The sequence below is a fragment of the Mastacembelus armatus genome, chromosome 12, assembly GCF_900324485.2.
Source record: "Mastacembelus armatus chromosome 12, fMasArm1.2, whole genome shotgun sequence".
In the NCBI taxonomy this organism is placed as follows: domain Eukaryota; kingdom Metazoa; phylum Chordata; class Actinopteri; order Synbranchiformes; family Mastacembelidae; genus Mastacembelus; species Mastacembelus armatus.
In genome coordinates this window covers 8,490,785-8,634,963 of record NC_046644.1, presented here as the reverse complement: position 1 = coordinate 8,634,963, position 144,179 = coordinate 8,490,785, and the positions used below count along the sequence as shown (strand labels likewise).

General features: G+C 38.9%; 5 protein-coding genes and 1 pseudogene across 8 annotated transcripts in view; 3 read left to right on the top strand and 3 right to left on the bottom strand.

Annotated features, from left to right (window-relative positions):
- The first annotated feature begins 59,812 nt into the window (after positions 1-59,812).
- On the top strand, positions 59,813-113,920 carry epha5 (EPH receptor A5). 2 transcript variants are annotated; one of them, XM_026297268.1, is made up of 19 exons: positions 59,813-59,906; positions 64,911-64,975; positions 71,741-72,461; positions 85,555-85,710; positions 85,898-86,236; positions 92,502-92,626; positions 93,545-93,634; positions 93,824-93,893; positions 94,084-94,186; positions 96,945-97,012; positions 97,890-98,015; positions 98,862-99,047; positions 99,541-99,602; positions 102,011-102,078; positions 102,174-102,315; positions 103,486-103,635; positions 106,640-106,833; positions 108,095-108,259; positions 109,004-113,920. In XM_026297268.1, the coding sequence occupies exons 1-19, from the start codon at positions 59,813-59,815 to the stop codon at positions 109,113-109,115; spliced, it is 3,036 nt and encodes a 1,011-aa protein (XP_026153053.1). In that variant the 3' UTR covers positions 109,116-113,920. The 2 variants fall into 2 exon arrangements, with proteins under 2 accessions (XP_026153053.1, XP_033181364.1); XM_033325473.1 differs by lacking the exons at positions 59,813-59,906; positions 109,004-113,920 and adding an exon at positions 108,557-108,926 and having other exon boundaries at positions 64,917-64,975.
- A 15,064-nt stretch (positions 113,921-128,984) lies between these two features.
- On the top strand, positions 128,985-129,956 carry LOC113124886 (heat shock protein 30-like). The gene has a single exon (XM_026298042.1). It carries the CDS (start codon positions 129,211-129,213, stop codon positions 129,829-129,831), a length of 621 nt encoding a protein of 206 aa, XP_026153827.1. The 5' UTR covers positions 128,985-129,210; the 3' UTR covers positions 129,832-129,956.
- Positions 129,957-131,660: 1,704 nt separating this feature from the next.
- LOC113124885 (heat shock protein 30-like) lies at positions 131,661-132,495 on the bottom strand (annotated as a pseudogene).
- Positions 132,496-134,809: 2,314 nt separating this feature from the next.
- On the bottom strand, positions 134,810-135,644 carry LOC113124887 (heat shock protein 30-like). The gene has a single exon (XM_026298043.1). The coding sequence runs from the start codon at positions 135,555-135,557 to the stop codon at positions 134,937-134,939; it is 621 nt and encodes a 206-aa protein (XP_026153828.1). The 5' UTR covers positions 135,558-135,644; the 3' UTR covers positions 134,810-134,936.
- Positions 135,645-137,611: 1,967 nt separating this feature from the next.
- LOC113124884 (N-acetyllactosaminide beta-1,3-N-acetylglucosaminyltransferase 2) lies at positions 137,612-140,027 on the bottom strand. The gene is made up of 2 exons (XM_026298041.2): positions 139,770-140,027; positions 137,612-139,175 (listed from the first exon to the last, which is right to left on the bottom strand). Exon 2 carries the CDS (start codon positions 139,170-139,172, stop codon positions 137,829-137,831), a length of 1,344 nt encoding a protein of 447 aa, XP_026153826.1. The 5' UTR covers positions 139,173-139,175; positions 139,770-140,027; the 3' UTR covers positions 137,612-137,828.
- A 793-nt stretch (positions 140,028-140,820) lies between these two features.
- The window catches only part of smad2 (SMAD family member 2), a 16,422-nt gene continuing 13,063 nt past the window's right edge, over positions 140,821-144,179 (top strand). For all 3 annotated transcript variants that reach the window (XR_003295026.1, XM_026297017.1, XM_026297016.2), the window contains exons 1-2: positions 140,821-140,989; positions 143,216-143,745. Coding sequence is in view for 2 of the 3 variants with exons in the window: in XM_026297017.1 (XP_026152802.1) it covers positions 143,489-143,745 (257 nt within the window). In the remaining variant the exon portion in view is untranslated. The remainder of the gene's footprint in view (positions 140,990-143,215; positions 143,746-144,179) is intronic.

Below are 144,179 nucleotides of genomic sequence, written 5' to 3'. Positions count from 1 at the left end.
TTATTTTATGAGTGGGACTTGATTGTAAATTGGATCTGTGACTACAGTGAATCACTTAGTAGCATTCTTGGTGGCTTTTGATGAGGTCAAGCAGAGGTTACCTTCAGCAGTACAGATGCAAAATGAGTGGAACTTGAATAAAGACATGGAGCAGCTTGTGACATGACTATATTTTCTGTAGGTGTGATAGACCGTCGATCAGTTGAGGATGTGCCCTGTCTCTCTTGCACAATGTGAGCTGGAATTGGCCCCACTGTGACCCTCTACAGGACAAGTGGTACAGATGGATGGATGCTTGAAGTATTTTCTGTTGCAATATTTATTGTAGCCCATGGCCATGCTGGATACTGTACTTACAAATGCTGACTAAGACTGAATGTAATGGGTGTCAGTGTAAATAGCCGTCAGTCTGCTTATTTTTTGGGGGCCCAAGGATGCTGTGATGCCATTAATACCAGTATTATATGAATATACTGTAAACAAATAGGGATATGTTTTAGTTTTTCCAGTCAGATTTGTCAGTGCATTGTTCAGTCCGTCAGGCTCTCCTCACTTTCACTCCTTATTTGTCCAATGTGACATCAGTGGCACAGTTTGTATCCAAAGTTCAGAGCCAGGGAATTATCTGAGAAGTTTTATCATTTTATTTTGTTGTGATTATCACATCAAACACTTTTCTAGTTGCATAACATGGGGTCTGGTGGATAGCAGAAATTAATTAGTCTTTATGTTTGTTCTCACAAGACTTACAGCACAGGTGTCAGTTTGTTGGGTAACATTTGTGAGGTATTAATTAACTTTCATTCAGTTGCAGTAGTTTGTTGTAGGCTGCAACCAAGTTTGAATGAACAGCATCTTGCTTCCTTTGCTGCACCGTGTGCTGAAAGATTAGAAGTGTGAAGGTTCACTGCCTTTACCCTGAAGAGTGATGCAAACATCAGGGCCAACCACAGGGTGACTTGTGTATGTTTCAGCACCATACAAAGAGATGTGGATAGAGAGATGTGCTATGATTGAAATCATTCATGAAAAGACTTAATACCATACTTTGATATAGGGCAGAAAACTGAAAACAATTTCACACACCAAATGGGTTTTAGTTTTTCAGAGCCCTGCACATTGGTTTAGTTTGAATGTTTGAGAAGAGACAGGTGTTTTTCTCTTTATAGTAAGATTCTGCACATTTTCTAGAATTTTGTCTAAACCCATCAGGAAAAGTCAGTGTTTGTTGAATTTGAATGTTTACCGCATGCTGCTCTTTCTTTGACCAATGTCTCCATATCCTATTGCTTTAGTTGTCATTGTTGTTTACTGTGTATTGTTTCCTACTGCATAGGTACTAAATACGTAAGAAGTGTTATTAAAAGGCAGTGTCCAGGAGAGTGTACTCTGATACTGCAGACTTTTTATTCAAGCCTGCATCATCATCAAACTGACATCTCACTTGGTTCAAGAGAACTGAGCAACACTCAAGAGGGGATCAAAAAGTCAGTTGTGCCATTTCATATTTTAGCACTCCTGTTGATAGAGCACACAGGGCAGCATTAGCTGAGCTACCCATGTTTCCCCAAAGCTTTCCTGTCTGACACAAGTGATTTTTGCTTTTCACTATCTTATGAGAGGCTTTGCTTTTAACTTGAATCAGCTACGTTTCTTCGAGAGTATGTGTGAGAGCATTCATTTGGTGGTCCTCAATGATACATCTGTTTAACATGGTTGATGCACAATCATTTACAAAGAAAAGTGAAGAAGCACAATAACATACTAAATAAAGTAAACATGTCACAATGATGTGAAAGCTGATAGCATCCAGCTGGTCATGATTATTCAGCTGCATTTCCCATCCCCTCCCCTGGATCCCGAGCAACACTGAGGGCCAGAGGATAACACGGGCAACAAAGAGCCTGAGCCTTAACAAACAGCTGGTTTATTCTCTGTAATGTAACTGTTTATTTAACAGATGATAGTTTGAAAATAGAGATGGGATGGGAATTTGTCTTTAACAGGATGGAACATTTTGTTTTGCTGGCCAAAAATCAAGCAGCTAGTTGTTTCATTTATGCATTGTGCTATTTTAGTATTGGACTGGGATATACATAAACAAACACACACACACACACATCTCGGTGTAGTTGTGAGGACACTTGTGGACATAATACATTTCCTAGACCCTTAACCCAACCCTAATCATAACAACTAAATACCTAGCATTAACACTAACCCTGACCTAACCCTAATTCTAACCCCAAACCTAAAACCTTCAAAAAACATTTGAAGTTGTGAAGACGGGCCAAAATGTCCTGACAAGGCCAAAATGTCCACACAGGAATGGTAATGGAGTAAACACACAACCATAGAAAGATGTGTACACACACACTAATATCATAAAATATATTTTATGGGCCTCAGAAATTCTTGCCATGTACATTGCTAGGCAGCATGCAGTTAAACAGGCATTCACAGGTTGTGTTTTTCCTGTTTAGGAATGAATAGAGTCTAATTAAAACAAGCTCTACTTCTCTCCGCTCCCCTCCCACTCTCTGTCACAGACACATTTACATGCATTGCTTGCTGTGTGTCTTTTCTTTTCACTCTCCTACCTGAGATTTCTCCTCAACTCTTTATTTTTGTGGTCAGTCTTCCCTGCAGCTGTTTCTCAGATCTGCAGGATACAGTAAGTTTGTTTGGATGTGAAGGATCATGCAAATGAAGTGAAATGTTGAAAAAGCAGGGTATCTTGATTTCTTCATGTTAAGTCTAGATATGTATTTTCCTGCTGTGACACACTAACATAATGGAACATGCAGCATCAGAAGACAAAGAAAAAATATAGAGTAATTTAGATTATCTGATTTGCACATACTGATGAGAAAAAAGGCTGGATCAGTTGGAGCCGTTTCCAGACAGAATTTTGAGTAAATCCATGCTCAAGCAAAGTCAACCCTAAAATCCTCACTGCACACATGAAATAAGCCATGTCTGAATGAGACCAGATCAACCATGTCTATCACAAGACCTGCATAACGCACCCTAAATCAAGCAGTAAGTGATTATATTGTTTGAATGAATCCTTTAAGACCTCAAAGTTATTTCCACTTCCATGATGCTGATGCCAGGCAAATTTTCACAGGACTCACACTAAAGTGGTTGCACTCATCACTTGGTTTACTGGTGTGTACAGATCTAAAGATTTCTTCAACCTTTTAGTTGTACTACAATTGATGAAAATGAATACAATGCTGTAATTGTTGCAGGATTTTTCCCATTTTTTTATGCTCTGGGCCAAGATTTAACCATTATCTTAAAGCGTTTTTTTGAAATATTCACTTGGGCTGGCTGAATAAATAGTTTAAGATAACATTTAGATTGCATGCACCCTGGAAGGGCAGCTCTGCAAGTTAATGCACTGAATTTACTGTGTAAGATTAGAAAGAGAAAATCTCCTCTGTGCTTTCAATATACAACCAATCAATTCATTAATGTCAGCTTCTTTTGGTTCTGATTAGAAGAAATAAAAATAAATAGAATTTAAACATGTTTTTTTTTGTTTCTTCAATGTGGAAATCTAATAAGATCACAGGCCTACTGCGACAGATTTATGATTTTTTGTGAGGACTTCACAATTAAAGTATAGGCTGTTTTGCTGTTATGTTACTTAGAATTGATTAAAGTTGTGCGAGGATGGTCTTTTAAACTGTTTATGCTAAACACACACACACATATACACATAAAGATACTGCAAGTCAGCTTCTATGATTATTCTAAGTAAGGGGCCCGCACAAATACATATAAATACAGAAAAACACACTCAGTAATAGTCTGGCCTGTTCCCCTCAAATCTATATATTAGATATATACCTTGCTGATGGCCGTCATTCTTTTTCAGCAGACTCTTGCAATAATTTGTCCACAATGAAGCCCTTGCCCTCTGGCATTAAAAATCCCACAGATAGCAGTCTGCATCCCCAGCCGAGCCCATCATATTAGGGCTTAACGCAGGTTCAAAAGGAGTCCAGAGAGGAGGGAGAAATACTGAGCCAAACCGCTGAGACAGGAGATTCAATATGTGATCATACCTTTCGCATTTTCTGGTTCTTTTTGCGTCATTGGTGAAATCTGTACAATTCTTGCACAAAGCAGATACTATCACCTGGTTCATTTTCCTCTTTTTCCTTTAATTGTTAATGGCCAGCAACCTGTGCACTGCACTTGTTTTTGCTTTTAATTCTGTTGTTCTGTTGTTGTTGTTCTGTGAAGGGACAGAAGAGGGACAGATTTTGTACACACACACACACACATATATATATATATATATATATATATATATATATATATATATATATATATATATATATATATATATTTATATATGTGTGTGTGTACAAAATCTATATATATATATATATATATATATATATATATATATATATATATATATGGTGTTGACAGCTACTTCTTTTCACCTGACAGAGTGGCACTTCCCTCGTAGGATGCGACGTACATAAAGGCTTGAGCTATCGCCCCAGGTCCTGTCACTTTCCCCATGCTTGCTCCAGCAAAACAGTTGGAGTCGCTAGTGCAGTGACAAAAACAGGATTTTTCACCAGTTTCCCACCTCTCATCTCTGCAACTTACATTTAAAATAGGCTTTTAGGCATTTAATAGAATTTAACGTAACGTTTACATTCCTTTATGCTCTTGTGGATGTACTGTAACACCCCCCCCCCCCAACCGTTGTCCATGACCTCCTAGGGGGATCACAGATTGGCTGCTATTCACAGGGCTCCATCCCAAAACATCTCTAATTGTGAAACTAGAGACATGGCAAAGTCTTTGATAAAACAAACTTTCTAATATTAATTTGCATCTTTCCCGGTTTCATGAACTAAATTCATTGTATACTTCCCTGCCTGTCATGTGTTGTGTACTCTGAGCATTGCAGTCAACATCTTCCTGTTAAAGTTTGAACCTTGCAATGACAATTTAGTGGACTAAGTTGTATAGAGCCCACAGCTGCATGGATTTCTGTGTGTGTGTGTCTGTGTCTGTGTGTGTGTCTGTGTCTGTCTGTGACTGTGTTAAAGTGAGGGAGCAGGGAGGGATTGGAAAGGGTCACTCTTGGTGATAACTGTAATCACAAATAGACTTTGATGGGTGAAATCTCATTAGTGTTAATACCTGATAACATTAATCTGGTTTATGCACATCCTTCATGGCGTCTTCTCAATTAGAGGCATGCACACAGACACATACTGGTACATTAAATGTATGTGTGCCACTTTTAATCATTCCATAACAACGTAATAATGTTTGCTAACATTATTACCATATTGAAATTGAAAGAACTTACTGCAGAATGTGCAACAGTGCACAGCATCCTAGTATTTTTTTTTGCTTTTTAATGAATAATAATACATACACTCAAACAGAATGCATCGCTCAGAAAGCCAGCTTGGATTGGGAGAACTACAAATTTATGATTCTTCCACCTCATATCTGACTATATGCAAACTTAGCTTTTATTTGATAGGAATATGTCTGACTTCCATCGGGATTCCTGAATACATGCATTGCTAAAAACTACAATAAATTTTCCTCTACTCATCAGCCCAGCTGTCTTTCAAGGCTGTGTTTCAATGGAAGATGTAAGCTTGTTGGACAGTTATTATACATGAAGAAATTTGGAGAGCAACGACTAGCACAAAAAGCTTCTTCCTTTCTCTTCAGTTTGTGGCGTATTTGTTTCTTTTCTCAGGGTATACTGTCAACTGCAGTCACAAAAAGCAGATTTATTTCATTGTCACATCTTTTTTTTTATTCTCATGGGGCTGCTTATTGTCTCTTGTGCCGTTTTCATTTGTTTCTTGTTATCTCTTTGCTATGTAGCACACACAGGAACTCCCACAGAGGCACATGATGTTACACCAGTTTCAGAAGGTTAAATCACAGATTTTCAACTGATAATTAGAATGTGACATGACAACTCTGGGTACAAATACACATGGTGCTGTGTGCCTGCTCTTGTGCTGCTATGATCAGTGTCTCAGTGCTGTCTGATAGGCCAGCTTTTCCAGCCACCGGTAGAACTTCCCAGAGTCAGCTACTTCAGCTGTTCGTCCGTGGTACAGTACATCCCATGAACGGCCTTATCATGCCATGGCACTTCTTCTGGTTGGTCTTTGGTCCATGTGCATTGCTGGTCTGAGATATTTTCTCACCTTGTCTGTGGATATTCCTTGACAGTTTTCATCCAGGACAGTGGCCTTGACTCTCACCAGGCCCCACCCACCCTCTTTCCAGCTGGTGTACAGTCTCTGGGTGGAAGCCTCTGTGCATTTTGAGCAGTAATGAATGGAACACCGACCTTCCCTACTTGTGCTTTCAAAAACTCACCTTAGTGACATCAATTTAATCTAGATGCTTCTTTTTCTTACATTGTGCTTTGTGTTCAACAAAATATTGATTTTTATGTCATTAAGCATTAATGTACTATATTTAAAAATAGGGAGTTGGCTCCCACTAAACTTTTGCACTTCCATTAAGGGACAAACAAGTTAAAGGTAGCAGAGGCTCCAACAAGCTTAAAAACGACACTTCCCCTAATTCATGTCAACTGAGGTATTCATTTCATCTTCGGTGCCCTCATCTCTCTAACTTCATAACTCCTGCATATATTATGTCAGAAAGCTGCTTAAATGTCTTCATTTAAGATGGTGAGACAGGAGCAAAATCTTTGGAACATGTTGCTTTAATAACAAAATGATATTAAATGAACAAGAATCTGTAGAAATGAAGAATATGAATGGATGTTGTAAGGAAGAGTAACGAACATGAACAGCAGACTTAGTACATGCTGAGATGTTAATAGAAGTTTAATCATACTGGACGTATTAGAAACAGTTTCCTGAGTTAATCTTTAAAAGTACAGAAAGGAAAAGCTTTTTCATGTTTATTTAAAAAAACTGTTATATATTAATTTAACAACGTGGCTGCTTACTAAATTGATTTGGTAAGGCAGAGCAGCTATCAGCCAGCTAATGTTCCCACTGGTTGTTCTTGGCTTTTGGTTAAATTCCCAGAGGATCAATTGACAATTCTCCCCTGTCTCCTTCCAATCGGTTTCATGGCAGTGGATTAAAGGAGGAAAAACAAGTCTGAACTCTAGACAGTCCCACAACTGCTTTAAACATAGCAAAGATTTTCTTTCTTTCCCCCTCCGTCTCCTGCTTTTAATTCAGGTCAGTTATTTCTTTTTCTGTTCTCTCCTAGATTTAAATCCGTGAAACAGCAGGCGACACCACAGCACAGCAGGACTTTGTATTTTTAATATCTTGTCTATTGCAATGAGGATTTTGGAGAAAAGTTCAACTTTGGTGCATTCATTCATTTGCAGCGTTACAGTCTGGTGTGTGACAGAAAAATGTGTGTGTGTGATCATGTCAGTGTCAGCATTGAGCTCTGTGATGCAGCTCTATACAGGATAGAGCATGTTTGAAGACATCTAAAAATTGAGTTCAATTGGGACTTTAATTTTTAGATGCATGTTATTGGACTGTACTGTTTGTATACATGGCTTTATTGAATCTCATTCACAAATAGATGTGAGTTTGACAAATCAAGATTTTTTTAAGGATACTGAACAGATTAGTATTTGAATGTAGAGTGGCAGTAGACAGCATATTTACAGTTTAGTCTTTTAATGTCTTCATTAATATTAGTACTAATAATAGAAAACTGAACTGCAGATTGGCCTTTAACATGATGTCAGTCTATTTTCAGTACATTGATTCTTTTATATTTGGCGTTGCACTAATCATTAAAGTGTGTTGATCTTTACAATCAATGTGTGCATTGTGCACACATGCTTTGTCATTCTCTTTATTTAATAAAGAATATAGGAAGAGAAGACAATTGGAGGAGTAATTTGGAAATATTTGAAATGGAAAATAAAATGCAGAAAATGAAATGCCTCACTTCAGCTAGGAGATAACGTACAAACACTGATATTTTGGAAAGTTGCTGACCGGAGAGGCTGCAGACCCAGAATACATTATTTAAAATTTAAATAACGGGAAAAAATAATTCCACTCTGAACCACAAATTGCAACTAGCTGCTCCACAGTTTCTACGATCACATCACTACATTTTTCAACTTTAGGCTGACAGGTCTTTGTTATTTTATTATTGGTTAAAGTGTTAAAGAAGGAAATGTTAAGCCTGTAGTTAAATCAGTGGTTATGAAGTTCTTTGTCTGATGTTCTGATTAAAATAATCTCCTTGAGGAAAGTTAGGGCCCTTTCACACCTTAGTTTATTTCCTCTGGTCCAAAGAATGCAATGAGTTTGTAAACTTTTGTAAATTTTTCCCTTGGTTCAGTTTCACTCTGAGAAAATCAAAGCCCACCAGGTCAAACAGTGCTCTCTGGTTACTGGTCAGATGTGTCTGATACAGGAACAACAAATGTAAACATGGAAGACATACAGGTTGGTCATCACCATCATCACGACTCCATGTTTTTCTGTGATTCATCCTGCAGCATATTTTGGGTGTACAAACAAAAGAAATTAAAATCCACCCATAATCCAATGATTCTGGTTTGGTATCATTTTTCACCAGGAGGACCACACCAGAGTTTGCCAGGTAATTTGGAACAGGACCCAATTTTCCTGGTGGGTCTCAGTGTGGTTGTTTTCATCCAAACCTGGGTACGATTAATGTGCCCACACCAGAAGAAATTAACCACACCAAGAAGGAAAACAAACTAGAGTTTGCTTTAAATTGACTAAAACCTGTCGGTATGAAAAGCATTCTTAGAGGCTACACTATACATCAACAAGCCATCACCTGTATGATGAGAGTCAATAAAAATGAAATCCAAATGGCAAATACCTAACTTAATGCAGTTGGCCTCATAGTTATAGGAACAAGTGACCAGAATCATAATGAGACTTACATACCAGTACAGTATACGCCACATGTACAGCAATTTACCATTTGCCCTTTCTTTGGCTAGATCAACATAAGAAAGGCACATGGATCATCTGAAGAGTATGGCTGCCTTCCTTGTATAATTGTCTTTTATTTAGAAGCCCATAATACTGAAGTGTATGTGTGTGTGTGTCTGATAAGTGGGTATAAATCTGAGTTATATGTCTGTGCTGACACAGCACAATGGCTGCCAACCCACCAGCATATGATGACGCACACATATACATACATGCGCGTGCACCCACACACACACACGCACACACACACTGGTGATCCATCCTATTCAGTCAGTGTACCACTATACCGCCCTTTTAAGCTAATTGGTTTTACAGCGGTGATGTGAGCGAAGCTCATTACAGGCCGTCTGACACAGTCACTTCTGGAAACATGCCTCTCTGCTCTGTAGATATGAAGCTGCAAAAGAAAAAGACAAATAATAAAAAAAAAGAATAAAAAATAAGATTGCATAGGTATTTTTAAGACAACTTCATTTATCACGCCTTCAATCTGAAACTTTAAAGAAAAGACAAGTGTTTGTTCTTTGTTTTAAATTACATGCCACTCAAAAATGAATTATTAGGAAACTGAAGTATGGTATTATATTAAATTTTCATTTTAAATTAAATGTTACTTACACAATAAACTGTGTTTGACCCACTTCTACCACCAGTCAGTGATTAATTACAGTGAAGCTGTGTAACTTCACCATTCACCAAAATAAGTTTTGTTGATTTATGTTTACACAATGTTTAAACATGGAGTATCTTCTTCATCAGTGTCTGGTTTGTGCAGTACCCATCATAGCAGTAAGTAAGGCAAGGCAAATTTATTTGTATAGCACCATTTATACACTACGCAACTCAAAGTGCTTTACAAGACATATAATTACATTAAAAGCATGGAAAAGAGCATTTAAAAACAAAGACATTTCAAATAAAATAAATTTAAATCAAATAAAGTAAATTAAAATAAGACATAAAAGCACATTAAGAAAACAAAGATGAACAATTATTTGAAGGCAGCAGTAAACAACAGTGTTTTCAGTCCTGATTTGAATGAGCTGACAGTTTGAGCAGACCTCAGGTGTTCAGGAAGTTTGTTCCACAAGTGAGGAGCATAGTAACTGAATGCTGCTTCACTTTGTTTGGTTGTGTCTGGTTCTGGTTCTGGGAACACACAGTAGACCTGTCCCAGATGACCTGAGGGTTCTGGAAACCTCATAGGGAACTAATACATCTTGAATATATTTTGGTCCACAACCATTTAGTGCTTTATAAACTAGCAGTAAGATTTTAAAATCTATCCTTTGACTAACGGGAAGCCAGTGTAGTGATCTGAGAACTGGTGTGATATAAGTAGTAATTATAAGTTTTACAGAAGTATGTATGTAGTAGTAATAATAATAATAATAATACCATAGTGTTTTTTTTTTTAAATAAAAAAGAAAATAAAACTTGATGACTGACAAAACTAAACAGCTACTTCAGCATTCACAGTCCTGCAAAATAATGATTCTGCTACAGGCTGTCAGTCTGAGGTTATTTTTTTGGCATCTTATAGTTCTCTATGTCAGGATAATTTCTTTTTTGTTTTTTTACTGACAATAAATTTACCTGTAAGCATCCTGTCTTCAGCCGAGGCCTCCGACAAAGATCAAGTCTTTCAGTGTGATAGATTTCCATTGATTTTCTGATTATTGCCTTCATTACATCATGCTTTGCAGAGAACTGAAGAAGAATTGCTTTTTTCCATATGAACTACACTTATTTTTTGAATTTCAGTGTCTCATTTATTCTCTTTCTGTCCTCCATTTTCATTTCACCTAATCTGATCTTTGAAGTCTCATCTTTTATACACTTGTTTTCTCAACTCTTTCCATCTTTTCCTGTTCTAGCCTTCTTTTTACTCTTTTACCCTCAGCCCTCACTTTGCGGTCCTGTTTTTCTCTTCTTCCTCCTGTTACCTATAAAGGAAGCTTCTCTTCACAGTGCAGCGTCTACCCTTTTAGCCTCCCAAGTGTGGTGGTGCAGTGGCAGGTAACCTTTTTTTTAAATCCCCAAATCAACCATTTTGTCATGATCTTCCTAAAAGTTCAATTACTGGAAAATTCATTAGCTGATTTTCATAAAATGGTGTGAAATTTCAGAAACTAAAATTCAGTTTCCCTAAAGGTGGAGAAAATAAAACTCCTTTTGTCCTTCTCTGTCTCCTCTCCTATCTGTCCTCTCATGTCCTATTTGTTCTCCTTGACATATCTTGTTTGCTTTTTTCTTTATTCTTTATCCTGTTTCTACACTCAGCACTTTCATCACCCTTGTCGACTTTCCTTCCTTTCCTCTGTTCTGCATGTCGTTCCTCATTCTCTCTACCGCCAACTTCATTATGATTCATGTAAAAGCATTTTCCCCTACCCATTTATCCCCACTGTGTCCTCCTTTCACTGTGTCACTAGTCTTCCAATTGGTATATGCATTAAGTGTCGAGGTTGATGTCATTATTAAGGTTAGACCTTTCTAACTGTCACTATTCTCACACATACAGCAGTCTATGTAGAGAAAAGCTGATAGGCTCACTGTGTATGACAATATGTCAATATTGCCAACAACTTTATGCAAAATTGGGTTAAACAGGAGTTGCATGTTAAAACATTTATTTTTAGCAAAAGCAGCCAGGGTTACTGTATATACAACAACAAACTGAAGAAATCATATCTGCTTTTTAGCTATGTCTTTATGAACATAAGCCAATCACTTCGGTCCAGACTGAAATATCTGAACAACTATTGGATCATTGCAGTTTTCTACATGCATTCATGCTGACTTCCTCCTCTAGCTCCGCCAGGAGGTTTATATTTTTGTTTTTAGAGATATTTTTACTAGTTGACTTGCTGTGGAATTTGGCACAGATATCTATGGACTTTTGTCGATCCTCTGCCTTCTATACCTGTTAAACATAAGTATATTAGCATAGTCAATGTGCATATGTTCCCATGCCTTTAGCACTAGTGACTCATGATTTTTTTCAGATTAACACAAAGCATTAAAAGAATGTGGGTGTTGATGCATTGTTTATGTGCATGATGTCAGTCTTTTAAATAAACAGCAGAATACCAAAAAGGCTCCGTCCTACGCTAATTCTGTCGGGTCCTTTGTTCTAATAACTCTCAGCTCTGATAGTATTAGTGACCTTTCTATACAAGAACAGGTTAATAATATTATAGCCTTTGTTTATAATTAGCGTAGCCGTGGCTGTGAAAGGGCTGTATTGACAGAAAGCTGAAACAAAACTCGATGAGAGAAGTGTCATTAGACTGGGCATGGACGCATGTGCTTTCTGTCGGCTTACATTTGCATTTGAGTGCGTGTGGGTGTTTTCTTGCTGTTTTGTCTTCTGTGTCTGAGTGTGGATATGTGGGCTGAGGGAAGGGTCATTAGATACTACAGTATTTTTCATCTGTCACACAGTCATCAGTTCGATCCCAGCTTAATCACATAATGGCTTAAAAGGCTGGCAGAGTTAGAGGGAGAGAGAGTGTGTGTGTCAGAGAGCTGTGTGCTTAATTGCCCTAAGAGTAAGACATTAACATAGTATCACTGCCATATCTGGATCACAGATATACTTAGTATTCAAACAGCCTCACCAGAAAATTAGTTTTCTGTATTCACAATGATTCCTTTTCAAAGTAACACACTAGATTTTTTATTAGCATTTTATCTAACTTATATGAAAATACCAGCCTTATTTACATTGAAGAAAATATAGTAAAATCACCCAATTCATGGAAAGTTTTTGCATATAGAGTCAAAGTTGTAATTTCCAGTCTGGCCAATTATTTCAGTTTCAGGGAAGATTTAATGTCTATGGAAGGTTATATTTAGATAGACATGTCCTATAAGATCCTTTGTGTCCCAGTATAAACCTAATGGGAACAAATTAAACTGGGATTCATAATAAGGGCTATACTGTTAGTGTGCGATACTACAGAGGTCTTATATATTAATTTAGAAGTAAGAAGAAGAAGAAGAAGTTTGCTCTTGGTTACATTGTAGTGTAATGACAGTTTCTACTGGAAATACATTGCTAATTATAAAGCACAAGAAAATATGTACACAGTTAAACAAGGGTGTTTTGTGAATTGCCCTTAATTAACTCCAAGACCAAATCTTGATTGGAAAGCAGTATGACAATACAGATAACAATTAATAACTTATCATTTCCTGATGAAGGGTTTCAAGGTTGGATTTGTTTAGGGGGAGGTGATAAAATGATAACCAAACTGCTTATCAGTAGAACCTCTGAGTTATAGTGCACTATGCTGCCTTCATTAATAACACAGGTATCCTTTTAGATACCCATGGGTCACTTCAAACGTAATTATTTTAGTAGAGTGCATAGTTCCTTCCCACCATGCTGTTGTCTACAGAGAGCAAGCCTTGTGTCTTCTTTGTCAAGTTCTCTGAGGCTAGTTAAATGCTCTCCCGTCCAACTTTAAAGTTATTTACACAGTATTTTAAGAAATTATTCATATCCCTTAATGTTTTCCAAACTTCCCTGTGTTGTAGATATCATTTTAGGTGGATAAAACAGCAATAAACCTACACTCAATAACCCACAAACAGAACATGGTTTTAGAAATCTTTGCAGGTTCATTAAAAAAAAAATCATATCTTAATTAAGGCCTTGTGTCCTGATAGGTTGTGTTAATTTTCCCTGAGATGTTTGTAAAACTTCCCTAGAGTCACCAAAGTTTATTTATTAGAAAGGCATACAAATCTCTATAATGTCCCACAATTCACACGCATGTAAGGACAAGAATCAAAGAACTCTCTGTAGACCTCCATGATAAAATTGTGGTAAGGCATAGATCAAGGTGGCTTCAGGACAAATCTCCAACTGTCTTTGTGTGCCTCAGGCACTTCCCATCCAAAGTTCTAGAGAATCTGCCAGGAAGAATGGGATAAATCGCCCAAATCCAGGTGTGCAAAGCTTTAAGAGACTTACCCAAGAATAACTAGAAGCTTCAAGAGGCTTCTAAAAACACTGAATTAAGGGTCTGAGTACTTTTGCAAGTGAAAGTTTTAAATTTTAGATTTTTAATAAATCTGCAAAAATTTTCTGTGTGTGGACTGATGGGTAGAAATGGCATTTACCCATGTAAAATTAAATTTACATCACAATGTTCAAAAAACAAAGAGGTCTGAATACTTTTCGAAGCCATTGCATATATTGTACTGGATGGAAATTACTGAGTCAGCCCACAGGCATTGATAACTGTCTCAAGTGGTAATGAATGTACAGCCACTAACTGAACTGATTACCTCCAAACCCTCCTCCCCCACATAATTAAACATCTCTTATAATAAAAATCATCTTTATTCAAAATTCTGATCCTTTTATTAACTTGTGCCATTGTAGTTCAAAATGGTGAGAGGTGACATCACTAACAAAGTTACATCTGCAAATGAACCATTCTGAGGTAGATCTTTAATGATTGAGATTAGGAAAACTTAAACTGATATCTTTGACATTAAATTGGCTAAATATCCAACACCCACGTTAAGAGGATTCTTCTGACATTGCCTGACACTAAGCAGCATCTCCTCCACTTAGCACTGAAATGTGGCTTTGTCTCTTCAAACCAGGCTAGAATATTGCCATTGTGTACACTGTGCAAAAGCCTTTTCTCACACATGCTAAATGAAAATAAAAGTCAAGAACCCTGAAAATTCATTTGAAATCTGAAAACAGCAATAATTTGTTTGATGAGTCAGTAAATACTCATCTAAAGTTTCTGGTTCACAACTGGGTGACAACAAAGCAAAAACTGTTTTATTTGAAGGTTGGTGATGCAGACTTAAGGTTTTAGAAATGAGGATGTGTCCCTGCACAGATATTACACAATTTATAATTTACACGTGCTAATGCATTTTCTTTTTCAACATCTCAGGAGAAACCAAACTGGAATCAAACTTTCACTGAGTCTCTCTGCGGCAACGTGCTGCGTGCTTTAAAGTGAAAAGTTTGCAACATCTGTCTTAAATCATCTCATCTTAAATCATTTTCACTCTGTGTATGCACCACCCAATAAAGCCGAAATGTCATAAAAGTACCTCTTTCTTTTTAAAGAGAAAGTCCTATGACACTAAAGTTGATCTGATCTGATGTGAAGTTCATGAATTTGTCACAACAGTGCGGACAGTGCACACTTTATATATCAGTCAGTGTCATATCCATACTGAGGCCATGGATTCTTCAGGCTTCATATGGGTGTATATGTTTGCATGTACTGATTATATAATTTCTATATTCTTTTGCAGAATGTAGCTGTTAATATCTTTAGTGAGTATTTTACTCTAGATTTTCTAAAATCCTGACTACAGCCCTGTAAACATACTAGGTGCATGGATGGATTACTGAACAGACCTACCTGGCACTGGCACTGGCACTGGGGCCCAAGGGGGTCAGGGGACTTCTAGATCAGAGAATTGTGGAGGGACTATTAACCATTCTGTTTGAAAGTCAAACAAACGATTGCAAAAACATAGTTGCACATCTCTATAAAAAGACTAAAAAGTAACACAAAACACCACCAAAATGGAAAAAAAAAACAACTGCAGAAATACGAAAAAAGATTAAGTGAAACACAAAACAAAATACAAAGATATGTAAATTGAGTAAAAGCTGACAAAAGACAGTCACAAAACGACCACAGAAAAAAAAACAAACTGATTACAAGACAATATGTGAGTTTTATTCTGAGGAGTACAGGAGAGGGGGTGGTCTATTACATGTCTGAGCCCAGGGGCCCATTGTTTCCTCATTCATCCATGACAAGGTGCATGCAGATGAATGTGTGTGATCGGGACAGATGATGCAGATTCCTCTCTTAACACCTGTCTTGTCCAAGGACAGTCTGTTCTCACCAAATCAATGTTTTCAATCAGGTCATTAAAATTTCCCCATCAGCAGCATTATAATCAATAATTCTTCTTTCCCCTATGAGGTGTTTATGCACACACTAACCCACACTTTCACGCAAATACACTCACATACTGTTTATTTAGTTTATTGAATCCTGTCTTTTCCTGCCCTTCCACGTCCCCCTATGTCTTCTCTAATCCATATAATTCCTTCTGTGTGTTTATTGCGATTATTCATCTCATTTATTTCCTGTGACACACACAGGCATTTGTCTTCATTCGTGTTAGAATATCCTCTAAGAATGAACTGATTAAGATTGATGATAAAAGATAATTACTCAATATTGCTCCGGTTTTCATTAAGTCTATTAAGTGTGGACACCATGAAATTCAATTCACTGGATAAATATATCTGAGCTATTATTAGCATGGCCAGATCTCCCATCAGGGAGTCCCTGGTGTGCACCCAGTCAGTGGACCCTTGTAATTTAGAAGAGTAAATGAATAATTTTATTAGTGTAAAATATAAATAAACAAATGGCTCAAAGGATTTTTTCTTTTTTACATCGAGCCAGGGTCAGTTTTTTGTACCCTAAGAAATCCTCATGAAAAAGGCTGCAAAATATTTATCCACTTACAGTTTGTTTGTTAAAGGTAATGCATGGCTGGGACCTTTTGACAATACCTAGGGTCCCTTTATGCCTTAATCCAGTGTTTAGATATTAATCCTAGTGTAGACACATGGGGGGAAATAAGGTTAATTAAAGAACTAAATAAAAGAGGATGCAATAATCATTTAAGATAATGATTTGACACTGGAGCAACAGTAAATGTTGAGATATATGTTACACCAACATTATGGACCACATACATGCTTTTTAAATGATATAACAATATACAGTTACAGTAACACAGTAAAATTTTGCATTTTATGTTTTTGTGACAATTGTGGAGTTGAATTACTTATGTCTTATGCATCTGGGGCATCACACAGCTATGGGCATGATAATACTTTATGGTTTTTTCAGATAAGCGTGTGTACAGGTGTTCTGTGACTTCCTCAAGGTGCCTTCACTAGGTCTGTCAAATGTGGATTTAGTACTGTGAAAGGCACACACACTGATGTTCCAGCTGAAAAGTTATACAGCTGCATATTGCCAAATTCATAAAAGATAGAATTATAACCAGCCAGCTAATGGAATAATCATGAGAATCAGTTTTCGGGCATGACCCTTACATTGGTTTTTAAATGGATGAACACTGGCCCATCTGGAAACAGTGAAATGCCTCACTGAGAGCGTTTGCAGCCCTCTAGATTACCGTTATATCAGATTCTATGAACATTACAGCTCTGGTTGTGCATAATTTATCACTGGTGACTACTAAATACTGTGAACACATTGATATCAAATGAATTTGCATGCATTTATTCATATTATATTAATTTCATTGAAAGTCATGGCTACAATTTATACATCAGACATTAGATAAACTGGCTTTAGTGTCATCTCACGAAAATACCATATGCTACACTTCTGACAGTAAATAGAAAAACAAAGACACATCCCCATGTACCGTGCCTCATGGTACAGTATTTTGCATAAAGGTATGCAGCATGTTTCTCGGTCAGTAGGCACAGACATTTTACTATGACAGGATGAAAAGCAGAGGTATAACCAATCACATCAATCAGGCATGCATTTCATTAAAGCTTTCCTATTTCACGGCTCAGCCGTTGTGCATGCTGGCTTACTGGACTTAGACAGTAAAACAGAACAGAGACATGGTTATTGTTATAAGTTAATCTGTGTTAGTTAAAATTTATGCTGAGAAAAAGATCTAGACAGGCAAGCAAAGAAGGCAGGTAGAAGGATTTGGGAAATAATTGCAGGTGATGAGCAGCTGGGTAAAGCAGGTGACTGGCTCTTTTAGAGTCCATGAAGCTTGTGCCAAATCTGTGGCTACTCCACAAATTAGATTGTGTATCCCGAGCGGGGCCTCATTTATAAATGTTACTTAAGCACGAAATAGGGCTTGAAGCATGTCATCTCCCATGGAGAAGTCTGGATTTCTAAAACAAACTTGATTATGCTAACCTGTATGGAAATTGACTCATGCTTACAAAATTTTAGAGACAGATAATAAAGCAGTGACTTAAAGGCACATTTATATCGGTCCTTATCATGGGTACTTTTTTGCTTCAAAACAATAATCATAAATCCACAATGTGGTAAACATTAATGCAGCTGTGTTGCATTCTGTTTGTAAGATACTAATTATACCCTCAATACCTCTTGTTTTTAGAACAGACAATCCAATTCAGTTCTTAAACTCTGACATCTGTAATTCATTATTCACCTATTATTAAATAATTTTACTTCCTGATGCTGCTTTGTTACCATATTCCTAAACCATAAGAGTTCAGAGAAGAGGGTCGGGCCATACGATGCTCAGACTCGCTCTCAGTGTGCTGCAGAGAGCACCACAGTGTGGCCTAAATGCAGACGATGATGTCAGGATGTGTCAGGTGGCGGATTCCGGAAAGTCTGACATGCTTATTCACGGTATTAATATCCAGATTTATTTTTCATCTCAGCCACATTAAGTGATGACGTCATCATCCAGATACATATTCTGCCATCTCCTTTCACCTCACCCCACACCTCTACACTTCCACTCACCGTCAGGTGTGAAGATGAGAGAAACATTTTGGAATTAAATACAGTGTTTGTTGTTTTTTTTTAATATATATACTGATATTGTGATTTCATTAGCATATACTAGTCAATATGGATTGTGTCTAAATGAGAGGGACTCAAGTAGAACGGTGAGGTTACAGGAAGTAGAGGTGAAGAAGGTGGAGGATTTTATGTACCTAGGGTCAACAGTCCAGTGCAACGGAGAGTGTGGAAAAGAAGTGAAGAGACGTGTGCAAGCAGGTTGGAACGGGTGGAGGAAAGCGTCAGGTGTGATGTGTGACAAAAGAGTGTCAGCAAGAATGAAAGGAAAGGTGGACAAGACAGTGGTGAGACCAGCAATGTTGTCTGGTTTAGAGACAGTGACACTGAGAAAAAGACAGGAGGCAGAGCTGGAGGTAGCAGAGCTGAAGATGTTGAGGTTCTCTCTGGGAGTGATGAGGATGGATAGGATCAGGAATGAGGACATCAGAGGGACAGCTCATGTTAGATGGTTTGGAGAAAAAGCCAGAGAAGCCAGATTGAGATGGTTTGGACATGTTCAGAGGAGGGACAGTGAATACATTGGTAAAAGGATGCTGAGGTTAGAGCTGCCAGGAAGGAGGCCTAGAGGAAGACCAAAGAGGAGGTTCTTGGATGTAGTGAAGGAGGACATGAGGATAGTTGGTGTGTGTGAGGAGGATACAGAGGATAGGGTTAAATGGAGGCAGATGATTCACTGTGGTGACCCCTGAAGGGAGCAGATGAAAGGAAAAGAAGAAGATGCTAGTATATGGATGTTTAATAAACACCAAGCAGTGAGCTTTGGGCGTCTGCCCACCAGTCTCTGGTGGTGTTTTTGGTGGAATTTGCAGGTGTGTTTTGTGCATGTGCAAATTTTACTCTGCATCCTGCACACAGTTTCATAACTGAGACCATTGGTCCTGTTATTTTCCTGACCTTTTTTGTGAATTGTCCTTACCCATTTTTGGACATTTCCTCCTGTTGTTTTCCCCCATGGACTGATTGCTGGTTGGATTGTGCTACTAACCTTCTGACTCTTCACCACTGTTCTCTGCTCAGTTTTGCTTTGTTTGCCTGGACTCACAGGAAGCTTTCTTTCTCTTGTGTTGTTTACTGAACTGTTTGATTCTACCTGCCAGGCTGTCTTTCGCCACAGTCGTGGGTTAGCCTACTGCCTAGGATGCACTGTTTCTGTCTTCTAAACAACACTGCATTTAGCAGCTATATATTTTTTTAAAACTAAACAGACCCTGACAGCCCATTATGATGTATTCTGACTACAAATACACACATACTGAATAGTGCAGCCTGTGAATAAGTAAGAAAGTAATTAGATGGTCTAAAGGCAAAGGAAATGGACTACCTGTTGCCATGACATGTTTGAGATTGAAGCTGTCTACCAGCTAACAAATACCAGTAATTTATTTGACAATTCTGCAATTTTGCACTGTTTCTTGCTGATATGGTGTGGAGTATTTAGTGTGGAGTTAGATGCAAAAATCACTAAAATTCTTAAAACAGTTATCTCTCAGAGAATCCAAAATGTCCTTAATTGTGAGATTATTTATAGTTGAGTTTTACTGACACATTTATCAATTACACTGTAATTAGGTAAACTGAAAGTGACTCTTTTAAATGAGAAGATGTGCAGGACACATTTGTGTGTGACGAGGTTGTACAATGTTTGTGTTGAGTCATGCCAGACTGTGCACTGCAGTGCAATCTACTTAAGTATGTTGTCTGTGTGTGGATATCTTGGATGTGTGTGTGTGTGTTTCTCTCTGTGTGTGTGTGTCTATGCATATATAAATGTGTGTTGTTTACCAGTCTGAAAGTGCTTAACATGACTGACAAATGACAAATCACTGACAATCCCAAGACAAGAAAAGAGCGACAGTGAACCGATGTTGAGAGGTTGTGTAAAGACTGGGATGTGGAGGCAAACGAAAACAGCAAGGAAGGAATTGAAAATGAGGGTCAGAGAGGCTAAAGACAGCTCAGAAAAATACTGTTATCCACTGAGGAAGATGAATGTAATCTGGCAGGTGTACAGGATCAAGCAGATGTTCATGTTCTACCAGAGTGTTTCAAGTCTGAAGTCTCACCTCCCTGTGCTGATCTGAAACTCAGATTCCCTCTGGTCAACTGTTTATATCAACCCAAAGGCAAAAACATATTGAGAAAAACAGACAGAGTCAAACGAAGGTAAGGGTATAAAGAGCAGATTCACAGAGGAATGGGAGGGACATGGTGACTGGAGGTGGGAAGAAAGGTGGCTATGGTGTATGGGGAGACAGAAAGAGGTCAACAGAAGAGGGGAGAGGCAGATGGAAAAACCTGCAGAAAAGAGGGCTGGAGTAAGGGAGGATGGCATATTGGAAAAAGGAGGGAGGATAGTAACAGAATGAGAAAAGGTTGGGACAAAAGGGGGAAACACATTCCAGCAGAAAGGAAGGGGGGGGGGGGGGGGAGTAAAGGACTCATCCCAGAGGAAATAAAAGCCAGAAGAAAATCCTCATCTCACATTTACCACTGATGCTGTATTTCCCTCTCTCCTTTTCTCCCTCTCTATTTTCCCTTACACACACTCACACACACACTCACACACACACAAACACAGATAATAAACACGTGAACCAGACTGTAGATAATTGCCTCATGGGAGAAAAAGAAACTCTGGTGCTGGATTGACAGGTGGACTGGTGTGCAGAGCAACAAAATGAGGAATGATTTGAACACCAATACAATACAACCACAAGCATAGTCACACATGTATATAAAAGCCTATCATATATATATATATATATATATATATATATATATATATATATATATATATATATATATATATATATATTTATGAACTCGCAGTCAGTAACACAAACCACTTAGTGATGTTTGTACTGTACACTGCATAAAAATGCAAAAACACAAACACTTGAAGCATAGTGGACATAATTGTCCCTTATGGGAGACACACAGATGGAGTGGATGGGTTGGTGTGCAGGCTTGGAGAATAAGATAAAATGAATAATTTTACACACACACACAAACAGCTAAATGACAAAATGAATGAATGTCGACAGGCTAGCAAGCAACCTCATGTCAGCATGAATAGATGTACACATTTGGCCATGCAAGCACAAATATACACATATGCAGAACAGCAGATATGAACAGAAATACACTGGTTTAGTCATTGGGTTCTCAGTATGTATGTGGAGACACAGTTTGTTAATGTCTAAAAATTTAAAAAAGCCGTGTGAGCACACATACATTTCACACGTGTACTTTGGTTTATGTAAATGAACTTGATGCTAACACACCAAATTTATGCTCCATGTTAATTCGACATTATCCTATCTCTGGGGCAGCCTCAGCAGTCTGAATGAAAAAGTACCCACTCCACATCTGATATTAGCGTGCCATGTGACCAGGAAGGTCTGTAACCTCAGTGCAAATATGATGAGGTTTAAACACTGACATCAGATAATAACATTGCCAACCTGGGCATGGTCAAAGTAAGTGTGAGGAATAACATTATCCTGTAGTAGCAAAGTCCTAATTGTAATACTCAAATGTATGCCCTTGAGCAAAACAGCAAATTAATTTAAAATGAAATTCTGAACATATGATCATAAATGCATTTATTGGGTCGAATTATCAAGCTGCCACATAAAAAATTGCCTAAAATTTAGGCCCTAAATGTTTTACATGGAGAGAGGCCATATCTGGTTCTTCTGCTGATGTGGCTTAATTTTGCAGACTGTCTCTGCATGCCTACCTGTGTATTTGAATAGTTCTATAAATGTTTAAGTTTTAGAGTTTTGGAGCTGGTTCACATTATGGTTCTCGATTTAGAAAAACAGTTCAAATAGTTGTTAGTTAATTCTCAGGTGGTTAAACAAACTGATCAAAAGGAGAAATCAGTAAAGAGTTCAAAAAAAAGTTCAATGCCAGTGTGAACACATCTGAAGGGTCATCGGGGAGATTTCTTGTGACAGAACATCAGACTGAAGCTGACATTATTATGTAATAGAAAAAAAAATAGTGTGGGGTGGGGGAGGGCAGGGAATGGATGAAATATTCGTCATCACAAACAACTTCAGAAAGTCACTGATGCACAGCAAAAGAGACACAAAGAATGCGGGAGAGGAAAAATCATCAGAGACAGAATGAAACTGACAGACGTAAACAGGGAAACACAGACAGAAAGAGAAAACCAAAACAGGAGAGGGACGCAGAAACATAAAAAAGCATGAGAGCAATAAATAGAGAATGACAGAGAAATAAAGGAAGAAAGATGAGCTGTTAAATACCAGTAGCTAAGTTACTGTCTGAAACTTATTTAATACTGTAACTGAAATATCTTTTTGTTTACTTAGAAAAGTAATCATTTGGATTTTAGAGCGGAAAAGCATCTGAGTTTTTTTTGTCACTTTGATACGACGATTTGGTGGAAATTTGTCTCGTGTATCCTACTGAACTGTGATTAGATTGGTAGAGAAGAATGGCTGTGACCTTCTCTAAATTAAATGTAGTGTGGCTAACTATAATTAATATGTAGGATGCTTCATCTTTGCAGCAAAGGCTGTGTTAGCTTTCTGACAAAGACCGGCAGATGAAAATGAGTCAATCTGGGCTAGCTCAGGCACACTTACATTTTTATTAATACTGAACATGTCTCACTGTTTCTGAATAAAAAGAATAACTAGAAAATAGTGGTGAATAAAAACAAAGTAAAACGCACATTTGTTAATGTTATAATCAAATTATGAACGTACAGATACACACGCTAAGATGAGGAAAAAACATAAAGGTCAATGTAGGTTGAGTTGAGCACTGAAATCATACAGCGTGTGTTGGGCTTTCCGTTGCTCATTGTCAGGATCTCCCCCTGCTGACCAGAATTCCTGATCTGAGACTGAAACATTTCTTTAGTCATTCTGTCCAGAACAGACACCAATTTCTTTGAATGTCATTCTCACATTTACCACAGTTCCTACAACATAATAGGAGAATCTCAACTGTCATAGCAAAACATGATCCAATGGCCTGGAGACAGATAGAAACACACCTGAGCCCCCGCACTGCTGCTGCTGCTACAGGAAAATGTCACTTTTCAATGTTCATATCTGTATGTGTTTTTTTTTTTTTTTTTTACCACCCTTATACTGTACCTCAAATAGCATCATTTAAGTTTTTTTATGACGTGATTTATTCAGATACTTTAACTTAAATGGGCATGGGAAAATGATGATGATTATCATATTGCTGTTGGCGAAGCTGCCTGAGATGCATGCTAAAATACTGTGGTGATGCGATGCTTGCCAGCCTGAGAAAAGAAAATGATTCAGTATATATGAAGCTTATCCCTCTTTTAGTTAAAGGTCATAGACTGAAATTCTAAATATGTGAATTAATTGTGGATGTGTCACAGCCTTTCATGTGGTCTCTGATATGCACAGGTTAGTCCTGTGGTTGGAGACAAGGAAATAAATAAATAAATAAATAAATAACATTTTCTATTCTTCATCAGTGGATGGGTTTTACTGAGTTGTCATGGAGACAGCTCAGTTACCACTTGCTCAGGTAATGACAGCTAGGCAAACTGTAGCTCCTGAAGACCAGAAAAGGTGATGGAAACCTAGTAAAAAGATGTAAATGGACCTTGAGTAAGGTTTTTCATCATCATTTTGTTTTTCATCATTCTACCGTGCCTTCAGTTTACAAATGAATAAACGTATTCAGATCCCAGAACATGTCTTTAAATGAATAAAGTCCAATATATAGCAAGATAATAATAAAATAGTTTCAAATGATATATAAAAATGGGTGGTAAATGAAAAGCACTGGGGAATTACAGAGAGAGGTGGAATCACAGTGCCAGTGAAAAATAACTGACCACTGGCCGGTACAAAGGTAAACAGCTGGAGACGATGTTCAAACTCTTACACACACACACACACACATACACACTCACACACACTTTTTGCAGCATAGCACATACAGACACATTCATGAAGTTGACACTACTTGATATTCCCCTGGGCTACAGTTAATTCTCACTGCAGGACGTGTCATCACCTCCCTGAGACACTTATTTTTCTGCTTTCACATCTCAAGTGTAAATCCACATTAATTACTGTAATATGATTTCACTTACAGTCAAGCACGTGCATATTCTGTACACTGACATATGTGACTCATAGTTAAATAGACTGCCAGACTCCTTCAAATGCACAAACTAAACCCAATTCACCTTGATCTCTCAGCACTCAGAAGCACAGCAGTTTTAGTGTTTGGCAATCTGAAATATTGAAACTGTTAACTAAGCTGACATCTTTTTTTTTAGATGCTCAGTAGTTGTTGAGACAGTAGCTGATTAAATATTAATATGTCAACAAAAATATGATTAGTAGGAGTTGCTCAAAACTCTGCACATGCATACAAGTATTTGTATTCAAGTAGTGTAGGTGTGTGTATGTGTGTGTACAAGGGGCATAAGCCCTTTCAGCTCCTTCTACCCACCTCTCTTCTTTATCTGCTTCCCACTGTTGCACTCGGTCTCTGTAAATATTCATTACAGTTCTTTGTAACACTTAGTTCAGCTCTCATTCCCTTCCTGGCTACACCCCAAACTCTGGTTCATGTACATGCTGATGAAGTCGAATTCATTTCCAGAAAGCTTTGATTCACAGTTTGGTGTCCTGTTGAAATATTTCTGTATTCCAAAGACTTTAGCAGTAAGAGTGGAAGTCAAGTCCGGTTATATATTAATCTTTTGTTTTTCTTTTTTTTTTCCGTGATCCTTTGAGTGTGATCCATTTGAACACATGCAGTCCCCTCAGTGTCTACTATTCAAAAGGTTTTTCTGAGTTATTGATCAAACTCACACTAAGCATGTTTACTTCAGGCTTTGTTAGTTGTCTCTGTCACCCTCTGCAAACCCATGCCTCTGGTTGAAATACCACTTCTTGCTTAGCTGGAGAGATTACCAACACAGCTTCTGGAGGGTCCATAAAACAATCAAATACGATAAATAAATGCACGCACACATGTTCTGTATTCAGAACTCCATTATTTCAGTTAGCAAGGACTAAAATAATACCATTTACAGATTCAGATATTCTGTTTCAGGTGGGTGTACAAATATTTGGCCTGTGCTGTAGCTTCTTGAAACTGTAAGCAACAGCCTCATACTGTCATTATAGTTCTGCTGCCTTTTCTGTAGAAATACCCACTGGTTGATCTAGAAATTTTTGCATGGGATGGGGGCAAAGGGGTTGCAAAATGTTTTGGTAGGGTTGCATAAGAAGGTGGTACACGTGAGTCCTTATACAAGTCCCCCCCACTGTTAATACTAATAATTTATTGCTGTTAATACATCAGCATCTGTGGCTTTTACTGTCTTTTAATATGCTTTTAGAAAGAAAGCAATGTATTGTGTATCATGACTGGGGTGTCAATGGCACTTTCAGTCATCAGTGTGCTATGGCTTTGGTTACTGACAGTGTCGGTATAGTCAGTTCGTTTTAGGAGGGATGAAAGATCGTCTGTGCTTGTACTGAACAGCTTACTACAGCTGGCTTGTTAACATTAGCCACTGGCAAGCTTACATTAGAAATCTCCTGAGTGTTCACAGTTCAAGGGTATGTGAACCCTGCATCTACATGAGCTGTAAGCTAGCTGTTGTGTAAGTACCTCCAACCCATAGATGAATTGTTCGTAAAACCACAGTGTTTCACCTTCTATTTTCACACATGATCACAAAATATGCTGAAGTTGTTTAAAGGCAACTTTCTGGGAGCTGTGTTGTGTAACATAAGTACCGCAATGATTAATGTAACTACTGTACCTTCTCCTGTTGAGTCATTAGTAATTCTAGTCATTTTTTAAGCAATGTATGAGTAAGTGAATGAAGAAATATTTTGTTTTACTTATTTTGATGCATGATCAGGAGCACATTTTGTCTTTGACCATCTTTTTGTTAAATAGAGAATATTATCAGATGCATTTTGCAGAGCTATCATTCCTGACTGTGACCTTCAGTGATAAGAGCATAAAGTGAAAACTGGATTAAACTAATATGCTTGCAACTTTAAGCTTGTACTTTGCAACAAAACCAGTGTGCAGTAAACCAAAAATGCAGAACCTTAGGAAGTACCCTAAGTAGGAAGCTGAGCAGAAGATGCAATGGGATTCTGGGTGGTTTTGTAATATGTCAGGGATGATTGATTAAACATGGAAAATGAAGCTTGAGAATAATTGATTCTTGTAATGAAATGAGTAATGTCATCAAAATCTCTCCATTACATGACATAATGTCTCCTTGACCTGTAAGACCTGAGACTGAGTGAGAAAGGCAGCCAAAATGAGCAAGGCGGCATATAAGATTAAAGAGTAAACACATTTCCTTTTCTAAATGAGATATTTGTATCTGTAATTTGTAACCTTCTTTACACTGTAATGGACCAAGTAAAAATATTTATACTTTAAAACAGGCTCCACTTTTAGTTGCTAATATAACACTAATAAAATCCTTGTTGAATACTAACATTTCAAGCAAGATCTTCCAGAAATGATGCCATTTTGGAGCTGAATCCTTTGAAATGCATGAATAAATATTATATTATAATAGTGAATAACTGCCATCTGTGTAACAATTGTTACACTGATTTAGCTGTTAGTAGTTTGGCTTCTGCAGCTATAACCAGTTGGAGACTGATAGACCCAGCATGCTGGTTAATGAGAATTGACTTCTCACTAAAGAAATTGTTTCTCTGGCGTGGCTGTATTTTAGTTAGATTGCAGCCTTGTATCTCTAAGAGAGTCTTTGTAAATGTGTCATTCTGTGTATGCTCTAGTTAGAACTCAGGATCTTTAAAATACTGCTGCCAAATGAATTGCAGCATCTTTTCCTATGAGTATCAAAATTGACTGAAATGTAAAAGTTATATTTACAGGTGACAGAGGTGACCTTTTGCTTCATTACCTGTTCCTATCTGACTGACCATCATAATCCTTTACATGTGAAACCCCCAACAATAAATCCATCCAGGGCTTCCCGCTCCAATGCATGTAAATACACTATTTGCTTTTGGACATGCTGTGTAATTAAAATCAAATGTATCATTTTGTTGCCAAACAAGCACAGTTACTCTGAAAGACTGACATAAATGGATGGAAGCAGTGAATTCTTCATGGGGACTGGTTATATCAATAATGACTTAGCCGGGGCTAGTCCTTGAAGTCCTTGATGGAAACCAGGTCAATATTTGGTTTGTCCTGCATCATTAATAAACTGACTAATTCTGACATCTAGTGGTGAATTTAGCAGTTACATATAGTCAGCTGCATTTTGAAGGTGGTTTCTCAGTATATTAATATGTTGAATGGATAAAAACATCTTAATACAGAATAAATAATTTGATGAATGATGGGAACATGCAGGTATGTCATATATAGGAAATGAGATTTAGGACAAAGACCTAAAAAAGTTCTGAAAGTCTCTGTGACAATGACAATGACAAAGACAATGATTATATTGTTCAGAAGTTCTGATTATATAGTATCTCACGGTTTAAAAACAAATATGAACACCTGTCTATTCCATTTCAGTGTCATAAGTTCACAAGATAATTGTCACAATTATCACAGTATCACAAGATAATTAGGCATTTTTATCTTTTGTTATATGTCTGCTACACCACGCAAGTAAAATACTTTAGTTATAACATTATATTACACTACTGCATGCATTTGTATGTGCTTTCATGCTCTTGTACAGACTATCCTTTTTGTTTGGTTGTCGTCAATATGTTGTGTAATAAGTTTCAGTGACACTGTGTCAACTACAAGCCTAAATCCTCTAAACCGAATTTCCTATATTGAACTTTCCATCTGACAAAATGACAACGCATCAACACGACCATTGCATCTTTATTTTATCATATGGCACAGCAGTAATACAGTTACTTCTATAAAACTATCTGTGCCAGAAGGGGGAGCTATTTGCATATACTTTAGTAACCTGCACAAAAGCACCTTCTGCTTCAAGAGGTGGCACATTAATTGTATGACACATAATGTAAACATTTATGGTACAAAAATCAGTTTCACTAATGAGTCATTGTTAGACTTCAGACCAGCTAATCTAGAGTTGGCACTATAATGTTTAGACATTCAGAGTTTCAAAAAGAGACGACATCTAAATCACATGCTGGTCTGTCTCCTGCCCCACACTATGAACACCTATGGCTGTCAGCCTTCCTGCTGTCACATTGCTCAGCAGTCACTGACCTATTAGATTATTATATATTATATTATATTATATTATATTATATTACAATACTGCAATATACTGTATATTTTGGGTATAGGAGATGGTTTAAATCACATTTCTTATATGTGAAGTTCACATCACACTTAAGAAAAGTGTTGGTGTGACCCATTCCACTGCCAACACTGTCAGTCCTCCTTGGCAGTATTAGCTCCATTCAGGCATGGCCAGTAATGCAGTTCAAGGGGAAGAGAGTTTGAATAATTGGTCGTTTCTTTGTTTCATTTCTGAGAAAGTAAATCTAACTTAAAGAGAGATTTTGAATGGATTTCTTTACTAATATTACACTTTCTTGCATTATATTCCTAATTAATTTGACTTGTCTATCCCACCTTATTAGCCTTTAACCCTAGTATAATGTACATCGGATTAAAGAGACATATATGACACATATATCCAACACCCTAGACAGACCATTTCATTGCCATGAATCTCACTGGAGTGGGCTAATTAATGGATCTAATTAGTATTTTATGGTTAAAAGCAGGTCAGTGTTAGAGCTTCTGAGCAACTGGAATGGACAATGATCAGCACTGTTAATGTTCCCAAGAGATATTTTTGTATGGCTTGTGGTATATTATAGTGGTTATAAAATGATTCAATTATATTGAAATCCTTTACTATGAATTAAACATATTACCAAACCACAAGGCTCTACTGTATGTGAAGTCTAATAGGTTGTAAAGTCATTTTTATCATCTTTCAGGATATGAATTTGATGACCATGTTGGTCAACCTTTTATTTGGAACAGTTTGTCTGGATATCTCCCTTTTCCCTTTTCTTCTTCTGCTTTCTGAGATATATTACCAAAGTCTTTACTACAAATTATATATGATATAATTAATTTAATGATATTTTAATAAATGCTGCCTCACAGCAAGAAGTCATGTCTATCAGCCAGCCTTTCTGTGTGGACTTTGCATGTTCTCCCTGTGCTTGTGTGGGTTTTCTCCAGGTACTCTGGTTTCCTCCCACAGTCCAAAAACATGTATGTCAGGTTGATTGGTGACTCTAAATTGCCCATAGGAGTGAGTGTGAGTGTGTGAGGTTGTTTGTCTCTATGTGGCCCTGTGATGGACTGGTGACCTGTCCAGGGTGTACCCCTGCCTTTCACCCAAAGAGAGCTGGGATAGGCTCCAGCAGGTCCCTGTGACCCTGGTTAAGGAATAAGTGGGTACAGAAAATGGATGGATGGATGGATATTTTAATATGGTTCTACGTGTCCATAGTTTAAATTGGTGGTATTACAGTGATGGCATCTTTAAAATTATGCTGTTGCACCTGTAAGAATGGGAGGGCTTATATTTTGATTTGTTTTTTATTAGTACAGTGAGTTTGGCTACATCAGATCTAATGCAAAGTTGGGCAGACGTCTTAAACTCTAACTGTGCAGGCAGGGAAACAACCAATAGGGACTTCATTTACATTTCTTTGAAGACATGTTACATAATGTCTGCTTACTTTGGCATACACGTGCAGTCCTATCTACAATATGTCTGATTTTTTTTTTAAATTAAGGACTCTCACCACCTTTTAGTCTCAGATATTTGACTCTTGGGATGTGCATTGATTCAATGTTTGTGTGCATCTGTGTGAGTGTGGACGTGCTTATGGTTTCAAGTGACGATTAAAAGGCCTCCATCTGGAAGAATGACATATGAACCAGGGTGGTTCTCATTGTGGGTCTCTCTGATACATATGATTTAACAGACCAATTGTTACCCAATAACTGAGTGTCTTACACACATAAATGTATTGCAAACTGACAATCAACGGACAACCATAGGAATCTGTACCTGTTTCTCTCCTTTACAACAGTGATAATGTGGGCACACATGTTAAAGGAAGAAAAAGAAAACAGGGCATTCATTATGAGCCTTGAGACATAGGATATGGAACTGAGACATAGCTCTGGAGACTGGAATGCATGATAAGTGAAGAAAACCTGTTATAATATCTACCTATTAATATAACTTGGATATGATATGTTCCTACCTGTTCATCTGTCCAACAACCCTGAGGGGTTAGAAGATAATTATGCCTTTACTGATGGACAATGTGATTGGGAGTTTGGGATCACACGATGGATGAAAGAATAGGAAGAGAGGCACAGAAAAAGAAATTCAACCCTTTGGGTATCAGGACATTAATGACAACTGAGGTCATTCAGAGCCAAAATATCACTTTAATATAACATATTCTACCTGGACATTAATGCACTAATCAGACGATGGTCTCATCATCAGTTGATGAGCCCGTCAGTCTGAACTCTTAATAGAGTTGACCCAGAAATTATAAAATCTTTGTAGAATACCCTTAACAGTGGATGAACAAACTTTTCTTGAAACTAGTTTTCAGACATGTAGTTTCCCAGTTCTTTGCGTTGTGTAATATAATACACTTTTATTTTCTAGTATTTATTCAGTTTATTCAAGTCTTGAGATCACGGTCTCTGTTTCAAGAGACCGAGAAACACTGAAGTCAGGAATGTCATTCATTCATAAAATGCAACCAGCAATAAAACAGACAAATATCCAGAAAAAACAAATTCAGTATCAGGCCCATGAATCATACACATCATCAGATAATACTTTAAAATTGCCAAGCAAAATTAACTTGAGGGAAGATTGCAGATTTGATGAAAAAGTACATATTGCATTCTAGTTAAAGATACCATGTACATATGGGATATCTATGGATAAGTTAAAATTTAAATGTGAGATGTAATTACTGTAAACATGTGACACATTGTTAGTGCCTTAAGATATACTGTAGCATACCTCACTAGGTATGCAAACAATTTTAGAAATCATCCTCTGATCACCATAAAAATACACAAAATAAATATCATTTCAGGTACAAAACCCATTGAACATAACAAAATTCCAAACCAAGCAACAGAACAACACCATTGGTAGCTGTCGATGTAGACTTCTGTACAGCAATTAAAGTATCAGCATTTGGAGATTTAATGATGTGCAAAACAGATTGTGGACTTTTATTTTCATTGCTTTCATTTTTTTCCAAGGTCAGGATCTTGTAGGAACATGTAATATTTGGCTCTGTCCACAATATCATGATCTGCAGACTTGGATTAGGCCTCATTAGCAGGTTTCATTTGTCACCGTGACAACCACATCCAAATGTGATATCATCAGTCATTATTTCCCAAGTTTTGCTGTTGTCTAGGAAACACCTGTCAGGTCATTGTGGAATGATGGCATTGTGTATAGAGACAAAAGACCCAAGATGAAACATGACATCAATTATGCACATTCTTAATTCAATGTTATCAAAAGTGACACAAACATCTATACATTTTTTAACAATTTGAGAATAAATCCAGAAAATAGCATATGCTTTAATGTTTTGTGAAAGGAATTGGTGACAGTTCAGAAACACAGCTCCATGTTAATGTTCAACATCTGAAACATCTTTATCCTAACCAACCAGGGAAAATGTATTGATTTGCAGATTTTTTTTTTTTTTTTTTTGTAGATTACAACACAAATAGTTTTCAAACACAAGAAAATGGTTTTATTTCATTATCTTGGCCTAACGAGCTTCTCTGGCTGAGACATACACTAATCATTTTGTGACAGTATATAGTGATTTTCTAGCAAGAAAACAAATGAGAAGTAATTACACATGTGGCCTCTTCAGTCTTCTATAGATAGAAACAAAGAACGAACAAATGCAAACAGCCAATAAATGCAACATTGTGAATGAGCATCTGCTATGGTGAATACAGGCATATTTAATGAACATTGATCAGTGTCCAGAAGCAATTAACATGTTCCCAGAGAGAGACGAAGAGCATTTCAAAGGAAAAGAAAAGGAGGGCTCATAGCCATTTGCCAAACCCACAGAAGGAGACAACACTCACCTGAGACCCAGCATACTGTGAGGGAAATTCACAGTTCACACTCTTCTCAGATGATAGGAAATGAGGAAATGAGGGTGGAGAGACAGAGGAAGTTAGAGGATGAAACAAAAAGCTGATAGAGAGACAGGGAGAGGGACAACAGAAGGATGAAACAAAGGGAGGAGAAAACATCTCCAGATGGCGGGGCATACGGTGAGATGTGGAGCAGACAAAGCTGGCAAGCTGATGTGACTTGGAGAGGAATAACGGGAGAGGGATTTTGCCTGTGTGTATGTGTGAGTGTAGGTGTGACGGTCTTTGATCACTCCTCAGAGAGTCATATTTCCAGATTTCCCTAAACATTAATGAAGAGCTCCACTCAAAATGAAAATCATCGATAGTGGCAACACACTGCCACTGAAATACTGCTTACAAATCTTACAAATCTGTATATTACCTTGTATACTGTTTAATATTGAAATCTAAGTAAATTTTCTGTATATGTGTTGTATCCTGTAGAGGGCAATGGAACACTACACACCACACAGTTTATTTAACCACAACAGTTCTCTCACCAAGGGAAAAAACTTCAACATATTGTATAGGAATCAGTTTCTCCCTTGTCCTTCTTTATTCATCAAACTGTTGTTCTTGATCTCTCTCTGGGGTATATTTACCAGCTTGGTCCAACTGCCTGCTGTACTGTAAAAACAAAACCTTTAATCGATCTAACACTGATTGAGCTCCTGGCTAATTAATAATGGATCAGGTTGGCTCATGCGCTTTGCTTTGGTTTGCCCAATTGGAAAAGGATCTTAGAGTTTGTACTACTTGTACTTCAACATTAGGGAAGACAAATAGTACCCAGGTACAAACAAGTTTAAGGGCTGTTGTGTTGGTGAAACTAACATCTGAAAATAAACAGTAGTCTATATTTATCAATTGTTAGTGCTGGTCTTGTTGGGGTTGAAGGTACAACAGTTGGTGTAGCTACCACTTGGCTCTTTAATAGATGTTATGGCTCTGTCCTCTGTAATCAATACATCAGAATAGGTGCCACAGATTGGGTTTTAATTTACCCATTTAAAAAACATCTTCATACATGGCCGACAAAAATAACTCTCATCTGTGAAGCTTTTTCTGTTAATTCTGTGGACTGTTTTGTCTCACTTCTCCATAATGACACTCTTCAGGTGTAAAAAAAAAAGCTGTCTGTATTAATCTAAAAGTAGAATAAAGCTGAGACAAAAGGTCAAGTGATGTCAAAGAGGTTAGGAAGTGATGGGACTGAAGTCAATTATTGATAACCCAAGTGCGTTGATATGAATACATATACCCCAGAGTCTCTGAGAAGCAGCTTCTTTATCAGGTATATGGACAGGGAAGAGAGAATAGCTGTTTTTCATTGTTCTATTGTTTTCTGTCAGTGTGTCTGTGGGATAGCTGTATGTGTTATTCTCATAAAAATATAGATGCTTTTTGTATTGTATATGTAATTTGACTTTGGCAGTAATGCTACTTCAACATTCACGCCGCTGAAGCTTATTCATATTTGATGGGCTTTGATACTGTTATTGAACGACACCGTGAGAATGAAAATGAGCCTGGGAATGACATAAAGCCTCAGAATTACCAATTTTCCAACCTCTGTCCTTTCCAGTAATTCAGCTTGGAATTCATATAAATGCTGTTAAGATTCTGAGCAACTGTGCAACTGATGTAGATCTAATATCTTCTGACAAACCCAGGTGGTTTCACACCTGTCTCTGCAAGCATAACAGGTTTCATTATCATGCAGTGTAATACATTTGAATAAACAACACATTTTAATAGCAGTCTTAATAGCAGGTTAAACAAGCCCAAAATGCAAATGGAAAAAGATGATATGGTTGAGTTCTGATAGTTTACATGATATTCAGAATTACAAATATTATAACTGAGACTATAAAAGTTTTGAGTATAAAATAGTTTTCACAGTCACAAAATTGAACTGTATGATGCCAAGCTGCACAGCTGTGAGCGTCATGCAAACCATGCAATAACATTTAGGAATCATGGAGAAGATTGCTATGTGAACAAAGACGCTGGCCAGAAAGTTCGCAGGTGTGCTTGTGTCTTTCTGTTGAATTCATAAGACATCTGGCATCCCTGAACCCCCTGCCCTCTATTCCAACAAACACACACACAGACACACACACACACACCAAGACCTGAATAATGAGGTGTCATGTCTCCCTCACACTCCGGGACCTCCATTCATGCCTCATCCATTCACGTCACCTTCCAAATCCATCTCCCATGCTGTAATAGTCCTGTGTTACACACTTTCTCTCCCCATCGCAAACACACACAGTATCATGAGGGAGGTCAGGTCATGGTGCTAAGAGATGAGCCTTCTATTGAGAATAATTACATCTGAGAACTGGCTGTTCCCTGGTCTCTTCAGTATAAACAGCTCCTATTGGTCAGGTTGGCTCATGTCTGGCCTACCAGCTGCCCTGTTTGTCTCATGTGGCCAAGGCAATTATTATGATTAATGGTGATATTATTTATCATAGCAGATAATTTGACAACAGAGCTGCTTTGCTACAATGGCTGCCATTGTTGAGGTTCTCATCATTTGTCTTATCTGCATCTGTGTCTTGCATTCTTATGAAAATGACCATGAACATGGCGGCGAATTGAGGATAATTTCATTTTGATTTCTTTTCAATGGGCTCATGGAAACATTTCATAGTTTGGTGCTTATTCATTTATTCATTTTATTTAGGTAACACCTGTTTTTGTTTAGTGCTGTCTTTACAGATTACGACCTAGAAGCACTGTACAAGTAGTTCTCATACAAAAATACCATTGACTATTTTGATATATATAAAACGATCCTCAGCCATTACATCTTTAAAATACCAAGTGACAGACAAGAGACCAACCGCCACCAACCGCTCTGCTGACTGGGCTACAGCACTTTTGCATACAGGTGGAAAGATTTAAGGTTCTGGCATGCAGTTCACAGCTTGGTGCATTCAGTGGCAAATCAAAAAAAAAAAAAAATCTACAATCACGGCAAATAAGACTAAGACTACTCTTATTGTGTAATAAGTTTTGTTGTTTTACTGTCTGACAGGGAGTACTGTAGTAAAATAAATGTTTATTTATATGGATGTACGTTTCATTTTAACTGTCACATACTGTGTCATCAGTTCTTGTGCAAATGTGTAAATCATCTAATGACTTCAGCTAAAGGTATAATTTATACAAACTGTGCATAAGATAAAAGCTTATTCAAAACCGGTGCCATCTACTTCCAGAATGTTTTAGTTATACCGGTTATTTATTTCTACAGACCAAGTATCTACCTCATTAAAGGATTGTCATCAAAACCAAGCTACAAAACTGCTTTGAATTGCTTCTCACAGCGACCTCCGTTAAATATTCAGAATATTCAACATCAAAAATGCACAAAGCACAAATAATATATCAAAAATATGTCAACACTGTGCACGGAGACATTGGAAAGTCTTAGTGTTCTTCCATCAAGGATTAGAAAAGTTTTTCAATTTCTTTCTGAACATCAAAAACATTCTGTGTTTGTTAAAAGTTTGTCCCACTCACTAATGACCATGAAATAATCCTTGTGTGTCTGTCTCTGTGTGTTTTTAGCGCCATTAATAACAGCTCTCTGACTGAGTAGATTAAGGTGACAAGGACACATGTGCACACATACATGCATCAACACACACACATGAGGTGTCTTCGCCTTCCCCATCCTTAACCCCAAATACCTACTGGCTGCCTCTTGCTGATTACAACACTGCTGAAAAAGAAAGCTTTCAACCACCGTGTGTGTGTGTGTGTGTGTGTGTGTGTGTGTGTGTGTGCGTGTGTGCGTGCGTGTGTGCGTGCGTGCGTGCGTGCGTGTGTGTGTGCGTGTGTGTGTGTGTGAGTGAGTTCACGTGAGTGCATGTGTGTAGATGTGTCTGAAATGAGCAGGTACAGCGAACATTAATGAGTGGATACAGGGGTCTAATCTAATGAATTCATATTTTCTCCCATCCCTTTCCCTTTTTATCTGCTCCACAGATATTGGGAACAGACAAAGAGAGAAAGGGAGAAAGTGGTGATATATTAAAGCAGGAAAAGAATGAGGATGGACGCACGGAAATGTGAAGCGCAGATAGACAGAAGATGGTAGCAAGCACAGACGGTTAAAGAAAGGAATTGGGGTGGGATAATTTATTCAGCCAATATGTAAATAGTGTGAAGTATAATGCTATTAGCTGTGATTATATTAGGCAACTATTTCAGGAGAGAATCTGCACCCAGCTGCTAGCACAGATGTGAGAGGAGAGGATGTTGAGGAGATGACAGATTTATGTAACTTTCCAAATGATTTATTAAAATGAGATAAGCCATTTACAGTATGTATCAGTATGAATGTTATTTATTGTGTCCATACTCATACAGAACAATTGAGTGTCTGTGTGTGTGCATCTGTTTAAAGTGAAGATTCTTTCTCCTATAGGTAATTGCGTGTGTTTTCATCCATGAATATTTATTTCTTGTGTATCTATGCCTCGTGCTTTCTATAACAGCATCACTGTAACATTATGTGTTGATACAAAAGTCTGCAAATCCAGCATTAATGTGTGAGAGAGGTTGTGTGTGTAATGTGTGTGTGTGTGTGTGTGTGTGTGTGTGTGTGTGTGTGTGTGTGTGTGTGTGTGTGTGTGTGTGTGTGTGTGAACCTTCGCCATATCTTCCTAGCCCCCTTCCCCCCCTCTGTTCCTGGGTTGAGGTATCCTTGTTCTCTGTATTGTGATGTTTTTATCTGTGTGTGATTGCTACAGTTCCCCTCAGCCAAAACACACAGCTCTCTGAAGGCACACACAGTGCCAGCTTTAGCCGCCCTCTGAGGAGTATACTTCAATAAAATATGAGCCCCGGCATACACACAGCCTAACAAACACTAATGCCAGCTCACACATGAACACACACACTGAGGCCTGCCTCAGCCTGTGCATTTACACTGCTGTGAACATCAACACTAAGTGGAATTTTGCACGCAAACATGGCGGCCACGGGAGTTACCTCAGGCCAGCAGCTCTGTCGTCGTTCTCTGTTCTCTGTCTATCGTCACTGAAGCTGATTTTGACTGAGGAGTGTGTTTAATTATTGAGCCACATTTGTCCAATTAAATTCTGGCCTGATATTTCAAGACCTTTCTCTCCTACCCTGACAATGAAGACGACTGAGGAAGAGTGACATGTGTAAGACAGAGAAGGAGAGAGTGGCTCCCTCATGGGAATGTGTGTGTGTGTGTGTGTGTGTGTGTGTGTGTGTGTGTGTGTTAGGCTAGCGTGGGAACTGTTGTGCACTGGGCTTGTTTGTTGGTGCATCAAGCGATAGCAACAAACTCCATGTGAAAGTTCTTTAGGCTGAAAGATTTTAAGTGGCCATTAAGATGAGACACATCACATACACACACACACACACACACACACACACCCACACACAGTGCACGTACACATACAGTATACTGGAGCTACTGACCAAGGCTTGTAGATGCAACTGGACCATTTGAACGTAGAAAGAAGAAAAACATAAAATGTGTTCAGTTAGATTGTGCCACTGTGTCATTAAGCTCAACAACAAAAATGCTGTCATTATTCTCAAAGTATATATTATGTCTTTTTCCCATTTCCTTGCAAATAATACCTTCGCACCATGCTTTAACCCTCCACTTGCTGTCTCAGCTGCCAAAGGTGGAAATTCAGCCAACTGTTCCTTAAAATGCCCATTTACTTCATCTGCAGCTTTGTCCATTTAAACCAGAAATTAACTATAAGATTGAACCACATTGGAACAGGCCACGCCAAAACTGGGCCCCTGAGAATAATTTCCAAGTGTCACCAGATGTTTTTGCCTTGTGCTCCTTCCTATTGTCACGCATTTGGTTTATTTTTATGAAGGGACCTGCCTCAGAAGTCCTAGAAAATGAAATTTTGAGGAGCCCGGAGAGAGTGACAAGAGGTTTCTTGACAAAAACACCATGAATCACAGAAAAAGTACAGGGCCATCAGGTTTTACTTTCATCACAAGTTCCTAAATGCTGGTTGTATGTAGTCATTTTTTTCAGGAGTGCACCCCGCTTGCAAGGCACACCCTCCTCATCTATGCACGTCCCAACAGCAAATGCAGTGACAATGACATGAACTCTCATTGTTGGCATACATGATTGAGTCAGTAGTGTTGCTGCTCAGAATGTATGAGCATGTTTTTTCCTTCTCTCTCTCCCTCTCTCTCTCTCTCTCTCTTTCTCTCTCTCTCTCTCTCTGTCTCTCTCTATATATATATATATATATATATATATGTATGTATAGTTCACATCCACCTTGAACCACATAAATGTTTTGCCTTATTTAAGTTTTGAAGCTCTGTGCCCCGTAACAGTTCTGTCAAACTTTGCTAATTAGTATTGACAATGAGAATTGGATTTATATTAATGAGTATGTTATCACGTTAGATCCAGACTGCTGGGGTATTTCATGGTCTGGCTGGGGGGACATCAAGCGTGGATTGACGTCTGCAGACCTTTCTAGGCTTAGATGCTCACACACAGATGAAGCCAGAGCCAGAGTACAGATACACTTTGCGGAACATTATTTAAATTTTGTCGGACCCTGGACATTGTAAATTCAATGTAAATCATTGTAGAAGATGGTTGGTTTTTACACCACTACATATGCAACCGTCACTCTATTCTCACAGCTCTCTCTCCTTCAGACACCCTCTTGTTACACTTTTCAATTCATTCTCTTCCTCTTTTCCTGCTGTACAATATGACCATCTTCTTTTTTTTTCTTTAGTTTCTTCCTTTCTTTTTCTTTCTTTCTTTCTTACCTCTCTGTGAAGGGACAGAAGTGCTCATTAAAGTTATTCTTTATCATTTAATGAAGCCATCGGATTAGAAATGATGCACTGACCAGCAAACGGGGAGAAGTAAGGTGGGCATAGGTAGGAGAGAAAGGAAATCAGCTGTGCACCAAATGAACATGTGCTTCATCTATACTAAGACGCCTACTCTAAATAGCTTGTCAAAAATTCCTTAAGTTGTTTTGTTGCTCCATGGATCCAAAGGCTATAATTAAATACAACACTTTCATTCAGTTTAGTGCTTCCAACTTGTACAGTATACTTTTGTTTTGTAATGAGTACAAGAGAAGATGTACAAAAGATGCAAATCTTCTGAATTTCCTCAGCTCTCACCCAGGAACATCAGCTGCATCACACTGTTTTATCAGAATCATTATCACAAATTTTACATTTAACTCTGCATTATTTGGGTCTGTATGAGTTATGATAGCAGAATATTTTTGTCACATTTTATGATTTTTTTTTTTTCTAGAGTGAACAAAACCTTTACTGAGTGTCTTTAACGCTCCAGTGAACTGCATGATTAACACCGTTCATGTCTTTTCCTTTGCCAAAAGTGCTCAAAAAAAGGCACACTTCAGAAAATATATTGGCGTATCCTTTGTTTCACCTTTTTAATATTTCAGTTTGTTCTCCAACACTGAATTGTGGAATGTCAGCTCAAACTAAAAGTTAAGCACGAGAAAATGACACACATCCTGACTCTCCCGCTGCTTCTAATGAGGTTGTGGTGAAATAAGTTTTTATTTTCAGTTTGAGAAAGAGCAGGAATAAGCTTTGTCTGATATCGATCCTTGAGGGGATAGAAACATCAATGAGGTGGTGGTGCTTTTAAATGTGGATGCAGGCTCTGCTGCTGTCCTCCTGACTCCAGCCAAGGAGAATGTAGTGTGTGAGGGTAGCTGTGTCAATATTGAGATATCTTAACTTAAAGAGACAAGAAAGCAGACAGGCTCATCTCTCTCTCTCTCCTTGTTCTTCTGTCTCTCTATTGTTGTCATGGTCTTTTTTGTTTTTTCACTTTTACCTCTTTCTCCTTGCCCTTATCACTACTACCCTTTCCCTTTCTTCCATTCTGTGCCTTAGCCAGTGCCTCTTTCCTTTTCTTAACTATCTTCTTGTCTCTCTTTCTGACTTGTCTGTGTCTGCCTCATTTAACTCTGTCATGATGGACACATGTGCTTTCCTTTTTCCTGGCCATTTATATCTTTGCCCTCTGTTCTGTTGTTCTTGTTCTTATATAGAGGAAAGTTGAATGTCATCATAAAAATTCCAAAATAATATTTTTATCAGCCAACATCAGCAACATCTAAACAGCCTGTTGCCCAAAATCAAGGAAGCAGTGAAGCAAAAGGGACTGAAAATAGCCGACTGTCTAGTAAGGAATTATTATCTCAGAGCAGAGTTATATAAAAAGATAATTCATTCAGTTTGGGTGAATTGATTATTAGAAACACACTGAAATGATTGTCAGGACACACTGTTCTCACAGTTTAAGGCATTGTGGATGGGAAAATAGGTTCTATCATGAAATTATTTCAATAAGTAAATAGGAATAAAACCAGAAAATGGAAGAATGTTAAAATGGATTATGGAGATATGAAGTACCTTAAGAACAGCTAAACTCCCTCGCCTACATTTGAATAATGTAAATATGCACCACCATAGGTAAGGCTGGTTGAGGCCAAATTGGTAACTGATGATTATTAACAGATTTATTCATCAGAATATATTTAATTATCATCTTGATAATGGCACAGTCCATTCCCACAAAGTGAGAGATGGACACAACGGCTTGTATTTTTATATATGTAGACAGGAGGCTATAATTATTCAACCTTTTCCCATCCAGTTTAACTTAGCTGTGGTGTACTCTGCGTCACCTTGGACCCTGAGGATTTTGACATTCACGTTCCACTGAACTCTGTCTCTATGGCTCACCTTTTCATGTCATGCCCTTTGTGAAGAGCTGCAAGCTACAACTAATTCAGCCTATTATCTTGAATTTTATAAGTGTCCATTAATGTAATTCTGTCATTGATTAGGAAACACCTCTTTGGTATTTGGTAGAGCAGACTCTGATACGATACATAAATATCAAATGCAGATTCAGATTGCATTGCCTACAGAAATACAGGATGAAGAAAATTATTCTATAAGGGGCTGTTTTGAAACTGCAGTTGCAAAGATCCTTGGATCTGCCGGAAGGCAAGAGCTGGGGTGCCTGTGTTGTCTGCAAGATTAGCAACACAGTGAATGAGAGAAGGGTCCAGGACAGATCATGTTCTTTTGTAGTCTTTTTTTTTTTTTGTGCCATTAATGGATTGAACTGTGCTACCTTCTACTTTGCCTGCTTTACCTATGTGAGACTGTGCTTATTAGTCACAGGTTAGCTTTGTGACATTGTTCTAATAAAGTCTAATGTGATGTCTGTAATGTCACGTTATGTCACTGACACTCACTGCAGCTTTACAAATAGGAAAATTAGTAATATCCTGGGCAAAGGGTCAAAACTCATTTGCTGACTATTCCAGCAGGGTGCTTTCTCACTCTGTACCAAAAGACGACTGCAGAACCAGCAACAATATTGTTTTTATCTTAACAAAAATGGCACCAGAAGCTACAGTATACATTGCAGATCCTTGCTACATCTTGTGTGATTAGTGGAAATATAGGGATTATGTGCATTAAATTCTTATTTTGAACTATAATGTATACAAAAGCAGTATTAGTTTAAGATGCCAGTGTATGACCTTTTAAAAATGTTCTATCTTTGCCCTCTTTTACATCTTTCCATTTTTCATTTCTTTCACCCTCTTTTAATTTCTCCCTGTGTTCCCCTCTCTAGTCTTATCCCTGACCCTCCTTTTCTCCACCCTTTCTGTTTCTCCTCTTTACTCTCCCTCATTCTTTCCTGCTCTCCCTCTCACCCCCCTTGAGTCCCCCCACTCCCTCTACTGTCTCTTCCCACCCTATAGGGAAAGAGACTCAGTAGAATTACCATCCTCTTGATCTATAATTACCACACAAGTCTCTGTACCCCTGGCTGTCTTTTTCCTTGCCAGCCTTTTCTCAGTGTACACAGATAGATCATCACTTAAGTATTTATTTTCTTATAACAGCCTCATCCTGTTTGTGTAAGGAATGTGAGGACCTGCACGAGGTTCACCTGAGGAAGTTGAATAGATGACAAATGCATGATGGGATGACCTATAAATTGAAAATATCATGTCTAATGTAATGTTGTTGAACAGGTGAAACACTAGATACAAATAAGTTCTGAAAAGGCGGATGAGTGCTTAAACTTTAAGCAGGTAATCAAGAATAGCAAGTCACTTAAGTACATATTTCATTGGAATGCATTTATATAATGCTTTTATCCAAAGCTTTACAATTGACCTTTTACTCATCCATTTGCACAGTGATTGCAGGAAGCTATGCAAGGTGTTAGCCTAACCATTAGGAGCAATTTGGGGTCCAGGGTTTTGTTCAAGGACATCTTGACATGTGGCCAGGAGAAGCCAGGGAACAAACCTTCAACCCTGTAATTAATGGATGACCTTTTCTACCTGCTGAGCATCAGCTGCACCGCTAGTAGTTCTCTGAAATTTTCATGTAGAGGACAACACAAGAATGTTGATGACTTTTCATAGCCAGACACTGATAATAACCAAGTCAAAGGAGTTGCAAAAAGTGCAGAATATGACCTGTCCTCTAGACCACTTCCACTTATTGTCTGTTGGTGATTTTTGGAAGACTTACAGACTGTTTGTAGCTAAATAATTCGGGTGAAATGTGTAAGATTGTAGCTATGATGGTGAGGGAAGACAGGTTTGATCTTTTTGGTGACAGATGTGTGACTTTTATTTTCCTTTACAAGTGATTTTGGAAAGCTGCAGGCAAGAAACTCATATAATTTGTATTATGAACTCAGTATAGCAGTGACCCCATATATATATATATATATATATATATATACCTTTGAACCACAGTGGCCTCCTGTTCTTAACTAACCTTGTCATTTGATAAAATGAGTGAGTCAGTTGTTTAACTATGATGAAATTAATAAAGCAGTAGATGAAGCATTGAGGGTAAACACAGTTTGTAACCTACACTTCTATTCTCCTCAACATCTATTATTCATCGACCAAGATGATTCTTTTATGAGGCAAGCTAGTTGCACATAATTCATAACGCAGACTGTGGAAACTAGGACAGAGTGAGATATGGGCAGAGAGGGGGAGAACGGGAAGAGGAGGAGGAAGAATCAGAGAGCTAAGCGAGAAAGAGGGTGACGAAAAGGATGAAGATAGAGAGAGTGTCAGGGTGAGGTGGTGAGAGAGAAGACGAGGCAATTGGATTTGGGTTTACAGTAATGTAATTGAATGAGGGTGAACGTGCTGCAGTCTGTTTAAGTTCATTGCAGTGAGAAAAAGATGGAAATTGGGAGATTAAAGGCACTAGAAGGGAAAGTGGACAGAGATGGTAAAAAATATAGGAGAGAAGGAGCAAGAGAGATTTGATAAGAGATGAGAGATGAGAGAGAGAGATCTCAAAACTGGGAGGAGGGTTATGTCTAGCCGATGTGACGGATATCTCTGGTGGTGGGTGGTGAGGGGAGTCTGAGATAAAGAATTAAATTTATCAATAATCCTTTGTTTTACCAAAGTAAAAGGTTTGTTCAATATTAACTGTGCTTACTGTGGGAGAAAAATGCTTTCATTTAACATTTTCCCCAGAATATGCATGTACAATAAGGCGGATACAACTGGCAAATGTAACAATATCTAAAGTTTAAATATGTATTTGGTAGGAAACAATTTACTCCCTTGTGCCTGTGCTGCCAAAACCTGAGAGAATGAGATGTAAATGAAGAAAGAGACAATTGTAGTGCTCTGTTTCAAAAGGTGAAACATGGAGACAAAAGATTGGACCACTTCATTTTGGTCTTGAGCTTAGAGCAAAAAGATTAAAATTCAAACATAATTCTGTAGCTTTGTGTGTGTGTGTGTGTGTGTTTGAGATAGAGAGAAAGATGACAGAGAGAGTGTGCACTTTCTCCCCTGCTATATAGCTCTGGGCCATGTACATTGCAGAAAGTCACAACCTCAAAGTGCAGTACATGGTCTGAATGCCAATGACTTTTTGACTGAGATAGAGCATTTATGAATGTGCATGTGGGTATGTGTGTGGATGGGAGGCTGGGTGGGTGTAAGTGTATGGGAGACAGTATTCCTTTGGGAGCTGAGAAGAGAAAAAATAGATTGCTGAATTGTGACAGTGACACACTACCCTGTTACACAAACACACGCTGCAACCACCCGTGGAAGAGGTGCAAGTGTAGGACTGGACAAGGTGACCACAAATAGAGTTGGAACCAAACAAAGCATCTTGGCATCAACTTCCATATAGCGATGCCAATTTACTGTGCACACTGTGTTTTTTTTTAAAAAAAAAAAAAAAAGAAAGAAACTGATGGAGAATTTTCAAATTTTTAAAGTATGCACCATGGTGAGGTGTAAGACAAAAATCGTGCTCAAAATCCATGTTACAAAATCTTGCTTAACAGAACTTCAATGGAAAAGGGACTTAATTAAGTAAAACTGACTCAGAGGTGTATGCATACTAATACATGTTGTGGTGAATGGCACTTTTATCCCTGAATGCGGTGCACATGCTTGCATGGGAACAGAATATTGTTGCAAAAATGACTTTACTGAAAATTATATTTCCCTTTATGAACATTAACTAATTATGGCACTTTGACAGCCAACAGCTTATCACCTGCCTGTTTAAAATATAAGGTGCAATTATTGTGAAAAGTGGCTGCAAAATTAACACGTAAAATTTGTGCTGCTAACTATCCTACTAGCTCCATGGTGCCGTTTTCTACCCGACGATTACCGATCAAAAATAATGCAATTTTTGCCATATGTATTATGGACAAAAGACTGTCACATGTAGGCCCAATGTGTCCACTTAGGACTTCACTACAGTGTTTCTGTACCTACACAGACAAAGATATTAAGCAATAACAAAGTCATTACATCATTGGATATTTTTTTCTTACATTACATCATCTAGTTTGTGTTTCTCATCTCACTAAGATTTGCTTTGTAAGAGTCCAGGACAAATCTCATGAGTGCATTTTTTGTGGTTTGCAAAAGCTTCCTGATTGATCGGTTTATATTTCAGTTTTATTCTCTTCCTATCTATTTCTAATTTTCCATAAATGTGTGTGTTTGTGTCCATCTCTATGCTATTGATTCTATGCTGTCTTGTATTTTGTATGACTGCATATGCACGCATATGCTTAATATAGCAAATTCTGTACTGTCAATGCAGCTACAACTTTTTTTTTATTTGAACAGTTTTTTTCACTGTAACTATATTTTAAAATGATATGTGTGTCTGAGACAGTGAAGCACTTAGGGAAAGAGCGCTGTCTTTGTTGCTCATATTACAGTGTAAGTTACATGTAATAGTCTTCAAAGTAAGCAGTTCTCAGACTGTCTGATGGCTCCTCTGAATGCTTATGCTATTATAGCACTGAAAACAAGAATCACTGCGATCAATAAACCTACTATAATATTTGATGCATACAGTATTTGATGCATACAGTAAATTATAACAGAAATACATTATATGGATTTTAACATGAAACAATTTTGCAGTAATCGTGCATTTTATTTTGAAGTTTAGTTTCCATAATTGGAGCGAGGGCGTTTGTCTGAAGGGTGATGTCTGTTGGTGTGTTGTCTATTTACTATTAAAATGTGATGAGCCCATTTTTTTTTAGTAGTTCTATGTATTTTCAAACTATCTTGCCAACAGCATCACCCTACAGATACAGTGTTTTACTTGTAAGCAAAGCAGTGGGGGTCACAAATTGTCAGATAGGACACATACCGAGACAGAGGGCACCCAGGGTCATAGAGGTAAAACTCCAACCTTCACTTTATTTCTCTGATGTCATTTTACGAGCGCTGTTTCTTTCTTCCTTCACTTAAAACCTTTGGATTTGCACTCAGCTGAAACATTAGAGGATACTCTGGCTACCAGCACAGCCATTTCAAATCAATAGCAGGAGACAGTGCCCCTTTAACGATCAATGGCACTAAATGGAAAGATTTTGGTGGGGTCTACTTTTAAGATGAGCTTTAAACCCACCCTTTTGTTGTGCTTTTTTTAAAATTCTGTCGAAAATCGGAATTAGAACTCTCATTGTTTGAGGTTGTGCACATACATTATACATTACATTATATAACACTTTTGTGGCAGTACATCTTGTTAGCTCTTCAGATTTTGGGACAGAAATGTAGTTCTACTACATTTTCTATGATCAATACAAATGAACTTGAAATGTGACTTACAGTAATTACATGGGTTGTAAAATACAGTTGGCCACTCTCCAAGCTCCACTGAGGGTCTAACCCCAGCAGGGCATGTCTTGCACTTAATAGACAGTGAGAAAACAGCTTTAATGTAATATGCTACACTGTGGGGGGAGTTTTTCCACAAACCTTCATCAGTTTAATTTGAATAGATTTATCATTGCATTAATGCATTTACACTTGGACAGCAGAAAAAAGTGCTTGGGGAAATGACATAGACTAACACACAGTCCAGTTGCAGTGCACCTCTGCATGTACTACTTATCTCTGATACATACTGGACTGCTTGAACCAACAGAAAACGTGGATGTGCAAAACCATTAGGTAAAAGACAAAACAGCGTGAGAGATGAATGATTATTTACTTATTCTTCTTCATTATATGCAATCAATATGTCAAAATATACATGTTTCACGGATGGATTTATTGCTTATCTTTAGAGTCAAAACATAGCAAAAAAAATAATCTAGCTTTAAAAATGTAGCTACCTCTTCACATCGCTGCAAAGCTTCCTTGAATAATGACATCACTCTTATTTTATGCCTGCAGCTATTTAGTGATGGTTTAGAATTCCTCTGACAGGTTAGAGTCTCTGCTTGCTGCATTATCTCTCTCGCTTCTCTCTCGTTCTTCTCTTTCTCTCTGTTGCCAATCCTTTTTCTTTCCCTGATCCCTGTGTAGAAGTAGGTTCAAAACCCCCTTGGAGAAAATGTCATGTAGCATTTCAAATAATGACTCAGCCTTCAGAAGAAACTCTCTGTCTCTCCATGTGCTGTGAAGCCTGTGCACGTGTCTCTAAGTGTATGCTAATGTATGTGTGTGTCTAAGCACAATAATTGTAATAACTTGTTTCCTGTATCAGCCTGTTTGCAATTTGAAGCACAGACTGTGCCAAGTGCCCTGAGGACGTGTGTGTGTGCGTGTGTATGCGTGTGTGTGTGTGTGTGTGTGTGTGTGTGACCCTGGTGGCTCTTTGTTTATATTGAGGTCAACTGATATCACACTTCCTGTGCACCAGTACTCCCTGTCTGCCAGTGTGTGTATGTTTGTGTGTTTGTGTGCATATTGCCATAGGTGGTGTGATGAGTGCACATTCACAGAACCCTTAATAAAGCTGTCACCAAAACCGGTGACTTTCTTTCTTCCTCTCTCCATCTTTCTCGCACGACTTCACTGTTTAATTCCTTTATCTCTTCTTTCCTCTGAAATGAGTCACAAATCTGTTCCCTTCTTTGCACATCCCTCTCATCAGCACCCGTGGCCTCTGATGCATTTTTCTTCTCCATCTTTTCTTTTTTTTTTTTTTATCTATTTTGACCCCATAATTATCTTCCCTTCTTTCCCCTTTTCCTAATTTTCCCACTCATCCCTTGTGTCCTTCTTTCCACCCACTTCTCTTCTTTTTGGCCTGTAATCTCACTCCCTCACTTTTGTCTAATCCATCTCATTCCTTCCTCTCCCCATCATCTTCTGCTATACATCTTTCATTTTTGAGGTTTTTCTTTTTCATTCTTACACTTCCTCTTTCTCTTCATTCTCCCATTCTCTTGCCATATCCCCCTTTTTCTAGTACTTTCTCTCCTTCTGTTTGACTGTCTCTCCCCCTCTCCTCCCTCTAGGAATGGAGGGATTATGGAGATGAGAATGTGTATTGTTAGGGACAGAGCCTGTCTGTGATCCTTTGGTTAAAAAAAAAAGGTCTCAGTGCCCCCAAATAGAGAGGATAAATAGGATGTGAATGTCAGACACATAAAAGTACACATACTGTATCAACTATTATGCTGCTGTACACACAAGTAAATGAGCACTTCAATTTAATACACATACACAAAATACATACATATGCACCAAGACAGAACATGCACGGACCTCATATGCATAATTAGTCATTGGAATCTACACTAAAATGTATATTTTGGAAGTGCAAACACCCACACGCAAGCACAGAAACACCTAACAAAGCTGTCACAGTGACTCAACCAACTCAGTGTGGCAACCACCAGGGGGTATCTTTTTCTGTCTCTCACTGCATTTACTCCTTTGAAGTTTTTAATTTCCCTCGGCTAATATTTGCTGTGTTGTGTATTCTGTATGTGAGAAAGATAGAAAGGGCGGTGGAGATGCAGTGAAATTGAATGTTGTGGGATCCACTTTGTTACAATTAGAGCCTTATGTTGTGTTTTATAATACAATGAAATGTCAGTTGTGGGTTGGTTGTGTATATAATAGTAAGAAGCTCATGAAAATAGTTGTATTGTCTAAGATAAAAAAAAATAATAATAAAAACTTTTTTTTTTTTGTAAAATATGCCAAAAAGTTGGATAAATGCCACTTTCACATTTTGGTTGCATTTCTTTAAGGTATGTACAGTATGTACAATGAAGTATGTTTGTATGTCTACATTATATTTTACAACGGGCCAAGCTAGATGATGGTTTAAAATAGTAATTAAAGTTCCCTTACCTTCCAGCACCTCTGTGTGCTACAGGAAGAACACAGAGGAATGTTTATTACATGAGTGAGTGGCTTTATGATGAATTTTTAGATGCAGTGCAGAGCATATTTGTCACTCAATCAGATGATTCAAGCTGTTATGTGAACTGTTGATGAGGCATTTAATGCTCTTCTCTTCTTCTCAAAAAGTGGAAAGGTAATACAAAATTCAATTTTGCAGTGGTTTACATATAAAGGTCTATGATGGAGTGCTTGACACGCTCAGAGTGTTTTTTGTCACCTCTCCAGTGTAGGCTCCAGTACAATCCAACATGAACCCTGAACTAAAATAAGTGGGCCCATCCATGCGCCCTCTTTTTAAACCACTTATCCTGTTCAGGACACAGCCACACAAAGATGACCAATATATACGCACAAGGACTCACTGTGTTTTTGTCCCTCTGGTTTCTCTTGTTTTTGTTTTTTAATAAGAAAATATCATCGGATAAATTGAAAGGCAACCTCATCAACCACCTCTTTAATACCAGCATTAGTCAGATAGAGAGCTGAAATCCCTTAAGGGGTTATGTATAAGCCGAGAGAGGAATGCACACTCTTGTAGGTTTGAAAGTTTATTCTTTTGTACTTGATTCCAGCCTTTATGCATGTCTGATACTGTTAATATTTCAAATAGTATACCAGCTGCACTGAGCCACATCATTGCAGATAGTAGGATGACAAAACCTCTGTTACCTTTCCAAAAAGCAAATGTGGGTCAATAAGCTCTAATTTTTTGAGATCAAAAACATAACTTTGACACGTTTGATTTTCTCTTCATGTAACAGTACAAACAATTAAGTTGCCATGTAAGCCCTACCTGAAATCACTGGTTTCAGCGTTTTTGGCAACACTGTCTCCAGATAGATGAAAGAAGCATAGCACCATAAGGTCTTTTTATGTCCCTTTTCATTGCTTTCCTATATGTCTGGCTGCAATCTGTTCTCCCAGCAGCACTGCAGTGTCACCAGCTGTGCCACTGCTCCCCTGACAGGTAAATGATGAGGCCTGATGAGACCAAATAGTGCTGTAACATCAGCTTTTTAAGTAAAAATTTGTGTTGCATCCCAAGTAGATGCATTTAACATAAAATATGGGCAACATAATGTGTTATGACACATGGTAAACAGACAACATCTGAAAAATAAAAATCACTACCATGTTGACCTTCAGGGAGCCATGACTATTCAAAGCAGTGGGTTCCATTGTTTTTCACTGAGCTTGAGACTCCTGGTCAACTGTAAGCTTGATGAATGTGATAAATGTAGTTACTAATTTTGGCGTCCTTTGATTTCTTATGCAAATTCTCAAAATAACCTTCTTTATATACAGTGAACAACATTTTGAGTCATTATAGAGCAGCTCAATGCCAAAAGATTTAAATGTGAAAGTAATGAGTGACCTATTGAGCACAACAGGCTTAATCTTTCAGTGATACACTGTGAGCATCCAGTGAGCTCATATACAAGCTGTTATTAGAGAGCCTCTGCAGTGTCTAACAGCTGTGCCAGCTCTCTCCTGGCAGGCACCATGCAGTCACAAAACCATCTGAGTCTGTGGGCATCAGGCAGTGACACCAGCGGAGTGTATACGTCCTCCTCTAGACTGGGATTGTACTTCTACTTCCTCTTCAGCTACAAAGATAGAAACCACTTACTGGCTTGTATATATCTCTATCTGGTCTCCCTTATTTCTGGTGACTGAAATAATAATAATAAAACAAAGGCACCCACACATACACACACAATCACATTATGTTTGAAAGAAGAAAGAATATGTTGATGAATATGAGATGTAAGAAGCTGCTGAGAAAAGATAGTCCCCGACCTGGCTATAGTGGTCTTAATTGCTGGCACATTTTTCCTGTACAATGGCATGACAAATCAGTTTTGCAAGGTAGGGAAAAATATGGGTCTCTTGTGGAAAGGACAGACAATTCTGGATATGAGAGCGCAGACTGTGGAAAATTGTAGTGTGTTGTACTTGGGAGGCTCTCTGCATAACATGAACTGCACATCCACCTGGCTTGGAAAATTTGCTTTTTGAGGGAATTTCATAGGGTCAGTATTTCATTTGGTAATACAACCTGAAACCTCATTGTTACAATTTGGTGATTCAGTACACTTACTAGTAGAATTGCAATATTTATTGTGTGACTGTTGCAATGAAGACAGTTCCTGGCTCATATTCTAAGTTCGAGACAAGTGACATATGTTGTTGTTTGTGTTGGAGGACCTGTTGAGCTCATTCATTCTCCCTGTCCCAGACAACTGAGGATATGATATGATGACCTTATGCCCACCCAGCCCAATTTTCCATCCATTATGCTGCCTCCTGGCTTAAACCCCACAGGTCTTACATATTCAGTTTTCAACCCCTTTCTCTTGTCAGTACTTCATCTATCTTTACAGTAAATTTAAGTGTGGTCTTAAAACACAAACCCAGTGTCCCAATATGCAAATAACAATTCATCTGAAAAGTGCATGCACCTGTCAGGAAAAAGGATTGCATGGAGGAGACACAAGTTATAAAAGGCAGTACTTCATTTTTGACATGAAATCGTGGACATAAAGTGATACTTTACCTTTTTTAGAACGCAAGCACCCTGATTCAATTCCAAAAAGTTCTAATTTAAAAAGAGTTGCCTAGGCGAGACTGTGACTCCAGTGTGACAGTAATGCACTTTGTAGACTATGGCTGCCATCCACGCAGCAAGAAGACGAGCGTGATATACTTTGGTTTATTCCCTAGGCAACTTTCAATCTGTTCATTTTCAATCATTCAGTCTGTTAATGCTCTATAGTGACCTATTCATTTTCACATGTAACATTCAAATTAAGCAACATTTGCATGCGTGGGTAGGAGGTCGGTGCATGTGTACATTATATCTCAGTAGGGGATAATGGAAAGAGGAGGTAAATATTAATACAGTAAGTCTGTGATTCCTCTCTGTGACTGACATTGACTAGAGGACATAACATTGATTTGTTCTTATTACACATTATCATAATATTAACATTTGATTGGTCAGTGAATGTAGTTAAATAGGAAAGTCCATCCGCTGCGGTAGGTGGTTACGAACACATAAATATATAAAATACAGTCTAGCTCTATATACTGTAATTTCTAAAATATAATATTACGGCCTCCTTTCATGCTGCTGTTGTTTCAGTACTTTTCTATTTTTGCCATGACTATGGTTACATCATCTGTAGTTCTCTCCACTGTTGGTATTGACAAAAAGTTCCATGGCCTGTGAATTTTTGAATTTCTTTTTCTGTGTGGATACCCCTGCTGAACCTGATTGACTAAGGAAGCTGCTAAGCCCATTTAGCTTGTAAAGAAAATCATTTCTACTCAATGTCCTGTGTTAAAAATATCTATTGTTAGTGCCCATGTGGCAAATGAGTACTCTGATTTAATGCAAACAGTTTTTTGTAGCTTTTTTTGTTTGTTTGTTTGTTTTTTATTGATTTTGTATTTGGCGGTAATTCCCAACATCACACTTTGTAAGTGTGACTATTTGCTTTGTGTATAGTGTGTAAGCGTAAATTAACTTTGCACACCACCAAAACAGCATTCTCTTAAGAATGCATGGAGACACTGGAGATAGGTTTTGATTAGGTTTTTCATCCAAATAACAAAGAAAGCAAACACCTAACAGGTAAAGCAGCTCATATGTTTTTCTATTGTTTTGATATTCACATGTATGATCATACTACTATATACAAACCTGTTTGTCTCCAAGGCTTTCTGTTTATCACTAAAGCCTTAAAGCCTGCACATAAGGACAAATAGTGTAAATGTGTCTGTTGTATTTTGGTTTAAATGTCATATTTTATGTCATATGTCATATTTTGGTTTGAACTACATTTGAGCTAAAAGGTGAGTTGTTTGTCATTATTTTGCCCAAAGAGAGATGAACGGATAACATATGGACAGAAACTGCAGAAAGAAAGAGAGATGCCAGCATTTCCTAACACCATCGAACTGGACAAACAATTGATTGGATTGTCCTAGGCCCCCAGGCTGTGTGTTTGTATATATGTGTGTGTGTGTGTGTGTGTGTGTGTGTGTGTGTGTGTGTGTGTGTGTGTGTGTGTGTGTGTGTGTGTGCATGTGTGTGCGTGTGTGTGCGTGTGTGTGTTTGTATATGTGTGTGTGGCCAATATGATTTGGAAGTTGGAGGTTAATAGAAACAGGAAATACACAGTTTTAGTGATGGGAAGGATGTACGTTAATTTGTATGGGTGGGTGCACATCTTCACTTCTGAGGACAAAATGTCCTCAAATCACTCAAACAGTAAGAAAATCCCCCAAGAGTTTTAATTTTTGCTTGTTCCATTTCTTTTAGTAGCTAGTGATAAAGGAAGTTTGGATGTTCTGCAACTTTGGTGCTCTTCTTATTTCTTCTTATTTTAATTATGATCAAACTTTACTAAACAACTTGACACAGAGCTTCATTGACACAGCTGGAAACAGCTGTGCAATGGAATCCTTGAAACAACACAGTCACTAAGATTGAGGTTTGAACATCAAACCCAATGTAAATTCTGCTTTAATCAGCCGAATTGGTACTGTCCATAACCTCAGCTGTGTTTACAACTTAAAATAAGTGTGTAGTGATATATCTGGTGGAGGAGAAAAGCAATGTGACAGAAGTGTGGATTGATGTCAGAAAAGGTTGGCTGACAAGAGCAGGAGGGGAGGTGGTAGATTGGAGAAGACAAAAAGGATGAAACAGATAAAAAAAGGGTTGGAGAGCAGGGCATGTCTTTGGGAAATGGAAGCAATCAATTGAAAAAGATGCCAAAGTGTTGGGGGAAGAGGAGGAGGTTTGTGTTATATAACTCCAAAATGGCAGCCCTGGATTTCTGGGTAATCAGAATTCTGGAGCACACTCACACTCTCCTCCAAGATGACTTCTGTGTAATCAAACCACAGAAATTGTCTCCTGTGAATGGAGCTGCATGCACCTGAGGGTAAGCTGAAGCACTGTTTATGCATCCCAAAATGTCAAAACAACAACAACAAAAAAATAAAGTATGCCTGACAAGTCAGCACTGTCACAAAAAAGGAATTTCTGCACAGTAAATATCAAGAAACAATGGGTCAGCGTCATTTTTCTGAATTTAGTGCAAAATAATCGACCTCCTATTATCTATACTTTTAAACATTTCTAAGTAGTGTTCTCTTTAAATTAAACACGGATGATTTACATGTTTGTAACATTACAGAAAATAAAGAAGCAAATTTTTCTTCTGTTGCATATGTTGTAGAAATAAAAACACTTTCTTTTAGTGTGTTTGTGCAATGGCTCATCATGCTCCCTGGATTGCAGTTAGAATAAGTTATCCCTCAGTTACTACACACTGTTTTTCATATAAAGTATATATTCTCTAGGTCCTGAGTTGGGAGATAAAATGTGTAAAAAGAGAGCAGTAGGATTTGGAGCAGCATGCAGAGGGGAGCAGCCAAAATAGAGAGAGAATATCAGCAGCACTGCCTGCCAGCCTCACTGAGCTGCTAAGCAGGACTTAACGATGCCCAGGAGGTTGTCTGTGTGTGTGTGTGTGTGTGTGTGTGTGTGTGTGTGTGTGTGTATCTGCGTGTCATGGTGAGTGTATGTGTATGTGTGTTTTTTTGTACGCTTGCCTTCTTTATGAGCCCAAAAAAAAAAGAGCTCAATGTTTCGGGGTCAAATACAGGCCATAGACTTTGAAATGCAGAACTTTATTTTAGCACTAATAAATTAAAAAGTAGTAAACTATCAAAGTGAATGCACATTATTTTAGAATTATAGCAGGATGACAAAAGGCAGACAAATTTGTCTAATCCTGCAGGGTCGTGATACACTGACAGATAATGACGATCACACCGTCTCCTAGATCACCTCAAACAACACTTAGCTCAACCCAACAGTAGGAGTCTGGACATGATCATTTTTTATCTGTGAACACTGCAATTACACTTTTAGTAAAAACATAGATGTAACTGACAACATTAATAATGGCACTTTCTCAGTAAGCCGTACCAGTGAGCCAGTATGCACAATAGAGCCCCAGATAGTGGACATATAAATGGAATGCAGCCATCATTCATGTTAGCAATTAGACACAGGTTTGCCATAATTCATTCTGGCTCAAAGTGGTAAAGCTGTTGGAATCAATTTGATTCCAGTTAATTTAACTCACTAGAAATTAAAATGTAAATTTTCTGTGAGTATTGATAGTTACAACTGCATCAGCCAATGAAATAATGCAGTAGAATAAGAAAGTATTAGCTGAAAGAATGACATTTGTACAGTTTAAATCAGTGATGTTGATGTGTGATTGAGCCCAGATGACAGCAACTCGAAAACATATGAATTACTGTAAATGTTTCTCTGGAGGTGCGATGTGTTGCAGCGTCTCACCACATATTTGCTCTGGCATTCCAAAAAATTCCACAGTTGCATTTGGGGCCAGCTGGTCAAGCCCCAAAGCTGATTATTTTGGGAATGGAGGTGCAGTGAGTGTGTGTGCGTGTGAGTGGGTGTCCGTGACTATGCGTGTGTTGTTGTTGTTTACTTGTTTGTGTTTTCTGTTTGCAAAATTATGCAAAACAATGAAATGGCACCAGCAAACATTATAAAAAAAAAACATGCACTGATGAAAACATTTGAACTACATAAAAACACACCCGTGGTTATAGAAATGCTAACACTGACTGACTTCCAGTAGCCGAAGGTGTTTTTTTTTTTTCCTGCTTTTTCCTTGAACCAACCAACATAGATCATCACCACTACCTTACTGTGACACCAGGAAGGGAAATAGATCAACACTGGTTCATACAGAAAGAGGAAAACCTACAGAGAAATAGTGTGAAATAAAATATGTAGTTCAAAATACATCTTCATGGCACTGGTCATTCAGAATTGTAGGGAATACTGTAAATACAAGCATTTACTTGGTAAATCACCACAAATTTATTTTGCTTTGATTACACTGACAATTAGTTGCAAAAACTGTAGCCTGGAAATTCATTTAAAGGTACAACTGCCAAACTTTTTATATGTGTGTGTATGTGTGTGTGTGTGTGTGTTCTCATTTGGAGGATCAAGTTTGTTTAGTTTTCTATTCTGCAGTGGACAAAGGTGCCTTTACTGTGCCAACAAGATACTTCCTGGTACAAATTTGTGTGTGTGTGTGTGTGTGTGTATGTGTGTGTGTGTGTGTGTGTCTGTGTGTGTCTGACTGAGTGAAAGAGAGGCACACGCATGCATGTCTATGTCTGTGTGCTCCAGTGACCCTCCGTGACCTTGCTTTCTCATTCCCTCCCCCGACTGTCATGAGTGGGCAGACACAAAATCACAGCTGACTGGTCAGCCCCCAAGGTGCCATCTCATCTGATTGCACCAAAGTACTGGTTGTGGAAAATGTTTTAATATGAGGCTGCATCCTGTAGTGAAATGAGAGGTTCCACTACCAAAGAAGAAAGATGGTGCTGGTCTATTCCATTCTCGTAATGTGACTAATCTTAGTTCTAGTTGGATTGAATAAACCTTTACAAATGATCAATGGACAAATGTAGAAAATGTACTTAAATTTCTGTTTCAAAATGTTGTTTTGCATAATACTGGGGTTTCTGATTAAACGCAATATAACACTAACATCATCTGCATCTTCTGAGCACCTTCATTCTAATATTCCTCCAAAGTACATTTACTTCTAGTACTATCAAACTCTATGATAAGCTCATTTGGAAAGGTTGACCTCACTGCTTACACACATTTACCAACCACCCCAGGGAACAAGAAAACTACACCCACAAACAATAAAATGAGAAGATACATTTTCAATAACTGGCGGTGAGGGTGGTTTAAGGTTTGGGGGTGGATTTTTCTTGCACTTCTCTCTTCAGACACTTTATAGAATTAAGCCGACGACACCTCCAGGAGACAACAACAGCTTCTGGCATCCCAGAACCACCTCCACACCCGCTGTCAGAGCTGATCAGACCCCTACACGTCTGCAATACACCACCACCCTGACATTACACCTACAGTTATGGCTGCGCTTGGCAGACAGCGTTTATCATTTACTGTAGAAGAGATAACATTTCAGATTTGAGGATGGTTAAAAAAAATAGGAGGTGGGGTTTAGTGAATCCACTGAGTTTGACAAAGAGGGTCACCGGGGGGTCATGTCAAGTTTAAATGTGTGCTTTTAGCTTCAGCTAGTGATGAATGAATAAATGAATTTAAGCATGCATCATGTATGTATGTATGTATGTCTGTGTCTGAGTGTGTAGAAAAGGAGCGTGGGAGGTGTCAGCATGGGTAAGCTACAGGAATATCACCCAGAATCCCTCAGTGATCAAAGACTCTAACTGCAGTGCATGGAGTGTGAAAATTAGACAGAAAAAAAATAGAAGGAGAGAGAGAACAAAAACTGGGAGAGCGAAAGAGGAATAGAAACAAGGACAGAGAGGAAGCCCTTGACAGAAAGAAAGAAAAAGAGACATAAGTACAGCATGCACAAAATGAAACACTGATTTAGATGGCCAGATATGAGGAAAATGATTGAAGAGAAATAGAGATCAAAGCCAAGATGCCAGTACATCAAACGGTATCTTACAGTTTCATGATCGCATAATGAATTTAACACACTTTGAGGAATCATGATGATACAACACTGATTTACAGCTGGAACACAGGGAGAGCCTCAAAGAAAAATAATATGTGGCAAGAATGATTTACTTTAACACAGGTTTAATACGCAAGGAGGCAAAGAACAAACTGTCATTCACAGCTACAGTGTGAAGAGTTGGCAGAGAATGTGTGCATGTTTGTGTGAGTGTGTTTGTGCTGCAGGTGGAGGTGTGTGGTTAATACAGTCACTCATCAAAGTTGCCCAGTGGTTCACCTACACTGTTCTGAGGTGGTTTTAGTAATGGGGCCTTTTTAGGTACATGGTAATAGAAAACTGTTACTGCTTCGCTGTTTCTGTCCAAATTCTTCCAGTTTGTCCTGGAAGTTTAATGACAGTGGTAAACCCCATGACCTCAGGACCTTAATGCTCACCTGCATGGGGCTCATGAAACATAGAAAGTCGGCTCTGATTTGGTTCAGTGCACAGCAACAAGGAATATTTTTGACCCTTTGCCCTCAGTGACAATACATGTAGTTATTTCAAGTTAGAATTCCAAACACTTTCTTACAAAGTGACCCTGAAAAGTCCATTTCAAATATCAAGTTGTGGGAATTTAAAAGGATTTTTTCAGGCATTGATAGCTGTAAAATCAATTTAGATAAACGTCAGTGTAAAGTGGGTATAAACACAGGGTCACATGCATGTTAACAAATAATCTGATAATTTACACACTGTTAGTCCTGTCTTCTATTCTCTTATTCTTAATACAGTACCAGACCCAATAATAATAATAATGATAATAATATCACGTTTTTCCTTCCTACTGGGGGATTACACTTAATAATAATAATGTGTATTGAGGTCACACTCCATCAGCTTAGTGAGGAATCACCTGTTTTGCATATTTGGATCTAAAATAAACCCAATAGTGAACAGTCTTCTTCTGTTTTAAGTTTATCTCAGTGGTTGATCATAAAACACCTCCTAATGACACTCTCCACATAAATGTTAAAGCATCTTACATTCAGAAACACATTCTCAGATTCATTTCAGAGCAGGAAGCAGCATAAAAAGTATAATTACAGTGTTTTTTAATGACCGAGCATATGGTAACAGGCTTTATAAGTAGCCTAACAGGTCCCGCTCTGTTCATCACCTATCCACTTACGCAGCCTCACTCACGCACAAATTAAAAAGTGGGAATTTTTTTGGGGGGGGATTGATCAGAGTTTGGAGCAAGCAGTCGGGGTTCACCTGTGGAGGTGTCTGTGATTGGAGAGACTTTCCGCTTCACTCCGCCCCCGCCCCCGGCGCGCTCCCCGCCTCTCCAAACCCAGAGCGCACACACGCAGCTCGGGACCTTCCTCTACCCGTAGCAGAACATGAGTTGCCATCTCTCAGAGCGGACGCGTAACGACACAGATGGTTTCATCACGGTGTCTCGCTTTACGCTGAGCGAAACTGCAGCTGTTTAGGAAAAAATCTCACTCCTGTTCCCGGTTGTGTGTGTGTGTTTTTTTTTTTTTTTTTTTTTTTTTGGATGCGCCATGCAGTCTCGCTGGTGGTGTTGTCGGCTGGTGGCGTGGACGTGGGTTTGGAGTCTGGCATTGCTCGGAGCGTGGTGCATCCCCGCAAATGAAGGTAAGACACTCACTTTTTGCTCAGTGACACTGACGGACGGGGTTTTGTCGGTGGAACGTGCGTTGTGTTCCTTTGGTGCCAAAGCCCGTCGGGTCTGGTTTAGGATGGCTTTACGGTTTCGACGCCGTTTGACAGAAAAGGAAGTCGTCTGTAAAAACAACATGAGCAGTTAATGGTTATGACAGTTGTGTCACCCCAGGTACTTTTAATGGCAGCCTGATCCTTAAAGCAACGAAATAACATAAAGGACCTTTGAACAGAACATGCGTGTCTCCGGTTAACCAGACCTTTAGCCGACAGACGCACAGTGCGCTGCGAAAATCACTGTATTCATCTTCAGCATTTTCCTGTGAAGCCACGAAACTGATGAGCTTGACCTTCCACACTTTGCCATATATTATAAAGAAAAAGCACGACAGTAAATCCCATTTCCTTGTCTTGGCTTTATATGTAAAGCTTAATTGAACTCTTTTTTTCACCCTGTATAATAATAATAGAGGCTGTATGAATAGTTTTGGTGCCACGTTTCTTTTAATTGCTTTTAAAGGTATTTAAGGTTTAGTAAAAACCTGGCGTTCTTTAACGATGTGGGCTGAATCCTTTAAATCCATGAATCCCCGTTAGTTCTCCTAGCAGCCAGTGAGTTCACTGGTTACATATTACCAGTTTGGTTTGGCACCACTTATAATTTGGCTCAGTTATCTCCAGAAGCCTGCATTTGTAAATGGTTCGACTGAATTAACACACATCTGCATTTACTCCTGCCAATATTTGCAATGTGGCTTAAAAATAAGAAGGGGGTTAAAAAAACCTAAAATGGTTGAAACAGTGTGTAAGATTTTGTTCCCACACTATTGTCAACAGACCTAGCAGCGTTTTAATAGCTGGAGATGAATGCCATTGTTGGAGGCTATTAGACAGCATTATCCGGGAAACAGAGGACATTCATCAAACTGCTCATTCTTCTCTTGGCAGATTTATTTGGTTAAGTTTAGATTCACAAAAGTGGCTCCCAGTGTGCGGCTGTGGGACACACACTGAATGTTGTGCAGACCCCTCCAGGTTAGCGTGTCATAATTCTGCAGCATATAAAGCACTTCAAGTTCACCTAGAATGTATACAGTAGGTTGCACTCAGGGTTTAGGAGCTCGCTTTACCTGTTTTATTTAATGACATAATGCACATTTTTCATACTGGTCCAAAACACCAGTTCCAGAGTTTTGACACCATACAGATTCACAATACTTGAATTTTCACGGTGTTTTTAAAGGTAAGCTTCAGGATAAAAAACTGTGAATCAGTAGCTCGTGAGACAGAATTCCAACTGCTGTGAATGAAGAGAGAGAGAAGCATTTGAAAACACATCCATGTTTGATCTGTCACATCTTAAAATTAGTTAGACATTTCTTTGTTTGTCTTTCTTTGTTGTCTTCATTTATCAAGCCTAGCCTTTGTTTGATCTGCAACAGCCTAGTTATTTTACAGCCCATTCTATTTTCTCAAGAGGACTCTCCCATATTCGACCACGTAAACCCACTGTATAAAAACACATAAAATAAAACAGCTCAACACTCAACACGGATTTTAGACTCATTTAGCACATACATGCATTGCAATGGATAATGGATAATCATACAATTGCATGCGTAATTGGAGAGGAGAGTGAAGCCCATAATTAAAATAGTCACTGTTCTCTCATTGGGCTAATTTACTGTAATTGAAAAAAGTAAGATTAAGCAATTTTTCCACTTCGCTTTAGATGTCTTCGAGGAATCATCTGGGATTTTGGCCACTGGCTCGTTTCAATTTTTGTCTTAATATGGGAGGAAACATCCCATCAGGCTGCATGCTGAGTTGCTCCACCATAATGTGTCCTCACATTACACCGTAGACTCACCTCATTCAGCTGTTCACGTTTCATTTGCAGCTACATGCCTCCTCCAGGCCCTGAATAGTGACCAACTGAAGAAAAAAAAACAAGAGTGACGAGACAATAGCTGTGACGCCTCCTTTATTATATTAACATTTTTCTCTTGGTGGGGACAGTTCCACCGCCTGATAAATGTTCTTGAGGAAAACTGAACACAGTGTGCCATCTTGATAAATTTCCTCTCTTGAAGCAAATCCATTCTCATTTAAATGGATACATTTCTGAGAACAGCTTGCTGCAGAACCAGATGCCACACATTTGTCTATGTTTAATTAATAATAATGTCTGACTAATGAGGATGATCTGGAGTGTGTGACCCTTCACATTAGGGAGTTAAAAACCAAATCACTTTCTTTTTTGCTGGTAATGGTGTCGATCAAGTGAGGATGGTGGATTGGATGAGATTATAGAAAGTCTTGGAGGTCAAAGTGCATGTTGTCTGTGTATGTATGTGTGAGTCATGGCATGGCGACACTTATCTAACACTTAAATGCCACAATTAAAAATCATGAGACACAGATGGAGGGAAAGGACTAAAGAGGCAGATGTGTTGAGGAAATGGCATGTTTCCACTGGTTTTAGAAATCAGAGGGAGATACGGTTTCAGACAAAATTGTGTTAAGGATCATTGAGGTCAAGTTGGCTCTTGAACCCACAGTGTCAAATATGTGCAAGTGAAAGTAAATACCCAGGCAGCCTCGTGTCTCTCAGATTAAATATTCAGCTGTCATTTCAGTAAGAAATATATCATTAGTGTCCATGCTGAAAATCCACTTACTCTTGAACATAATTCAAATATTTGAGTATCCAGGAAGTAATGTCACTGAGAGATGTTAAATTGCTTCATTCACTCAGTGGTGATGACTTTTAATAATAAGTTCTGTAAATCATTGTCACAGCCGAGCTCTAACTTGTTAGGTGGTTTGATCCTTAGAGAGAGCGAAAGAGGTAACGTATCCCTTATGATCTAGTTCAGCATCACTTATCTCTTCTTTATGGCCTAATTAGTTGTCTAATCGCCTCCTAAGGACGTCTTTTATTATACTCTGCAGAGCAGTGGAGACAGTAAGACTAGAGTAGTGTCTGTGTGAGTGCTGGGAGAGTTTTGCAGAGCAAGTCTGTTACTGAACTACCTCTTGACCTGCTTACTCCACCCTCTCACTGCGGATGTCTGTACTTTTGTTGACTTTAGGGTGGTCTTATATCATTGTTTATTATAGGGACATAGGACTGAAAATAATGTACTAAGCAGCTGCTCTATATGATGAATGGTAGTTAGGAGATTAAACTTTTAAATATTTTTACATGCGAGCTTAAGGAACCTGTCTGGTTGGTAGCACCAAACAGTAACATCAAATAACCCTTTGAAAATTCTTCACTTCAGTACCCATTGATATGCAACGTCGTCATCAATATGCTCACTCATATTTATTAAACAGAGTCTGCGACAGTTTATTAAACCTGAGGGAAAAGAAAGGAAATTGATCGAATAATGTGGAGTCCACCTGACTTGAGATTTGGAAAGAAATGACATTTCCAATCTTAAAATTCTGAGTAAATAGTGTAAAATCTACTCCTGTCAGGGACTGATTAGACCAGTACTAGGTATTTGCATAGAAATGTTCTATTTAATGATCATACTAATAATACGAGTTTTCGAATTGTGCAGAGTTTCTGCCAAATTAATTGCTATTTGACTTGCTGATCAAGGTTGTGATGGTTAATTATATAAAGGTGGTTGGATTTGTGACATGGCAGAAATTTGATTAGTTGTCTTGTAGTTTGAACTGTTCCACAATCTGATTTCCCACAAGACACTTGTCTTTTGAGCTCGTGTTAATATTAGTGGAGTAGTATTTTACACATTGTGGCTAAAACTGTCTTGACTGAAACTGTTATGAACTTCTGTACAATAGACTACATTGCCTTCATCATACGGCCATCTGTGACTACATATTTTTCTTCTTTCTTCCTGTTTTTTTCCTGATAGGAAAGTTTAATTGCATGTAATTTTAGCTTTTTCTCCCTTTGTCAGCACTGAGGACATGGTTGTGTTGACTAGAAAATCCCTGGGCAGATCACAAGTCTATCACAGGGCTCACTCACAGAGACAGAAAAACACTAACGTTATACCAATTTAGAGTCGCAAATGAATCTACCTGCTGGTCTTTGGAGTACCAGGATACAGATACTGAAAGTTAGTTTCAAATATTTGAATGCTTAAATGTGCATCTATTGATATGCTCCCATTTAAAAAAAAAAAAAAAAAAACTATGGTAGCATGGCAATAGATCCTTCACTTGGACTTTCTCTTTTATAGTTTGAGTATACACTGTCAGACACAGAATGAGCCAAACATTATCATAGATGAGATAAAGAGAACTGAACTCTGCATTTATGACAGTGAATGTCATGTCATGCCAAACCAAAGGTTGCAGCCTGAATACATATTATCTGCTTTGACTTTATAAAGTGTCTCTAAGTAAATCCAACAAAGTTACTGAGTGAGCTCACAGTTTTTCCACTCTGATGAGTAACTTTGTGAATTTGTCAAAGAAGCAGTTGGACACACGGTTTGGAAAGACAAGGGTGCAGTGTCACGAGTGCAACACCAGGGAAGACAGAAAGGAGTGCAGTGGTCAAGCTGCACTTGACAACATTTAACTGAGAAGCTCAGAGATGAGCATTTCAATAAATCAGTTTGAACTGAGAGCTGAACTGCACATGCTGAATTGGAGTATGAAGTTGGGCTGTTATTAATGGTCAACAAGATCCACATACTACTGATCCACTAAACAGTGTGAGTGGGCAAACGCTATGCCACGTGTCATTTGAAGTGACCTTTGAACTTTGGTCTTTCAAATTCTCACATCTCCACATGCTTAACACTTGTCTAAATGCTAAACAAAATGTCTCCCTTATTATCATTCAGACACAAACACGTTTATATTTGATTTGAAATCGGATTATTTTTTTCTTTCTTGATATTTGCATATTGGATGAAAAGAGTTCACCAGATATTGTTTGATTGGTTGTTTATCTATTCTGAAGACTGTGTTTTTCATTTTTAACAGTGAACCTGCTGGATTCCCGCTCTGTTATTGGAGACCTAGGATGGGTGGCCTACCCGAAGAATGGAGTAAGTACAACAATTGTTCAGACTTTAAAAACTGCTGATTCATTTAGTAAAAACAGGGATGAAATTTGACAAATATGGCAGAGTTTAATACCTAAAACCTGAATCTTGAAGTTGTCAGTCAGTGATCAGGGTTTTTCTTACTAAGTTACTATCCTTTTGAGAAGGTATATGGTATGTCTTGTTGTATAGTGGTACTTAGATATGTCTTCTTTGGCTTTTAGGACTGTTAAAGTCAAGAAAATGTTCCATCTAAGTAGCAAACTCACTTTCTGGGTATGATGAGGATACATCCATAACTTTATGATTTTAGTGTAGATTATTTGATTTATCAATGTTAAAGGTCATTTCATTTCCAAGAACTCCCTCTTCATTATCGGGGTAAATTGAATTCATGAATAAGATATTGAAAGTCACCATGGAATATATTATTCTCAGGCTAGGAATTGAATTTCCATTCCCAAGCATTCCCAGGATGATGGCTAATTAGAGAATGACTTACACGAATTGGAAAATAGTTAGTTTATGATAATATATAGTCTATTTTAATGAAAAGAAGTCTTTAAAAATTTTAATTATGTATTCTAGAATTTCTAGACTACCTACGCCCATGAGATGGTACTTCATATCTGAACCTGTCGCCATTTTTTTTTTTTTTTTTTTTTGTAAAAACTTAATTCCCCAACATCAAGTGTTCATAGTAACAAGGTTCATTTAAATTGAAATTCTTTTGTGTATCCATCTGATCCACGTGGAAAATCTCTCATATAGTTGCAACTCCTTGTGGCAAATATGAAGCTATACACACCGGACCAATACTGCTGACCACAGCGCTTCCTCAGCTCTGGGTATTCAAATCACGGCCCACGCTGTAGCTGTATGCAGATGGGAGAGATAGTGCTGACAAAAGCAGCCGTGTGCGCAATCATATTAATGAAGATGTGATTATGGTGTGTGATTTCGACAATGCAACTGCATAAATAACTGCATTCAGGGTATGCAGAGGTAGAGAAAATGAAAGATGTGATAAGACGATGTAAGGATCTCATAATAACATTCTCTCTTATTATGTTTTCAGTCGGCTACATTTTAAGGTCATTAAGTCCTTTTTGTATTTAACTTGGCACCGTTGAAATATATTTCTATATTATCGTTATTATTTATGTCACAGCGCCTAGTCTTTGAATACTCTTGCACATTCTCCACAAACTCACACATTCACACTTGGCAGCAGCAATCTTCTGTGGCTAAATAAGATGTTGAGGAGGTATGGAAGGTTTTTTTTTTTTTTTTTTTAAGTCTCATGTTCCAGATGGTACGTTTAATCCCTTGTTTTCTCCTCCTCCCTTCATCTCCATCCATCAACTCTCATTTCATTCTTCACTTTATTTCTGCCTCAGTTCTCTTCCCTGTTCCTCTCCCCCACCCCCCCCAAACATTTCTCTGACTTTTTATGCCCAATTTCTTCTTATTCCTGCCATCTGGTCGTCTTTTTTTTTTTTCACCACTCACGTCTCTCTGTTTCATCATTGTGCTTTCCTCTTCCAAAGCTTCCATGTCCTTTGAAAGTTGAAACAAGAGTTTACGCTAAAAGGATATGGAGTACAATAAGTGCTTTATAAAATGTTTGGAGTTTGATGGATGACCTTAAAATCTTTGACATCTGTCAGTGAACAGTGTGACACTGATTTAGTAGCTTGTATTAGAAGCTTGTTGAAAACAGTTAAAGCTTAAGTTTTCACTGAAAGCTCTTCACTTGCCATTTATAACAGTTTAGATGTGTTCTCTTACTCAAAATAAATAAAGGCCTCAGTAAGAGCCCTTTTTGAGATCTTACCAATGAAAATATTTGTTTCACCTTACGTCGCCCCATTTGTGCTGTTTAAACTTTAGGCAGAAAAACAGAGACTAGCAGCAGGCTCTGTACCATGTACATGTACCATGCTCTGAGCCTGTGTGAGAGGAGGAAGTTGGTAGAAAACTAAAATGCCCGGGGTTACACAAACACTAGACCACTTAAAATGGGTTTTATACAGGGTCAAATCCAAACTGAGAGCTGGATGTGAGGTGATCGGCTAATAAAAGTAATTCGTTCCTTTTGTTCACAGTCTTTTGCTTGTGCAGAAAGAAAAAAAAACAGCTATACTAAAAAAAAAAAAAAAAAAAAAGGTCAGTTCATTGACTGACTTTTTGATTCAGCATGGTCAATTGACCAAACACTAGGGGTAGTTTGAATCAAAGGTGCTGAACATATTGCAGACATCCTGCCCGGACGCTCCCTGATGGCTCAGTGACAGCTAAGAGTTGGCTTTGAGTGTCAAGACTCTAAACTCTTGTCTCTAATGAGGAAGAGGAGTGGTTGTTTGAACAGTTCAAGGAGTGTTTGCTTAGAGATTTGTTGTGTTACTCCAATAATGCTGTACAACAGATCCTCTCTTTATCCCGTGGTACATTAGAGCATCATGAAGCAGGGATGATGAAACGGGGTACAAAGCACAGAGCGTGCCTATAAAGATAAGCAAACGGTTTAGATTATCTAGAAGTGTCTCAGGTGGGATAAGGAGGAAGAGGAGAGGAAGAATTCTGAAGATGCAAATGAAAGAGAGAAAGTCATCAAACACTACTTCTGGCTCAGACTTGAAATTGGATAATTAAAGGAAGAATCAAGCACATAGAGGGGAAAATGGTGATAGACATGGATGAAATGAAAAAGCAAGGCAGCCAAATGAGGCGTGGAATGAATGCCTGGATGGAGCCAGAAATACATTATCAACAGACAGTTAAATGTGGCAAAAGTTGGGTGAGCATTCTTGTGGAAGCCCAGTATTTTCTAGCTGTACATACAATACCTAAAACACACACCAACATAACTCCAATAATCACCCAGCACAGAGTAAATACTTAGTAAAACAGTGTGAAGGGGATTCTGCTATGGTTAAGGAGTGAGAATGACACTTCTGTTGCAGTGTCAGGATGGTCAGTGATAATGGGTGGTAATAATAAATTGGAGACAGCTTTACAGAGTTAAAGCCACAAGGGCAGTCGGCACAGCCACAGGGGGTCTGCTAACGGATGTAACACACACACACACACGCATACCCACACATATAATAGTCAACAAAACAAACACAACACACTAATGAGGCGCTAGAGGGATGCCTGTAGGAACAGTTCAGTCTAGGGAGCAAAGTAGAATATCGACAGGGAGTGGGGATGAGGCGATGCAGAAGTGAGAGGGAGGTTGTGGTTGTTCTTTTTTTTTTTTTTTTTTTTTTTTTGAAAGGGCTGAAATTAAGGACCTTTGACTATTGGGACTATTTGCTACTATTGGGACCAAAACCTCTGTCTCTTGGCTTTGAAAAAGATACATTAAAAACCTTGGCGGGGACTGTTCTTTTCGGATACACAGGGTAATTAACTCGAGTAAGGCAAAAAATTTCCATAGGCATTGTTGCTCTGAAAGTAATAGTTCTAATATAAAGCACCCTGCCTGTGGTGTTGTTTTCTGCAAAGAAACAGCTGAATATCTATATAAAACATCAGTGTAAACATCTGTGAAAACATCTATGTGGCTAGTTCTAGATAAGTGGAAAATTGTCTTTCTTGGACTTTGGTTGAACTGACCCTTTTAAAGAAGAGCTTGTAGGAATTGCATTAAAGCTGTGGTGGATGAACTGAAGATTAGACTATGACATTTTTAAAATGAGATGGTGAATTACATTACAGAATCTCAAAAGAGAGGATAAAGACACACAGAAATAGATCTGCCATAAAAAATGAACGTCCAAAGAGTAATTATGTTTTAAAAGGTCAGCTACTCCTCACACCCTTCAGTGCTGGTGGATCTCTCCCTGCACAAAGCTCTGTGTTTGACCTCTGTGGCTCTACCTGACTAATAACATGTACAGTAGCTCCAATGCAAATGTGACCACTGCCTACATAGCAGTGGTCACATTTTGCCATGCTATTAGGTGTAGCTAAGAAGTCCTACCAATAAAGTCATTGTTTCTGTGCATAATATCTCCTTTTTTATGCTGAAGGGTTCTTGGAAATGATAGATCCCTCCTGTTCCTGTTTTATAGGAAATATATCACATTAAGGAAGTGAAGACACCATTGCACTGAAAGCATCCTCACTCACCTTTAATGGAAGTTAGTTCGTTTCATTGGCTGTTAATGTGCAAAATAATGGCTCACGTTAAATCATTGACTCAGTTTAAAGTGTTAGCTTATACAAGTGCCATGTCCCATTTTCTTTAGTAATCAAACACTGTTATTAGAGTTTGCAGCTACAGACTGGGAGGACTTCGCTCAGAGCAAGCTGGAGAATCTGTATGATCAAACCAGTAAGAGGCTTAATGTCTGCGCTGGGACTGGCTTGGCTGGGCTCTGAGAGAAACGGGGTCTCGGTCACACGCAAGCACACACTGATATGTTTGCTCATCTATACTTGTGAGACTTCTTATTAACATAGTGCATTTAACAATAACCTGGACCAAAATCTCTCCAAAATTAATTCTTAAACCAAGTGTGATACACAGTCCTTTGAATTGACAACCGTGAAAATGCTCTCTCTTTCCAAACATGTCCCCACTCTCAAAGTCTTAAATTGGTTCTCACAAACATAGATGTACACACCCACACACACTGCACTGTGAACATATCAACATGGACACATTTGTATTCAGCAACACATATATTGTGTACTAACACTTGACAGTGCCAGAATTTAGTCACAAATGGTTCATAAACTGAATGATAATAAGCAGCAAAGAAAAGAGACAGACTAAAACAAGGAGGAATGAAAAAAGACAGCTGGAGAACAAGACACGGAGAAAAAAGACAAAGAAGGTTGTACATAATGGTTACAGCAAAGATTGATTAATATGGACTATTAAACTATAACACCAGATCATAGTCTGGTCCCTCTGGCCATATTACAATGACATGATGAAGCGCCTGTATTAACCATGGGAGAGTGCTACTGATGCAGATAATAGCCATGTCCCAGGAGACCTGCAGAGGGAATTACTGCTTCTGTCTGACATACACACAGGCATAGATGCAGATGCTCACACAGACAATCTTGAACACTCATTTGCATATATGCACACACACAGGCAAGACTGAATACACACACACTTTTTACACTATGTAGGATGTACAGATAAACACACATTCTACTGCATGATATTTTCATTGTTTTAATGTACTTATTTATTTTTTGCTGACAAAAATGTCACCCCTCAGTCATGGCAATACAAACACATGCATCCTCTATCTCATTCTTTTTTTTTTTTTTTTTTTTTGTCTGTTGAGATGAGGTGGAAAGGGAAGAGGATTATTCAGCTATCTATACCTTGATACGCACATACACACTCCTTATCCCTTTTATATTTTCTTTGCCACCGTTAAGCCTTTCCTTTGCTGTAGCTCACTCTTACTTTGAATTTTTCCAATTCTAGTGCAGAGGTGATACCTGAGTTTTGACACTGTTACCAAAACTACAGTATATTTTTAATTCCTCACTTTGAGGACTATGGGCATGGTGGGAAGTCTGTTTACTCACGTACTTTACTTAAGTGCACTTGTTTTTACCTACTAGTCAGATAGGATTTTATTTGAGCAAAACATATTTATAATAAACTTAAAAATTAAATGCATCGTGAAAGATTAAATTTTGTGGCAGTTTATAAAAAATCTTGGCATGTTTCAGTTGTTATAGACATGTCACATCAAAAATTTGCAAAAATCTCTGTTCAAGGCTCAAAGATAAACCATATTTCATTGCAAACACAATGGAGCACTAAGGATACCTACACTTTGATGCATGAGTATTAATATTCTAATAATATAATATATACAGACCAGACTACAGTTGTTAGTACCCTTGTACCCTTGAAATAAATTGAAACTGACAGAAGTCATTGGCATCCAATATTCTGTTCTTTTGTGTTTCATTATTATTCTGTGTTGTATGTTGTTTTAGATGATAATTTTTGATGTTTTTAAAGTATATTTAAATAATGCAACAGATGAAAACATAATAACAACAATATTGGGTCCCTGAACCTAAGATTTTGTAGTGCACTATTTTGAGGCACTCTCTGCAATCAAGCACTTTTCTCAGCTTCTACAGTTTTCAGCTGGTAGTTTGGCCCATTGTTCTTGAGCGGACTGCTCCAGTCCTTTGAGGTGTGATGGATTCCTGCTCCCAACAGCTCTGATCAGCTCAGAGGATTTCCTTATTTCTCCTCAAACAAGTCCCTTATGTCTTTGTCCATATTCAGTGTGGTGAACACTATGATACCAAACACACACTGAGGACTTTTCTACATTTAATTAGGCTCAGGTTTATAAGATTGAAGACACCTATGATACTAATTGAAGACAATAGCCTGCTTGAAATGTCACTATAATTCACTTACCACCACTTCTAAGGGACACCAATATTTTTTTCTGACTACAGATCTTTGTAGAATAAGCATGAATTTAGCTCTTTTAACAGCTTCTTTGTTTTATTCTGTGGCGAACCAAAGGCATGCCTGCCACAAAAGAGCTTTTAATTTCAACACTCCAGGAAGAACAGAACATTTAAAGGTGTAATGATACCAACACGGTTATTTTACATGTGGTCATTTGATTAAAGAAAAACTGTTTTTACTTTTATATATTTTCCATGACTTTCAAAGGAATATTTTCATACTTTTTTTGCTAAAGGATCTATATTTTGGATTCTCTCTCAATTTCTTTCCTTTCTCTCCTTCAGTGGGAAGAGATTGGGGAAGTAGACGAGGACTACGCCCCCATCCATACCTACCAGGTGTGCCGGGTCATGGAGCAGAACCAGAACAACTGGCTCCACACCAATTGGATCCTGACCGAGGGTGCCCAGCGGGTCTTCATCGAGCTCAAGTTCACCCTGAGAGACTGCAACAGCCTCCCAGGGGGGGTCGGGACCTGCAAGGAGACATTTAATATGTATTACTATGAAACGGATGGGGACGAGGAGGAAATTGAGGATGGAGAGATGAGAGATGGAACAGGGATGACCGAAGAAGAAGATAGGGTGATGAAGGAGAGCAGATATATCAAAATTGACACTATAGCAGCTGATGAGAGCTTCACCGAGCTGGACCTGGGGGATCGTGTGATGAAGCTCAACACTGAAGTCCGAGATTTAGGTCCTTTGACCCGGAAGGGGTTCTACCTTGCGTTTCAGGATTTGGGGGCTTGCATTGCTTTAGTGTCAGTGCGTGTTTTCTACAAACGCTGCCCCTTTCTAGTGAAGAGTCTCGCCGAGTTCCCTGACACCATCCCGGGTTCCGAGGCCTCGCAGCTGGTAGAGGTGGTGGGCCGCTGCGTCAATAACTCCCTGCCTTTATATGAGCCTCCCAGGATGCATTGCAGTGCAGAGGGAGAATGGCTGGTGCCTATAGGGAAGTGTGTGTGCCAGCCAGGTTTTGAGGAAATCAATGGATCCTGCCAAGGTGAGAGGGGAATGTATGTGTGAAGTATTGCAACAGCAACATCTATTGAATATTGAAGTCATTTGTCAAACTAAAAGGCCAAGCACTTCCATTTTTTTTTAGTTTTTTATGGTCCAGTATTCACATTTTTTGAGTGCACGTTTCTGTGTGTGTTACTTTTGTTTAGCTCTCTTCATTTTGTGTGTTTATTTATATATCCATGCTCATGTTTGTTTTTAGTATTGTGTGCTTGAATGTGTGGATGGATCTGTTTATTCTTTGACTAAGAGTCTTTCCTAGTGTGTGTGTGTGTGTGTGTGTGTGTGTGTGTGTGTGTGTGTGTGTGTGTGTGTGTTTCCAAGCTTAATGCAGGGTGTTCCCCTGAGCCCTGCAGCACTTTGCTGCTCTCATACAGCCGCTGTTGTGCTCCGACTTGTGCCCAAACATTCCCACCACCGACCTTAACTGCCATTTCCACGGGCACTCAGAGCCTCTCTATTTTTCTCTCCTTCACTCCTCTCCAATCTCCCTTTGTGCTGTCTTAAAATTAGCCTGTTTTCAGACCTGCACACCAGACACTACCCGTGCAGCCAAGAGCAGCTCTCACTGTCATGGTGAAATTTCAGAAAAAAATACAGAGAAATAGATATTGCAGTGGCATGAAGTCATGTGGTAGAGAAAATTGAAATGTGTAATATTTTTTAAGTAGCTTGGGTGTTTCATCTCTTCACACAGTGAAGCGATCAAGTGTCAGTCTCAAGGGATGAGCTAACCTTTTGCTTTGTATGTAGACTGTGAGCCCTGTGATGGACTGGTGATCTGTCCAGGGTGTACCCCTGCCTTTCACCCAAAGAGAGCTGGGGTAGGCTCCAGCGGATCCCTGTGATCCTAAATACATATATAAGTTGGTAAAAAAAAAAATGGATGGATGGATGTTTTTTGTGTGTGTGTGTGTGTGTGTGTGTGTGTGTGTGTGTGTGTGTGTGTGTGTGTGTGTGTGTGTGTGTGTGTGTGTGTGTGTGTGTGTGTGTGTGTGTGTGTGTGTGTGTGTGTGTGTGTGTGTGTGTGTGTGTGTGTGTGCGTGCGCGCGCGCGTGCGTGCGTGCGTGCGTGTAGTATAATAAAGCTGAACTATACAAATCTCTCCCAGTGCATAAAATAATCCCTTGTCCACTGCAGTTTCAGGTGTACTAAGACCAGGTCTGTTGGTGTTTACCTAGTTATCCAGCTAGTCCTGATATATGTACTAATATTACACATACTCTGTTGCTCCTGTGCTGGCATGTATGATTGCATAAATCAGAAATTGGATAAGATATAAGAGGAGGGTGGTTACAGGTCTGCATGGGAACCAGGGTCTCAGTGAGCAATTCATGCATTCGATTTTCCTTTGAATTCCATGCACAGTGCTTCGTGAACATCTAGAACTGGTGTCTCTCTGATGAGTTCATTAAAATCAGTTAGTAAACTATGTCTAGCTTTACTTTATCAGACATGGAGTCTCTGTGTGGAGATCATTAGGAAATAGCTGTCAGTGGGCCACTGGCCTGCCTGGAGTCATTCTGCCACAGGCTATGCAGTCTTCAGACTACAGATCTACTGCTGAGAAGGCCAAAAATTCATTCTGGCGTTCAGCAGTTATACTCAAGCGTATTCTGTGCCATGTGTATCAGTGCTAATGTAACAACACATATGTATTCACAAGTTTAAAAAAAAAAAAAAAAAAAAAAATCCACAAAATTTGTGCAGTTTAGAAAAGGAAAATCTTTTATGAATTATGTACTGAATGTCATGGTACCACACTAAACATAGAATAATGATCATCTGAATAATACTATTATTACCACGCATGAGATTGCAGTTGTGATATGGCATAGTTATTATTTTTCTTTATGGACTCCTGTCTTTTGACTACTCTGGTATGACCATTTAAAGTCTATTGGAGAATATTTAGACGTACTTTGTATGTACAGTAGTTTAATCCAAACCGAGTGCAGTCTTATGGCTTACTGTGCCATATATGCATCCTGTGCAAGATTGCACATTACTGGTAATGTGCTCATCTTTCTTAGCTTTAGTTGTACTTGTTTTTCATGCAGATGTTTATGGTAGACAAAATACTGTTGACTGTGCATTCTGTGCTTAAGCAAATATGTTTATATTAAAACTGAGGCTAAAATCAACACCAGCAGGAAACCCTTTTTCCACTCCTTAATTTCTAAGAAAATAGAGGACACTGCACTGAAAAACTGTAACTTACCAGGGTTTAGAAGTCCAAATAAAGTAGTTAATTTGAAATGTGTTTCCCCATTCCCATAGACAAAAAGACTTGCTAAGCGTGTAACTGAGAAGTGGTTTCTAGCTGCTCTGAGCTGGTGTTGACAGCAGCAGAGATTAAAACTGTATTTTTGTTTCATGAGACGTGAATAATAAAATAAAAGCCTTTTCTGGTGTTGACTCTTCTTAAAAAGAGACAGCCCAAAGCCACATACCCCCTGTGCGTGAAGGGGTGTGAGGATAAGGGTTATATTTTGGCTTTGCTGTAATAAAGCTGGCCTTGCCACAGTAAAGTATATTGGAAGAAGCTGACAAGTACACATCAGGCTTTTATTTTTTTTGCAGCTGAACAGAGTTTTAGGGTTGTAGAATGTTTAATTTGAAGTAGTTTTGGTGTGTTTTTCATTGTAGGAAAATGATCATGATATTTTAGAATAAAAATACAAATAGTGCTTACGTCAAAAATATGTTTTTACTATTATGATCTATGACTAAATGAAGTAAATAAAACAGTAGAACATACTTTTTGCTATTATTGAAGCTGCAGGATGTTGGGTTTTTTTTTTTTCCCCCAGACAGTTTCTTATGCAGATGAAACTGTTAAACTGACTGTCTTAGAAACTGTCTTCAGAGAGAAACATGGGAGTGTCTCTCCCTCTCAGCTTTATAACCACATGTGTTCACTGTTGTAGCAAAGGGTGTTTCAGTTGCTGTTTCAAGTGTTCTGTTCGGTTTTTAAGATGCTGAAATGTGCCTGAACTCCATACTGTGAGGAATCAATGTTTTATTTGTTAGGATGGTTTCTGGTTGCCTTTCACGTGTGGAAGATCTGAACATCTGCCAAGCTGAACTGGAGAACGTGCACTGCGTCTAGTGGTTTAAATTTTTTTTCCCATTATGTGTATTTTACCCTATGTGTGAATGCCAGGTTGTTTTTAAATATGGTAGAGCTGTTTGTACCACTGATACCTATGAAGATTTGATAGCCTGTTCAGCCTTTGTATTGAATGCTTTAAGCACTATTGTCTTACTGTAGACTTTAAATCAATGGGCTGCAGGACAAAGTATAATTCAGTGTGTGGGAGAAAATGTGTGTAAATCTGTGTCGATCCTCACCGGTTGTGTGCTGCCTGGTAGAGCATGATTTAACACAGCCTTTGTGAATGTAGGACACAACTCGTTACAGGCGGCTCTTTCTCCTCCTCTTTGTCTTCCTGTCTTTCTGCTGTTCTGTCTCATTCTCACATTTTTACTTATTTCCTACTGTCTCAATCTTTTGCTCTCTCTCTTTCTTTGTCATTACCTCAGTTTCCCCATTCTCCAGTTTGCATCTCTTTCCTTTTTTTCCTTTCCTGTTATTTTATCCTTTCATGACGGCCTATCAGTCATTGTCTCTGTCTCTGTTCTTTATTGCTGCCATTTATGTCAGCACTCTCCTCTTTTACACTTTTGCCAGAGCCTCTCACTCCACTTAACTGTCCTTCCCCCACTTTGAAGATCTGTCCATCTTTCTTCATCAGTTATCCCACTGCGCGCACACACACACACACACACACACACACACACACACACACACACACACACACACACACACACACAAACACACAACATTCATTGGATGGAGGGATGGATGGATGGACGGATAAATTCTACTGAGATGCGAAGTGATGGCAAAACAAGGAGACACAGGATAAATTGAAGATTTCACACCACAGGGTGTGAGGGCAGAGAGACAGAGAGATGAATGAGTGTTGTTTCAAGGGTGATAGCGATAGAGGAAGGATAAGTGAGGATAGAAGTGCGCAGATGGGTAAAGAGATAGATGATTGGGTGGGGGGTATAGTTTGAGTTCAGCCCCAATCTTGAGGCTAAATGAGTACTGAAAGGAATATGAGTTTATTGACTGGCATACTTTGAGATTCATGGAAGAGCTGAATGGGTTGTCATGTTTAGAATATGATTAGTTGATATGATTGGTTATATCAACTTATAACAATAACTATATATATATATAAATATATAATTTGTCATTTGCCATTTTGTGCCAACTGGGTTCTCTCTGCAGTTTAGGATGACCCCAGCTTGTAGTCTGGCTGTCATGACAGCACCTCATCATATTTCCATGTTGTACTGTATAAGGAGTTTACATGGTATACTATGCCAAACATACTCAGATTATAAATCTGGTTTCTGGAACCTGGATTTTGTGTTTACATGTTCAAACACATCAACCAAATACTCCAGAAGCTTATTCACAGCTAGGATATTCATATTCTTGTTAACAGACACAGTGACAGAAAAGCTAAGTGGAACGGAAATGTTCTAATATTGAAGTATGGGCTGAAATGATTGTTTGAGTGATAGGATTTAGGGATAAAATTATGTTTCTGTAATGGAACAAGGGCTAAATGAATAGTTGAAATGATAGATTAAAGTCTGAATAGAATCTTGGCTGGAAAAAGAGTTTGTTGAATGTTGGAATAATGGCATATCAGCGGAGTGAAATGTAATGATAGTAAAAGAGTTAAATGACAGTGCTGCAATAATGGATTCAGTGTTGGAATAATGGAGTGAGGGCTGCCCAGAATGTTTGAATGATGGGATAAGGACTGAACGCCATTTTGGGCAGATGAAATAAAAGCTGAATTGAATCCTGGGATTGCCCACATTGTGACGTTTGAATTCAGACTGCACTGAGTTCATGTGACAAATAAAGGCGGTAAAAGATGAGCAGTGAAGGCAGAAAATGAAGAGGGGAAGTTGGGTGGAGGAAAGCAGAAGAAAATGATGACAGCAGAGAATATGGGTGACTGCTGATATTGTCAATTAAAAAAACGCAACCAAATGATAGAACTGTCGCTCACTGATAGAATAATAAAAAATAAAAAAAAACGCAGAGCGTTTTGTTCAGCAAGTGTCATCTATGTGTGTCATCGGTACAGCTGGATTTCCTTTGATACTTATTCCAGTGCCGGGCCTCCCCTGATGTTTCTCTGTGTTTGCCTGCCTGTCAGACGTCACTGCAGCATATGTCAAACTCAATCTGGTCAACCTGGTGCTGCTGCCGTCAGAAATTGTCTCACTGTTGTAGTAATGTGAGGAAGATTTTTGCGTTGTCCCCCTGGGGGATTATGGGATAGCAAACAAGCGGCTCGCACTTTCAGAGTGAGGCTTGTGGTTGATGATGTGGGTATTACAGTCACAACACAGAGAAACACACATGATCCTGACAGCATTTGACAATTTAATATTATTACCCAGATGTTGGTCCCAATCCCACCTTGACTTGGGTATTTATTCAATTATTTCAGCTTAGTTCATTTGTATGTTGGTGCCATGACAAATATTTTGCCCATTTCTCACAGGTTCACAATATAATACCTTAGATTTAAGACATCTTCTAGTAACATATTAAAAACTAAACCAAACCTAAAGAAACTATAGCAGGGGCTAACTTTATTGTTGCATATGATGCATTTCTTTTGAAGACAACTTCGTTGTCAGAAAGAAAACACACCTGTTTGACATATTATGAGCTTTTATTTTGAAAAAAGAGGCCTATTTTTGTATGTTTTACCATATTCACACTCACATGCCTAATCTATTTTAAAGTACCTGGGGAAATATGGTCTTGCTGTTTATAGTCTGCAATGAAAACAACTTGAACGTTGATGCAGTGGTTCCTCTTTCTATTTACATAAACCTCTTCATTTTCTGACAGTGCAATAATTTGGATGTGTGATCCATCAGTTACTCCAACAACACTGGGGAAGCTCATATGTGCCTTTTTGTGAGCCTGCAAGGTGTGAATGTCTTGTGGAAACGAAATGAACTGTGACATGATATGAGGTTCTGAGAGAGTGCTGTAATTGTTTGCATCATCACTCTGCTGATGGATGATTGTGACAGACCCAAGTCATCACTGCTGCATTGTTGTATTTTTACCAGTTGCCAAATATTTGAGTTATGAGGACTTTGATTTCTGGCGTGGTGGCGTGTTTGCGCTGGGTAGGAGACGTGATGAGCTAGGCTTTATAAATTAAATTCTATGTAAAAGTAAATTCAAGTAGCCTTGTAGCGAAAGTAATAAGTGTCAAAAGTAGTTAGTAACAAACATTATTCCTGCACAATCTAATCTGTAACATTTGAGTATTTAATAACTTATTTTTTAAAATTTTCCTTATAACTTCACTTTCAGTTATCTTTAAAGCGAATAGGGATAAAATATGGATGTTCTTTCTCCGCATTGCTCAAAAGATATATAAGCATTGTGGATGATAGCAATCTGCCGCTGCCAGGTAGCCTTTCTGATTCTAGCATCTGCTGAAATATGAACCGACTGAATTTGTCACAAAAACAGCTGCTATTCATCTTTTTAGATCTTGTTCAATCGGGAACTACTACATGCTTCGTTCACCACACTCTACTCTCCTCCCTGCATCTCTCTTTCTACCATCTTTCACCCCACCCCCTCTCCATCGCCCCATCATCTCGACGTCTTTATGCTGTCATGACAACTAAAGTGCTTCCTGAGTGCTTGTTGGGTAAACTGACTTTCCCAGAAGTGCAACCTCTTTTTTTACCCTTCCCCCTGCTCATGTGCACACACATTTTTCTAAGACCCTAATTCACATAGCACGTTGCCTAGACCCTTAACCCCAGCCATAATAAATAAAACTAAATGTCATACACCGTTTGCCTTAACCTAAAAAGGCAAACGGTTTACCCCTAAAACCAAGGCTAAACCCTCACACACCCATTTAGGCCAACGACAGTGTCCTCACAGATATACAAGTGTAAAAGCACAGACACAAACACACATTCCTGCAGTTGCTGAAATATTCATAAAATGCTTCATTCAGCAGACCTGCCTTCATTCTGTGAAAGCCTGCTCATCTCCAATGGCCCAGTCACCACTGGCCTGTAGATCCGGTTAGATTGGCCAATACACACACTTACAGGTCAGGTGATTTGTTAGTTTTCCAAATGATACAGTTTACAGAACAGGTGCAGTTTTATAACGATTACATAATGTTTTGTTGCTTTTCTTTTTCTTGTACATTCTCTGTAAAACAGTGATGGTGAAGCTGAAATGCATTAGGATTAGATTTAGACACACATGAATGTGCATACAGAAATTGCATACTTTATATTTAAAAGGGTCAAAATAATTCAGTATTTTGGTCCTTGCGTTACATGTTTCCCCACCACCTTTTTTCCAATTTCACATGTCTCAGGACTATTGTAATACCACTAACACCCAGTACACACGATTTAGGTCCACAGTTGTTCTATCGCACATTTGGGCTCACAGTTGTTGTTCTGTTGCTTTTTGAGAGTGAGAGAGAGTGAGAGACAGATAAAAGCTGAAATAGTAACAATATGTAGTTGCTGTTACGGATGTTGTCGTACATGAATTATTTTACTATAAGTCTGGTCAGCATAACCTGATCCCTAGATTTATCACTTTGACGCATGGCTCAAATTTAATCTCCCCCACTAGACTTTCACTGGCTCAGTAAATTGGTTTATGTTGGAGAGCTATCATAACCTTCTTGACCTCTTGGTTTCTGCTTGTGGACTGATTGTGAGAATAAATGGCTGCTGAACAATGACCACCTCTGTCATCCAGCAGGCAGGAAAGCCCCATTGACTTGATTGTATATTATTATGGTGCTTTGTTTGTGTTCACACACAGGCATACACAAATATGAGTTTGCATCGGCACATATGCATGCACACATGCCGAGGCACAAACACAGTAATACAGTATTAATGCGTAAAGGTATAAAACCCTGAAACACACATACAAATAGGCTCACACACATGGTGTGTTTATATTCCGTAGGCCAGTAGCTCGCTGTGGGACAAATACAGGAACAGGATATTTACAGTGTTTCCTTGGCTGGTTTATTAGTTCACAATAGTATCTGTTAACAACAAAGGCATTGTATTTAAATTCAGACTCAGCCTTTTTTTTGTTTCTCTTCTGTCAAAGTTTACTTTTATGTCAATCCCCCAGAATCTGTGTGGAGTTGGAAGAGCAAGCAAGTGGTTGGAGAACAGGAAAAATTGAAACATTGCCATTTGGCTTTTTGATATTTTGTCTGATTGCACACTTTAACATTCGGTGGTGGACTGTAACTACAGTAAGTATAGTCTGTCCGTCCAACCATCATCTACCATTTATTTGGCACACTTAGTGTGTGAGCAGAAGGGTACACCCTGGAGAGATCGACTGTCCGTCACAAGGGTGACACATAGAGACAGACAAACACTGACGCTCACATTCACACCTACAAGCAATTTAGCCACCAATTAGCTTGACCCCAATCTGCATTTCTTTGGACTGACGGAGGAAGCCAGAGGATCTAAGGAAAACGCACACAGACACGGGGAGAGCATGCAAGCTCGAATTCGAGTTCAAATTTGGATTTGAACCTGGAACCTTCTTGCTGTGAGGTGACACTGCTAACCACAGCACAGCCGTGCCACCCACAAGTGTAGTCTGGGCATACTTAACTGTATATTTCTTGGATATGCCCATTTTATGCTGCTTTTTAATTCTACTCCAATAAATGTCTAAATTTACAGCACGTTTATTGAACAATTATAGTTACACTTACGCTGCAGAGGAAAATTTCCCCTACACAATCTATGACACACTCATAATATAATGAATTACTGACGTAATATCATTTCAGCTTCAGTATGAGCAGCTTTAATATGAAAATGCTCCTTAAATGCAGTGGAATAATTTTACTTTGTGGTATTGCTACTGTTGTTTAAGTAAAGGCTTTCAAGTTATTTTCCATCACTGCAGACCCTTTTGCGTCTTACAGCACAGTTCACACATCAGTTGGCCAACTAACCAGCTGGTACTGGCCGTAGTCATGAATCCTTTTCTTTCTTAAGGGATCTCAGTGAATTCATCCTTATTTTATCAACCTATATCAATAGGTGTGGGGGATATTTGGATCCATACTGCATTTATATCCACAGAAACACGGTATATTTACATGCAGTGTTCTGTTAACACACAGTTCATGGTCCTTAACTTTTCCTTCTGTTTTGTTTTATAAGCCACTGCCCCCTTTTTAGGATGTTACCCCCCTTCCGCCTTAATCGCTTACTATCTCTAATCCCACCGAATGACAGCCAGTCACATAAATCAACATGTTTACAGTGAAATGTTTCCAATTAAAAAGGACACTCGTTAAGAAGCAGGACACCACTGGATCCTTAATTGCCTGGGATGCCAATGTGTGATGCATATTAATTACATATTAACCTCTTTCTCCCTCTCTCACTCTCACTCTCTCACACACACAGACACACACACAGGCACATTATTGTGTAGTGCATATTAATTACCTATTACCCTTTGTACTGTGCATTAAGTGCTGCATGGCATCAGAAAGACAGCTTGCCCAACGGCATCTCACACACACACACACACACACACTAATTCCACCAATGTCATCTATTCAGGTTGCATTCACAATGAGAAATGAGCCATTTCAGTCAGCAGGCATGACCATAACTAATCTCACCACAGGAAGTGTGCACATGACTCTGTGTGTAATCAGGTATGAAGTTGTATTTCAGAGTGGGCGTGTCCCTTATAGAAAATTAAAGTTAAGCACCTGATTCATGGCACTAATTGCCTGTCTGTTCCTGAATCTGGTGATAGTTTAGTGTAAAACATCTAACAAGACAAATGACATGTTTTAAATTAAATGAAGAGGCCAGACTAAAATACAGCTGATTTTAATTGCTTTCATATTTTATCAAAAACCTAAAAAAAACATATATACTTCTTTTTTTTATCAGTCAAAATTGGAACCCAATTATCCACCAAGAGGTTATACTTGGCCAACGTTATGTACATGGTTTAGTCTTCAACAAAACTAAAGGCATATTATACAAATTGTCAGGGAAAAACAAAACTCTCCATTGAGCTGCACTCACTACAGCAGAAAATATAGCTAAAAGACTTTTTTTTTAAATGACAAAATGGGAGTGTCATATATCATGTTTAGCAAGACATGCATTAATTTCCATACAAGTGCTGTGTTTGCTGTTCATGTGGATAATCTAGTTACCCCAAATGGAAAGGAGCCAAAATTAATGATATTAAATACCTTAACATCCACTCGGTCGGTGTTTATTAGTCTAATGAAATTGACTTTCATTGAAGTGGCATGCAGTGGATTTTGTTTTCTACAGGAAATTGCACATTTTAATTGCAAATGTTTGCAACTTGCAGAGGAGAGACCGATCCCGGCATTATTTTAATTTAATTAGAACATTTCATCTAATCTCTGACACCATGTCATCAGCAAATCTCTCTCTCTCTCTCTCTCTCTCTCTCTCTCTCTCTCTCATTTTAACTTCTATATATATATATATATATATTTATTTTACATATATTCTAAATGCAACTATTGCACTAAGATTCTTCCCAAGTAAAATCTTGGATCGCATGAATATCTGATATATTGTATGTTCCCACTGTATGTGGAATAAATAAAAAGTAGTCATCCTCTGCAGTGACAGCTGGCAGTGACTGTGGCCAACAAACAAATAAAGACGAAAAAATCTACACAAACTCAAAACTTGATCAGCAGGAAATCCAAGCCATCACGGTAGCACACTGTGCCCACACCATACTGTTTGATTGACAGGTGATCTTTGGGGAGTGCAACACAAACACACCAGGCGGTGAGCGCTCAGCACCAAAAATAAAAATAAAAATGAATTTAAAAAAAAAAAAAAAAAGAAAATAATCATTCACTTTTTTACATTCTACGCTACTTTTTCTAGCTTCTTCGTTTCTGCTCTTCTCCACTCTAATTCACTCTGGGCTTGTGTGCCTGTGTTTTTTTCCTATATGTGAAAAGAGCTGACATCCTCTTTTTTATTGATTTGGCCATGGTTGTTTGGGAGGGTGAAGTCAATGAGAGCTAGACATCAGACTATGGCAATAAATCTGTATGCAACCATAACTGTGTGTGTGGCGAAAGGCTGAAATAGACAAAGGATCAGGTGTGTCCTACTGCCCTGAATGCTGCACCCACATCGAGGGTGATGAGGTAGTAGGACCTCATGACAGGCTGCAATAGAGCAAAATCAGTTTAATAAAATTCTGTAAAAAAAAACATACATGTAATAAGAAAGTAACCATCGATACAGCATTTCTTATTTATTAATAAATCAGAAAGCAAACAAATTATCTGAAAAAATACATCTTTTCAAATCCGAATAAAATAAACCCTAAGGCATACATTAGTTGTCTGTGCTCTGTTGAGCATGAATTATGTGATCAGATGTATTACTATCTGCTCAGCCAAAACTAGGCCAGCAACATGAGTGCCTCAAAAGCAACGTCTCGAGCCTTAACTCATAATTAGGGTATGTGTGGCATCCAACATTTTATGAAAGGCTTTGTGTGCCTGTGTGTGTGCGTGTGATGCAGAGGTGAGACACAGAGATCCAGGGCAGAGGGAAAATTTTTCAGCCGTAATGTTCCATGACAACAGACCAAGGTTCCATCAAGGTGAATCAGAGCCACCGTCGCCTAATGCCCAGAGCACACATCTCTCTCTCTCTCTCTCTCTCTCTCTCTCACTCACACACACACACACACACACACACACACACACACACAAATTGTCCCCTCCACTCCTCCTTTGTCCCCTCTCTTTCTTCCTGTCACCCTCGTAAAGTTTGCTTTCTTTCTCCATTTTGCTCTTCCCACTGTTTCATTTTCCCATCTTATATTTTGTACATTCCAGTATTTTATTCCCCTGTCCTCAGAGCTGAGGTTTAATTATGTAGCTTTTAATCACAGTGGTGGTGCCTCACAACAGCCATGTTAAGAAACGGTGAAAACAGCAGCTCCTAACCTTAAAGCCCTTAGAGGACAAACGCGAATGAGTAATCTGCCTTTTGAATCCTCACCTCTGTTCTTCTCTCCTCAGCTCAGAGAAAACAGAGATTTGTCATTTACTCTGCAACATTTGTGGGCACAATATGTGGAACCATGCTTATCAGTATCCCTATTCCATCCTCTCTTGCATGTGTCAATCTGTATTTCATCAAAATCAGGAAGTGATACTGAGATAAGTCGGAGGCTGGTTGGCTTCGGGGTGCTGCCATGGTGACAGAGGTTGTTGATGCATTGTTGTTAACATTCTGATTGTGTCACCCTCCTGCCTACCTGCATCGCTCAGATCAGCCGTCTGAGTGTGGGAGGAAGAGAAATTGTCTGTCACTGGTTGTTTTATTTGTTTGTGCACTTTGCACATATGGGGTTAGGGTGGGTCTAATATTGTGCAGCAGATGCAAGTGCAAGCTCTTAATTAGGTACTGGTTACAACTCATTGAACTGAAAAATGGCAATCAAAGGTGGGGAACCCTAAAAAAGGGAAAAAAGTAAGCATTTATTCAGTAAAGACAATAAAACATAAAGAGCTCAGGGCTGCACATGCTGGATAGAAGAAATAATCCCTCAAGGGCTAAGAAGAAATCCAACTTCAAAAGAAACATAAAACATAAAATACAAATGTGACAACAGAAACTAGGTGACTTTTTTTTTTTTTTTTTTTCCAAACTCTGCTGGTCTCTCTGATGAGGAATCTCAAAAACAACCAAAACCACCCAGGGAAATTGTTCTGTGTTGCTGACCTCCTTTTTTTTATTTAAGGGAACTAACCATGTTGTCCTGCTTTTTTTTTTTTTCTCCCCCCCTTTTTTTTTAACCTCTCTCCCCATGACCCCCTTCTCTTTCCTATGTGTTATGTGTCCATTCACTCTAATCACCCCCCCCATTTCAGTCTGCAAAGTGGGGTTTTACCGCTCGCTGCTGGAGTCTGTGGCCTGCAGTAAATGTCCACCCCACAGTGCGGCCAGGCAGATGGGAGCCACCACTTGCAGCTGTGAAGATGCATACTATAAGATTGACTCTGACCCTCCCAATATGGCTTGCACACGTGAGGATAACATTTATATTTGTGTATTTCTGATTTTGCTGCTCATGTTCTCAACTTTTGCCAGTTTACTTTTTCTGCTGGATGTTGTATTTTAAAAGTCACCACACTAACTAAAGGCACCTAAGCTGTTGTTTTATTTGTGTGTGTGGTAAGATGGTAGATGTATTTATTCTTTTATCTATTTCAGGCCCTCCTTCTGCACCACGTAACGCCATCTCTAACGTCAATGAGACCAGCGTCTTCCTGGAGTGGTCCGTTCCCATGGAGACAGGAGGCAGGAAGGACGTACGTTACAACATCCTATGCAGACGGGTCTTTCCAGATGGAAGAGGCGTGGAGGAATGCGGCCCCAATGTACGGTTTCTACCACGTCGCATGGGCCTGTCCAACACCTCGGTGATGGTGGCCGACCTGCAGTCACACACCAATTACAGCTTCCTGCTGGAGGCTGTGAACGGCGTGTCAGAGCTGGCCAAAGACCACGTGAAGCAGTATGTGTCACTTAATGTGACAACCAATCAAGCAGGTATGTTGAGCCATACCAGTCACAAGTGTCTGTGCATGTTGTTTCTTCCTCTGGTATTCAAACTCACCATTTGTACATTACTTCCCTCCTTTTTAAAAACTACCACAGACCAACCTGCGCACCGGCTTCCCGACACAAATATCTGGGTTTGATAACAAAGACACCAGATGATCAAATTATCACAGTATTTGTCCAACAAATCTGTCGCCATATTAATTCACGCTTGTGCACCATCCCTGCAGTGAATGAGGGAACAGTTGCTCAGTGGCAAGCCTTTTTTTTTTTGTTTTTTTGTTTTTGTTTTTGCGCTTGCATCCAGATATGTCATTGAAAAAGCAGCTTGGTCTCTCTCAATTAGGTAGTACATTTCATCAACAAGATTTGCAGGAATCTGTGCCATAATGAAAGCTCTTGATTTTCAGGCTGTTTGTGTAACGGCTGTTTTGTATGGTAGCAGATGTTATCTTGCAGGCCTATCAACAAAGATGAATCAGGGTGATGACGTGAATTTACATGTTAATTTTAGGCTGGGAAGTACTTTTTTTTTTTTTTTTTTTATCAGCTATGAGTGGAAAAACTTCGGCTGGTAATAAGTTTTTGTTCGTGCTACTGAGAATATCTTATTAATCCCAGAGCAGCTTTAAAAATATGTGCTCGGAATGACAAAAGTGTGCTTGAGCAAGGCATTAAACGCTCAAGTGAGCGGCACAGTGGCCAAACATTAAAGACCGCTCTAATATTGGACATTGTAAGAGCCCCACTACTTCCCATAGCTATAAATGTTGGATGCTTTGTTAGCTTCCCTTTAAATGGAGATTAGAATTCATATCTTCTTTGGGAACCCCTTTTTATGTTTACAGGAGCTATGTGCTTATGTACTTTATTTTATTTGCCTGTAATGAAATGGGTAGCACACGGTAATGAAAGAAAAATATGAGATTAATTCTCTCCTCCCTAAGGTTTCCATCTGAAGGAAAGGCTAGAGGAAAAAAAAAACAGTTTTGAAGCGCGTTTGTTCTGTTTTGTTGAACAGATGGTTCATTGGCAGTCAAGTAGCAGTAGTAGTAGTAGTAGTAGTAGTAATAGTAGTAATAGGATGGGTACAGGTTGTGTAGGAGAAAGGGAGACAGACAGTGCTAGAGAGGCAGATGGTTGTCTGACAGTTGAGAGTACTCACAGTCCTCTAACTGTCTTGTCACCAGAGATGTCAGCAGACTGAGTGGATTACACCAGACTACAAAACTCACATTCAGTTTATTGGAGTTGTAGCTGGATTAAAGGTAGCTAACTGGACCGACTGGAGATTAGGGATTATGTTAGATTACACATGGCTGGCAGAGTCACAGACAGCTAAAAAGTGCTGCTCTCTGGCATGGGAGTGGTAAAGGCTATGCTGGGTTGTGTTTTTATTTTGCTTTGGAAATGCAGCGAGTGCACAGAAATCAAGAAATAGATAATGAAAGACACTAATTAGATAAATAATATAGTAGATATATATATATATCCATGTTGAAATTTTGATGACTGTTAAATGACTGTTTAGGAATCAGCCTCATCAGAAGTTTTTGGTCCTGCATTGAATGTCTTACTAAATATGGGTTCATATGAACCATGCTTCTAAAAAAAAGAATTGAAGACAATGCATCAGTTCAGTGCAAAAATATTCCCAGTAAAATAAACACAAAGTACTGGAGGAGTTATGCAAATCGTTTTACCTTCACCGGCTTCAGAACAGCATGATACACACATTGCAAGAGGTTGTGCTGCACCTTTAACCACACCGAACAATGCTGTCGGTGTGAACACACAGTACATGCTGCTGCACCAAGATTAGGACTTCAACCACTGGAGGTCTTTGTGTCCAAACTAATCAGGATAATCATTTCAACAATAATCTCGAAGCAATAATTGTAACGAGCAGTTTAAGGTGCTCTGATCTGCCCTTGCCTTTGTATCACAGTAGTAATTACCCACTGGGGACCTTGATCAGCATTATAAAAATGTGGGTTTGTGTGACTGTACGTTGGCTTGTGAGGTTAAATAGGTAAAAACAGGTACAAAAACAAATGTACAGAGAGAAGAGGTGACAGACAGATGGAGATGGAAAGAGGGAGTCAGAGGATCTGCCGTTTGATGTGTGGGAAGTGTCACACTCGATAACGGATCCGTGAAATAGGTGATTTCACAGTGCCCCTGTGAAGCCCTACTGAATAATAAAGTGTTGGTGCTCGAGTGGAGGAGAGGAGAAATGCATGTGGGAAGGAGGCAAGAAGGACTGAACAACAGGATAGAGGTAGAGAGGATAAAGTGTGGAAGAGAGATGATCCAGAGATTGTGATTTAAAAAAAAAAGAAAGGTGAGGCTGCACCAAGCTGTAAAGAAAAGGGTAATAAAGGGAGAGAAATGGGGCAATGAGGCAAAAAGCAAAGAGTGACAATTTGAAGGTGAAGGGAAACTGTTTGCACACATTCAAAAACACTCAGAGGTCTGGTACAACTTCATATTTTAAAAAGGCAAGTCATGTAGTTTGCAGTGCTTTTATGTTGCCTTTCACACTAATACATAGTTTAAAACTAGAAAACACTAATCAGAGTCAAATAAATTACTAGTCATACCACTGAACCATTCATGCAACCTACAACCGTTTCCAAGCATCTACAGTACATTGCAGGTGTTTATTCATGGCTGTTATATAATATTGCGAAGGCTTGATAATAAGTGTATCATTCATTCTGCACAAGCCTGTGAAGCCTTCATTAATAAAGGCTTTGAAATCTAAACGGTTATTAACGATAAACCTTCACAGGGCGTTTAGGCTTTTGTCAGCTGATAAGCTTGATGATCATGTATTAAATGAGCTGCTGTGGTTCAGCTCTGGTGCGTGTTTATTTGTGGTTATTAGACTTTTTTTTTTTTTATGCTGTTCACAGTGGCCTGTGTGATAAATGTATACCAAATGCTCTCATATATTTTTGATGTTGTTGGCTGTTAATCAAATGAATCATGAGCCATTAACTCGTGAGTGGTGAAAGTAAGTGCACGGTATGGGGCTCTGGCCACCTGTGATACTTTTGTTCTAGGCAGAGTTTATGTGTAAGGGAAGTGGGGTTGCTGGATGGTTAAAGAAGATAGATGAGGCAGTTTGTAGATCAGAGCAGAGAGGATGAGGGAACAGAGATATATGTAAGATGGAACCGGCCATGGGACACATGAAGGTGGGCAGAACATGGTTTCATGCTTGGGTTAGCTGATTTCTTACATATTGACATTGAGACTCTTTATGTCAGGCAGCAGTACAGGCCTGCCAAGAAATGGCCCTGACCAAACATGAACTTGGGACATTGTATTTCATTGTCAGTGCCTTAATCCCTAGGCCGAGAATGTGCCCTGTGCTTTTAGTGTTCTGTTGTTTTCCTGAGGGACTGATACGTGCGTCTTTTAACTGATAGGAATGCAGTACGTGATGGATCAGTTCTGGGCTACCGAATGACTGTTGCAGATGTATGGAGTGACATGAAATAGAACAGCTAGGAACTAAGTGGGAGTGTAAGTTGCAAACACAAGAAATGGGTGCAGCTTTGGGGCTTTACAACCCTAATAAAGGCAGCTCTCTGTGTCTCCCATCTCTTTTTCATTCTGCCTCTCTTTCTGTCATTCTCTGAGGGTAGTTAAAGGATAGTAAACCAGATAGTTGAAGGTCTGCATTGATTTTTGGTGATGGTTTGAAGAGATAGCGGTCTTAGGAGCTTATGTTCTGCACTGTGATAATGTTGCTCTTATCTGAGGCCAGAGTTGTTTCACTGGAGGGCTGCACTCGTCCAGCGAATAGCTTTTGCAACCTTTTCTGACCTCTCTGTTCATGAAAAAGTTTTCCAGCAGCGACAGAATGATGGAGAAAGCAGAAAATGGTCTCCCAGACCTAAACCCATCAGGAGTTTATGTTCATTAGCACTCTGCCGTACAGTACTGTAGGTGCTCAGGAGGTGCAGCACGCAGTGAAAGTGTTTAAACCAGAAAGTGTGATTCTTCCCTGTAGCTAAAATCAAAGTGTTGCTGGGGCCCTGTCTACTCTCTTTCACCATGTCCCCCACTCAGTGGCTCCCTCTAATATTTCATCTCTCACTTTTTTTTTTTTTTTTTTTTTTTTTGTCATTTGTGTCAGCGCACCCACTTGTCTTCCATCCCCGCTGCCTGCTTTAGCACCCCCTCACTCTCTTCCACCACCTCCCATTCTCTCCCAGCATGGGCGTTCCTCAGATCTGTCAGATTTTCAAAGACTTGTTTGTGTAGTCTCAGTGGCTGAGTCGTGCCACCAAAAGGTGTCACATTGTTCAGAAAGGTGCTTCTGCTGACTAAACTGCTACTTTGTGTGTTATCCAACACAGTATGGGCATAGTGCATCTGCGGTGTTTGGTGAAAGGGAGGGTTGAGGCTGAGAAGGAACAATCAGAAATGATTTCATGATTGGACAAGTCTGTAATCCATATTTATTGTTTTTGAGATGTGCTCCATAGGCACTGATTTCACTTCTGTGGGAAACATACAGGAAAGAGGAGAGTCAAAATAGATTTCCAAAGATAGAAAATGTAACTATTTTAATAAATAATTCATCATTTAGGCCATTTAGCAAGAAAAGCTCCTGAACAGTTGCTGCCTCGAGCTTGTCAAAAATGCAGATTCGCAGATTTTTGATCAGCTTGGCTATAGGAAATTGGGATTTGTGTTTTCTTTCACATTATTCTGATATTTTGTTGACTAAACAATTAATTAGAACAATCTATGGACTAAACATGTTGACTGCAGCCTTAGTAGAGGTTTTCATGTATTTATTATGTGGACAGTCAAACAAGTGTATTTCTTTAACCCAAAAAAAACAAGTTTGCACCAGAGCGCTTTAATCTGTAAACTTCCATATGACAGGCTCTATTCAGAACTTTTGATTAAATATAGCAAGGAAAACTGCATCCATTTTTGGAGGATTTAAACTTAGATTTTGGTGTATTGTTACGCATTAATCCTTTATACCATCGAAGCATTGAGTGTGCGGGTGATTTGGTCTCTGGTTTCAGGCTTTTAAGATGTTGAAGATAACACTTCTGTGCAACCATGCACTCAGGATACAGTTACTGTGTTTGTAGCAATGATTTATTCCCTGTGGAGTTCTGCTGATGTGATTGAAACCTAAACGGTGTTTAGCATTTGCAGTGAAACCTTACACACACACACAGACACTCACGCACACACTATCAGGATGTGGCCTGAGGGAGCATTTTGCCTGGTTAAAAGCTCTTTATGTGTCAGAGACTCTCAAACTGTCCCTTTGAGAGATGAGCCAACAGTTCGGGTTACAACAGGACGGTTTCATGATTGATACCAACTCACACAGCTGAGCTCATTTGACTTCAGAGATTACAGAATCAATTTCAAAAATACTGTCCATATATCTTGATTTTAACATGTAGGTGACAATACCTATATGTAGTTTTAGTGGGTTTTTAAAAAAAATCTTTTTTCTTAGTCCTTCTTCCACTGCAGTTAGAAAACTTTTACAGCCTGTGTTGTATTCTTTGCAGGCTGCTAAATTGGGTGCTCTATAAATGCTCAAAGCCAGATGTGTAAAGTCACAGTTGACACTGTGGGCTACTGTGCCAGCACGTACTCAGTAGCGAGATACAAAATGGTTGGTTTAATTAGGCACAGGTGCACCTCTTTGCCAGACTGAAGCAGAGCTTCTTTGGAACCAAAAATAATCTCCCTGGTTTAGGCTGAACTGAATTGAAGCTCAATGGTCTGTGCCAAATTTTAGTCACTAACAAACCCAGTTTCCAAATTTTGGATGGAAATATGACTGAAAAAAAACGGTGTATTATTTTCCTATTCCTAGCATTACAAATATGACATGAAAGCAGTATTAGTATATTAAAGAATCCACCTCTTCTCACCACAATCTTTAAAATCATTTTTCGAATTTTGTGATTTTATTCGTGTCATTCTCAGTTTAATATTTCACAACATACATGTGAACATCAAAGGATGAGATGTCATCAAAAGGATTGTCTCATTCACCACCAGACAAATGTTTGGACACACTTACCCACTGAACTAAAAGAGATGATGTGTCCAGATGTTTGACTGGTGATGTACATGGTGATGATGCCCAACTCTGAAATGATTTCACTGTTCTAGAAGTTGCACTTTGTCTTTAAACGCTGTGTGTGTGTGTGTGTGTGTGTGTGTGTGTGTGTGCGCACGTGTGCATGCACAGCACCCTCTCCAGTGAGTGTGGTGAGAAAAGATCATACAGGGAAGAGCAGCATCGCCCTTTCTTGGGCAGAGCCTGATCGCCCTAATGGAATCATCTTGGAGTATGAGATCAAGTATTTTGAAAAGGTAAAAAAATTTTTTTTTAACAAACAGCATTTTACACAGCTACAAATATTTTTTGCAGGTTTGGATTATAAAGATTATGTTTGGTCTTTTGGTATTCTTAATTGTAACTTGGAATGTCATGATCACCCAAATGTAGGTTAATATAGTTTTATACAAAGATGAGTGCATTATGCTAAATCCATTATCACATACACCTAGTCTTAGTTTTATACATTTGGAATATTGATAATGCTAAAGCAGCCCCTAGCATGTTGGATTTTCACTCTGTTCCAGCCTTTGGCTTCATATATTTAATGTGTTTTAGATAAATCTCTGAAATTGGCCCTGAGAGATACTGATAAATATATATTCAATATGCCTGAAGTTTTTTTTTTGTTTTTTTTTTACTCAAGTAAATTTACAGAATAAACTTCTACTTCAAAATGAGTGCTTAATCTTTTTTAGGTAAGACTTGGGTAGTGACAGCAATTTAATCCTTGTATTCAGATCATTGTTCCTGTGCCCTTCCTCTTTTCTCACTTTCTGATGTCTGTTTTTTTTTTTTTTTTTTTCTGGGAAGGTCAGAATAAAGGTATACAGGAGAGCTGAGCAGGGTTTGTGGTCAGCGGTTAGCTAATGGCTCCTGACTAATGGAGGGGGCATTTATCTGTGTTTAAACCTGATGTGGTTACAGTTAGGGAAACTGATCTTTGCACACACATGCTTGCAAATATTCAACCTCACACACATATGGTACTACAGGTAGCTTTGTATATGCAGTAGAATTGGAAAACATGCTGCAAGCTCACACAGACGCAGGCAAGAATATGTGTATATATACAAAACCTGATAGAGTGATTATTCTAGCTACATATTTAATGTAATCAAAGATACAAAGAGCTATAGATAGTAAACCTCCTTCTCTTTCTCCCACTACAGGAACAGGATTCCAGTTACACTATAATAAAGTCCAAGGAGACAGAGATGGTGGTGGAAGGCCTGAAGCCCTCTTCAGTCTACATCTTCCAGGTCAGAAGCAAATAAAAAAAATGATTGTTTATTCTGAGATATATATATATATATATATACACACTATTAAGTTGTTCATTCAATGTGTGGTATATGAATACACACTATGCATAAAACAATATAAGGTGAGGTATTTACAGTGTATGATGTTATATATATATATATATATATGGATATGGTGCATTACAGGTACGAGCCAGGACATCAGCAGGCTATGGTGCATTTAGCAGACGATTTGAATTCCAGACCAGCCCTTACTGTGAGTACACCTGAGAGAGAGAGATAGAGAGAGAGAGCGAGAGAGCGAGCGAGCAACTTGTGTCTAGTTCCCACCTGCTTTTGGAGCTTGCGTCAACAACAGATGCCAGCCGTGTTTTTGTGTGTGTGTGCGTGTGCATGGATGCTCTGTGTTTGCATCTAACTCTTTATTTATCCCTGTCCTTTGGCAGTAACCGCTACCAGCGAGCGTGCTCAAGCTTCAATAGTAGCGGTGGCCATCACGTTGGCTCTGGTCCTGCTGGCAGTAGTCACTGGGTTCCTGCTCAGCGGACGGTAAGACATAAAAATACCCCTAAAGATACACAAACACAACCAAGAAGGCATGTATATTTTTACTAAGTATTGCGTGCACGCATAAGCATAAACTCTAGCCCACGCACTTCTTTATCCAGTTAAAAAGCAGGTGCATAATGTGAAGCGTTACACCAAATGCTACCAACTGCTCTGCCAAAGCATTCAATCCAAAGTAAAATATCAATATTTAGTCAAAACGAACTGGCCGAGCACATACAACATGAGTGAATTTCTTTATTATTGATTGTGCAATGTGAAATTATGGAGGAAATTGTGAGAATTTGTAGTAGCATCCCTCGCCCTCTCGTACTCTTTGGGGTATGTTAATAGATAATGATGTGAATTTTACTGCTTGCTTCAACGGATGAAGGACAAACAAAATTTCACAAAGATATGTTATTACAACATAATTTATTTAGGAAGCAATGAAATTCTGAAGGGGAAGAGTGGCTAGAATGAGAAACTGAGGTTTTATATTTGTATCTTTCTAAATATAGTAATTATCATTTCTGTATAGCACATGAGTGTTGCACATACCTGTATATAATGTATCAGCTTATGTTAGCTTAGCCAGAGGACATGCCTTCAACCTTATATAATTATTAGTGACTTGCAGGAATTACAAACGTCAAATCGCTTTTCTGACCTAAATGTTTCTGTGTTGTTTAGAAGCATTATGGGATGGCTTGAGGCTGCAGTTCTGTAATAGGTCAGGATTGAGGGTTTCTTTTTAGGTTGTAGGGTTACTGGAAAGTGGGTTCTTCTCAAGTTTGACACAGCTTTGCACTGGCATTTAGCGCTCTGTGCTCCCTATGCTACATTATTGTTGTATTTGCATGCCTCGGGGCCGACATGACCTTCCCTTAACCTTGTCCTAATTGGTACAACCTGTTTTCTGATATCATTTCGACATGTGCACGCCCACAACCGTACACTGGTGCAAATTAAAGGCTGAGAAAACACTCACCCTCTTATCGTACCTTGAATATGTTTATTTGTTTCCCATGAAATGTATCTAATTAGGTTCCTTACACACTGTATGTGTGTGGTTGTAAATCACATCCATGCTTTGATGGTTTGTTCATCTAATCACTGCATTCAAACATTTCTGTTAGGATCGCTCTGGTTTTGTGTGTGGGAGGAAAAGGGGTAGGAATGCCAAATTTTACATTGGTGGATTTGGGACACAAACACCCCGAACCCCCCTCCATCCACTGTATCCCTCCCACATCCTCCACACCCCCACCCCAACCCTGCATGGCCCTTCAGACTACACACACATCATTGGCTTTCAAAAAACAACACACTCGTGTACACGCACACATACATATACACTGGTGCATGTATGCAGGGTTAACCAACACACACACACATACAGAGGAAGTTGGAGGGCCGGCTGGCTACTGAGCGTGCTCAAAACCCCTTGACTCAACAGATCCGGCAAACTAAACACCCTCGGGCATGCACACACACACAGACACACACACACACAGACTCAAACTAGCTTCCCCCTGGACCATCCAGCTGCCCATACCAAACCCCCTTAGCTAGGCCTGGCTACAGCACACTGTGATGGGAGAGGCCTGGACATGACTCTTTGTGTGTGGATGTGTTTGTGTGATACTGATGTGTTCATGTTTGCCTTCAAGAACTGAAAAGAGGAAAATTTTTACCATCTAAAGCTAAATCTGTGTCTGTGTTCTGTCTGGTTTATATATAGTACACACTTTCAGAAGATATTCAAACTCTTTCACTTTTTTGCAGACCCTTTGCAGATTTTTTTTTAATATATTTCTAAACATTTAATTTCTGTTCTCACTGAAATTATTGAATATTGAGTGTAGATTGATGGATGGGTGTGTAAACTGTGAAGGGATTCTTTCTGAAGCCTGCATGTGTGTGTTTGCATATAGGATCAAGTTTAAAATCAATCCTCCTGTTTAATCTGGGTTTTCTGTGATTATCTCTGATGCTGCATGTCTAAATATTGACATAGAACGGTGTTTTGAGCATAGATAAACAGATCCACACAACATACAAATGACTCCACGTCTTGACCCATGCATCACAGCATCCTCCATTATGCATATGGACATACAATAACAGGACACACACAAAAGTCAGTCTTAAAAATTTTCTTTTAATGAAAGAAAAAAAAAATCATTAATTTATATGGGGCCTTTATCGACGAAAAAGTGCAAGACTGTTCTCTCCTGTGTCAGTTGTCAGATTTGATCTGTTGACATGAGCGTTCTTGGAAAATGATTTCAAAGTTGCTTTCATCTAAAAAGCAGGCGTTTTTTTTTTTTTAGCATTTTCAGCAATATTTTAGAAAACCTTGAAATGCTAGCACATTTATGAGGAAAGAAAAAGCTTATCTTGCAGTAGATCCAAGTGTGATTATATTTTGTGTCTGGGCCATTCTGTTCTATCCTTAACATGTCACCCTTTCTTGTCTCTGTCTGTAAATGTCACTGTTTGCTTCTTTTGAGATAACTAAAACTAATATTCATCTTCATTTGTCACAAACACTGATGATCAATTTAATTAATCGCTTAAAATTCCTTGTCCATAAGGTCTTTGCATTGTTTTTTTTCTACTTCTTGGAAGCCATCAGTGTATACCATTGATGTAGTTGTGACTCTAAGGTCATCCTGAAATAATAAAAACACCAGTCAGGGTTTTTACATTTACATATATCAATACTGATGATGTGTTTGTGTCTCCTCCCTAACAGGCGGTGTGGCTACAGCAAAGCAAAACAGGATCCCGAGGAGGAGAAGATGCACTTCCACAATGGTCATAGTAAGTTAAGAAGAGCCCAAGCCTATTTTCTGTGTGTGCGTGTGTGTGTGTGTGTGTGTGTGTGTGTGTGTGTGTGTGTGTGTGTGTGTGTGTGTTGTGGGGGAAATTCATCCAAAGTTTACACTACATGTACAGTACAGGGTTCAGACAGCGGTCATGTCTGTATTAGTTTGTTCATCCCAGTAAGCCCACCCGTGTGTGTGTGTGTGTGTGTTACCAGTACCACTGACATTGTTTCATAGAAGACGCTATTGTTTGAATGGTGCAGCTACAAACCTGCTCTGTGACCGCCATGTTGGCAGCGGACACATAAAACTGATTTATAGACTGTGACAGCTTAATATATTTGGCCACATTATTGGCATCATGTCCTGCTTTCCTTCTGTTGGCATCAGAGCCGACCGTGACGGGAACTTCAGCTCTGGAGAAATACCACAGTGCCAGTATGTGTGATGTACTGTCATATTAAGTCATAACCATAAAAGAAATTATTTTAAAGTGAATTACTTTTCACACACAGACCAAGTAACTGAAATAGTATCTTAGTTCTAGGAAAATACTTTCAGTAAGGGTAATGTTTTTAAAAGGTAGAATTGATATGAAGAGTGAAAAAATCACATCAAAGCAAATGTAGCGACAACAGTAAAAATGGCATAAATGAGAATGGACTCTAACAACAGTGATGAAATTGTTAAATATACTGCAACAAAATTCCCAAAGATTTCCAAAAATTATTTTCCAGGTATGGAGAATGGGGTTACCAATGTAATTAAGTTGCTTTGTGTGCATACATCGTCCTGTGGATTTAAGTCACACAACATGCTGACGTGTTAATTGACATCTAAATGATAATGATGCTATGCATGTGCCTCTGCAGTTAAGTTCCCTGGGGTGCGAACCTACATTGACCCCCTGACCTATGAAGATCCCAACCAGGCAGTGCATGAATTTGCTCAGGAGATTGACGTGTCATTCATCTCCATAGAGAGGATCATCGGAGCTGGTGAGTCAACTCGGTGTGTCTGCCGGTGTGAGTGTTGTGAGGCCTTATAGATATACGCATTCTTATTCTAAGCATCAGGTCAGGGCTGCTTTTGCCAGAATAATGTATAATCGAATACACTGTTGTTCATTTCCAACCACTGAAGTGAACCTGTTCAGTCAAGCATGCTCTGGTAAAATCCTCTAATGTCCTTGAACACTTTAACAGTATTTTATTAAATCACTCTCAGTGTAGAGTAATAACTGTAATGAGCCTAGCCTGATTATGTCATGTTGCAGTGAATTTAACCATTTTCTCATTACCTCTACCATAGTGCCTCATATTTTTTTTTCAACCTGCATAAACCTGTCACGTCCATAATTGCACATCATCGTATAGACACATTGTTACAGTCAATTAAGCCAAACACTGCTGAAAAATGACAGTTCACACAGCTATAAATGGAGTCTGTGTTCTGATGACAAACATGTTGATTTGCAGCATTTGTTGGCCTCACCAGCTCTTTAGCTGTGCAGCAATGAAATGGGCCCTTACAGTTTAACACCTTTTTCAGTTTCTTGGTGCTTGTGTATTGTGATCAGCATTGAATGTGATGTTGACTGATGCTTGGCAATTGTTTATACAAAAATAAAAGATGTTATTACAACACTGATCCATAAAAGCAAATGAAACTGATTCCAAGGGCTGTAGATGTTGACAGTAGTTTTTATATAGTTCACTTCTAGATGTAAGTTTTGTAAAAAAAGCAATTTATTTGGGGTTATTTTAACGCTGGACAGGAATTTTGTGTGTCGATGTGGGCTGAAATGTCAAGGTCAAGCTTAAGCTTAAGTCTCTTTGCCTCAGGGGAATTTGGAGAGGTGTGCAGCGGCCCGCTGAGGCTGCCGGGGAAAAGAGAGATGCAGGTCGCCATTAAAACACTGAAAGCAGGCTACACAGAGCAGCAGAGACGTGACTTCCTGTGGGAAGCATCCATCATGGGCCAGTTTAACCATCCAAACATCATCCGTCTGGAGGGAGTGGTCACCAAGAGTGAGTCTGATTCCTGTCTGATTTAAGACAGTGTTTTTGCTCTGTTGTTGTGATAACAAAATGCACGGTGTAGGATTAGTTTGGAACATATGCCACAATGAAGATTTCTGGGTTTACTCTCATATGGCTGATGTTTTCAGGTTCCAGTCTCCTTGTCTGACTCTAGTCTGTAAGATTACTTTTTTAGGGTTTATTAAACATACATCACACACTGTTATACTTCAAACTTAGATGTGTTGGCAGTTTCAGCTGAGGTTTATCAGTACTGTTCCTGTTAATGACATTCTTCTAACTTGTGTATATCATTATGTTGCTACCTCCTGCATATATCAGTAAATGTGGTGGTGCCATTGGAAATTTTACATTAAGTTGTTTTCTAAACCTTCAAATGTGATATTTAGCTTCTGTATATATCTAACACTAGATTGATGGTTGAACATTATCTTCAGATTTGTTTTTTAATTGGAATATTTTATTGGATTTTGCTTCTCAGGCAAGCCAGTGATGATCATTACTGAATACATGGAGAATGGATCACTGGACACGTTCCTTAAGGTAGGACACGTGGAGACAAGGATTTAGAAGCAAAGTAAAGGGCTGAGTGGTCAGAGAAGAAGAGGATAAAGTGGACTAATAAAAGAGGATTGTAAAGAGAAAGAGTAGAGTGAGGATATAATATGTATGGATATAAAAAGGAAATTGAATCAGCACTCAGACATATGATCAGTGTTTTTGCTGAATTACCAATGTATCTGAGGTACTGCGTGTGGCAAACAGACACAGGTGAAGAGCCACTACTTACTGATATGCCAAATTGGGAGGGCAGTTATCACAGAGGTGGAAAAAAGTTTAATCTTCTGGAAAAGACAATGCAATCTTGAGAGCTGTTTGTAATGGAGATACACCACTGTGGGTAAAGCAGATCTACCAACGCTATCATTATTCCAACTCAGTAGTTCATCATTGAAAGATGAATTACATTTCAGGAGAAATTAGCAAGAGCTGCTCTCTACGCGACGTTTGTGTTACAGTCACTTTCAAGGATATAAGCAAAGTCACTTAGTGTTGAGATCAGAGCGACGTTTATATCATTTCTTAGTGTGTACGATAAAACATACAGGAGAGATGGAATAAGTGATACTGAATCATTAAAGTGGCTCTAAATGTGTCTATATGGCACAGATTATAATCTTATTACACACATTTTGAAATGTTCAGTAGCCTGGACTGTAAAACAGACCACTTTGGCAGAAAGTGAGTACTCGGAGCAGGAATCATGTCTGCATAGTCTAGACAATTTGGAGAAGGTGAACTGTAATGAGGAGGCAGGCTGGCAAATTCCTGAATTAAGTGATCCCTCTCCAGAGCACTCCAGTGTATTCACTGGTTACAATGGCAAGATGCTCAGTTGGCAGTCAAGAGTAAATCCTGGATGGAAAAGCGGTGAAGTCGCGCAGCAGATGGCTAATGGAGAGATGCACAAAAATGGAAAGATGGTAAAAGGATATTTTTGAATAGAAACTGTGGAAAATTTGGAAATGGGAGAATAATATGGTGGTGTTTGGAGATGTGGGTGTGCATGAAAGGCAGTGTAGACTGGAAGGCTCAAAGACCTTTACATTAACATGATGTTCTCACCCAGACTACATGGAGTATAAGGATTCTGTGAGTCAAAAGACAGAGAGAGGATGGAGGATAATGCGCTACAGCTACAGGGCTGTGGTCAGTGGAAACTGCTGACATGAGTGCCCTGTGTGCCTTGGGGAGTAATCCTGGATGGCAAAAGGAGGCAGAGGAGGTGGGAGACCAGCAGAGAAAACGCTGTGAAGTAATTACATGGATGACTGGTGTACTGAGGCTGGTGTAAATGACACAACGATGGGAAAACCAGGAGCTGGGCTGGCTCCTGGATTAAGTGTCACAGCTATGGACAATGCACTGCGAGGCTCATAACTCACATCTTCGGCTTAACGTTTCATTTCACATGTAAGTGGGATGTTCTGCTGTGGATGGATGGTAGTAATAGTAGTGATGGAAACTGTGTACAGCTGTAGCTGTAGTACCTGTCTTCCTGTGGAAGTATGGAGAAAGGATGAGGAGAAACTGGGATATTTAAATGTTTTACATTTGTGGGTGATGACCACAGTGTGGCAAAACTGTAGTTACAGTTGGGTCAAAATCACAGCTTTGGGAAATAATTTGTGGTTAATGCATGCTTAAACAAGTAATGTACTGGTTAGGGAAAGATTACTTTTATTTAATTGTTGCTCTATGACAGGATGCATAGAGCAACAACGTACATCCACTTCCACAGCCTCCATGCCCTTCTCACCCCCCTTCAAAAAAAGGTTACACTACCTCATGGCACTGAACATTGTCTCCGGATAAAAAAATTGTTCACTTTGGACTGGTTGGTCCATGCTGTGACCTGAATTAAGTTTCCAACTTTTTCAAGAGGCCTACCTCCTGACCAGCATAAAAATCGAGATTTTGTCCTTGACATGAAGTTCCTTTGCCCTAACATTATTATTTATTTTATTTTATTTCATTTTATTTTTTTTGCTGGATTCTGAAAGACCTAATTATTTATATATGGGTATGGAGATTTGAATGTCCCACAAGACAAGGTTAGGTCAGGGCTAAATGTGAAGAATCAGAAAGTGTCTGGGCCTTGCTGAAAGGAGTAACAGCTGTGCTAGAATCTGTACCAGGAACAGTGATTTTATAAAACATGCTGTGACTCAGAGCAGCAATGAGCCCTTTAAAATTAAATCAATCCTTACCTTCAGTTTAGGTCTGTCCAAAGAACAGTAATGCTATTAACAAGAACAGATATGAATGGATATATGGGAGGAATGACCTGTGGGGTGGCAGTTCTCATACTGCTGTATGAAATAGTCTAATACCAGAACCAAATAATCAAGTCAAATGTCTTTTTTCTGTTCATTGTTTCTTTTCGTTAGAAAAATGATGGTCAGTTCACCGTCATCCAGCTGGTTGGCATGCTGCGCGGCATCGCATCCGGCATGAGGTAAACACAATACCAAGAAACACTGTACATATCATTGAATGCCTCACTGGAGCACAGAGTTTCGATTTTATCTTCTCCTTTGGTGATACATGTAGGTACCTATCTGACATGGGCTATGTCCACCGTGATCTCGCTGCTCGTAACATCCTGGTCAACAGTAACCTCGTGTGTAAAGTCTCGGATTTCGGCCTGTCCCGAGTTCTGGAAGATGACCCAGAGGCTGCGTACACCACACGGGTAAGAGTACACATATTTGTTTGATTATGTAGTAATCTGTTAATAATCAAGTTTGAAATAAACATGGAGGTTTAACAGTTTTTTTTTTTTTTGTTTTTTTTTTATGACCTCAGAGAGATTCAAATTTTGATGCTCTAAAAACAGAGAAAAGTAGTGTTCTCTCATATTTAAGTGGTTAATTAATTAATTGGTTAATTAATTTTGAACGTCATGTTTGGTAATTTTTCTCAATAAGCAACTTTGATAATTAATCAGCTGTGGTCAGGTTTATGCAGTTTGATAAATCAAATTTGAATTAGGTGAAAAAAAAAGCTCAAGATGAATACATTCTTGCATGTACACACACACACAGAATCAGCAGGTTTTAAATTAGGCTGTGCATCCCGGGCTAAGTGGCGTCCTGTCAACCACGAGATCTGCTCCTTCCTGCAGGAGGAGGGCCAATTAGTCGTCAGCTCAGTATCCGCAACACTCAATTAGCACTGAGTCTCGCAGCCTTAGCGCCAAAGATCTTCTCACTCACCTCTCACTACCAGCCTACATCTCTTCTTGCTTTCTCTCTCTGTTGCTGTCAGGCTCTCCTTCCCTGACAGAGCAGTGAGAAAACCATAATTCACACCCTTCAGATAATCAGACCCTGAAATATCCTGCTGCTGTGTTCATCAATACTGCATCAAACTAATTTCACCACTCATCAGCTGAAAATACATTTTCCTGTGCAACTCAGCAGTCATCCTGTGAACTTTTTTTCATTCTTGCAATGAAAGCGTGATAATGAAGCAATGGAAAAGGCATACAGGAATCTCGGGCCCCCCGACAGTTAGGACAGGGAATTTGTAAAATAAAGTGAAACTTGGTAACATGAATGTGTTCCTAAATTGGTATCCATTAGTGTAATTGTGGGTTGGACCACATGTGGCAGAAGTGTCTCAATTAAGCTCAGTTCTTGGGTTTCTGTCTTTTTTTTTTTTTTTTTTTGTAAAAATTTTGAATGACTGCAGCTGTATTTATATACCGGAAGGTAATATGTACAAGAGTGGCACACAGCGGCATAACAGATGGAAACTATTTCAGGCTTCACATGGCTTACATTTCCTAAGCCTGATTTCCTTTGAATCGCCTGAGGTATTTGCACTATATGGTAAATGTTGTGGTTTTTTTTTTCCACAGGGTGGGAAGATTCCTATTCGCTGGACAGCTCCAGAGGCAATCGCATACAGGAAGTTTACCTCAGCCAGCGATGTGTGGAGCTATGGCATTGTCATGTGGGAAGTGATGTCATATGGAGAGAGGCCATACTGGGAGATGTCTAATCAAGATGTAGGTTTAATGTGACGTTATTATTGGGCGCGTGCTGTATGTTTTGTGCCAGCTTGAATTTGTGGGATTTTTCAGCCTTGGTGTGGTGCATCTGAAGTAATCAGAAACTGATAAACAGTTTTACCACAAGGTCAGTCTAATAACAGTGCTGGAGCTTTAGTATTTCACATGATCATCATCAGCAGGTGGAGATTTCAGATTTCCTTAATTTTGTCTCTTAAATTAATTTGTTGAAGCCATAAAAAATAAAAAAAATCATTTAGTGGAAATGTCTGGGATTTTTAAAGGGGTTGGTTTGGCTTTCGCTTGGCCAGTGACTTCTTTTAGCCACCCAGAGCCAAGAATTAGTCCTGGAAATCCCCGAAGAACAGCAAATTATCATTTTTACACTTTTACTCTGATTTTTGTTTTAGTTTTGTGTGAAAAAAATATGATCTAACATTTCAGCCAACAGGGAAATTTTAAACTTTTCCTTTAAGGACCTCGGAAACCACAGCTCAGCAGCTGGAACAGCAGTTTTGAAATTTAAACCTAGTTAAGAAAAATGTTTTCTAAACTTGGGCTTTGAACTTTGGGGTTTGGTATATTTGGTACATTAACACAGACCAGAGATCTCTGTTGGCAGGTATGATGATATCTATTCTATATTTCTCAAAAATTAAATACAAAGCTAAGCAACAATTCATACATGTAAATTGCAATGCAATGCAAGTAAATACTGTACTTGCATTAGAGTTGAAAATGTTTACAAGTGTTGGCTGAAAGCAATAGGGTCCCACAGGAACTTATTATTATAAATCTATGGCTGCAAAGTGAGGAAAATGAGAACGTGTAGTTTTAATAGAACGACACAAAGACAGTGTGGAGTCTAGAGAAAGGTTGGGTAAGCAAAAGAGTAAAACAGGTGAATATGCATGGAGGTGCAGCGCTCAGCAGAAAAGTATAGCAAGGAAATTAGGGGCTGTACACTTGGCATATGAATCACCCGTTAGTAAGATTTTGATGTTTTGATGGTGTTATCTGTCAGTTTATAAAATACTTGCCCAATTTTAAATCTGTAAATGTGAATGGCAGCGAGTTTGCTCTGCTCAGCACGTACCGAAAGTCTGCCTGTGTCTGTTCATCAGAGAGGAGCCAGAGAAAAGTGAGTTAGAGAACAGGAGCGTGATGAAAAGAGAAGGAGAGGGTAGCACCTACATTAAACTGTAGTGTGGCCCGGAGGTCATTTTAATGGGGAGACTTGCAATCGTGTCACATGGCAAAGAGTGAGAATGTGGCAATTGATTCTGACCCCACACACACATGCACTCAGTTCCCACCCACAGACGCTCACAGACGGGCAACATATGTACGCACAGCCCTCCAGTGACCTCTTCATCCCCTGCTTCAAACCCCTTCCCTCCTCCCTGGTTATTAGGCTGTCTGTCTCAGAGAAGTCTGGAGAGGAGAGGACAGGAGAGGAGGATGAGAGGAGAGAAGAAGGCGTTTGATGTTTAATTGAAAGTGTTATGCTGGATTTTCTCTGATCTGCACAGCAAGAAAGTGCAGGCTCTCACACTCTCGTTCTCTAAACTCTCTCCCTCTGTTTCTATCTCTCTCTCCCCTTCCTTCTCACTTCTTCCTCTCATCCCCCCTTTTTGTCTCACAAAAATCCTTTCACTGTCTGTATTCTTCCTTGCCTCTCATCCACCTTCTCTTTCTGGCTCCCACCTCGACCTCTCATTTTCTTCCTCTGATCATTCCTCCCTGCCAATCAGCTCCTTCTCAGCACGTAGCAATGATTTGATGCTGTGCCTCATTCTCATGCTTCGGTGTGTGCGCTTTCATGCATGCGTGTGTGTGTGTGTGTTGCAGTGCTATCCCGTCTGTCTTTTTGTGTGAGTTTGACACAAGTAAAGGCTGTCATGAACTCTACAAATCAAATCCCTCCAGTGTCTCGCACTGGCAGAACTAGGCTGAAGACTCCAGCCTGCTTTCCACTGCAGGGTCCAACAGAGTGAGCCAGGGTTTATTTATTATTCATCTAATTCATTTCCACCCCCCTCCAAAAAAAAAATTTAAAAAAATTCTGTGATTCAGTGTGCTGTATCTTGTTACTCGCAGAAATAATTAACTTGAGCAATGCAGCATATCATATAATCAAATAATGCTCCTATGATGGGTTATCTCAGTTGGGTTTGTTTTTGTTTGGGATGTATGGTCAGATAGAGAGCAGGGGTATCTGAGGAGAGAGTATCTTGATTCGAGATCTTGCTCAGAAGAGCTCAAATTGGAAGTCATGTTGCTTTGCTCAAGTGTGCCATGGTCCTGCTGTGGAAAGGTGATTACATGTTCAGGTGTCAAAAGACACACAATCATTTGGTGTATTACCTCTTTGCCCCTGTTACTTTACACAAACACAGCATCTTGTGTTAAACTCTCTCTAAAGTGCAGAATCTTTTGAATGAACTTGAAAAATTGCTCATTCACTTCAAATGTCAATCATGAAGACTCAGTAAGTGTATGGTTTGTTCCAGGTTTATTCCAGGCCTCAGAACTCTAAGAACTGTTAAATGCTCAGATTGAGATAGCTGATGTCCTGCATGTAATGTTGATGGGTGATGTTGACAGTTTTAATCTGGAGGTTTAGTGTCATGCTGTGTCATGTTGTGCATTATTTTATGGGGGTTTGTGCAGGACGATTTGAGTTAGGTTTGAAGTCTGTGTTTTACCTGGCTGCAAGATGAATTTCAATCTGGGACAATAACTTTAGAGTTGAAGCAGGCTCAGGCCATTTTAGATGGGATGATTGTGATTAACAAAGGGACTTCCACTGCTCCAGCTGGTCTGCTCTGCTAACCATAAAGTGTTTTGTACTCCCAGAGTAAATTGGATATTACTCTGTCACATACTGTATTCCCCTCACCTCCTTCCTTTTCTCTACTCCTAAATGAACGAAAATAATTTGCTTGCAGATTCTTTGAAAATCTTTAAGAAAGCAAATCTTCTCTTCATCCATCTGCAGGTAATAAAAGCAGTAGAAGAAAACTATAGGTTGCCAGGTCCTATGGACTGCCCCGAGGCTCTGTACCACCTGATGATGGACTGCTGGCAGCGAGAACGCAACAGCCGCCCCAAATTTGATGAGATTGTATGTCTATTAGACAAACTCATTCGCAACCCCAGCTCATTAAAAAAGCTGGTGAACTCCTCACACAGGTAAGAACTCACTCTGCAAAATAACAACATATAAATTTGTAAATTTGTTGTGTATCTGAAATATAAAAGATTAATGTTTGAATAGACCAGGCGATCTTAGCCCTCCCTTATCTGCATCTAGAATTAACTGGTTCTGTTTTTGAAGATTCTAACATTAAAAAATGTTAAAACATTTTTATTTTGCTTTATCTTCTCATTAAACACATGTTGGCCATGAATAAAATGCATCGCTTTTATCAACATTTTCACTCAAATTTATTCAATCTTGAAATGCATTGTGTTTTAACTGACCTGTTCTTACTTAAGTGAATTAAACCCCGGCACTACGAGCTAATAGACTCATCATCGCTCAGATGAAATGTAACACTTCAGTTTCTATCCAAGTGTTGTGTGGCTGCATAATTAAATCAGGATGGACATGTCTGACTGCTGCATGCTGGTAAAGAAGAAGAGAGAAATAAATGAAAGTGGCTTGATTTTCTTAAAACTACGCATTAGTGTGAATTGTATTCAGTGGGGTGTCTTTTGATTATAGCAACATTCGAACATTCAATTAGTATTTCTCCACTATGTATATTCGTTGCATTAGTGTATAATGGAATGGAAAGGCTGTAAGTGCTCTGAAGCAGACATTTAGTCAGACACCCTCATTACCTTATTTTCTTTGCAGAGATAATGAAATAATGTGAGATCTTTTGTTCTCCTCTCTCGTTTCCACATACACCCACACACACACACACATACAAACACACAGGAACGCACTTAATAAATCAACGCCATATCTAACAGCCGGTGCAATAACATATGACAATTATCCAGATAAAGAGGGACACCAGCAGGGCCAGTCGTCGTTCCACATGACACTCCTATTCTATCTGTAGTGCGGAGAATATTGTTAGCTGGCACAAATGCTTCTGTTTGATAGCACAGGGAGCTCTGTTTGTTAGTGTGAAGAGTGAGGTGAATGACAAAGAGTTTGGAGTGGACAGCATTTTCAGCTTTGTGCGATGGTACATAACTAGCATTATGAAGCCTCACTGTAAAGTGTCAGGAGCACAGTGCTAGGGTTCAGAATTAGTTTGCACAATGAATCCTGCTACTTTATAGTACATTTATGAAAATGATATGAAACAGAGCTGGTGCAGGTTAAGTGCTTAACCAACCATGTAAACTGAATGTATGTATGATCTTGTGGTTTTATTTGATTACTGTCATATCCTTTTTTTTTTTTTTTTAAATTATATCTCCATTTATGTACCAGGGTTTCTAATCTGTTAGTGGAGCATGCCAGTGCTGAGGGGGAGTGCAACACTCTGAGCCAGACCGTAGGAGAGTGGCTTGACTCGATCAAGATGGGTCGTTACACTGAACTCTTCATGGAAGGAGGCTACTCTTCACTGGAAACCGTAGCTCAGATGACATCAGAGTAAGACTTCCTAAACATATATGAACACCCACAAGTATTAGGACATCTTACCAGGCAGCTTGGGTTTTGCTCAGTCAAATTTTGAAAGATGTCTCTTAGGTTTCTGCTGCCACCACAATGCACAGTTAATTTAATAGAATATACACTAGTCCCTATGAAAAGTCTATGCACACTAGTCTTTTAACATTCTAACTTTAAAGCAATGTTGCAGAAATTTAAATCTGTGATGTGGCTTTATTAACATCTAGAGGCACAAACAGTCCTAGAGCTTAACTTTAACTTTTTCTTTCCTTTCAGGGACTGCAGCACTTTTTTCCTGCTGCAGAAAAAATGAACAGTCACCAAACGGTGTGAAGGTCAAAGCAGAATGAGAATGCAGGATTTATTACAAGGCTCTAAAAAAATAGTATAATTTTATAGCACTTGAAGACTTCAAAAACTCTGTATGACCCAGGCATACGTTACTCTGGGAATGTCACATCAGTATTGTAACAGTTTTTATATTGCTTTAATCAGGATATCAATAAGATCTGATGTTGAGGATATTGTATGTTGATCGTCTTGCAACAACACTACACTAAAATAACAATGGCATGAAAATCATAAAAACTGTTGTCTAAAATCTACCAATGAACTATGTATAAAAAATACAGGTATTTTTTTTTAATCATCTTCATGATTTGCTTTATTTATTAGCTGCCTACCTGACAAATAAGGGCCTGTTGTTTGTGTGCTGTTTTGCAGGGATTTGCGGAGAGTAGGGGTAAACCTGGCTGGCCATCAGAAAAAAATCATCACTAGCATTCAGGAGATGAGAGTCCATATGAACAGCACCAACTCTACTGTAAACATCTGATGCATATGTACAGGCACGCACACAAACACACACATACACACAGGTGCACATACAACACAGTATATGGACCTAGGATGTAATGAAAAGACTTAGATTTGGACCTAGAGTGGCTTAGCACTTTCTACAGACAAGGAACCAGTATTTATGGATCTAACATGGAAGTTTTTGTGTGAATTTTGCTCGTGGTGTCATTGGGGACGTTTGACATTGCAGCGCTAAAACCAAACTGAACTGAACTTGCTACGTGAAGGGAAGATGATGGTGAGATAACTGAACTGAACTGCATTAAATTCAACTGAAGACTTTTCATTTTAATTATTCCATTTGTGTGAATCTTGGGGATTCAGATGCCTCTGTGCACTGTTTGGATTCTTTCAGATCAGATATGAAACATGGACTGTAGATCTTGCCCAGAGCAACCAGCCCTTTTTGGCTGTATCACAAATGTGTGCATTTAATGCAGTGGGCTCAGATGTTCCTTTTTCAGCCTGTCTCAGGTGATTGGAAGAGTACTGGCTTATTCTCTGGCAGTTTTCGCTGGAAATATGCTTATGTCAGGAGTCAATGAATTTTACACCATTCTCAGGCAGGGTAAAAATAATAATGGACCAAGAGTGAAATCTCTATTAGTTTCAATCTTTGCTTTGCTAACTCATACTCAGCATCATACACAGTACATCATCCTCTAAAATATTGCAAGGCACATAATAAAAGTTTGTTTTAAAGAGACTGACGTTTAGGTCTTATCAAACTTCCAAGAGGAAAGTTTTAGGCACTAAGATGCTCTCTCTATAGCTGTCCTGTATGGCTGAATGTATAACACTACAATGAGCACAACACTCAGCTGCAGCATCAAACTGTCATGGTTTGATATGTAAATGCTGTCAAATAAGCATAGATTGTGGCAATAGAACCATTCAGGCCCTTAAATCCAGCAACTGAATGAAGCTGCAGATTGTATCAAGCATTCAGCTGGCTTTCTGTAATTTTTCATCTGAAAAGCTATAAGAATCTCCAGTAAGATCTTGATAGGTTCCTACAGCACTCACTTGTGGAAAATTGCCTCATATACTGGATACTTCACACATCTTTTAAAGGAACTTTCACTCTAATTTTGTGGAACCCTTATGCTAATGTTCGAGCCACATCTCAAATTAGTCAAACTGCCTACCTGAGAGTCAAGCAGGAGTGTTTACAGAGATTCAGCTGGACAATAATTCGCCCTCCACCCACATTCCTGTGGACTTAATTCAGATGAAACTTCATCCAGGATCTAATGACAACATCAAACATCCATGCTGAACAGGCACACGGGCTCTTCCAGTAGGCATCAGTGGAAAATTCATTCCAGTGGAAGTTTCTTGTTTGGAAATTCAAGGAACATTCAACTCATCCTGATGGAGCATTTGTTCATATAATAACAGAACTGCTACTCATGGAAAGGATCACCCAGATACTTGTGGGACTGTTTACTGATACTCTAATCGAACCTTCACTCAGATCTTAATGGAACCTGTTCTAGGATTCCAATGCAGCCTTCACTCAAGAGTGCACTCAGATCTTCATGGAGCCTTCACTTAGAGCCAACAACCTTCAGGTACCGCAGAAAACCCTCAGCAATCTGTTCAGTTCACCACGCTGCAGAGTCTCTCTCCACCATGTCTGTCATGCTACAACAAACCTCACTCTAACAGGACTGCATAAAGTATGGAGGCAATATTGATCAACTTAATATTCATTTATTTATTTATAGTTGTTTTAAGAGTGAGCAACAGGATGTAGGCAGTTTGTGTTTTATCATTATACTCTCTATCTTGGACTACTGAGCAGCTCTGCCTACATGTTTTTCTTGTATATAATGTATTATAAATTCAAAGCAGGGAGCATCATTCTGTCTACCATCATGTGGACAAGTTGGAATTGACCAAGCATCTCCAGAGTAGTACGCATTAGTAAATAGTGACAAATAGGCTAAATCAACAATCGTGCAACTTAGACATGGACCACTGTTAGGTGGGGGCAACCAGTCCACCTGTTTCCAACGAAGGGGGTCCAAATAGGTATGCAGAAAGATCAGATATCCATGTTATGTTGTTGGTGATTGTGTTTCATTTCAAGTTTTGATGCAACACCTTGGAATATATTCAGTGGCCCTATATCAGGCAGCAGTAAATATTCTGTTGTCTCTAACAGCAAGAGAAGTATGCACAGGGATTGAAATATGAACTTCTGTTATATGGTATGATTTAAATTTATACAATGATGTCAATGATCAAGCCCTTGCTTTTTTTTTCTTTGGTATATGTTATACATTGCTACGTAGTGTTTTATTGAAAAAAACTTGACCCTTTTAAATACTCTGTACTGTTCACCAAAAGCAGAAACTGAGTTCTGACAATAGATATTTATTCTCTTTGCAGATGACATGGTAATATTTTTCTTGGCCATACACAGTTATACTGCTAGTCCTGTGGCACTAGATGGAAACTAAATGAGATTGTAAAGCTAGTTTTATAAGAGGTGGTATCACTTGACTGCATCTTAACTGCATGAAAAGCATAGAAAAGGACAGAAGAAGAATGTAAGGTTTTAAAGGCGTATTTCACCTTTTGAGAACATATTTGTCCTTGAAACACTCAGACCTTCTAAGTGTAAGAAGAATTTCATAAAAGGTATTATTGGTGGTAGAAAGCCACCACTGGCTCTCATATTCTTCCACCTGGTGTCAAGATCAAGGTCAGAAAAGAACATTTTCATAAAAATTGCAGATGGGGGATAGTTACAGCTGATTATGTCAAAATATTCTACTAGAGTGAAATTTTCAATGACAATTTTTGATCTTTAGTTTTAATTTGGAGGAACAGCAATCCCTTTGCAACATTAGATCTGTCAAATAACAGATTGTTCTTTTTATTCAAGCACTTATGTTCTTTTTGGTAGAAATGCAACCGACTCTTTGGCAGTAAACATGTATGGTGTATGTAGACTATTTTGGCTATGCAGATCTTTAGTTTAGTGGGGCAATGCATCAGTAATGTGGTGCTGCTTTCAAAATAAACAATATAAGTCATGTATAGTGAAAGTGATTTGTGCTGGGTGCTTTTAATCTACAACTCAGCATGTTTTTCAACTGAAGTATCTTCAGTCATGTGAATACCATAGGGGTTCGATGGAGTTTCACAGTGTTTTGATCCGACCCAAATTTCATGTTAATTGGCTTTGTACAACTACACTTTTTAGCTTAATTTTCAACTTGAGATCAATGCCTGGGGCATGAACAATTGGGGAATAGTACACCCATACAAGTGCCTCTCATCTTTTCAGCACCATTATTTCCTCCCCTGCCAAAATGTTAGACCCCAGCTGTGCCCCAACTTCCTATAGTATCTATTCACTTTTTGCCAACAATATCTACAGGCAATAAGAAGAATGTCAGACAATGTGTATGTTGGAACTTATTTAAGTTGCACTTTATGAGAAATCTTTTGCCCCTTTGTTGGACTAAAAATGCCTATAGGTTACTGACTTTTTAGTGTCATAATTTGTCTTTATAACTAACTATACAAACTAATTATAAGGATATCACGTCATATACTTAAAGCTTCCCAAGGTATGCAATTTGACAGGTAAGCACAAGAAATTGGCAATATTTTTAATGAGATTTCTTGTCATTAAAAACAACAATCAATAGACGGTTTACAGTAGTTGATTGCAGAGCAAGAGTTGCTTACTTCATTTCCATTATCTATTCTCAGCTGTGACATGATTTTATCCTGGCTCTCTATGTATATTATAACTTCATTCTGATTTAAAACATAGCACAGTAAACCAGCAAAGACTTCTAAGTATTTATTGATGTGTTGTTTGACAAGGGAAGTGTTTATGGAGGAATCAATTTTATAGTGTCAAATGAAATTACATAAGCCACTTGGTGTAACATCTGAACCAACAACTTTGTTGTTTGAAATGGACTCTCAGAAGAGGACAGTTTTAATTCATTCGCATCAATATACACAGCAATTTCCATAACAAATTATTACACTCATACACATGGGGGTCTGTTGGAATTTGCTCCATACTAAAAGCACTGCGTGAATCGATGGTTGGAGTTCTAGCAAATGTATGGAAACAATACCTTACAGATGATATTACTGTATTAAAAATTTGTGCACTCAAATGCATGGGCATATAACAATTATTACAGGTTGCACTCACATCTACTATAGTTTTAAGAAACCTAATTGTGATAAATATCACATTTTAGCGTTTCTGAAAACCTCAGAAATAAGCAGAGAAGTGGGTGGGGTTAAATCTGGGGCCAGGGTTTTATTACAGTCCTAATGTTTTTGTGATAAGTCCAATTTTAAATAGCCATCTGACCTATTTCAACTACTTACAGAGTTGCTCAGACAAAGAGCAGCTGTGCCAGTATGTCAACACTGCAAGACTACATCAAAAGTCTTGATTTTTCATCTTTAGCTGCGGCAACAGTTAATGTGTCACAATTTTAAATACAAATTTACAGTTTACAAAAAAATACATAGATTACCAGTGACCCTGCCCCCTTTGTCATTGTTGAATTAACTTCTCAGGAAGTGGAAAATAAATACATTCATTGGGTCATCACACATTTGGTCTTATGAAAAGATGTGCAGCTTTCACTCCAAGTGGTTAATAGGTTTTCCCCAGGTCAAAGATAATAATGATGTTATCAGTAACTCACACATAAGGTTTTAAAAAAAACGGAATAATTGTTTTGTGATCCATCGAAAGCACAGTAAAAGTACTTAGCTATTGATGTGCTATTGGTTTGTCTTTGAGACTGTCATGTTTGTGTTGATGTTTTTGTAGTGTGTTATCAAATTCTATATTTTTGCAATAAAACTTTGAAAAAATCAACACTGGTTGTAGCTTTCATTGTTTGATACAAAGACATTCATGTTCCTTGCACAATACATTTGATAACAACATATTGTGATGCCTTAACTTTTCATTTATCCGTCCTTCATTTAGTGCAAATAGTTAGCATATCAACACATTAAACTAAGATGATAAGCATTACCTGCTAAACAAGACCATTTACTGTAATAATGCTAATATTCTCATCATTAGCATTTAACTCAAAGTCCTGCTACTATGGCAGGTGTGCCGCATGCCTCAAAAACAAAACCTCATGTTTTGAGGTTATCTCACGAGATTTGTAAAATGTCCGAAATGTAAACACTTTCTATTCATCAGCAGGTATGAACTGGACATTTTCCAGTTAATAATTAAATGTTTATAGATTTTGTTGTGTGCACTGTAGGTTCTTATTGTTATTGCTGTTCATCTTTACCAGTTAATAGAGCAAATTACAGGCTGTGAATGTTATTGTAATGTACTTTGTTAGGATTTGTGATTTTTTGTTTAATTTTTTTTTCTATGTTTATACTCCTTGGTGGTTTCTATATAATGAGCTATTTTAGCCAAACAATGTAATTGCTAAAGGATGTTTCCCAACAATGCAATTAGACATGGTTTATTGGTTCAGATACCACTTGTACGGGTAACAAGGGAGCTAGTTAGCAGTTTTCTCATCTTTTAGATGGAGAAGCGGAAGGAAGGAGGAAGGAATGTGGAAACAGATGGATAAATTAACGAAAAGACAGTTTTTTGATCTAGAAAGAAAATCAAATACCCATGGAAAGAAATTCACCCCAAATAACACTGTTCCCATCTTAGCGCTAAACTATTTGGTAAAGCTCATTGTCAATGGTGCATTGTGGGTGATAACCGAATCAGAACAGTTCATTGCTGGGTTATAGTGATAATGAGTTGTGAGATTCTGTAAAATGCACAATGTTTTAAAACTCGATGATGCAAGCCCGGGCAATTGTGTGTCTGTCAGATGTAGTAAAATTAGCTGCTGATGTCAGCAGCTCATGCTATTGTGTGACTGCGCTCAAACAAAAGAGCCAATAATGTGAAAGCCTTGATAAGGGTTAATGTGTTATATAAAACTAGTATGTGTTATTTTATTTAGAAAGTCACATACACAGTGTTATGAATGGTCCATATGGATTATTTCTTCTTTAAAACCCTGACAGGCTTTACAATAGAAAGTGATTTGCTTAATCTCCTGTGCGATACATAAAAAAATCCTGATTTCCATGTCTTTTCATAATTTCTGCAATAACCTTGAATCATATCTGAAGGTGACGCTCAGTTCTTACTGTGATACAGTAGTTTATATGGAAATACCAGTACCGGGTTGTTACGTGTGTGTATGTGTGTGTTATGATGTCAAATCAGGCCTAGCTGATCTCTGGGGGAATCCACGACCTGCATGGCCAAAGTGATTACATTCACACACACACACAAATTGTATGAAGGTGAAATTTGCCATCAACATGGCTATTACCAAAACCTCTGTATCAGCGGCATGAAGAAAAGAGCAGCAGCATGTGTGTATATATGTGTGTTGGGATTGCAATGCATGGAGGCATATTCCCAGTGGTGCTGAGTGGGATTGTTTTTGGACGGATGGACAGGTTGTTGGCTTTGGGCTAGCCTGGTTGTCTCTCTGTGTGTCTGCATGTCTTCACACACCAGCCTGTCTGCTCGTGCACTTCTCAGTTTTGACCAGCTGAATCCACCTGACTGTTACATGCCTTTACTGTGCAACTTTATATCTCCATGACATTCAGTTTGTGACTCTATTAAGACTTTCCGTTTTTGTTTGGCTTTACAGTCTGCTGCTCTTTACTGTCGTACTGTTTATTAGACCGTCACTGTGTCAGACCAGAGTCAGCTATCCCAGGGCCCGATAAAGTAATTTTCTCTTGAAGAGGTGTCGGTGGTTGAGGTGTCCCAAGGGTCATTTGAAAATCATTGCAGACGTGCCTCTTTAATCATTATGAATGACCTTCAGCAGAACCTTAGCTGTCAGCTTAGGTGTGATTGTCTGGGTGTCTGAAAGTCTATGGGTTTTTGTGTAACTGCTAGTGTATAAGCATGTCTGTGAGTATGTATATCTGTATGATTTTGTACGGAGAGTGCATCTACATCTGTTCCTGTTTTTGTGTTACAGCCTTTGATATAATCATGCTGATTCCTACAGTTTCTCGAATTTGTTTGAAGAAAAAATGTTGCATTGGAGCACAGCATGAAAGGTGTGTGAGAAGCCCTTTGGAGTCAAAAGCTGGTGATGGTGCAGATTTTGTTTAAAATGGCAGCGCTGTTTTGAAGCAAATTATTAGTATCTTGGGGTTATTGTCACCTTAATTTTCTATCAGTTTTGCTCAGACTCATTCACATAGTTAAAATAATAACGTGTGCAGGTTTCAGCTAGCATATTGTAAACTGTTGTAAAATGAGAACAATTAGAACAATTTCCCATTGATTCATATTACATAACTTTTGAAATGCAATACTCTTTTTATTTAAAAAAAAATGAATAAATATAAAATATTGGGAAATATTTTGCGTAATTGTAACTTCAAAACTGAAATCCTAACAGTGGTTTAGACAGTGTTTGCACAGCATGCTCACTAAGGTATAGAAATGGTTGTATGAGAGAATGAAGTCTGACAGTGAGTCAGAACAATCAAATTGCCATCTGTCAGTGCTGAAAAAGTTCCAAATTGTGCAGGTTTTAGAAAATGAGCATTTCAATCATATCAATTCACATTTTCACTGTTAATATTTACTAAGTAAACATGTTTTTCCCATAGTGTTTTTCTTATGTCCAGTTTCTGGTTTCCTAGTTTTTAAAACCTAATTTCTAAAGGTCAAGGTGCATATAGACAGATGAAGCAGCTTTCTCTCCATGTAGCAGCCACCCTCAACACCCATCAAACTATTACTGTAGGTCTGACCCAGGCCAAATAAGCTGCTGGTAAATAGCCTTATCCATTCTGCTACTGATCCGAGAAGGCTGCCATGAGAGGGCTGTGTGATGTCGAGTGGCTGGCAAGGACACACATTTCACGCATGTGCACGCACGCACACACACGCACACACAGAAACCTAGCCAGCAGTAGCAGCATGGCAGGGTCTTTGTGTAGCACAGGAGATAACTCAACACACACATTTCTGTCTCTCTCTCTCTCTCCCTCTCTCACCTACAGTATCTGTCTCCTTCAGGCAGCCAGAGGGGTGTATTTGTCATTTGCCCAGATGTTTTTCCAAGGTCCTTTATTCGAAGTAGTCAATCATATGAGCAGAAATGTCCCTAATGTGAAGTCCCTTTGGTGAAATGACTCTGTATGTGTATGTGTATGTGTATGTGTATGTGTGTGAGTATGTGTATATGTGTGTGTGCATGTGCATCCAAGCATGTGTGTGTGGAAGGTTGGTCAAGGTGAGATGAAAGTGCAGTTAGTTTGAGACACAGGGAGGTAATATATTAATAACAACTACAACACCCACACTGCCAGCACATACATACATTGGCTACGTCTCAGGTCTAATAAGGTCTGTCTCACACACACACACGCACACACACACACACACACACACACACACACACTGAGCTGGGCACACACTTTTTGTTCCTATTTCTCTGCAAAAATAAAATATATATAAAAAAAAAAATAAATCAAGCATCTTTAACCAACTCAAGTTCTATCAGGATTTTCTTTAATGCTTCCATGTTAAGTGATGAAATCAATTGCAATGACCTCATGAAAATGCACGTCCTGTGATGCAAAGAAAAATATGTCATAATTATTGCTATTATGTCAGAACTGTAAAAAAGACTCTGGTCATACTGTAACTAGAGATAGAGTACCCCCTTAATGAATGTTATTTCTAGCAGGTGTCATATGTAATCATCCTTCTATTAAAGGTGCAGTCTTTCACTATTATCCTGTCAACCAAGAAGATAAATCCACACCTACTACTCTTTAAAACATAGTGTTTGCAACCTTTCTATTGAAATAATTATCTGTATTCGAATCACAAAAAAAACATCTCCCGTATCCCTGTTTCAATATGCTGATGCTTGATATACAAATTATTGTTCAGATACTTTTAGCTGGTGAAACCTCTGTTTCAGCAGCACTGACTTTACCTGGTAAACAAACCAGAACTCACTTGTCTCAGTTGCTTGAGAAGTCCAAGAGACAGAGCAGGTCTTCTGTGACTTAATACTTTTCATGAAAAGATCATGTAAGGAAAAGTGCAAAAACAATGAAGCAAAAAACTACGAACAAAAGGGAAAAGGATCTGAGGAGTTTCTTGTCAAACATTCTATGATGTGCACTGCTGCATTTGGAGCTTGTTAGCCCCCTCAACCTTGCTTCATAATGAAGAGGTGCTGCCTGCCCACTGAGCTGTCTCGTCTGATAATTATTTTGACATTACCCACTGAGAGCTGGAAAGGAATTATCCTCCACAGCGTCTGCTTGCCATACATTCTCCATAATCACCCCCGCCATGCATGGATAAATTTGTGCACGCCCTGTGCGCATGTATAAAATTTATGTGTGTGTGTGTGTGTTGGAAATAACTTGTTACAAATGGGCCATAGTCACTTTACTTCTTCACTGAATAAAGATGTATGATTCAATTTAAGTAATTATATTACAAGTACTGATCAAACTGTCAAACTCAGAACACAATTCTATTTTATTGAAAACCTAAATGAATGCTTCATGAAATGGAAGTGTTAATTACTTTTGGCATCTTTTGCTGCAAAATTAAATGAGCTAATAAGTTAAACTTTGCTTCACACAACTACACTGTGATGTAGTGCAAACATAATGTAATGAGTAGTGTTACTAATTAATCTAATTAGATATTTAATGTTAGGCAACAGCACAGCAAAGGCAGTGTTTTAGGTTTAGTATTGGGTGTAGGAGCGTATTTTTCAGCATGTGAGGAAAGAAATTACTAACATATCTAGAAAAAACTGGCCTAAGGGCTTCATCAGATATGGCTTTTGCTCTTCATTATATCAGATTCATTACAACACTGCTGCTCCCACATGCTAAGCCACATAACATTGTTTTATAAACCTTTACGTGCTTGCACTGTGCTCTTAATGACTGGGTTTCACATGTTGAATACAGTAATGCAAAGGAGCAGCAACCCAAAGTGAAAGGGATTACTGGGCCAGATTTCAAGTCAAGTCACAAAAGTTTTGATTTATGAAGTACTTTTTTAATATCATTTAATATAATCAATCTATTGATCTTTATCATTCGGCAAATTGGAATCTGCATAGCCATTTAATTCATTTTAGTTGGTTAATTTAGTTCAATTAAATATGGTGCAATAGTAATTGGGCTAATCTCTGTTCGTTACAATCCAATCAGTTCACTGTAATTCATTAAAATCTGAATGAAATCAATAGACAACCAAAATGCAAGAAATTGTTGGTACAAGAGGCTTTTTGATAGCAACAGGGCATAAAATCTAGAACACAGCAGTTATTCACTTTTTACACCAAAATGCAATTTCCTACTAACATTACTAAACCAAGGACCACCACTTTTGGTAGTACATTACATGAACATTTGTGATTCCTCTCAGATATGTATAAACTGGAGTTAATGGCTTTGAGAGTGGCTTGGTGTCTGTGAAAAACATCCCATTTGTCTTAATATTTACTGTGCACTGCACAGGCAAACTAATGACCGCAATGCATCACCTGGATATTGTATTTCCATAAATTGTGTGTGCATGTGCGTGTGCGTATGTGTGGGTGTGTCTACCTGAACATATAACACATATAGCAGATTTGTTAATATCACACATGTACAATGCATCATATGTATGTGTAATGAAGTGGCACTCAGGTTTTATGCCTCTATACTTAATTTGAATTGCAGGATACATTCAGTGGCCAATATCCTGTGCCAGTGCACGCAGTTGTATAATATTCATGTAGCACAAGGGGGGAAAAAATGAATTTGTGAAGAAGGTTGGGCATTCTAAGTGTTTCATTTTACCACCAAAAGCCTGGCTTCGTGCTTAATTTTTTACTTTATGCTAAAATTGACTTTTGTTATTTATATTTAAAGGACAGTTCAATTATATCACAAAAAAAACACATCTCTCATTTGGACTTGCAGATACTTTGAGTGGTAAGTGCTCAGGTTTTGAGATCTGCATCAATTACATGGAAGTGAATAGCTTTATATTAATAATGCTATTAAATGTGCTTTTTATGAAAGGAATACAGTCATCCTATTAAAAATAACAGGGTCTATGGATTATCCTATAATTTTTAATGTGCTGTGGAGTACAAATGATATTCCATTCACCTCCATTCATTTGGGATAGCAGCAGAAATCGCACTGACAAATATTTACCACATATGTCTTGCAAGCTCATTTCTTTTCAGCTCACTCTGAAAACGTAATGAATTTATAACACACAACTTTTTTCACATAAGCAGAACTATTCCTCAAGACCTCCAAATAGACAGATGTAATCTTTTCCCTGTTTATTTTATTAGTGATGTAGTGACCTAATGATAAAATACAAGTCCCTCACTAATTTGACATTTTAGTTGCCTTAAGCAGGTATTGTAAGGAAATAAATAGGAGAATGTTTTTAGATATGTTAATGATATGTTAGTATGATTTCTGAAACGATGGCTAAAGAAATATGTCTATGTCACATTTGCATACAAACATAAATCTCCACCAGTAGTGCTCACTACTGTGTGTATAAGTCATTATTAAGTCCTGTTTCTAAAATGACTATTGATTGAGTCCCACAGCGAAATTGAGCCGCCAAGAGCGACAACAAAATGAACAGATAGATATATGAGGGAAATTTTTATAAGGACAATCCCAGAAGACAATCGGCTATCATCCTCAGCTGATGATGAATCGCTTTGTTCATTGTGTGCTTTTTGCCTTTGTGATATTCCTCCAAAGGTGTTTTCTTCTTTTTGTACTGTTACCTGGCAGGAGAATCAATGAATTGCTGTGAATGAATAAATTTCTGTGAATGAATTAGGAATAAATGAGTGATGTAAAGGTTAAGAACAGTCTTTTGCTTCGTAACATCTGCCTGAAATAAAGAAAAAAGACATTTGTTACTGCCTGACCTCATTTGCGCAGTGGCTGATTCTGTCTCATGTTGTTGCCTTTTCCTGCAGTCAAATTTTGCACACTATATGGTTATTAAATACACTTATTGTGTGTGCGTGTGTGTGTGTGTGTGTGTGTGTGTGTGTGTGTGTGTGTGTGTGTGTGTGTGTGTGTGAGAACTCGTTTAACTGAAAGTATATGCCATAATACATTCAAGTCCATTAATGCCTGGGAATGAAACAGAATCTAAAAGAGGACACACACATACACACATGCATGTCTACTCACATATACACACACTGAGAGCGCTGTATGTCTTTGATAGCTTCTATTATCTAGGTCTTCCTCCTGGCTGCACATCAAACATGGATGAGCTCCAACCATAAAAGGCTCCATTTTCCTTTGATTTATACAAGGAATAAAAATCGGAAAGGTGAAAAGTCCAAACCATGCATATTTTAGCAGCTTGCTGACACCAAAGGCAAGACGGAACAAATTTTAACACAGAGCAAAACTTAAAATAGACCATGATAGGACAAAATAAAACAACTGAAATATCAACTCTCCTGATCTCCTTGGCCAAAAGCTTTCTCACTCATCCTCTATAGATAAAAACTCTGTTATGACAAAAAGAAGTAAATGTTAACCGTTTTACAAGCAGGTTTAACTTCACTGATTAATTATTCAAATTGAGACGCACTACTTAGAATTTCCTCAGATATCAAGTAAACAAGGTCTCTTTTGACTATTTAAACAGGGGGAAAAAAACACATGAAAGTTAAGTCTAGACAGCAACGTAAACAAGATATTTAACATTCATTTAACATTCAGTCCAAATTTTTCTTGATACCGCAGAGACGGTGTGAAGAGACACCGCTTAGGATCAATAAACTTGTCCCCAGGGCCCAGTTTGTGTGGTTCCCTGTTAAAAGATAGCTATGATTACAGATCAGTACTCAGTGAGAGGCTTTATCTATGTGTCCCAGTAGTGTTTCTACTAATAGTTTCTATGGCAGCAGGAGTGGGGACTGGGTGGTATGTGTGTGCATATGCGTGTAATCAGTGGTCTTATTGTTGTTGCCGACCAGCCATTGGTGAAAAAAAGTCAAAATAATGAGTCGCCACAGAAGCTGAAGCTTATCACATTAAAGAGCGCTTTTCTAATCTGTGAGTCTTGCATTGACACCAAATTAGGAAAAATATATTTATTTTGAAAACATTTTCTTACACATTTACGCTTTGCTTTTTCTGCAGTAGGTATATATATATGTATTCCTCAGTGCTGAGTTCACCTCTGCAAACCTTTTCAGGCATTTATCTTTATCAACATGCAGCTCAGCACAGCAGCTAATCTCACATTTAAAAGTGTATTCATACACATCTCAGGTTCATCTCTGGTATCAGAACTATGACGTTTTGTCTCCCAACGGTAACACTTTGTCACTCAATGCACCAGCGATCTTTATAAAAACCAACAACAGGTAGCTTTAGAATATGTATCCTTGTACTCTTTAAAATCTGTTTTATTTATATATTTATTTGGCATAAATCAAGCAGACAGAAGGGTCTGTCTGTATTGAGTGGATTGTTCTACCATACTGTGTATGTCATAGAAATGAATCAGAAATGCTAAAGTATGCTTCAATAGACTTTTTTAAATGAAAGTACTCCCAGTAATGCTTATTCAATATACATATAGTACATGCACTAAGCAATCCTATTTTCTGTATTTGGCTGTAGGTTTTCAACAACTTATGTCTTCTTTTGCAATATGGGAAAGAATGTTGTTGCATGTCTGATCCAGCTCAGTATTCTGCAGTATGTCTAAATGTCCATGAAAGACTTCTGATCATGAACTTTTCTATACTTTACTATACTTCTCTACCATAGGGCAGAGAATTAGAGAGTAAGGTGGAAGGAAAAGCGCCACCATCCTGGAAGAGATTGATGAAACACCACATTATCCCACACAGGCACAAAACTTTCTGAATTCAACCTCACCAGTCCACTTGTCTCAACTAGCATAAATCTGTTACAGTAGTTATCAATGAATGGGAAGAGTTACTTAGTGCTGTATTAGGAGTTATTTTTTTTATTTCTTTTTATATTCAAATGCAACGGATTTTAGTCTGATTTACAGTCATTTTGTGATATGTCAGATTTTGAGTGAAAATTTCAGTTTTCAAAACTAGTATGAAAAAAAAACAAACGACGAGAGAGAGAGAGAGAGAGAGAGAGATCACAGTGTTGTTCACACTCACTGCTTTGGAGACACATTACCAGCTGCTAAAAAAAACTTTAAATTAAAACTTTAAATTTTATACAGTCTGCTACTGTTAGACTGTTCAACCAGCACTGCTCCCAGTAGACCCACAGCTGATGACCCACAGCTGACCTCATCACCTCATCACCTGAACACTGTGAAAATCCTGTAAAAACTTGTAAATATACAGAAATCCTGGCCATTTTTCACTTTGTAGATATATTTTTCATTTTTATTCTGCTCTTTTTTTTTTTTTTTTGCATTACTTGCTGCTGTGATGGTGCAAATTTCCCTGCTGTGGGACAAATAAAGGTTCTTATTTTATCTTATCCTACATCTTTTACATTGTAGGTGTGTTGAACAGCTTCCTGTCATGAATTCCCCTGTAGCATTCCTACATTTCTAAGTAAAGCTCTTCAAACCTGTAGCATATGATGTATTTTTCTCCAAATGTTTAATGCTTTGGTAAGGACTCCCAAATCACATAGATGCCACTCACATACTACAAAACGCCTGCAGTCATATCCACCTATCTTTCCTTTTGTCAGTGCATTCCAAACCTATCTACCTATGCTTCCTCCATTACAAACATTCAACATCCATCTCTCCCGCCTCCACCACCCCATTTATATCTATAAATTGCTCCATACATAGCCCCACTCGCATCCCCACTTCACCCCCATCGTCTCATCCTTCCTTCCTGTCCCCTCATGTTCCCACTCTCCATTTTCTCTCCTTCTATTTTTCCTCCATCCATCCTGTCTGAATAATGCAATGGCCACGCAGCTGCACTACTATTGTCCCTGCTTCAATGTTAATGCTGTGTCCTTGTCACAATTATTGGGTCACTATCATCTATCACAGCTAATCATTGTCATACAGATACAGTGACAAACAAAACACATCACGGAGAACAAAGGCGCACACATGTAGAAAACAAAAGCACACATGGAGCAGAGAAACATGTTGTGGTTTATGACACTCAAGTAAAATGAGGTAAACTGAAAAGGTAAACACAACAGGCGGTTTATTACATCACTGAAACAGATGCCAAGTGCAAAAATGTAAATAAATCTGTTTATGCGCATGTTCAGGGATTCTTATTAGTTGCACAGAAAAATATTTTCAAAATAATTTTTTTTTCTTCCTTTTAGTGCCCCCAGATTCATAAATTCCATCCCAAATCATAAATGGTTCAACATGGAAATTTTGGGCTGCTCTTCACAGTAAGAAAAGATCACAAAAGGGTCAAGTTACTCAAAAATAATTTATTCTGTTATATTCAGTGATGTAACATCAGGCAGGCAGTTTTGGATTAAGCTATTTATTTACCACTCCAAAGCAAAAGGTCATTTTGCCTTTGAGAAGGTGATATTGTGTTGGAGTCTTTGTTTATCTCCAAAATCACTCAATGACTTTAATACCATCTAGTGTGAAATGGCTCGAAAAAAGCCCACTGCCCCTGAAAATTTTATTTTGTGTCCGTTACTGTAGTGTTGACCGGCTGGCCATCCATTATTATGCGTTTTTGGTTTTACTCGCAAGAATTAAGGAACTGCAGCTACGCTCTTCAGTCGTTCAATTTGTAGTGAAAGTCATCATGTAATTTCAAGCTGTGTTCCTCCCTTTGTGTTTTTATCACCGCTTAGTGGTTGGGTTTTGCTTAAGATTTGTGGATTTAGAGAATAGACAATTCTTTTAATGGAGGATGTGGTGTTCTGCAGGATTATTGGTTTGAATTTCATCAAACAAACACATTTCAGTGATGGACTCAGAGTATGGATTTGATCTGCTACTGATGTTGTGAATTCGTATGGGTGGAGCTGAAGGGGTTGGTATGGATTAGGTTAAATATACCCATTAAAACATGAAAGCCTGTCGATAGTTGAAGACAGATCCTCTTAAAGACCATTTTTTAGGGTATTAGGCATGTGTATGTGTGCATGTGTGTCTGTTCGTTTGCTGCAAATAAATCAATAGCGATGAGACCAGACTGGTTTCTATTACCTTTTTAATTATCTTCCATGAAACACACATGATAGCACCTTGAGATCACTTAGACTGTGGTCCTTCACACATACACCAAAACACGGGGATGGGAGGAGGGTATACAAACAGGCTCAAGGTCAATAAAGCAGAGAAAAAGACAAATGTATTCACTAAAGCGCAAAGATAGCAGGTTCCTTAATTAACTTTGTGACCTTTAACTGGAGAACAAAAACTAAAAAGCCAACAAATGAGGTCAAGTAGGTAAAAGGATATTATATATTTATTTATGTGATTTATCTCACTTAAATCTTTACTAATTCTCAGTTTTAATGCCCTTGGTTATTGTTTTGAGGACGTGCTGCCATTGAAGTTATGCTGCTCAAGTGTCAGCTCAAACAGTTGCCGTCTACTATCACCATCTGACTTAGTCGTAAATAATAAAGGCTTTCTGGTTTGAAAACAAAATATTTAGAAAGATGATGGTTTGTGAACACCAAAACATGCCATTTGGATGGAGCGGCTTGGAAAAGCGCAACATAGCTGCAAGTCAGTGTCTGACAGACAGCTGTGAGAAGTGTGTGTGTCTGCTGGTGTCTGATTAGGTTGGGGTGTCTGTCCTATCTCTCTCTCTCTCTCTGGCATGATTGCATAACAGGCGATCTGCTGCATAATCTGTATGTGTGTACAGTACTGAGAGTTTGTGCGGCGTGTGACTCAGAGCGTATGTGTGACCTAGAAACGTCGAACAGTCTCTCATGGCTTCGTTAGAGCATAAACCTAAAATTTTCAATCCATAACCTTCAAATTATTACCTTGTTCCCTCCCTGTGAATGTGTGTGTTCACTTCATATGTTTTCATACCAGGCATCTCAAAATCTTCTTCAGATGTTTCCTCTTCCGCCCTAACGTCCTCTTTTTGTCGCTCTTTCTTTTGGTACCGGTTTATTTTTCCCCATCTTTTAATGACGCCCTCACTGTCTCCCAACACAGTAAAGCAGGATTGTCCTAGAGAATATGAAGATATGATAGGGCTACAGAGTTTTATTTATTTCGACATTATTTCTGAGAACTCTTGTGTTTCCATCATTTTGTTACAGAAGATGGCTGTAAATGTTTCGATACGCAGTACGCCTAAAATGCAGCGGCTTCTTGTAGCATTTGGCACCTGCTGAAGACAAAAGATATGGGCTAATTAGGAGACTGAATATGATAAAGCAGTTGCTTTTGACACACATCAGTGCTGGGAAAATGGGCATTGTTGGAGTTTAGATTAAGGATGCAAGTGTGAGCTGTCCCTGGGTTACCATTGCTACAAAAAAGAAGCCAATTAGCAGTGGGAATCAAAGCTGTAACAAATTCAGAATGCTACAACTTCAAATTCACTCAAAACTGAAGCAGAGTAGAAATCTCGATTACCTTTTTATATCTCTCTCTCTCGGTCATCATCAGGTATCTTTAGCTGAATTTACATGGTTTTCACCGAACTGGATCTTGGGATGTTTATATTTTGTATTGAAAAATTCAACAGGAGAGTTTCATACCTTTGCAACCTTCAGACATGTACCAGCAGCAGTCCCCCAACACTGTGTGTGCAGACACTGAATGGGACTAGAACTCTGGATACCTGAAATAGCTCATCTTACTTTACTCTACAACAGAGATAAGCCAGTACAAGAGAGTTATCTGTTCCAGGTTCTATGCACAGAACCACTGCAGCATTTCACTATACCTCTCTCACACTCACCCTTTACTTTCTTCCCCTTTTGCAGAGTCCCGCCTCATCACCTCTCTTTTCTCTCACCCCACTTCTCTGGCGTTCTCTCATCTTTCTCCCCACTCCTGCTGCATCTTCTCCCACTCTCTGTACCTCTCATCCCCTCCTCCCCACATGTCTGTCTGTTCGAAACTGGAGCAACGTCTTAATCGAGGCTCAGAGACGTGATGGGAATGTCTAAGCAATCCCGGCTCTGCAGTGCAGACACAGACACACACAGAGAAACACACACATTCTGCTTGGCAGCCAATTAACAGCCTGCGATCAAGCGCCAAAGGAATAACTGCATGTTGATGAGCGTGTGTGTTGGTGATGAGCTGGTGGCCGTCAGAAACACTTACACAGACAGGAGGATGTCTCTTTTATGTATTCAGGGGAAAGAGGGGGATTATGGTGCATTAAAAACTATCTCCATGAGGGACAAAATAAGGCAGGAACAAGGAGGCGCGGGTTTGTGCCCGAGATTCTCTTTGTGTGTGTTTGATGCTGTCCTGACAGCTTCAATATGCGTGTGTGTGTGTTCAGCATTAAGAGAACAATGCAGATGGTTTATACAGAGCTGAGCCTTGCTTTCTCCTCCTCATCCTCGCCTCCTCCTCATCCTTCCTCTATTTTGGTTACCTTTCATTCTCCTCCTCCTCGCTTCTATCCAGCGTTCACTTTGGGGAGTTCATCCAAAGGTGAATGCCTGACAAAAAAAATTATCTCCACCAGCCTCAAAAAAATCATATATTCTCTTTATGTGTCAAAAATATTGACACCAGCCTTGACACAATTTTCCTGAGCAGCAAAGCCCTGTGTTTGACAGTCCGGGTTTCATCATTCATTCTTGGTTTTTTAAGAGATAGAATATGTTGGGAAAAAACACTGTGGGTTTAAATTCTGTCTGCTGTGTTGCTGTTGCCCTAATTCTCCACATAGTCCTCCATATCAGTCGTTGTTGTGCGCTATCAGAAATAAACACAATACTGGCAGATGAGAGGTTTAACTATTAACTAGTTAATGAAATAATATTCCCTGTTAGACCATATCAAGATAATACAAGGCAAGAACTTATGGAGTAATTTGTCGCTTTTTCACTGAAACTTGCCTCAACTCATAAAACAGATGATATTTTATTTCAGTTTTACTTAGTTTGACAGATATGTATCTAGATTAGGTAATGCTCTCCTTTCAAAAGAATGGTCTGACCATGACAGCACGCTCTTCAGTCCTATTATTCTGACTATTCTCACATGTCTTGTAGCATCAGAGTGGATGTTCAGGATATATGTAAGAAAATGATCGAATGAAGGGAGAGGACACATTGAGACATTAAGAATAAGCCCTGCATAACTGGAGGCCACAGTTGTACCTTGAGGATTTTTCATATGTTTATTAATTTTGTTTTTTGCTGAACTGGGATGACAACTAGTGGCAAACTGCTGAGATCACACGAAAGTTATTGGGATGTGGTGAATAATGTTGGAGAAAGAAATGCTTCCATCTAGTGGAGAAATCTGCAAACGACAAAGGGAGATTGTTGGAAACTACTGAGAACCTTTTGAAGAGTGTTTTGCTGAGATGATAGAAAATTGGATGTGTTTCTTTAGACACTATTTTCTTAAAAATGCTGCTCCAACAGACTCAGTCTTTTTAGAAGGTATATTATTGGCAAAGACACACAATAAAATGCTAATTGTGATAAATACGTGTAGATTATGAAATGAAATGAGGAAATAAAAAAAGTTTGCATCTTCTAGGAAAAAAAGTTCCTCAAAAAACATTCTTGAGAGAAAAATGATGACTTCACTTTTATCTTCTGACAAGCCAGGAAGGATCCAGTGACATCAGGCCTCCTGGGTAACAGCTCCACCCAGAGGAGAGCTGTGGTAATGACTGGAAAGTTCCTGAAGACTCTGGAGCTCCTCCACTTAGAATATAAAAGCTGGGACAGTCCCAGCGCTGAGACAGAAAGCAAGACCAGCAGGACAGAAGAGAACAGACACTTTGACAGTGTTTCATCTCACAACCAGAGGACTCAACTCTAAACACACACTGAAGATGCTGTGCTCTCATGGATTCCAGTCTGCCCTCAGTCCATTCATGGGCTTCAGCTGGCCTGTACGCAGCCTGTGGCCAGAGGTCAGACCTCTGTTCTGTCAGCAGGATCTACTGCAGAGAAACCTACAGGAGCTGTGCAGCAGTCTGGAGCTGATGCACAAACTTCAGCACAAGATCCTGGAGGAGACTGAGCCTTTCCAAAGCAGTGGGGCCGTGCAGCCGCTCTCCTTCCAGCTGGACAAAGAGGGACAGCACTTTGGCCTGACCCTGGACACTCGTGGCTTTTCCCCAGAGGAGCTGTCTGTCAGGCAGGTGGGCAGGAAGCTGAGGGTCAGTGGGAAGACAGAGAAGAAGCAGGAGGACGGGAAAGGCTCCTACTCTTACAGACTCCAGGAGTTCAGACAGGAGTTTGATCTGCCTGAAGGACTCAACCCTGAAGCCGTCACCTGCTGCCTGGCTCCAGACGGGAAGCTCCACATCCAGGCAGCCAAAGCTCCGTGTGTTGAGGAGGCTGAGAGAGAGCTGACTATCAAGAGGAGCTTGGAGGAGAAACCACAGCAGAGTGTGTGTCCACACACAGAAGACAACAGCACAGATACAGGCAGCACAGGACAAGCCTGAACACGTGGACTGATCACTATGTTGTTGTGCCAATGTATGTTAGATGTTTTTAGAAAAAGTTGAGTGATCATTGTTTATAATTGTATTTTCCTGCTTTGACACAATAAACACGTTTCAAACTTACATTTTCTTTTGTTTGTTTGATTTTTTCATGCTTTTATTTTCCTGGCCTAAAAATGTGCTTTGTTGGTCAAAACAGTAGAATTTGAAATCATAGAATAGAAACTTCATATCGTGTGACAAAAAGCAAAACAAAAAGTCAATTTATTACTTCAAATTCATGACTGACATAGGTCAGTAGGTAATCCAGTGATTTACTGTTACACTTCAGTAAAGGTGGACACTGAGAACCGACAGGTTAAAAATCAAATGGTCAAAACTGAAGCAGCAGAGACTGAGATATTCTGACTTTGAGTCTTTATGGGTCTGATCCAACTTCACATGTGAAGACAGGTTGATGATGTTTTGTGTGTCTGTGATATGAACTTTCTTCAGTTGTACTTAAACTGAACTTCATGTGTAAAATGAGTGGAGTGGTCCTTTGACCTTTTGATCACAGGATTATAATCCTAGTCATCCACTGTGCCTTAAAGTAGCTACAACCTGTCAGTCTGTGGCTGCAGTTTATAACAATCAGTCATATTTATCATCATATTTCAGACCCATCTTAGTTCTAATATTTTCTTTAGGGTTGATTTTCTTTAATTTCTATTGTCTTGGTAGTAAAGATGATGGAGGCACAAGGCCCGAAATAAATTAATACACATTTAATGGTATTAAAGTTAAAGATATGGTATTTTAAGTTAAATAAAATCAAAGTTATACAAATTTCAACAATATGACATAAAATAGGGGGATATTAAAATGGTGCAAAATCAGTAAACTGTTTCCCAATTATTCTCCTCTGATGCTGTCAAAACATATGCTCAAAATAAAATATTAAAATCACCACAAAAATGAATCATTTGTTATGTTAATAGATGTATGTGAAATATACATAACACTAGAATAATGAGGATTTAAAAAATTATGTAGCCATATACTGTGAGCTGTCTCTCACAATTGTTATTTTAGTGTTGTAAAAATAAATCTGCATGTGTTTCTTTCCTTGAGTGTTCACCAGATGGAACATATTGACTTTGCTGTTTGGAGAAATGATGAACTCTACAGCACATCTTTAGGAATGAAAGAATTTATACTGTTTAAAAAGGACAGGAAAGTGCTTTGTATGAATTAAAAGTAAACAGATTTGATTGGAAATGTATCACTTTAATTAAAAGATTGTGTTGCATTTTGTCTGACCAAGCTGGGTTATACTTTGGGTCTAACTTAACACTTAAATCTGCTCCATATGGTCCATCCTGTACGTATAAGTCATTCTGCACAATGTAGGATTTGGACAGGAGTGCATTTATTTTGATCAGAGGCCCCAAATCAGACTTGATTCATACTTTATCTTAATGTGATGCTTGTTTAGATGTGGTCATATTTGTTCCCCCACCCCAAACACACAAAATAAATGTAATCTGATCAATCAAAACATCACACCTTTTGAAAGATGACAGGTAATAATCATGGTTTGTGGTAATGTGTTAAGTGTAAGATAATGATTGAAATAGTTATAAAAACAGTTTCAGTAAAAATAAGAGCACCACACAATCAGTGTGTTAAATGACATTATTGGTGTTGAAAGATTGACATGTATCAGGGTAAAGGCCTTTCTCATCCTTCTGATAACAGATTAATGAAAATTTCACCCTAAGCATCATATTGGTTCAGCTATTATATTTTTGACATTAAATACACACACACACACACACAAAACATGGTTCAGTTATTAACATATTTATTTCATGTTCTCAGTTATACAATTACAAAAGCACATTTCAATATTATTTAACACTTGTACAAAACCATGATTTACATGTTGGCACAACAACCTAGTGATCAGGCCATGTGTTCAGGCTTGTCCTGTGCTGCCTGTCTCTGTGCTGTTGTCTTCTGTGTGTGGACACACACTCTGCTGTGGTTTCTCCTCCAAGCTCCTCTTGATAGTCAGCTCTCTCTCAGCCTCCTCAACACACGGAGCTTTGGCTGCCTGGATGTGGAGCTTCCCGTCTGGAGCCAGGCAGCAGGTGACGGCTTCAGGGTTGAGTCCTTCAGGCAGATCAAACTCCTGTCTGAACTCCTGGAGTCTGTAAGAGTAGGAGCCTTTCCCGTCCTCCTGCTTCTTCTCTGTCTTCCCACTGACCCTCAGCTTCCTGCCCACCTGCCTGACAGACAGCTCCTCTGGGGAAAAGCCACGAGTGTCCAGGGTCAGTCCGAAGTGCTGTCCCTCTTTGTCCAGCTGGAAGGAGAGCGGCTGCACGGTCCCACTGCTTTGGAAAGGCTCAGTCTCCTCCAGGATCTTGTGCTGAAGTTTGTGCATCAGCTCCAGACTGCTGCACAGCTCCTGTAGGTTTCTCTGCAGTAGATCCTGCTGACAGAACAGAGGTCTGACCTCTGGCCACAGGCTGCGTACAGGCCAGCTGAAGCCCATGAATGGACTGAGGGCAGACTGGAATCCATGAGAGCACAGCATCTTCAGTGTGTGTTTAGAGTTGAGTCCTCTGGTTGTGAGATGAAACACTGTCAAAGTGTCTGTTCTCTTCTGTCTTGCTGGTCTTGCTTTCTGTCTCAGTGCTGGGACTGTCCCAGTTTTTATATTCTAAGTGGAGGAGCTCCAGAGTCTTCAGGAACTTTCCAGTCATTACCACAGCTCTCCTCTGGGTGGAGCTGTTACCCAGGAGGCCCGATGTCATTGGATCCTTCCTGTGTGTGCAGGAAATTTTCTTCTGTGATATAATGTCATGTTATATGTAACAAGTGGTTAGTGTATCTGACGAACAAAAAGTGTGTCATCATATTATTTTTTTTCTTTGGTGTTTGCATGAGTTATAAGTCAGACTCCCAAGTTTGGCAGCTGTTTTCACCTCTGTTGTTGCACTAACAGTTGTAATGCCAGTAGGTGGCAGTGTAAGGACTGTGGACTATGATATCGTCACCTTCGTAAAATAATGGCCTACGTCATTTTTTGACAAAAATTATTTTTTTGCCTGAGTGAGATCTTCATGATGCTGGCCACCTCTGGTAAAATCGCCTAAATCCTCAGTTGAACACATCATGCAATTCTAACCCCATAATATAATTGCCTATGTCAACAGTGTGACTTAAGCAATTTTAAATTGCCCAAGTCACAAGACAGAGTGACTTAGGCAACTTTATAAGCTTTTCAAGATGTCAGCTGCTTCAAAAAGAAAGAAATTCCTCCTAGCTAGTGAAGTTATTGCCATAATACAGGACCCAGACTCCATTCCTGATAAGAATAAAAAACCCAGCAAAGATCAGGTGGAGGGAAAGTGAGGAGATGCACGTGTGCTTTTAATTGTTTAGTTGTGCTTTGTTGTGCACAGAGTTGAACAATCATTTCACATTATCACAGAAGAAAAGATGACCTGCCATTTGTTTGGTTTATCTAAGAGTGGTTACAGTTTTGCTGTTTGAGTTTGCATGTACTGAATTATAGGGCCACTCACTGCTGAGTTCCTGTGTGCTCCACTAGTATTTTCAAATGTTTGTGGCTTACACTTCCCCATGGTCTCTCACAGTAGAGGGAAAAAAAAGAAGTGCACTGTTTTACTGAAGTCATTTATTCCAGAAGTAATTTGGCCAAAGTCAGGTTCAAAATTGAGTAAGTTGCAAAGGCAGGTTCATAAATTGGCCTAAGTCATCTAATCCTCTTATGTTGCATAACTGAACGACAGCAGGATTTGCATGTCAATAGTCATGTGTTGTTAAAACCTTTTTGTGTGAAGTGATTATTAAATATAATATACTGTATATCTGATTCAGTTTTTTAGTTTTTGGAAAAACATGAAAATATGACTTAGGCCATTATTTTAAGAGGGTGACGATATGGGGAACTGCCTTGACATCTTTTTCTAATGGGAGCAGCTACACTGAACAGCAGCAGGATCACTTTGTCTCATTCATCTCTCTCTTTTCCTGCAGGATTCACTAACTGTGACACTGTCCCTTTCCTGGGAGCTGTTACATTAGGTAAATATCAAAAGCACAGAAAAGACACTTTTGACATTTTGTTGAATTAAAGCCATAAAAAAAAACAATATCCTCCTGAGACCCAGCCCACTGACTTGTGTCCCTTGAAGTGTACATGCTATAAAATTAAAAATAAAAATAAATTTTAAAAAGTCTAAATTGTAACATGTTTTTTTAACCAAAAATGGGTAGGAAATTACAAAAAACAAGAAATTGGAAGACACTTATTTTCCAAGGAGGATATGATTCTGTCAATAGTTAAATTAACACTAAGCACAGAAACAGTTCTTTTTACTTATTTCTATCATTTTCATGTCCAGAAAGAGAAATCTCTCACAATAATTCTCATTTTTAGAAGAAGAAGAAGAAGTACTTTATTAATCCCCAAGAGGAAATTCAGTACATCCTGTAAATTTTACATCCTGTGTCTAAATAATGTTGCAAAATTTATAACTTTGATTTTATGTAACTGACACTGAAATTAATATCAATAAATCTGCAATATTTTACTACAGCTCTTGACCATCTATCGTCAGTATACATGACGTTGTCAGTGTTTGACACTAAAGAAAATATTAGAACCAAGATGGGTCTGAAATGATGAGATAAATATGACTGATCCTTATAAGCTGCAGCCACAGACTGACAGGTTGTAGCTACTTTAAAGGCACAGTGGATGACTGGATTAGGATTATAATCCTGTGATCAAAAGGTCAAAGGACCACTCCACTCATTTTACACATGAAGTTCAGTTTAAGTACAACTGAGGAAAGTTCATATCACAGACACACAAAACATCATCAACCTGTCTTCACATGTGAAGTTAAGAAAAAAGAAGGTCACTTATAATATTAATGAAACTAATGGTTCAATTTATGGCAACTGCAGAATCCAACAGTTTTATTGTGTCAAAGAAGGAAAATACAATTATAAACAATGATCACTCAACTTTTTCTAAAAACATCTAACATACATTGGCACATCAACATAGTGATCAGTCCATGTGTTCAGGGTTGTCCTGTGCTGCCTGTCTCTGTGCTGTTGTCTTCTGTGTGTGGACACACACTCTGCTGTGGTTTCTCCTCCAAGCGCCTCTTGATAGTCAGCTCTCTCTCAGCCTCCTCAACACACGGAGCTTTGGCTGCCTGGATGTGGAGCTTCCCGTCTGGAGCCAGGCAGCAGGTGACGGCTTCAGGGTTGAGTCCTTCAGGCAGATCAAACTCCTGTCTGAACTCCTGGAGTCTGTAAGAGTAGGAGCCTTTCCCGTCCTCCTGCTTCTTCTCTGTCTTCCCACTGACCCTCAGCTTCCTGCCCACCTGCCTGACAGACAGCTCCTCTGGGGAAAAGCCACGAGTGTCCAGGGTCAGGCAAAAGTGCTGTCCCTCTTTGTCCAGCTGGAAGGAGAGCGGCTGCACGGCCCCACTGCTTTGGAAAGGCTCAGTCTCCTCCAGGATCTTGTGCTGAAGTTTGTGCATCAGCTCCAGACTGCTGCACAGCTCCTGTAGGTTTCTCTGCAGTAGATCCTGCTGACAGAACAGAGGTCTGACCTCTGGCCACAGGCTGCGTACAGGCCAGCTGAAGCCCATGAATGGCCTGAGGGCAGACTGGAATCCATGAGAGCACAGCATCTTCAGTGTGTGTTTAGAGTTGAGTCCTCTGGTTGTGAGATGAAACACTGTCAAAGTGTCTGTTCTCTTCTGTCTTGCTGGTCTTGCTTTCTGTCTCAGCGCTGGGGCTGTCCCAGCTTTTATATTCTAAGTGGAGGAGCTCCAGAGTCTTCAGGAACTTTCCAGTCATTACCACAGCTCTCCTCTGGGTGGAGCTGTTACCCAGGAGGCCTGATGTCACTGGATCTTTCCTGTTTTTTCTAAGAATTCTCCTGCATTTGCAGGATATTAACACTAGATGTCGCTGAAAATCATTTCATTCAAATAAATACTAATACTAGTAGTTGTACAGGTATTTTTAAAAAGTTATAGGAGCTTTAGTATGTAGTCTGTGGCAACTTAGATGTACTCACAATTAATGTATCCTTGTCCATCTTTCCATTTCTGCATTAGAGTACAGCAGCTCTGTAATCTTGGTCCTGTCTTCCGCAGTCAGACATGTCTTCTTCAGCAACCACATTACTCTCAACCCACTGTCTGTTTATTAGTATAAAAATCAATGATGGAAACCAGACTAGAAGATACTTTAATACAGTAAAGAGGAGAGAAGAGGATAGAAGAGAATCAGTGTTTTCTAGGCATATTTTACCTTCATAGTTTAAGACTTTCTGTTGAGTTTAATGTTTGAGAATAAATTTCCTTGGGTACAGTCACGTTCTCCTGTTAGTTTGCTGGTGTTTTTTCTGTGACACCTTTTGCTCTCCCTGGAGGAGCTTTGTCTGCTGGGGTCTCATTTCCCATCGCGTCCTCTTCGTCTTGCAGCAGGGCACATGAACGTGGCTCTTGTTATTTCCTTTGTTTTGACTATAACTTTGTATGGCTCAGAGAAAAATTTATTTAAATTGTCACAGCACAAAAACACTTTGTAAAGCTGAGATATTATGTCTGTTAAACAGCCATTTGCAAACCAGTGCACTTCTAATGACCCAGACTGACATGATTTATCAAACACTGTCCTATGTTTTTATTTTAATATTTGTAGTGATTACACACACATTTCTGTGGATGTACATGTGTAGAATCACACATGTACCTTAATGACTTACCAGATAAAATCAATTTGAAGACAAAATAATTCAATGAATAATGCTTAATTTTGTCATAGTGACATTTTTCATTATGTGTAATAAACAATAGATTTAAAGACAATCTGTCATTGTGTAACTGAGTACAGATCAATCTGGAACAGCTAGAGCTAATTCAGCAGCAGTTGGGCTGTAAAAAAAAAAAAGAATTCACTTTTATTTTTAGAAATTATTAATATACTTGTTTAAACATTTCACCTTCAGTGTCATCAGTATCAGTTGCATTTTCAGTGTTGGACAAAGTGGGGGGTCAAATTTTACTCTGCTTTAACCGGAATTCCTTATTCAGCAAGGAAAAAGACAGCAAGTAAAACAAGAGAAAACATAAGTTAATTCCTGTTCACCGAGCATATCACAAATATATATATATATGGAACATATAGACCTATTAGACCTGGGATCTTTCTGTGTGGAGTTTGCGTGTTATCCCAATCTCTCCATATGATCTCTCCCGGTATTCCAGTTTCCTCCCACAGTCCAAATTACTGGCTCTGAATTGCCTATAACTGGTGACCTGTCCAGGGTGTACCCCTGCCTTTCACCCAAAGAGAGCTGGGATAGGCTCCAGCAGATCCCTGCGACCCTAAATAGGAATAAGCAGGTATTGATGATGGATGGATGAATTGCCTATAGCTGTGAGTGTGAGTGCTTGTTTCTGTCTGTTGGCACTTTGATGAACTTGGCAGTCTGTCTAGGGTGTACCCTGCCTCTTGCCAAGTGTCAAGCTGGGATTGGCTGCAGTCCCCTGTGACCCTGAAGAACAAGCGGTAAATGGATGGATAACATATATATATATATATATATAACATATATATAACATTAAGTGACAATGTGTGAGATGTGTTTTATTTATAAGGTAGTAAAATAAACCTTTTAAGTTGAAAACATACAAATACATACTTGATTTAAAAAAATGTGTCATGTGTCGCATAATTTTGTAATGCCCTCATAATAAAAGTACCTTTTGAGGTAGATCCATCTCCTTATTAGTGTTATATAACTCTCTGGAGGGAAGGTACATCACATGTGTGTTTCATAGGGTACTGCCTGCTTTACATGAATATGCGGTCACAGTGTGTATGCTTTTTAAATGAGTATGGTGGCAGCAGTCCTACTCAATGGATCCTATTTGACTGGCAAAAGAGTCTCAACATTGACTGGGCATATTCTGGAGCTGCTTCCATAGCATCAGCATCTCTTTGGGACTACGTCTGTGAACAAGCAGGACAGATCTGTAAGCGCAGGGATTGCCCTTGTCTGTCTCTGGAAGATCAAATGTCAAAAATCCTGAGTGATGGCTTGGGGAGAGCCCAAGTCTGTGCAGGCACATGCCCAGATACACATCGTCTATTGGGAAAAGGCGCACCCTTGCAGACACCTCTTTCAGTCGTAATGCAAGTGAACCAGAATATACCACCCCTCCTCCACCAGCATATGGTGGATATGCACCTTTATAGAAACGTTCAGGTATATAGTATTTAGTGGATGGTGCACGATTTGGCATTGCATTACTGATTACATCCCCTACAAACAAATCCATGTCAGTTTTGTTTGTATAGGGTCTCCAAAGGGTGTGCTCGTCCCACTGCTTGTGCAAGTAATCCAGAAGGGCACCTGTACGAACAAAGACATCATCATCGCCCTTGAACACAAACATGACAGTGGGGCAGTACTGCTGGACCCAATTCCAGAACAGCAAGTCCTTTAGGGTCAGGTTGAAGAAAGTGTCTCTAAAATCCCACTGTAGGATATCCCCATATTTCTGGTTCTCAAGATCCAGGAGGTTATTGAGGTCTGGATGAGGACCTGTACTTGAGTCCTGCCTTCCAAGTAGAAACACTGTGAGAACCAATCCAGCTCTCTGATTTGATTCCCCCCTCACCAGACCACTGCGTCCCCACGTTTCACGGATGGCCTGCCTGTTTTCAAAGTTGCCCACTTGAGATTTGATTGCCATGAGCAGCATTGGAGTGTCCAGACCAACACTCCTGTTGTTCCTCCTACACATATCAGGCTGATTGATAAGAAGGGGATACTCCCTGCAATGCATTGACATGATAAATGCTCTCATTTGTTCTGGCAGAGTGTTTAAATCATTCATACGAGGGACCGAACACTTGTGTGACATGCAGTCAGAAAGGCATTTTTCCTCAATTTCAGCAAAAAGGTCAACTTTTGGCTTCCTCGTCGCCCCAGTTATGTTTCCACGCAGTATTGGATTGTGTTGGCGGTCCCAGGCATGCTGCAGCTGGTTCCACAGCGCACTGTCCTCCAGATGAAGTTTCCAGAAAGGGCCAAGTGGGTGAGAGGCCGAAGTAGAAGAGTTAGGAGATATCCCTGGGGCAATATAGTGGAGGTTTATTTTTGGAGGCGTGTAGGAGATGGTGATGAATATGGACACCATGATATAAATCAGAAGGTGACCGGTCATCATGCAAGGGAGCAGGCACATGCACAGCAGTCTGCCATTACATTTGCAGCATTTGCCCATTGCCTGTAACAAACAAATCAGACACACAAAAGCACACAAATAAAAAATAAAGTCAAATAAAGACAAATGATTTAAAACATACAATAATAACATGGCATGATTGCATTGAAGAGATTTTTATAGCAAACACTGCAGTCAAGCCTCCGGAGTTTCTGTCTCCTTGGTGATGGTCCGGTGAGGGTTATTATCTGTTCTTGTCTACACACTCAGAGCATCAACCAGTGCCTACCTGCCACTAGTCACACAGCCCCTGTAGACTGTGTAATATGCAGTGAAGTGGATTAACTGTCTTTCCTTTGCACTTAGAAGTTGGATAAACACCAGTGCACTATTTTGCCCTTAGCAAAATATTGTTTGATTAAGGCTTCACAGTCCTAAATCTATTTTTCTTGTTTTTGAAACAGCAGCTCTGTGAATGTTTTGAATAATGTAAGCCAAAAAGGGATTTATAGTCGGATAATATCCTTAAATCTTCAGCATAGTTTGTTTTTGCTCATACATTATATTGCAACATTCTGTGCCATTCTTGCAAGTGCGAAGTGGCAAACTCTTTGTAATCTAAGCAATGAGTGAAAACCAAAGCATTAAATTACTTACAAGTGAGTGAACTTCCTTCGTTTGTTAAGCCGACTGCAATAAGTGACTTGTGGTGTCCACCGTTTGTTTCCGTTTCTTCATCCGGCTTGGCTATAGGCTGGCAATAACATGGCGTGAAGCGTATCATTTATGTCCATACGGTTGAATGATAAAGGGAAGCGTCTTTCAAATCTACAGCACGCGTCCTCATCACGCAGTAGCAACCGCAGCCGAGCAACAGGTCTCAGGTGACATAGGCTGCGCGCAGAACATGCGCCTTTTTGGCTCCTCGGCAGCGCACTGTGATTTATGGTAGAGAAAATACTCAGGACCCGACAGGGACTATTCTGAAACAGACTGATTCTGGGATGGGAATGACTTTTCCACAGGGAGAGATCCATTTGCATGCAGGTGCAAGTCTGTATATTTGCATGATGTGGTCCAATGGCCTATAAAGGCTGATTGGATTGGATCAACCGCAATATTCTGCTTATTTATATGAGAAGATTTAGCCCGTGATTGGTTGAACACTTTATAGCCTACATCATATGATAGTCTACTGCTCTGTGGTCATGATATATTGTTTGAATAAGAGTCATGAATGACAAACAGAATGAGAAAAGCCAAACGTGGGATGACTTTTAAAAAAACATGTTTTAAAACATTTAAGAAATAAATAGTCTCCTTGTTGCCAGTAGTGACTATGTGTCGTTTAATGTTAAATGCTCTCACTTTATACAGAATGTGTACAGTCCATCAGTGCGGATAGTGGTGGTTTTGCTGACAAGCGTGTTAAAAATGTTTTTATTCTCCTATCACACTAATTTTTATCTTTATCTTTCACAGCTTTATTGAGCAACCACTGTTTTATACAATTATAAAAGGACAATCAAGGTACCCACGGATAAACATCACTCAAATACCTTCGTATGTAAGAACGTATGACGGACACGACGTCTAACCAATAGGACGCACGTCTGGCAGCAGATTACCGAGCTAAATCCCCGGATTCCACCAATAGAAAGAGAGAGGGGGCGGGGCGCTGTTGCGTCGCTTTGCCGTTAATGTTTTGCAAGAAGCGATACATGTTTGGTTGAGCTTTGAATGAGGGGCCATCATCCCGGCGGCTCGGAGGTGGAAAATACAGTTTAAAGTCTCTGTGGCTGCATTTAAGATGAACAAGCTGGCTTTTCTGACGGGTACCTGAGAGACCGTTCAGCGTCCTTTCACCTCCTGGTTTGGTAAGTGTGTTTTGAAACAAAGAAGTGGATTTGATTTGAAAGCGACAAAAAAACAACATGCAGCGGACCTGTTTATTTGTCTGTGACACAAAGTAGCAAGCTTGCTAGCGGATTTTTTCGTACTCTTTTTTTGGAAGCGAGGGGAGGAGGCGAGGAGGGGGGGAGGCTGTCAGTCATTTTGAGACAAAAGAAACCTGAATATGTTCATTATGTTTGTAGATGAAAGCAAATGTCATGTAGCAGCGAGTCGAGTCGCTTTTGTGAGGGTTGTCAAAATCTACATCCACTGGCTGTTTAGTCTAAATCGCCGTTAGCGTTGGTTTGTTCTCCAAACCGTGTGTTTTGTTATGTGCACGCTTTCGGAGAAGAAGTAACCCAAACAGACAGTTTCACACACACACACACACACATACACACACACACATACACACACACAACACACACGCACACAAAAAGACACGACGTTGCAGTCAAAATAAGGTTGCTTGTTTTGCCCACAAGGCCTCGATTGCTGTGGTCAGCATTTCGACTTAGACATATGAATTGTGTCCGTATCAGCACGTTTTGTGCTTTTTGTTCCTTACATTAACACTTTCTGTTCACTCTCAAAGGCTCCCACATACAAGGTTTTGTCCCTGCTAACTTAACTTAGCCCCCGTTGCCCGCAGGGTTTTTGCTGCTAGAGTTCAACACCCACTTCGTGTATCCTCTCAAGCTTTAGCAAAAGGAATAAACACAGTCCAGAATCACTTTACAATCACTATCCAATACTGACCAGCATCCAGCATTTTACTTTTATATACTGTTTTTTTTTTTTATTTATCTGAAAAGCTTTTGTTTGTAATGTTAGTGTGTGATGAGCCTAGTGGATAGCATGCTTGGATGTTTAGACAAACAACAAGTAGGGATAAGACTACCACTTTTTTTTTTTAAGGAATGGTCTAACTTGCTCTTAATGCCTTTCATTCACTTACACTAATAGTAAGCAGTACAAGGGATAACCCAGTGAATTGAATTCTCAGAAGGAGCTTGGACTTTCAGAGTAACATGCTAAGGACAGTTATCCCATCCTCCCCGGGAGCCCAGTTGAGAAATCTGCATCACTGAGCGGTTGTGTCTGTATTATTTAAGTCTCAGTGATCACAGCCATGCTGCACTGATCTACACACAGCAAAAGTGCCTTGGTTTTGAGTGGACTGAGACCATGGAGCAAGATACATTTTCCTATTTGATTTAATACTTCTTAGCGTATTCTCTGTGGGTCCTTTGTGAATTAGCTCTGTCTGAGCATGTGTGTTTCCTCATTAGGTTGGAAAATAGATGTTGTTAGTAATATGAGAGCTATGATACAGCATAAGGATCCAAAATCAGAGCTCATTTCACAGCCCCAAACTAACACTCTGGAGGGTGTACTTTTCTTTAGCAATATTCATAACTGTGGTCAGCTGACAAAATAGTTGACAGTATCCTATAAAATCATATGAAATTTGCAGCTCTTGTCAATAAGGTAGCACGTTGCATCCAACAGTGTCTTTTAAGTTTAATCCTGACCAACACTGTTTTCATTAACAAAATATCTCAGCTATAGGAACAATTCAGGGTTGAGGTGGATTTGCCACATCAGTTACTTCTCTCCTGCCTAATAACTAAGTTGTCTTCAGTGAGCTTTTAAAAGCTGACTAAGTAAAGAAATAAATCATACATTGTGACAAAGGATCATCCACCCCTTGCTTTGTGGAGTAAAATCAATAATCATGCAGATGCACATTGTGTAAAACACTTAAAAGGTTTGAGCATGTCACCAGTTATTTCACAGAATCCACAAGGCAACCAGTACATCATACAATCCTAAAACGTCAGCTCCCGTGTGAAATTACCTGAATGAGTGGTTTGGCAAGATGACTGACCTCTGAACTTACTATCAGAATCAGTTAATGCTTCAATAGTGCTGTGACTGCCAGCCTGGCTGATAAATGTAGCACTGTACATAGTGGGAGAGTTAGCCGCAGATAGATGTGATAGTCATGGCTCTGGGCATAAAACTGTTTATAAATCTGGATGTGTGGGCATATTTGGTGTCGTCATTTCAGAGGAAAATTTTACTGTATGCACTGAGTTGTTTATCACACTTGGTATCATCTCAACTGTCTTGGTGTTCGTAAGTGCTAATGTGTGTTTTCCCTTCTGGTGTGCTCTCTTTTCTGAATTTTCTCTTCCGTTTCTTAGATTCCTTCGGATGTGCTCTTCTCTGCTCCCTACACTTCGTGCATTCAGTGTGATATTTTAGCACAACCCCTCAAGATCTGTGCCTGGTTTCTGATTAGATATTACATGCATTTGACATATATAGTTATTTTTTTTCTTGCAATCAGCACGAGGAATTCAGACAAACATCACTTGTATTGCATTCCTCCACCTCTCCCATTTTTCCTAATTTTGTCAGATTAATAGCGGCATCAAAACACACTTAGATCCACCCAAACACATACACCAGCCACCATGTCCTCCATCCTTCCTTTCACTCCACCAGTAGTGAAACGGCTCCTGGGATGGAAGAAGACTCCGGCAGGGAGTGGGGGAGCAGGGGGAGGAATAGGAGGAGTTGGGGAGCAGAACGGAGGAGGACAAGAGGAAAAATGGTGTGAAAAAGCTGTGAAGAGCCTGGTGAAGAAGCTGAAGAAGACTGGACAGCTGGATGAACTAGAGAAAGCCATCAGCACGCAGAACAGCAACACAAAGTGTGTGACCATACCCAGGTGAGATGAGGGCGCACATGCACACATTCTCCGTCCTACGTTTCTCTGGATCTACTTTGTACACATTTACAAACTCATAACATGGTTTGTCACCAGCAGTTCAAAACCAAAACTTTAAATGGTGTAAAACAGACCGTAGCAGCAAGTCTCACGTTTGAGAGTCTGGGACCAACAAATGTGCCACATTTTTGCGTAAATCCCTTAACTTCTTAATTGCTTAAAAGCCTTTTTCATATTTTCTAAAAGTCTGATTTATTGCTTCAGCACTGACACACTTTGAGTTGTGCTCACATTCACACATCCGCCGTCTGTGTGCACTGGTGTACCACAATACCACCAATACAGATCAGGGTAGTGAGTTGTGTCAGCACACATTAAAGTAAGAAAGAGGGTGACGAGCACCCACAGGCTTGCAGAGAGAAAACTGTTGTGCA

Excerpts from the sequence above, each read along its gene's own strand:
- LOC113124884 (XM_026298041.2), bottom strand. The coding sequence starts at position 139,172 with ATGGGCAAATGCTGCAAATGTAATGGCAGACTGCTGTGCATGTGCCTG.
- LOC113124887 (XM_026298043.1), bottom strand. The coding sequence starts at position 135,557 with ATGCTGTGCTCTCATGGATTCCAGTCTGCCCTCAGGCCATTCATGGGC.
- epha5 (XM_026297268.1), top strand. The coding sequence starts at position 59,813 with ATGCAGTCTCGCTGGTGGTGTTGTCGGCTGGTGGCGTGGACGTGGGTT. Across the intron at positions 85,711-85,897 it reads TCCCAATATGGCTTGCACAC|GCCCTCCTTCTGCACCACGT; the intron begins GTGAGGATAACA and ends TATCTATTTCAG. Across the intron at positions 92,627-93,544 it reads AGATCAAGTATTTTGAAAAG|GAACAGGATTCCAGTTACAC; the intron begins GTAAAAAAATTT and ends CTCCCACTACAG.
- LOC113124886 (XM_026298042.1), top strand. The coding sequence starts at position 129,211 with ATGCTGTGCTCTCATGGATTCCAGTCTGCCCTCAGTCCATTCATGGGC.